The sequence below is a fragment of the Monodon monoceros genome, unplaced genomic scaffold (assembly GCF_005190385.1).
Source record: "Monodon monoceros isolate NGI ecotype Baffin Bay Population unplaced genomic scaffold, NGI_Narwhal_1 Super_Scaffold_18, whole genome shotgun sequence".
In the NCBI taxonomy this organism is placed as follows: Eukaryota; Metazoa; Chordata; class Mammalia; order Artiodactyla; family Monodontidae; genus Monodon; species Monodon monoceros.
Genome location: NW_021703774.1, coordinates 41,198,470 through 41,342,648, shown reverse-complemented (window position 1 = coordinate 41,342,648; position 144,179 = coordinate 41,198,470). Strand labels below are relative to the sequence as shown.

At 39.0% G+C, this 144,179-nt stretch overlaps 1 protein-coding gene and 1 pseudogene across 2 annotated transcripts; one reads left to right on the top strand and one right to left on the bottom strand.

Moving 5' to 3' along the window:
* The first annotated feature begins 25,557 nt into the window (after positions 1-25,557).
* LOC114897834 lies at positions 25,558-59,647 on the top strand (annotated as a pseudogene).
* A 21,383-nt stretch (positions 59,648-81,030) lies between these two features.
* Positions 81,031-140,723, bottom strand: CENPF (centromere protein F). 2 transcript variants are annotated; one of them, XM_029230589.1, is made up of 20 exons: positions 140,607-140,723; positions 137,746-137,944; positions 136,553-136,749; positions 130,807-130,928; positions 130,301-130,392; positions 127,567-127,858; positions 126,240-126,442; positions 117,657-117,782; positions 116,580-116,708; positions 113,681-113,803; positions 107,456-107,591; positions 101,881-105,275; positions 97,846-100,587; positions 96,470-96,622; positions 93,167-93,343; positions 92,662-92,823; positions 90,215-90,377; positions 88,518-88,994; positions 86,900-87,078; positions 81,031-82,229 (listed from the first exon to the last, which is right to left on the bottom strand). In XM_029230589.1, exons 2-20 carry the CDS (start codon positions 137,905-137,907, stop codon positions 82,026-82,028), a joined length of 9,234 nt encoding a protein of 3,077 aa, XP_029086422.1. In that variant the 5' UTR covers positions 137,908-137,944; positions 140,607-140,723; the 3' UTR covers positions 81,031-82,025. The 2 variants fall into 2 exon arrangements, with proteins under 2 accessions (XP_029086422.1, XP_029086423.1); XM_029230590.1 differs by lacking the exon at positions 96,470-96,622.
* Between the last annotated feature and the right edge of the window lie 3,456 nt (positions 140,724-144,179).

Sequence of the window (144,179 nt, the reverse complement as noted above, 5' to 3'; positions counted from 1 at the left end):
GATCTGGATGTTCATTTCATCCCCAGATTTAGGATGTTTTCAGCCATTATTGCTTCAAATATACTTTCTGTCCCTTTCTCTTTCTCTTCTCCTTCTGGAATCTCCATATTTTCATTGTGTCCATATTTATTTTCATTGTGTCCCATTATTCCCAAAGGCTTTCTTCACTCTTTTTCATTCTCTTTTCTTTTGCTCTTTTGACATAATTCTCCATTTCTTATCCTACAGGTCACTGATTATTTCTTCTGCATGGTCAAGTCTAGTTTTGAAACCCTCTATCGTATTCTTCAATTCAGTTGTTATATTTTTCAACTCTAGAATTTCTAGGCTTTTACAGTTGCTATTTCCTTGTCAAATTTCTCATTTTATCCATGCATTGTTTACTAATTTTGTTTAGTTGTCTGTCTGTGTTTTGCAGTTCACTAAACTTCCTTAAGAGGAATATTCTGAATTATCTGTGGGACAGTTCACAGATCTCCATTTCTTTAGGTTTAGTTATTGGAGCTTTATCAGTTTCATTTGATGGTGTCATTTTTACCTTATTTTTGTGATCTTTGATTCCTTACATTGGTATCTGCGCATTTGCATAATCAGGTTCCTCTTCCAGAACTTACAGATTGCTTTGGCAGAGACTGTTTTTCACCAGCAAGTTCAGTTTGGGTTTCTAGGTGTGTCTTCTGGTAATGTCCTTAGGCAAGTGGCGTCTGCTATTATGGTCTGTTTAAGGGCAAGTCTTCCGTTTGAACTCTGAGGACAGGGATGCGGTTGTGCTGCTGGATGAGGATAATTGGATAAGACTGCTGGCTTGGTTCCCTAACCAAGTAAGGCTGTAGGGTGAGCTCTATGATTGCCTGGACTCTGGTCAGGCTTACTAGATGGTTGGGACTGGGTACTATATTCAGTAGTAGATGGGACTATGAATTAGCTGTCCTGCACTGGACCCAGGGCCTGTGCAGCTCATCATTTGAGGACCTGATCAGTTCAGAGGATGCACTGAATTCCCTGGTCAGGTGAAGCCACCAGTTTTACTCTGCAGACAGGTGAAGAGGCTGTGCTCTCTGTTCAAGTGCCATTGTATGTAGGGCTGTTGAATGGGCTATGTACCTTCCCAGGTGCTCTGATTAGGTTCCCTGGTCAGACAGTCTGAAGGCTGTATTCAGGGATAAGTGGGGCTAGGAATTAGATTCCTTGCCCAGGTTGCAGTGGGAGAAGCAGCTTAAAAGTCAGTAAAGCTCTTTGTTGTCTTAATTCATACCCCAAGTTCTCTAGCCAAAAAGGCCCACTGGCTTTACTCTGCAAACCATCAGCCCTGCCTAGCTTTTGGCTCAAGTGCTACTGGGATACACAGGTTCCAGGAGTTGTCTCCAGATCTTCTGGTCATATGGGGCCAGAAAACACTCTGGCCCCAGCAAATGGGACTATGTCTCGGCTCCCTTACCTTGGTAAAAAGGGGAGGAGCCACTTCAGGCTACTTTTAATTTCCAAAACATGCTCTTAGGTTGAGAGGGACCAGGAGCTACCCTCCACCTTGGCTATGAATTAATCCTCCTGCCTATGCATAGCATGGGTATAATCCACATTAGTCCTGGCTTTGCTCTGGAGGTGATCAGCTCTGCTCACTCACCTCTAGGCTCAAGTGTCATTGGGCTGCACTGCTTCCAGGAATTGTCTCTAGCCCTTCTGGTCAGATGGGGCCAGAACACACTCTTCACAGAGGTGGGGCTGTGATTTACCTCCTTGCTTGGACATGGACAAACCAGGCTCTACTGGCTCTACTGAGGCAAAACTCCTCATCTGGATTCAAATCAGGCAGATCTGCACCCCACCAAGTTCCCTGGTAACAGGAGTCCCCAACCTGGTTCTGCAGATGAGCAAAGCCTCTGATTAGGATTACTTCTTGGGCACTTCAGGTATAAACTCTGTCTGCCAAGATCCATGTGCTGGTTGTTGCAAACCCTCCCCGTTGTCGATCACAGATTGCCCTGTAATCCCCATGATGAGAGATCATAGTAGGGGCTCCTGTAAAGTGACCCAGAATGCTGGGGGGAAGGGGCTGTTTGTCCCCCTGGGTTCTGTTTTCCCATTGGAGGAACTGGAGGTTCAGGGGAGACCTCTCTGCATGCTGCAGCACTGGCCTGGAAGAGGTGCAATGTAGTCAATATGTAGCCACTTCTCTTACCCGTCTGATGTAGCCTATCTTGGTCTCTGTGGTGCAGGGGAGTGCATCTTTCTAGGCTTCTCTCAGTGGTGTCTTGTTCTTGAATAGTTGTTAGCTGTTCTTCTTGTGAGGGAAAGCGAAGCTAGGAACAATCTATGTTGCCATCTTGGTGACGTCACTGTCACAATGTGTTGGACCACAATAAGCAAAACTGAAATGTCAGAAATTTCTGTGTTTTGTAATGTGTGGACTCTGAAGACTTTGGAAGATAGGAATGCTAACGTGTATTTATCATATGACCCATGCCCACTTACTCTTGGACCATGTGCCCCAAAGTGATCCAGAAGGCACTTCCTTCATTAAGTCCTTTGAGGACAGTGCCAGTATCTGTGAAAAGCTCTTTAGTCACAGAGCTGCATAAACTAGGGATTCCACTGCAGGAAACTATACTGAAATGGGTTTTCTGATTTCAACTGGATTTGAAGGCTCCTGGAATGGCAAAAGCCTTAATCCCTAGCAACAAAGTAGGGTGGCTTTCCTAATAGGTATCAAGGCAAGCAATCAAAATGATCCAGTTCTTTGGCAATTACCAGGGGGTCCTAAGAACAGAATATATGGGCAGCTGACTAAGATCCTATTTGATTTTTTAATGAAAAATGTTTCAGACCTCATAAAGAGGTTTGGTGTGCCAATAAAAAATGGGGTTCAGACATAACAATCTCAGTAAATCTCCCAACACATTTTGAGGTTATTTCCCCAGTTTCTAAGCCAATAGTTGAAATGATCTTTTCAGGAACTGGAAAGCTCTCTATACTGGTTCGCTAGCCCATGGCATGTACTCTTGATGCCTTGGAAAGAGATATATATACTAGAGAGCAGGGAATAGATCCTACAGGAATAAAGAGGCCTGAAAACTCACTAAAGAAGACAAGTCAGAGTTCAGTGATTTCAAGTGTGTTGAATATACCCTCTAAAGAAAACAATGCCTCACCCCACCAATATGAAAGAGAGGCACAACATGCAGTGTGCCTCTTCCAGTGTGAAAGGCAAAATAAGTCACACTTGAAGGAGACGCTCTGATACATTTACTAAGTGACCTACCAGCCACTGGCCTTGACTGGGGCCAAAAACAAGATAATGCTTTCTGGCTAGATAGATAGTAGAACCAGCCAGTAGAGTCAGAAGTTCTGCTGTCAACCTTATGACCCAAAGATGTGGGGGAACTCAAAGGGTCTTAGGTAGATCCTAAGATTCAGGCCAAAAAACACAAACCATCATCTAAGCCTTCAGTGAGCCATAATCTTTTTTCTGGTGGGGCACAGTTAACCAGTCTTTACCTGTATTAAAGACAGTGAAATCTATCTTCTCCCCCTCTTTGGGGACATGTGGAGTAGGAAAAGGGAAGCCAAGAACAGGCAGGCTGCATTTGAATCAAGTGGATTTTCCCTATCAATATACAAACATGTTCTTGTAGCTCCAATATTAAACCAAAAAAAAAAAAGCTTTCCTTGATCCACATCCCCCTTCAGCCACTGACGGAAGACCCTTTTTGGAAGCTCATGCCTTGCTATTAAGCCCAGGTTCAGAGTGAATAACTTACAGTAAGATATGAGTGACCACGAGATCTGAGCTTCATGTGTGATCTGGGCGGCATAAATACAGGCATATCCATCTTCAAGTACAAAAGATACACAGGGAGCTGGGCTCCAGCAAGTCCTGAAGACACAAGGAAGTCATCTGAGCAGGTTGCTTGTACCTCCCAGCCTGCCTACTCCTGCTGCTCAACCAGCTCTTTTCAACTCTCATGTTAACAGTATACCAAACAACACTTCTTCTGAACAATAAACCCACTTTATAGTTAAGGAATAAGCTGGGGCCCATGGGATTCACTGGTATGATCATATTCCACAACACCTATATGCAGCAGACACTAGATAATCAGTCTATTAGAGACTTGGTTACAGTGCCCAAAGGACCCAACATTTCTAAAGTTGGAGTGCTACTGTGCAAGATGCAGTAAATGCTCTGAAATAGAAGCAAATCTATGGAACCTAACAATGGTTCCACTGCATTGGAAGCTGACAGCTTCAGACATCTCCCAACGATGGGCAAAAATAAGGGAAATGATGTTATGGCATTGGTGATTATTTTTGATGAGCAAAAATAATAGACTGGCAGCTACTGCCTGTAGGACAAGAAAAGAGTATGGCTGGAGGCCAGATCATCTTTTGTGGAATCCGCCTCATATAGTCATGTCTAGGGGAAGAGTTAATTAATTAACCTACTCTGTGTCAGGCACTATAATAGGCATTTAGAATACTGGAGTAAAAAAGAAGCAAGACTATGATCATCCTGACCCCCAAAAACCAGAGGCAAGGGATTATCAAAAAGGTTATGGAGAAGACAAGTCATAAATTCTCCCATTACTCTATAAAAAAATTAAGTCAGAGATGGAAGATATCAAGATGGGCTGAAGACACACCTAGAAGACAACATGAAAAGGGCATCTCTCAGAGATACTGAACCAGATGCAAAATATGACAAGGCTTTAGGTTACTTCCTGATGAAGAGGAGTGACTAGCTTATTGGTTGTTTGAGCAGTATTACATATTTTTCTATTTCAGTGTAAGAATAGGAAAAGGATGTACTTCTTAAGCAGCCAGAGCAGTAGGATCCAGTGAACATTGACCTTTTTTTCTTTTTGGCCTCCCAGCAACCAAACTCCTTCTTCATGGTGTGTAGGATCAGGGAAGTGCTTCCCATTCTGGAAGCCAAAATAGAGGAGCCAATCTCTTCCAGCCCCTGGCAGATGGGGATAAAAAATTCAAACAGGTGGATTCTCCTTCCAAGGTCTGTAAAACTTAAGTAAGTGATATAAACATGTAGGAGTGCTTCAGAAAGTACACACAACAGCAAAATCATCAATAGGCCGATGGCATGTCCTCCAACAAGAGCTAGCAGCTAGACTCTGACCAGTCTATTCATGTGGGTTCATCTTGGCAATGGGTCCAGCTCCCTTCGCTCCTCTGGATTCTATTTTCTATGCTTGCTTCTCCAGCCATCCCATCTCTTTTCATCACATTGCCTTTTAGCCCAGGTTAGCCAGAGATGTTTCTACTGTTCACAAGAAGTATCCTGAATGGCTACCCGCCTTGCTTATGTCCTTCTGGTCAGTTACTGGATTATGGCTATAGCCTCCATTCTTATCTCTCAGCTTCAGCATTCCTCTATTCTAAAAAACCCAAGATATTTTAAACCAGAGTATTCTAAGTCTAGACTCTGATCGTGCCATTTCACTGCTCAGAATCTTAGTAACCATCTCCCATCACTCCTCACCTCTATCACCACCTCACTCACATACTGAACTAAGTGATATCCTCTCATCATGGATGAACTTTCTGGCATTTTGCTCACTACCTCTCTGTGTTTCTATAGAACGTTATGACTTTCTGTTCACCAAACACATGCAATGTTTTTATGGTACTGTACCTTTGCTCATCCTGTGCTCTCCACCTATAGTGTTACATCTCTACCTGTCAAAATTCTATCCATCAGTGCCTCACTGAGGGAAACTGGACAGAGACATGTTTGCCTGGTTATAGCAATGTCCTGTGCAGGCCCAATGCTGTAAGACCCCAAATGTAGCAAGTGTCGGGTGCCATTTGAATGTTCCTTCTCTTTCTTCCAGTTCAATTTTATAACTACCCTTGGGGTGGTACATTATGTTTGTAGTATTTCACTTTGCATTTTATGGAAAACACATGAACCAGTTGTTAAAAGGAATCATTACTTGTTTTCATGGAATCTGAAATGAATTTTTTTATTAAATTTCTTTGACTTATGTATAACATGTCACACTAAAGTATCTTCCCTACACAGTAAGGCTTTAATGAATTTTAAATTCTGGGCTTCATAAGAGATTTCAATATCCAAAGCAATTACATTTTTTATAAATTAAATCCTTTATGTGTAATGTGTAGAAGTTCTAGCCATTATTAGAAAATAATTATTTTATTTGTTTAGAAATATGTTGCAATGCTTTTGTTATTTATTTTTCCTGGCTTTCACTAATAATAGTGGAATAACAATAAAAGTATTCTATCATTTTTATTATGCTATATACCCTTGCTTCTTCTTATTTTATATTAAATACAATAGGATAGAAAATAATCACACCATCAAATCTACTGACATAAAACCATAGTAATGCATTCATGCCTGACTAGAAAATACTGTTGCCATCCTTCAAAATCAAAAGACATTAATACCACACTGCAGTTGCTGAAGTGCGTCTTATGAAGGCTTAAATTCATAGTACACCAAATGCTCGCAGCTTCCCAAAAGACACCCAAACCTTCAAGATTCCATCTTAAATTTCTTTCAGTATCAGATCATACATTATACTCCTACCTAGGTAATAAAATTCAATGACAGAATACAGACTTTGATGTCAGTAAAAAGCTTTTGCAAACTTGTTCATGCAGGCTGCTGTTCTGTGGCCTTATTCTGACAAATGTGTCAGGCAGACATGCCTCATGTATTTCCCTCTCAGTTCCTTAATGGCTCTCTCTGGGTGCTGAGTTAATTATTAGTCTTAATTTATAGTGCTTCCCATTCAAGAAATGCAAAGTCTTCTTCTCTCATAAACTATTATTGGGAGGATATATTGTTACAATATTTCCATAGAATATCTTGACAATATCTTGACAATGTGTCAAGCCTTAATGTACATTTGAAAGACTTAAAAAATCTGCACACCATTTTACCAAAAATTGCTAGAAATTTATTGTAGAAATTTATCCTAAGAAAAAATTACCCTGAAAGATGGCATCATATATGTGCGTAATAATGTTAGATGCAATATTGTTTACAATATTAAAAATCAGAAAGAACCTAAATGTTTAGCAATAAAAGACTGGCTAAGAAATGTTATAGAAAAATATTTGTTAGCATGGAAAAGAGTCACAATATATTGCTAAATGAAAAAAAAACACATCACTCAAATACTATTTTGTTTAAATCTGTATCAAGAAGAGGGGTAGATTGATTACAAAGCCACTGCACTTCAACTCTGAACCCCCACTTTCCACCAGCCCTTCCAAAGTTGGGCATGTCTTCATTCAAGAAGAAAGGAGCAGGACTTCCCTGGTGGTGCAGTGGGTAAGAATCTGCCTGCCAGTGGACATGGGTTCGATCCCTGGTCCGGGAAGACCCCACATGCCGTGGAGCAACGAAGCCTGTGGGCGACAACAGCTACGGAGCCCACGCACCACAACTACTGAAGGCCGCGCGCCTAGAGCCCGTGCTCCACAAGATAAGCCACGGCGATGAGAAGCCTGTGCACTGAAACGAGGAGTAGCCTCCGTTTGCCGCAACTAGAGAAAGCCTGCACGCAACAACAAAGACCCAACGCAGCCAAAAGTAAATAAATAAAAATAAATTAATTTTTTTTATTAATTAATTTTTAAAAAGCAGCTTCAGCCACTGCCCCAGACTGGAGGTCGCTCTTTATATCCCAGGGGTCATCTTTCCAGATTTTCTATAGAAAATGTTATTACAAAATTGTTGTCTTATGAAGAAGCAATCAATGAGTATTCAACCCAAAATGTAGGGGGGAGGAATGTCAAACAATAAAATATTAAACAATAATTTGTTATTTTTCTGGATTATGTGACATTTGTGGTAGTTTTCAACTTTATAAAATTTGTGATTTTTGTGATGTCCTTTACCTTTCTACATAAATATTCACTTTTGAACTCAATTTTGTATCCATACTTTTGTATTCCTTTTTTTAAAGAAGGTCCTCCAAAATGTAAAAGTTTGGGTCTCATAAAAGTGCTAGATGCATTCCTGATCTACAAAAAGTACTAAAAAGACCAAAATACACCATGGTATTAGTGATAAGGAAACCAGTCACTCTAGGGGAGATTCTTGTTTTGCTCTGCTTTTTCATGTTTCCTACACTATGTAATTATATTTTTTAAAAAAACATATAATAGGGCTTCCCTGGTGGCGCAGTGGTTGAGAGTCCGCCTGCCTATTTAGGGGACACGGGTTCGTGCCCCAGTCCGGGAAGATTCCACATGCCCCAGAGCGGCTGGGCCCGTGAGCCATGGCCGCTGAGCCTGCGCGTCCAGAGCCTGTGCTCCGCAACGGGAGAGGCCCCAACAGTGAGAGGCCCACGTACCGTAAAAAAAAAAAAACATATAATAGAAAATGCTTAGAGAATTGCAATGTTTTTTTCCTAACAACCATACGTCTTATATCTTAACCAGCCCCTTAGACTGAATTTAAAATATGATTAAAAAAATAAGCACTACATACACTCTCTCTCCACCTGGACACACAAGAAGGATGCCTTACATACAGTTAGAACTCAATGACTGAGTACAAAATACTGTAAACAAAACTCTTAAAAAATATAGTCTTTTATATTTAATTGAGAGAAACGTCTTGCTAATGACATTTGTAACACTGTAAGCTTATTAAATTACCTTAATTCACCTATGAATTAACCTGCCCATAGATTACTTAAAAGCTATGCAGGGAAAATATAAAATTGCAACCAATGCCCAAGAAATTATTAATCACCTCTCACAGATATGAGCCCCCCTCTAGGTATGAAGGAACACAAAATAATTAAATAATTAAACTGAGAGATACAGCTTGCTCTCTGGAGGCTTATAATAAAATTAAAGAAATACAATGAAATAAGTCATAAACAAAACTAATATCCATTACCACTTGTGTAAAAGTACATTGTAGAAACATCTAGAGAACGAGGCAATATATATTAAGATTCTGATTAGGTAGTACAAACTTGGAAGGATTTCAAGAAGGAAATTATCAATGTGTGTAGATATCCTGAATGAGGCCTTACAGGGATATGGGTAAAATAGGACTGAGAAAGGCCTTCCACATTATACAAATATATTTTTTAAAAACTCAAGGTAGGCTGAGCACAGCAGGGCTGAAAAACAGGTGGGAAACCAACCCGATGGAAGCCAAATAGTATTTGTTGAGGAGTGAAAACTCATATAGACCTTTTTTAAGATGACTACATAGTGATGTTTGAAAAAAGTCATCTCTTCCATGAAATATAAAACTGAGAAAGTCAGTGACATAAACATATTTTAACTGTGGACATGCTCTTGATTAGAAAAACAAAAATGCAAATTATTCATAATTATTCATCCAAGTCCAGTTTAGTTAACCAAGATTTATTTGTATAACTAACTCTCTCTTATTGAAACCTGAGAACATGGACATATGTTAAAAATATATACATATATCCTTTATTTATTAGCAAATGTCAATAACTGAACCAGAATAATTTGTGTGTTTTTGTGTAGATATGGATAAAGAAATCAAGTTTATAATAATCCATTTAATGGTCACCTGATGTACTCTAGCCAGGCATAATTTTCCTCAGTAGTGAAAGGGAATTATTTTTCACATGTCCATCAGGTACTCTATTAAATCTACTTCAAAAAATTATGACAGTTAATTCATTTCCTGGTAGAGAGAGAACATTTTCTCTTGCATTTGAGGGTTTCAGGAGGAAATATGATAATACTAGAGAATTTCAGCAAAAAAAGAAAAAAGAAATTTCTGGTTCAGAACTGATGCAGATTTTGACCCACTTAACTATTTGTTCATGTCAATATTGTGACTCTTTCATAGGAAAGTTTAAAACCACCAAAATGGAGTATAAAACCTAAGAAATGAAAATATGATATATGTTGAAAATAGAAATAAGAATATGAAAATAAACAACAGAACCCTGTTAGATTCTTTTGTTCCTAAATAAAGGGAGACTCCTAATTAGATCAAATAGCCCATAAGTGCAGCACTGGCATATTGAGAGTATAAATTTTTTATTATCTTAAATTTCTCACAAACAGATTTATGAACATCAGTTTTTGTGACCCAAATCTCCCCAAAACAAATTGACCAGAGGGTACAAAAATATCATAATTAGAGTTAACAAAACCCACTTCCGGGTTCACTGATATCTAGTATCAGACCCAGCTCCAAGGCCAAAGGCCATTTGGGACATTTCTCACAGGCATGCAAATGGCCATGACTGACACCACCCTTCCCTTGCTAGCCCCATTCTCAAGAGGTTCCCAGGGTGCCAAAATAATGGTGCCAGCCATAATCCTCCCACTCTCACCATGACTAGGCTAAACTGGAGGAAATTCACTTGTGCAGCATCCTATTACCAACTCTGCATGTTCACCCAATTTCTTAAAGAAATGCTTAATGGTGCATATTTTACTTCATTTTATTTGATTTTATTTACTTTTAACTTCTTATTCAGCCCCTCCTCCTAGGTCATTGGCAAAGTTCCCCTGGGGGTCAGGGCCAGATGCTAGTTTGGGTTTACACCATTAACCAGGTATTTATGGCTGGCTGAGCTGAGGTTCAAACATGAGGAATGTGGACAGGCATCACTTCTCTGCCCCTTACTCAATTCTGCATTTTACCCCTACTCAGGTATTTATTTGCAATACTAATAGAGGTATACTTTCACTTTACAGGCAGGGTTTAAGTGTCAAGGAAAGGGCTGAGGCAAGAGCAGGTGGGGGGATGGAATGGGAGGTATAGCTTCTATTCCCCAATAATTCTCTGTTGGAACACCTGGCACAGTCATTAGAGGCGAATAGGAGCCAGGCTGTGAGAGCTGATGCCTGGGTGACATCCTGGCTCTTCTGTTTTTTCATGTATAAAATGGCTGTGATGATTAGATCACTATTTTATAGTCTGATATACAGTAAGCTCTCTATGGATAGAAAAATAAGGTCTTGAGAAAAAAAATTTTTCCTTTGAAATGCCTACTTTTTAAGTAAATGTGAAAACTGAAAAAATATCTTGTAGATCTTCCTATGGGATAGAATATTACCTTTCTAAAGTACATACATAATTGAAAAATGTGTGGACAGTGTCAGAAAATCCTCAGCTCTTGCCTCCCATAAAAGAGAAAACTTAGTGGTTGGTTCATAAAAGAGCCAAAAACTTAATGGCTGGTTTCTGCCTAAGGAGAGAAAAGTCCATTGCAAAGTTGAGAAAGTTTTGCTTAAAAACAGAAAATATATAAGGAAAGAAAGGATATTATTAGTGGAATACTGTTCCCACTATCTCAGATTATCACATGAAGAATCCAAGCAAAACATTTTGGGGATAGCTCAACTTTTCAACATCAGCTTTTAAAAGTCATTAAAAAGTAAACTTCAATAATAAAGGGTGTTTATTTAGGACAATATCAACAAAAAAAACTTATTTAATGCTTCCAATAGATATTCACAGCCATGACATAATGTAAAAATGAAGCAATTTCTCAGATTCAGAAAAGAATCTCAAAACTTTGAAAATGGCAATCAGCCCTCTACTTGCAACCTATGATATCTAATGAATAGGAGTTCTGTCATTTTCTGACCCTTATAAAGAGTAAAAAATAAAACCTCTCGGCTATGCAATGAAGGATGACATATTCTGATTTATTTATATCTAGTTCCACCTAAAGGATTCTACTCCTGTTATGCTTAAATTTCTCTTCTAAGAGGCATACATTTAGAATGAAAACAAGCTTTCAGTTTCTCTCCAGCATACCAATTAAAACTTCCACACTTAGTGGGAGATGGTGATTTGAGCCTTGAGGTCGCAGGGAAGTTAGGCAAATTTTAAAATTTGGCTTTATTTGCCTCATTATCTAAGCATCACATTGGTTAGTCACTTATTATTTTACTATCATTCTCACAAAGCACTGATTTTTAGGAATATCTATCACACTTATTCATAAATGTATTCTAACCTCTTCTTCACATTCTAAAGAAGAACATTCTGTTCATTGGAATAGGTTACTTTTACAGCACTTTGGCACAAGACTAGAAGCTAACCATCCTAAATTTTTCTCTAGAATAGTCTGAGAAATACTAATCAATCCTACAGGATGAAAGCAAAAAAAAAAAAAAAAAAAAAGGATTTGGTTGTCAAATAAGAGTGGAAAATGCTACAAGTTATACCATATTCAAGGCATACAAAAGGTATGAGAATTACTGTGTAGAGAACACTTACCTTTTTTATCTAGTGCTTGTAAATTTTGTCTTTAGTACAAAACCCTTTTTGCACAGAACATCTAGAAACATCCTGGACATTGATCGTTTTGGGCTAGCCCACTGGGAAATGCTGGATTAGACAGCAGTAAGGCAGAAGGCTGTATGGATGATATTTCAGAGTCCTCCTAGGATGTGACCCATGATCCTTTGATTTATGGTGTTCTAGGACTTTTCAAGAAGGAATACACTTTTATGTTGTTCTGTAGTGAACTTTCTGGATCACAACATAAATCTCAGTAACAGTTAATTTGTATTCCACTTCCATTTCAACCAAGCCATTTGTTATGCTCATCCTAAGTGCAAAGCGTTTACAACAACTCTGTGTGGGTAGTGATTATTATTTCATTTTACAAATGAGGAAGCTGGGTTCAGAGAGGTTAATTAATTTGTACAAGATCATGTTGCTCTTAAGGGGCAAAAGCAAAGTCTGTCTGTTTCAAAAGTCAGTGCACTTTCTAATACCTTAGAATGTGAAATTAATATGAATATTAATATTTTGAGCACTTGTTATGGAGCACTTCTGCATTCAGCCCTAGGGATTCAATATTCAGCAAAACTGGACAAGATTCTTGCCATCATGGGGCATGGCGGCCAGAGGGTGAGACCAACATTAGTCAAATAATCATGAATATGAGTAAGGCACTATGTTAGTGATTCAAGGAATTATAGAGACTACGCATTCCCTCAAAGATTTCACCATCTAGTTGAGTAATTTTTTAAAAATGAGAAGTTGAATAATAGTACATAGTAGTTAATAATACTATAAATTTAAAATACAACTAGTATCAAGAGGGGATATGTGACTACCAGAATCAAAATTGACTATATGAATAAGAGCCTCCAGATATTTATAAAAGCTTTGGGGAGAACACTGGACTCTTCAAAGAAGATGAGATAACGGGCTGTGACATACTTGGCTAAGCCTCAAAGACAAGGTTACTCAGCTGAGAGAACACAATAGGCATTTGGAGAACAATGAACTGATCTTTGTTGCTAGAGTACAGAGACAAAGATATAAAGACATTTATTTATTCACCAACAAATATTTACTGAGTAACTATTACATGTCAGGCACTGTGTTGCATTTGGAACAGACTGTAGAGGGCTTTTTGAAACCAAGACAAAATGTTTAGACAACCAGGCAAATTCTCATTCCTGGCTCCACTGTATAGAGGTTGCATTAGCGGGGGCAAAGGACTCTCTAAGCTTCATCTTCATCATCTGTGGAATAGATACAGTAGGAAAATCTACTTCATTGGAGCTTCTGTGCTTTTTAAACCGGAAGGTGTATGGGAACAGCTTACCACAGTGATTGAACCATAGCACATGCTCAATAAATAGCAGTGATCAGCAGTCAAAAGAAGCAAAGAGCCATGGGAGTTTTGTGAGGACACACAGGACATGATCAATGAGTGACTGGAGAAGATTAATTAGCAGTGAAGTTAGAATTGGTTGGAGAGGGGAAAGATGAAGCCATGTGCTCTACCCGGCCAGATAGAAGGGCAGGCTGGGTGTGAGATGAAAAGAAAAAGAGTGGGGGCAGGGGTCATGATTTTCAAAACTAGAGGTTAGAAATGTATCAGGGCAGAATTAATATTGATAGGGCCTGGTGATAGTACTGTACCTCATTCAGTGGAGGGGCTTGATACATGCTGTTGGTCAAGTACCACTTTTGATTGAATGTCAAGTTGTTAAATATTTTTAACATCACCCCTAAAAGTAACAAAGTGAGGAATTACTAACTCCTCTAAGTCTCCTTTTTCTTATCTATAACAGCAGGAGGGAAAGTGGTCAAATTTTTCCTCCTCTGCAAGCTATTAGCTAAAAGCTAATATATGTAGAGTGCCCTGTGTAGAGTAGGCACACAATAAATGATTATTAGTATATTAAAAATCCATATTCTACAAGAATTCAGACATCACAGTCCCTTTCTACCATGTTATGCCAGGGCATGGGGCACAGATAGTCTTTAGTGAAGGTTCTATGCCTCTCTTCTCTTCCATCACATTCACATGGGCCACAAGTTCTCATCAATCCCACTATACTCAGTGATTTCTCAGCGTGCCCTGCCCCTCCCATAACACTGCCCCAACCCACTGCTTGGTTCAAAATGACTCAAGATTCAACAGTGACCTATGAGAAAATGTAAAGCATCACTTTGAAATCCTACAGGCACGATTACACACCAGTTTTTGTGTGTACTTTCTTGTTTAATAAAGAGACAGCAGAGGAAATAAAAACTGATCCCAGCATTTAAAATCCTACAGAAGACATGCTTTACCTTCACTCTTCATCCCTACTTAACTCCAGAAATGTTTCCCAGGAGCCCCACAAAATGAGCAACAGAGTGTGCAAGAGGTTTTATGACAAATGAGTCCTGATTATATTCAGACCCAGTGCATGGCAGGCAGACCAAGTAGAGGTGTTTATTACAATGCCGTCCAAGGAACATTTAGGGTGACAGCCAGACTGAGGGGTAGTGTGTTGGAGCATTTGTTTGTGTCAGAACTAGGAGGGACTGGAAAGCTCATCCACTGCAACTCCACACCCACTATTCCTGTGGCCCTCTACAACATATCCAAGGATGCAAAGTTCTTGCTGAAAAACGCCGTGGGGGAAACCACACATGTTTTAGAGTTTGTGAAAGTTCTGGTTGTTAAGAGTTTCACTCCAATGAGTTGAAATTCTGCATCCACATTCCTTGGCTGAGGGCATCGTAAAATCTGTTGTTCTCACAGGCAATTTCTTCCGAATTCCTTCAAAACACAACTTCAATTCATTCACAACATGCAGCTAATGAAGCAATGTACTTTCTGGGCTTCTCTAATCATGTTTCAATTCCAGTATAGTCAGCAAACAAGTCGTATTTGCAAAACAAAAGCCAATATTTACAAAATGTAAATGATAATGAGGAAGAAGAAAGAGAGAAATAAAATGAGACAAAGGGGTGTCAGTAGCTAAAGAAAAGCACTTCCTAAAAAACAAACATAGGTAACTTTTAAAAATACATAGGATTTCCATTAATAGCACATAGGAGACTGAAAGCCACAGGCCGTAAAACACCTGGAAATGCTAGATAGAGAGTTTAAACACTTTTTTAAATGCATTGCTGAGCTTGTAAGAAAGTAAAAAACCTCCAGATGCCATAAATAAAGTAAAATCATCAATATGAAAGCCAACCCAGCAGCTACCTATCTCCAGCAAACCTGAATTTTCAGTTTTAGTATGTGGCTCTTTGCATAGAAATAGTAAATTAGTAAAGATAAGACACAGAAATCACAAATGTAGGACCACAAATCAAAACATACTTCTTGATGAAGGAGTAAAGTAAAAACCCACCAGACCAAACAAATGAAGAGGAACTAGGCAATCTACCTGAAAAAGAATTCAGAGTAATGATAGTAAAGATGATCCAAAACCTTGGAAATAGAATGGAGAAAATACAAGAAATGTTTAACAAGGATCTAGAAGAACTAAAGGGCAAACAAACAATCATGAACAACACAATAAATGAATTTAAAAATTCCCTACAAGGAATCAATAGCAGAATAACTGAGGCAGAAGAACAGATAAGTAACCTGGAAGATAAAATAGTGGAAATAACTACAACAGAGCAGAATAAAGAAAAAGAAATGAAAAGAATTGAGGACAGTCTCAGAGACCTCTGGGACAACATTAAATGCACCAACATTTGAATTATAGGGGTCCCAAAAGAAGAAGAGAAAAAGAAAGGGACTGAGAAACTATTTAAAGAGATTATAGTTGAAAACTTCCCTAATATGGGAAAGGAAATAGTCAATCAAGTCCAGGAAGGGCAGAGAGTCCCATACAGGATAAATCCAAGGAGAAACATGCCAAGACAGATATTAATCAAACTATCAAAAGTTAAATACAAAGAAAAAATATAAAAAGAAGGGAAAAACAACAAAAAACATACAAGGGAATCCCCATAAGGTAACAGCTGATCTTTCAGCAGAAACCCTGCAAGCCAGAAGCGAGTGGCAGGACATATTTAAAGTGATGAAAGGGAAAAACCTACAACCAAGATTACTCTACCCAGCAAGGATCTCATTCAGATTTCACAGAAAAATTAAAACCTTTACACACAAGCAAAAGCTAAGAGAATTCAGCACCACCAAACCAGCTTTACAACAAATGCTAAAGGAACTTCTCTAGGCAGGAAACACAAGAGAAGGAAAAGACCTACAATAATAAACCCAAAACAATTAAGAAACTGGTAATAGGAACATACATATCGATAATAACCTTAAATGTAAATGGATTAAATGCTCCAACCAAAAGACATAGACTGGCTGAAAGAATATAGAAACAAGACCCGTATATATGTTGCCTAAAAGAGACCCACTTCAGTCCTAGGGACACATACGGATTGAAACTGAGGGGGTGGAAAAAGATATTCCATGCAAATGGAAATCAAAAGAAAGCTGGAGTAGCAATTCTCAGATCAGAACAAAACAGACTTTAAAACAAAGACTATTACAAGTGACAAAGAAGGACACTACATAATGATCAAGGGATCAATCCAAGAAGAAGCTATAACAATTGAAAATATTTATGCACCCAACATAGGATCACCTCAATAAATAAGGCCAATGCTAACAGCCATAAAAAGGGAAATCAACAGTACCACAACCATAGTAGGGGACTTTAACACCCCACTTTCACCAATGGACAGATCATCCAAAATGAAAATAAGTAAGGAAACACAAGCTTCAAATGACACATTAAACAAGATGACTTAATTGATATTTATAGGATATTCCAACTAAAAACAGCAGAATACACTTTCTTCTCAAGTGCTCATGGAACATTGATGAGGATAGATCATATCTTGGGTCACAAATCAAGCCTTGGTAAGTTTAAAAAAATTGAAATCGTATCTTTTCTGACCACAACGCCATGAGATTAGATATCAATTACAGGAAAAAAATTATAAAAAATACAAACACATGGAGGCTAAACAATACACTACTAAATAACCAAGAGATCACTGAAGAAATCCAAGAGAAAATCAAAAAATACCTAGGAACAAATGACAATGAAAACACGATGACCCAAAACCTATGGGATGCAGCAAAAGCAGTTCTAAGAGGGAAGTTTATAGCAATACAATCCTACCTTAAGAAACAAGAAACACCTCAAATAAACAACCTAACCTTACACCTAAAGCAATTAGAGAAAGAAGAAAAAACCCCAAAGTTAGCAGAAGAAAACAAATCATAAAGATCAGATCAGAAATAAATGAAAAAGAAATGAAGGAAACAATAGCAAAGATCAATAAAACTAAAAGCTGGTTCTTTGAGAAGATAAACAAAATTGATAAACCATTAGCCAGACTCATCAAGAAAAAAAGGGAGAAGACTCAAATCAATAAAATTAGAAATGAAAAAGGAGAAATAACAACTGACACTGCAGAAATACAAAGGATCATGAGAGATTACTACAAGCAACTCTATGCCAATAAAATGGACAACCTGGAAGAAATGGACATATTCTTAGGAATGCACAACCTTCCAAGACTGAACCAAGAAGAAATAGAAAATATGAACAGACCAATCACAAGCACTGAAATTGAAACTGTGATTAAAAACCTTCCAACAAACAAAAGCCCAGGACCAGATGGCTTAACAGGCGAATTCTACCAAATATTTAGAGAAGAGGTAACACGTATCCTTCTCAAACTCTTCCAAAGTGTAGCAGAGGGAAGAACACTCCCAAACTCATTCTATGAGGCCACCATCACCCTGATATCAAAACCAGACAAAGATGTCACAAAGAAAGAAAACTACAGGCCAATATCACTGGTGAACATAGATGAAAAAATCCTCAACAAAATACTAGCAAACAGAATCCAACAGCACATTAAGAGGATCATACTCTATGATCAAGCGGGGTTTATCCCAGGAATGCAAGGATTCTTCAATATATGCAAATCAATCCGTGTGATAAACCATATTAACAAATTGAAGGAGAAAAACCATATGATCATCTCAATAGATGCAGAGAAAGCTTTTGAAAGAACTCAGCATCCATTTATGATAAAAACCCTCCAAAAAGTACGCATAGAGGGAACTTACCTCAACATAATAAAGGCCATATATGACAAACCAACAGCCAACATCATTCTCAATGGTGAAAAACTGAAACCATTTCCTCTAATATCAGGAACAAGACAAGGTTGTCCACTCTCACTGCTATTATTCAACATAGTTTGGAAGTTTTAGCCACAGCAATAAGAGAAGAAGAAAAGAAATAAAAGGAATGCAAATTGGAAAAGAAGAAGTAAAGCTGTCACTGTTTGCAGATGACATGATACTATACATAGAGAATCCTAAAGATGCCACCAGAAAACTACTAGAGCTAATTGATGAATTTGATAAAGTAGCAGGATACAAAATTAATGCACAGAAATCTCTAGCATTCCTATACACTAATGATGAAAAATCTGAAAGTGCAAGTAAGAAAACACTGCCATTTACCACTGCAACGAAAAGAATAAAATACCTAGGAATAAACCAACCTAAGGAGACAAGAGACCTGTATGCAGAAAATTATAAGACACTGATGAAAGAAATTAAAGATGATACAAATAGATGGAGAGATATACCATGTTCTTGGATTGGAAGAATCAACATTGTGAAAATGACTATACTACCCAAAGCAATCTACAGATTCAATGCAATCCCTATCAAACTACCACTGGCATTTTTCACAGAACTAGAACAAAAAATTTCACAATTTGTATGGAAACACAAAAGACCCCGAATAGCCAAAGTAATCTTGAGAAAGAAAAACATAGCTGGAGGACCAGGCTCCCAGACTTCAGACTATACTACAAAGCTAGAGTAATCAAGACAGTATGGTACTGGCACAAAAACAGAAATATAGATCAATGGAACAGGATAGAAAGCTCAGAGAAAAACCGACACACATATGGTCACCTTATCTTTGATAAAGGAGGCAAGAATATCCAATGGAGAAAAGACAGCCTCTTCAATAAGTGGTGCTGGGAAAACTGGACAGCTACATGTAAAAGAATGCAATTAGAACACTCCCTCACAACATACACAAAAAGAAACTCAAAATGGATTAAAGACCTAAATGTAAGGCCAGACACTATAAAACTCTTAGAGGAAAACATAGGCAGAACACTCTACGACATAAATCACAGCAATATCCTTTTTGACCCACATCCTAGAGGAATGGAAATAAAAACAAAAATAAACAAATGGGACCTAATGAAACTTAAAAGCCTTGGCCAGCAAAGGAAACCATAAACAAGACGGAAAGACAACCCTCAGAATGGGAGAAAATATTTGCAAATGAAGCAACTGACAAAGGATTAATCTCCAAAATTTACAAGCAGCTCATGCAGCTCAATATCAAAAAAACAAATAACCCAATCCAAAAATGGGCAGAACACCCAAATAGGCATTTCTCCAAAGAAGATGTACAGATTGCCAACAAACACATGAAAGAATGCTCAACATCATTAAACATTAGAGAAACACAAATCAAAACTACAATGAGATATCATCTCACACCAGTCAGAATGGCCATGATCAAAAAATCTACAAACAATAAGTGCTGGAGAGGGTGTGGAGAAAAGGGAACCCTCTTGCACTGTTGGTGGGAATGTAAATTGATACAGCCACTATGGAGAACAGTATGGAGGTTCCTTAAAAAACTAAAAATAGAACTACCATACAACCCAGCAATCCCACTACTGGGCATATACCCTGAGAAAACCATAATTCAAAGAGTCATGTACCACATGTTCATTGCAGCTCTATTTACAATAGCCAGGACATGGAAGCAACCTAAGTGTCCATCAACAGATGAATGGATAAAGACGATGTGGCACATATATACAATGGAATATTACTCAGCCATAAAAAGGAACAGAAGTGAGTTATTTGTAGTGAGGTGGATGGACCTAGAGACTGTCATACAGAGTGAAGTAAGTGTGAAAGAGAAAAATAAATACCATATGCTAACACGTATACATGGAATCTTAAAAAAAAATAAAATGGTTCTGAAGAACCTAGGGGCAGGACAGGAATAAAGACGCAGATGTAGAGAATGGACTTGAGGACACGGGGACGGGGAACAGTAAGCTGGGACAAAGTGAGAGAGTGGCATGGACATATATACACTACCAAATGTGAAATCAATAGCTAGTGGGAAGGAGCCGCATAGCACAGGGAGGTCAGCTCGGTGCTTTGTGACCACCTAGAGGGGTGGGATAGGGAGGGTGGGAGGGAGGGAGACGCAAGAGGGAAGAGATATGGGAACATATGTATATGTATAACTATTCACTTTGTTATACAGCAGAAACTAACACACCATTTTAAAGCAATTAAACTCCAATAAAGGTGTTTTAAAAAAAAGCATACTTTAGTAAACAATCTTTAAGAATGTCAAAGTAAGTAAACACAAATTCAGAATATCAACCTATTAACTGACACATGCACAATGAGCATGTCCTATGGGTTCAATACTATATCCAAGTCATGGCTATAAAAAATGTGTAACCAAGTGTGAGACACACAAACACACACCCAAAAATACACATAATATGAGGGACTTTATGAGTAAGGATTGAATGGGGCATGCTACAAATTCAAAATAAGAGTCCAGGGCTTCCCTGGTGGCGCAGTGGTTGAGAGTCCACCTGCCGATGCAGGGGACGCGAGTTCGTGTCCCGGTCCGGGAAGATCCCACATGCCGCGGAGCGGCTGGGCCCGTGAGCCATGGCCGCTGAGCCTGCGCGTCCGGAGCCTGTGCTCCGCAACAGGAGGGACCACAACAGTGAGAGGCCCGCGTACCGCAAAAAAAAAAAAAAAAAAGTAGTAAGTAAAGCAAGATAAGCAGAAAGAGGGCAGGCTGCGGGGACTTCTGAAGCTCAACAAATTAAGGAACCTTCCCAAGATCACACAGCCAGTGAGGGCCTGAGCCAGGATGCAGCCCACCAGCACTGTTGCATTAATTGTTCTCACCCCCCACCTCAGATATATTTTATAAAATTTGCAGTTAGGAAAAAATTGTTGCCAAAACAAACAGCTATTTGGGGGGGTTAATGGTTCCATCATCATGAAAGCATTTTCTTCAACTTTCTTCCCATATTATGGATCTTCTCCTATCAGATTTTCATCCAGCAGGTTCCCATTGGGCAAGAATCTCTTTGTCCCCTCCTCATCTTTCCTGGGTGCTGCTCCAACTAAAGAGCATCCCCTCCTTCTTCCTGGTTTCTGAACAAATTCTAACTTCTCTGCAATGATAAACTCCCAGAACGTTCTACTGTCTGTCTCAGTTCGTCTAAACCCACACCAATTTCTCCTTTCTCTGAATCTTTCTAGTGTTTACAATTTGCACCACATGCTTGAGCTCTTAATTATATATTATTTTGTATTGTTCTCTAATGTTTATGTTGCTCTGATTTACAATATCTTACTAAAAACACCATATATACAGGAATCACATCATATTTTTTTCTGTGTTTGCCATAACTCTAGATACATATTATTTACCTTTATTACTCTTTCCCCTTTTCTTCAGTACAGCTTTACATAGATGGTTCCACAGGTTAGAAATACTGATGGCTAACATGGGCAGTGTCATCCACATTCTCTCCTGGGAGAAGAACTGAATAGGACATGAAACTAAGAACATCTTGTAAATTTCCAAGTCACTTAACCTTTTCAAAATGATCTCACTGAACATAATGTCAGATAATACAGAAAGCTAAAATAATAAAAACGGGTTTTTTTCCTCTGCTCATTTTTCTGTTTGAAAAACATAGAGAAATGAATTATGGGTTCTAAAATCTGAAATGTTTGATTCACCCACTTCAGAAAAATAAGCATATTAAAATGCAATGTTTATTTTAAAATTTGCTGCTAGAAGCATCCAAAATTTAAAATCCAGATGAGTCACAAGTTATCTTTATGTTTAATTCAGGGACCAGAACTAGTCAAAGGTCAATAACAGCTGAGTTGCTACAAATTGATATGCAAAAATTGTGTCTCCCTAGCAGTTCATAACTCTCCTTCAAGCAAAACAGTCTCAGGGTAACTCAATTAGCAATGGATTAATTCGATAGCTAGAATGTACAGATTTCATTAGGAAAAGCATTGGCTAAAGTGTTAACTATATCCAGTTCTTGCAAAATCATTTGTGATGTACCTTTCTATTTTATCTTGTAATAATTCTTGCACATACACAAGGAGAGGGTAAGACAATTTAAAAGGTTTTATAATGCTAACAGGTGCTTCCTTAACTGTTCCACTTAAGATTGACATTTAATATACTCTTAGGAGGACATAAATTCTATGTTTTATTCCCAAATGATAATTTGACATCTCAGATGATACAGAAAGGTTTTAATACTTAAGAGCATGTACCTTCATCACCTCCCACAGTATCTACAAGCCATACAGATGGACCAGACTCAGGCAATTTCCAGGCTGCAAGGAAGGGGCTGGGGGGCTGGGGGACACTAAACAGAGCCCAAAGTTGAGGAGACAGAGACTGAGTTGAGGGGGGCCTAGATGATTAGAATTTGCAGGGCCAAGAACAGGAGAGGAGGCACCACGTGGAGAGAGAGCACCTGAGCCCTGGAGGCCTTGCAGGCAGAGCACTGGTTGGCACATGTGTGAAAGGCCAAGGAAAGAGCTAAGAAAAAGGAGCAGAACAATTTCCAAACATCACACATGGCTCTGAGTAGTTCCTATTCCCACCAACCTTTAGGGAGCAAAGAAACTCAGCAGTAAAGGAAGATTGTTCAGGGAACAACTACTTTTCATAAGAGGCCTTGTGAAACTATTTGACTCTGAAAACTATGTGCCTACACAGCTTTGATAAGAACGATTTTTAAAAACACTTATTAGAGCAGCACTGTTCACAATAGCCAAAAGGTGGAATCAGCCCAAATGTCCATCAATGAATGAATAAATAAACAAAACTTGGTAGAACCATGCAATAAAATATTATTTAGTCACAAAAAGGAATGAAGGGATAATTCTGGAATGATATCACCAAGATGGAGACACAGGACATTTCCCTCCTTCCACGGACCAAATGAGTAGCTACACTCAGAGCAGTTTCCTCTGAGAGAAATCCATAAACTAGTTGAGTAACCCCTACACTTCAGGTGACTGAAAAAGTATCCACATCGAAGCAGGTGGGACAGGCTAAAACACACTTTCACCATAAACCCCACCTCCAGCACAGCCCCTTACAATCAGGAGTGATTCCAGCTTCTTCCTAAGAATTGAAGCGTTTGGACTACTCATACAGCACTCCAACTTTTAAGGCCGCCACCCAAGGGCCCGCAAATCATTTACCTCTGAGAGCCGATGGAGCTTGCTATAGTCCCAAGATCTATAGCACACAGAGCAGTTCTTAAATGGGTGTGCTGGCACTCCCCATGGCTATCTCCCCAGGCTCAGCACAGAGGAAGCAGACAAAATCGCCCACCTCCCAGTTTTTTCTGGGAGAAATTTGACTGCATATGTCACTAGTTGCTGTCTGAAGTTCTGGCACCTGGTTAGCTAGCATCTAGGTGCTGCCTGGGATCGTCCAAGGAGCCCAAAAGAGCAATTAGGCAAGAAAAAGAATTAAAAGGCATCCAAAGCAAACAGGAAGAAGTAAAATTGTTCCTGTTTGCAGATGGAATGATATCATATATGGAAAACCGTAAAGTCTCCACCAAAAAAAAAAAAAACGGTTTGAAACTAATAAATTCAGTGAAGTGGTAGGATAGAAAATCAATATACAAAAATCAGTCGCATTTTTTGATATATTAACAACAAACTATGGGAAGGAAATTCAGAAAACAATCTCATTTACAATAGCATCAAAAATAAAATAAAATACTTGGGAATAAATTTAACCAAGGAAGCGAAAGATCTGTACACTGAAAACCAGAAAACACTGATGAAAGAAATTTAACAAGACACAAATAAATGGAAAGATATTTAGTGCTCATGGATAGGAAGAATTAATGCTGTTAAAATGTCCATACTACTCAAAGTGATCTACAGATTCAATTCAATCCTTAACAAAATTCCAATAGCTTTTTTCACAGAAATAGAAAAAACAATTCTAAAATTGGTATGGAACCACAAAGTACCCCGAATGGACAAAACCATCTTGAAAAAGAACAATGCTGGAGGCATCACAGGGCCTGATTTCAAACCATGTTTCAAAGCTCTAGTAATTGGCGCAGTGGTTGAGAGTCCACCTGCAGATGCAAGGGACGCGGGTTTGTGCCCCGGTCCGGGAGGATCCTGCATGCCGCGGAGCAGCTGGTCCCGTGGGCCATGGCCGCTGAGCCTGCGCGTCCGGAGCCTGTGCTCCGCAACGGGAGAGGCCACAGCAGTGAGAGGCCCGCGTACCGCCAAAAAAAAACCAAAAGCTCTAGTAATCAAAACAGTGTGCAATTAGCATAAAACCAGATACATAGATGGATGGAACAGAACAGTAGAATACGAGACCCCAGAAATAAACCCACAGATACCTGCTCAATTAATCTTTGACAAGCCATGATATCACTCAAAAGTGGAATCTTTTAAAAAAAACAAACAAAAAAATATATATATATCTCAAACTCACATGGGCGCTGGACCATGCCGGGGGCGCGCCGGCCCAGGGCTTCCCTGAGTCCAGGACGGCAAGTTGGAGTCCTCACACCTGCTTGGCTGCGCTTTCCGCCCCCACCGGTTCTGGGACGGAGCCGCGACCCTGGGCGAGAGGCGGCGCCTTCGAAGCTCGGCGGGCAGGCCTGCCGCCGGGTCAGGGAGCGCAGGGGCCTGACAGGGAGCATGGACCCGGGCGGGCGGGTGGGTGCGTGCCCTGGACCTCTCTGCGCCGCCGCCTGACGCAGCGAGGGGCGGTGCCCGCCGCGGCAACGCCCCCAGGCCCCACTCGGCCCGGCGGTCACGTGTCTCACAGAAGACGCGGAGCTCTGCGTGGCGCTTGAGGGCAGATCCTGTCCCGGAGTCTTTGTTCCGTGATGTGAGGGTGAGTGTGGTGGTGGTGTCGGGAGGTCGGACCCGAAGTCCACCTCCCTCTTTCATCATCCTCCCCTGGGGCTGTGGCGCCTTCCTGACCCCCTGCCTGACGGCCTTGCCCTGTGGTGTTGCTTGACGGGGTCTTCTGTCCCCAGCAGAGCCTGAAGCATCTTCTTTGGCCCTAGGTGAGGACAGAGGAGCTGGCTGTGACCTTGGCCCTGTCCTGGATGTCCCAGCCTTGGGCTGAATGGCGGCACCCCCGCTGGGCCTTCCGGTGGTGACCCACCTGCTGGCAGCCCTCTTTGGCATGGCTCATGGGCTGCCGTCACAGGATCCGGATGGCTGCCTGGGGGTGGTAAAAGACCTTCCCGAGGGTTGGAGTCTCCCCTCCTACCTCTCTGTGCTTGTGGCGCTGGACACCCTGGGTCTGCTGCTGGTGGTGACTCTGTGGCAACAGTCGGCCCCAGGCAAGGGCGAGGGGGCCCCCATCCTGCTGCCGCCTTCTAGGGTCTCCTGCTGCTATTGCTGTCACTGCCAGCTGTACCCACAAGGGGCCCAGGGCCTGGCCTGCAAATGGGAGCCCCAGGAGTGGAGGAAGAGGCCTGGCGCGGCAGGAGCTACCCGGCCAGGTGGCAGGCATCGCCCCCAGCCCAGACCCTGCAGCCCATCGGTGGTGCCTGTCTGCTGGGCCTGCTGGCCACCACCAACGCTCTGACCAAGGATGGGTTGCTTGTTGTGCAGAGCTGGTTCTGCCCCCCCTACAGACACCTGGCCTACCACTTGGCCGTGGTGCTGGGCAGTGCTGCCTCACCTGCTTCCTGACCATGGGCGTTCTATGCAGGTCCCTGGCAGGGCTGGGCAGTCTCTCTCTGCTGGGCATGCTCTTTGGGGCCTGCCTGATGGTGCTGGCAATCCTGAGCCCCTGCCCACCCCTGGTGGGCACCTCTGCAGGGGTGGTCCTTGTGGTGGTGGTGTAGATTCTGTGTCTGGGCATGTTCTCATACGTGAAGGCGGCTGCCAGCTCCCTGCTGCACGGGGGGTATGGGGAAGTGGGGAGCTGTCACTGCTGGCGGCAGGCTTGGCCATCCAGGTGGGCTCCCTTTTCAGCACTGTTGTCATATTCCCTCTCACCATCTACCACACGTTCCCCAGCAAGAAGAACCATGTGGCCCAATGTGCCTTCTAAACCTGGGCAGGTGGGGACTTTGCTCCACCCCACCTGTCTTCAGATTGGGGCTGCCACAGTGCCTGAGTGCCCACAGCCCAGAGAGGCCCACCCCACACACAGCATGCTGTAGGACGCCTGCGCTCTCCACAGGAGAATCTGGGGACCACAGAGCAGGCTCGAAGCCAAAGCCAAGCTGGGGATGTGGACTTGGCCCCGGGCCTGGGATCTGTGTGGGATTTGTACAATAAAGCATTTTTATTCAAAAAAAGAAAAAATCAAAAGAAGCAGAGTAGAATGATGGTTGCCAGGTGTTGGGCTGGGGGGGGTGAGGGAAATGAGAAGAGACGGGTGAAGAGTACAAACTTTGTTATAAAGTGAATAAGTTCTGTGGGTCTAATGTATAGCATGGTGACTATAGTTGGTTAGACTGTACTGTATATTTTGAAATTTGCTAAGAGAGTAGATCTTAAGTGTTCTCACAAGCACACACAAAAAAGATAAATATATAACGTGATGGAGGCGATGGACATGTTAACTTGATTGTGGGAATTCTTTCACGATGTATATGGATATGAAATCATCACATCGTACCCTTTAAATATATTACAATTTTATTTGTCCATTATACCTCAGTAAAGCTGAAAACAAAAAGGAATGAAATATGATACATGCTATAGTGTGGATGAACCTTGAATACGTAACACTGAGTGAAAGAAATCAGACACAGAGGGTCACATATTGTATGATTCCATTTATATGAAATATCCAGAAGAATTAAATCCAGAGATAGAACACAATGGTGGTTGGCAGAGGCTGGGGAGAGGAAGGAATGGGGAGAAACTGTTTAATGGATAGGGGTTTTACTCTGGAGTGATGGGAATGTTTTGGAACTAGATAGAGGTGGTGGTTTCACAACATTGTGATTGTGCTAAATGCCACCAAATTGTTCACTTTAAAATGATTCTTTTTATGTTATGTGAATTTGACGTTCATAACTTATTTTTAAAGAGCACTTATTAGACAAAAATAGTAGATGGCATATGTAATCAAGCTTTAGATGTGAATTGCCAATTAGTTGAGCTCTAATTAAGCTTTGTAATAACTAACACAATTTATTTTCTCCAGAAATCTTGATGGAAAGACTTTCAAAAGATTAGATCCACAGTGAATGACAGTCATCATTGCCAAAATATTAACATAACAAGAAAAGTTGCTAATTTGTTTGCAATTTACTGAAGAAACCAACATTGTCAAGATAGTGGGGAGGATTTGTTGATGCTGAATCTCTGCCACATTTATACAGGGAAGCCTTAAAGCACCTTTATCTTTTAAACAAAATATAAATTGCTTTTTGATTCAACACTGCTAGCCTAACAAGTGGGAAATTTCTCCTATTTTAAATTCAGCTGAAGATGAGAATTATATCTAAGTGTATAATGAATGAGAGCTATTTGGAAACATGAATGTAAATGTTCTGTGGCTTATGGTCAGTCCTTTGTTTTCAACAGCTGATGCATTTGGCTTCTCTAGCTTGTATTTGTATTCTGATTGTGAAGATTATTTCTGAATCTTTGTTTCACATATTGCAATGCCATTTGACATTGGAAAACCTGGAAAATATGATTACTTTGGGTTTGGTTTTCTTTTGTTTGAATGCAAATCAAAATGACATGGAAACATCACAAGCATTTTTGCAATTTGCACTTAAACAGGAAAAAATCAAACATTAGTTTCTTCCTTTGGGTTTCAATAGGAGGCAACGTGATATGGAGTTAGGGAGTCAGGACGGCTTAGATTTGAACCCGGGTCCTGCCCTTAAAAACTTACATTGCAGTGCACATAATAGGTAGCTATAATTATTACCATTATCCAAAAAAGCAGAGGTTTGAAAGAGAAGAAAAGGGAAGTATATGAGAAGGAAGGAGAAGAGAAGATTAGGAAAAGGAAGAGGAAAGTGAGGAAAGAATAAATTAGAATTTCAAGAGAATCTAATTGGTGATTTATGCTGAAATGGAAAGCAAGAATCCTGAATCTTTGCCCTGGTTGTTCCTCTGATTTTACTATTTGTTCTTCCTTTTCTTTGCTTTCCTCTCTTTGGGGTTGTTACTTAAAATGTCTCATCAGTTTCCATCTCCTCTTGGGTAATACTCTATGAATACACAGAATTCATTAATGGGATAAAGGAATAACAAAGCAGTGAGATAAACAAAATTTGTGAGGTCAAATTTTAACTAGATCTGAACATAATGGAAATCTAGTGTTTCAAGCCCAAAGACTTGACAACTTTACTTTTCCTAATGCATCCTTTTTCTGACTATTAAAGTCACTATTAATACATGATCCCCACAGAAAGTTTAGAAACACAAGAAAGTGCTAGGAAAAAATTAAAATCACAGTAAACATCCCCACCCTGAGATAACACCGGTAGTATTTTATTTTTTCTTTCCAGTCTTTTTTTTCTAGTCTGTGGTCTCAGTCTGTAATGTAATGTTGTCCTCTGATGTTTTAGTTTTCATTACATCATGAGCACTTTCCATGTCATTTTTTCCAAAAATACCATTTCTATTGTGTAGATGTATCTTAGTTCCATTTAACATTAATAAAACATTAATGTTAAACCTTCTGCCCCAACGAGCACCCTGACCCCAAACACTTCCCCTCAGAATCATAGAAGAGCTGTAAAAGAAAGGTAACCTGGGCCTTAAGATTTAAGTGTTGTCATATGTATCTTAGTTTTACAAGTAAAAATTCAAGGTGTATCTGAAAAATCTAAAAACTTGGAAAAGATTGAGAAATAAGACAGCCTTTTTCCCAAGTATTTTTTTACTCTTCATATTGTATTACACCTCTCATTTCCACATCAACTTCCATACAAGTGTAAAGAAAGCTTTTCCCCTCAAGTTCTTTTTCAACTTGAATTTGTTGCTTGCTTTAGCAAAGGCAAGGCCGTGCCCTCCAGGAGACAAAGAGATCATTCTGGCCACAGACATGCTCAGGCCTTGACTTTTCCTTAGTCAGAAAGGCAATTTGCCCACAAAATTAACTAAGTCATGTCTCAGCTGACTGCAAGTCAGTGGTTTTGCCTCAAATTTTGTCCAACTTACCCCAGACCTGACATAAAAATTAAAAAATAAAATGAAAACCAATTCAGGTGCTACCCTGAATTACAAGCCCTGAAATTAAAAACTCAATAGTTATAAAATACAGAGACTTGTGACAAAGACTTGACAATGGAAAATAAAGTCTGAAATAATTTCCTTCTAAAAGTGAAAAATTTTGATACATCACATTGTGGTGATGAATAAAAATGTAGGTTTTTGTTTAAGAAACCAACATGAACAAGCTAGAGGAATTCAAATTATTTTAATAAAATATATTTTCTTCACTGTAGTTTTTAGAAATGAAAGATGAGAGGATTGAAACCAAAAATATGACCACAAGAGAAAATATAAAAACTCTGCTCCCAGGTAATGCTCAGATGAAAATAACATACATGCTCATGTCTCATAAATGTATCTTTTTATCACAATTTAATATTAAATTATTTATGCTTTTCTATTTCCTTTGTATTGAATTTTTTAGCCCTAGTTGGAGAAAATAAATCAGAAATTAAAAGACATTGAGTTTTAGACTTTTTATCGACTGACATGTCATTGATTAATGGAAATATTTAGGTTAGAAAGCTCTAAAAAGTTACTTTATTTAGAAAACAAGGGAAACTGTGCACAGTTACAATTTGTACCTTTTATTACTATTGTATTGCAATCAATTATCCTGTCAATATTTTTGCTTTTTTTCATAAGGGAACTAGATATGGTGTTTTTATTTTATTTTTCTGATAATCTCTTTTCATTATTCTATTATACTTCAAAGGGCATTTGACAGCATTTCAGAGACATATTCAGAATAGATATGCCTGTGTCATTAGCACCAAGACATGGCCCACCCAAGAGCCTGTAGGCCCCAGTGCTGGGACACAGCAGGCTAAACAATAAACATGGTGGAACACAGTCCCTCCCATCAACAGACAGGCTGCCTAAAGACTTTCTGAGCCCACAGTACCTCCAGACATACCCCTAGACACAGCCCTGCCCACAAGAGGGCCAAGATCCAGCTCCACCCACCAATGGGAAGGCACCAGCCCCTCTCACTAGGAAGCTTGCATAAGCCTCTGAGCCAACCTCACCCACCAGGGGACAGACACCAAGAGCAAGAAAACTAAAAATCCCACATCCTGTGTAACCGAGTCCACAAACACAGGTCAGAACCTACTTTGTGACCAGCTGGTCCCTGGCCCTTGGGTGACAGAAGAGGAGTGTATTGCTGGGACACGTAGGACACCCCCTACAGAGGGCCACTTCTCCAATGTCAAGAAACATAATTAACTTTCCACATACATAAAAGTACAAATAGAAATTTAGACAAAATGGGACATCAGGGGAACATGTTCCAGACAAAGGAACAATATAAAACCCCAGAAGAAGAACTAAGTGACGTGGAGATAGGCAATCGACCTGAGAAAGAGTTCAGAGTAATGATTGTAAAGATAACCCAAGAACTCATGAAAAGGATGGATGCACAGGGTGAGAAGTTACAAGAAGTTTTTAACAGTTAGAAAATATAAAGAACATCCAAACAGAGTTGAAGAATACAATAAATGAAATGAAAAAATACACTAGGAGGAATCAATTGCAGAATAAATGAGGCAGAAGAACAGATAAGTGAGCTAGAAGACAGAGTGGTGGAAATCACTGCCGCAGAACAGAAGAAAGAAAAAAGAATGAAAGAAACAAGGACAGTTTTAGAGACCACTGGGACAAAGTCAGACACACCAATATTCACATTATAGGGGTCCCAGAAAGAGAGAAGGAAATAGCCTGAGAAAATATTTGAAGATATAATAGCTGAAAACTTCCATAACATGGGAAAGAAAACAGTTACCCAAGTCCAGGAAGCTCAGAGTCCCATACAGGATTAACCCAAGGAGGAACATGCTGAGGCACATACTATCAAACTGACAAAAATTAAAGATATAGAAAAAATATTAAAAGCAATGAGGGAAAAGTAACAAATAACATACCAGGGAATCCCCATAAGGGTATCAGCTGATTTTTCATCAGAAACTCTTCAGGCCAGAAGGGAGTGGCATGATATATTTAAAGTGATGAAAGGGAAAAACCTACAACCAAGAATACTCTACCCAACAAGGCTCTTATTCAGATTCAACAGAGAAATCAAAAGCTTTAGATACAAGCAAAAGGTAAAAGAATTCAGTATCACTAAATCGGCTTTACAACAAATGCTAAAGGAACTGCTCTAGGCAGAAAGAAAAAGCCACAACTAGAAAAAAGAATTACAACCTGGGAAACCTCACTGGTAAAGCAAACATACAGTAAAGGTAAGAAATAATCCACACACAAATATGATATCTAAACCAGTAATCGTGAGAGGAGGAGAGTACAAATGCAGGATATTTGAAATGCATTTGAAATTAAGAGATCAGCAACTTAATCATACAATCATGTATCTGTGTGTATATGTGTGTATGTGTGTGTGTGTGTATATATATACACACACATATATATACAGTGTGTGTACATATATATATATATATATGTACACACACACACTGCTATATCCAAATCTCATGGTAACTGCAAACCAAAAATCTGTAATAGATATATACACAAAAAAGAAAAAGGAATCCAAACACAACACTAAAGAAAGTCATCAAATCACAAGAGAAGAGAACAAAAGAGGAAAGGAAAACCTACAAAAACAAATCCAAAACAATTAACAAGATGGCAATAAGAACATACATATCAATAATTACCTTAAGTAGAAATGGATTAAATGCTCCAACCAAAAGACATACACTGGCTGAATGGGTACAAAAACATATATGCTGTCTACAATGACCCACTTCAGATCTAAAGACACATAAGACTGAGCGTGAGTGGATGGAAAAAGGTATTCCATGCAAACGGAAATCAAAAGAAAGTTGAAGTAGCAATACTCATATCAGACAGACTTTAAAACAAAGACTGTTACAAGAGACAAAGAAGGGAACTACATAATGACAAAGGGATCCATCCAATAAGAAGATATAACAATTTAAATATATATGCACCCAACATAGGAGCACCTCAATATATAAGGCAAATGTTAACTGACATAAAAGAAGAAATCAACACTAACACAATAATAGTGGGGGACTTTAACACCCCACTTACATCAATGGACAGATCATCCAGACAGAAAATCAATAAGTAAACACGGTCCTTAAATGACACGTTAGACCAGAAGGACTTAATTGACATTTAGAGAGCATTCCACCTGAAAGCAGCAGAATACACATTCCTTCTCAAGTGCACATGGACCATTCTCCAGAATAAATCAAATGTTGGACCACAAAGCAAGCCTGGGTAAATTTTAAAAAATGGAAATCATATCAAGCATCATTTCCAACTACAATATTATGAGATTAGAAATCAACTACAAGAAAAAACTGCAAAAGACACAAACATATGGAAGCTAAACAATATGCTAACTAAACAACAAATGGATCACTGAAGAAATCAAAGAAATGAAAAAAAAAACCTAGAAACAAATGAAAACAAAAATATGAAGATCCAAAACCTATGGGACACAGCAAAAGCAGTTCTAAAAGGGAAGTTCATAGCAATGCAATCTTACCTCAGGAAATAAGAATATCTCAAATAAACAACCTAACCTTACACCTAAAGGAACTAGAGAAAGAAGAACAAACAAAACACAAAGGTAGTAGAAGGAAAGAAATAATAAAGATTAGAGCAGAAATAAATGAAATAGAGATGAAGAAAATAGAAAAGATCAATGAAACTAAAAGCTGGTTCTTTGAGAAGATAATCAAAATTGATAAACCTTTAGTCAGACTCATCAAGGAAAAGAAAAAGGGAGAGGACCCAAATCAATAAAATTAGAAATAAAAAAGGAGAAGTTACAACTGACACCACAGAAATACAAAGGGCCATAAGAGACTACTACAAGCAACTATATGCCAACAAAATGGACAACCTAGAAGAAACAGAAAAATTCTTAGAAAGATACAATCTCACAAGACTGAACCAGGAAGAAATAGAAAATATGAACAGACCAACTATGAGTACTGAAATTGGATCTGTGTTTTAAAAACTCCCAACAAACAAAAGTCCAGGACCAAATGGCTTCACAGGAGAATTATATCAAACATTTAGAGAAGAGTTAACACCCATCCTTCTCAAACTATTACAAAAAAAATTGGAGGGGAAGAACTTCCAAATTCATTCCATGAGGCTGCCATCACCCTGATACCAAAACCAGATAAAGATACCACAAAAAAAAAAAAAGAAAAGAAAAGAAAATTACAGACCAGTATCACTAATGAATATAAATGCAAAAATCCTCAACAGAATACTAGCAAACCAAATCCAACAGTACGATAAAAGGATTATACACCATGATCAAGTGGGATTTATCCCAGAGATGCAAGGATTTTTCAATGTCTGCAAGTCAATCAGTGTGATACATCACATTAACAAATTGAAGAATAAAAATATATGATCATCTCAATAGGTGCAGAAAAAGCTTTTGTCAAAATTCAACATCTATTTATGATAAAAACTCTCCAGAAAGTAGGAATAGCAGGAACCTACCTCAACATAATAAAGGTCATATATGACAAACCCACAGCTAACATCATAATCAGATGTGAAAAGCTGAAAACATTTCCTCTAAGATCAGGAACAAGACGAGGATGTCCACTCACACCACTTTTATTCAACATTGTTTTGGAAGTGCTAGCCACAGCAAGCAGCGAAGAAAAAGAAATAAAAGGAATCCAACTTGGAAAAGAAGAAGTAAAACTGTCACTCTTTGAAGATGACATGATGCTATGCATAGAAAATGTATTTAAAGATGCTGCCGGAAAACTACTATAGCTCATCAATGAATTTGGTAAAGTAGCAGGATAGAAAATTAGTGCACAGAAATCTGCTGCATTTGTATACACTAACAACGAAAGATCAGACAGAGAAATTAAGGAAACAATCCCATTTACCATTGCATCAAAAAGGATAAAACACCAAGAAATAAACCTACTTAAGGAGGCAAAAGACCTGTACTCCAAAAACTATAAGACAATGACAAAAGAAATCGAATATGACACAAACAGATGGAAAGATATACCATGTTCTTGGATAGGAAGATACAATATTGTGAATATGACTATACTACCCAAGGCAATCTACAGATTCAATGCAATCCCTATCAAATTACCAATGGCATTTTTCATGGAACTAAAACAAAAAATTTTACAATTTGTATGAAAACACAAAAGACCACAAATAGACAATCTGGAGAAAGAAAAATGGAGCTGAAGGAATCAGGCTCCCTGACTTCAGACTATACTACAAAGCTACAGTAATCAAGACAGTATGGTACTGGCACAAAAACAGAAATATAAATCAATGGAACAGGGTAGAAAGTCCAGAGATAAACCCATGCCTCTATGGTCACCTAATCTATGACAAAGGAGGCAAGAATTTATAATGGAGAAAAGACAGTCTCTTCAATAAATGGTGTTGGGAAAACTGGACAGCTACATGTAGAAAAATGAAATTAGAACACTCCCTAACACCATACACAAAAATAAATTCAAAATGGGTTAAAGACCTAAATGTAAGGCCAGACACTATAAAACTCTTAGAGGAAAACATAGGCAGAACACTCTCTGACATAAATCACAGCAAGATCTTTTTTGATCCACCTCCTAGAGTAAAGGAAATAAAAGTAAAAATAAACAAATGGGACCTAATTAAACTTAAAAGCTTTTGCACAGCAAAGGAAATCATAAATAAAATGAAAAGACAACCCACAGAATGGGAGAAAATATTTGCCAATGAAGTGACCAGCAAGGGATTAATCTCCAAAATATACAAACTGCTCATGCAATTCAATATCAAAAAAAAAAAACAACCCAATCAACAAATGGACAGAAGATCTAAATAGACATTTCTGCAAAGAAGACATACAGATGGCCAAAAAGCACATGAAAAGATGATCAACATCACTAATTATTAGAGAAATGCAAATCAAGACTACAATGGTCAGAATGGCCATCATCAAAAAGTCTACAAACAATAAATGCTAGAGAAGGTGTGGAGAAAAGGGAACCCTCCTACACTGTTGTTGGGAATGTAAACTGGTGCAGCCACTATGGAGAACAGTATGGAGCTACCATATGATAGAGCTACCATATGATCCAGCAATCCTATTCCTGGGCATATATCCAGAGAAAACCATAATTTGAAAAGTTATGTGCACACCAATGTTCATTGCAGCACTACTTACAATAGCCAGGACATGGAAGTAACCTAAATGTCCATCAATGGATGAATGGATAAAGAAAATGTGGTACATATATACAATGGAATATTACTCAGCCATAAAGAAGAACAAAATAATGCCATTTGAGGCAACATGGATGGACTTAGTGATTGTCATACTGAGTGAAGTAAGTCAGACAAAGACAAATATCATATATCACTTATATGTGGACTCTAAAAAAATGATACAAATAAGCTTATTTACAAAATAGAAATAGACTCATAGGCATAGAACACAGACTTATGTTTACCAAAGGGGAAGAGAGGGGGGTTATATTAGGAGTTTGGGATTAAAATATACACACTACATATAAAATAGATAACCAACAGGACCTACCATATACTCAATATCTTGTAATAACCTATAATGCAAGAGAATGTAAAGAAAGAATATATATATTCTTTTATATATATATGAGTTCACATATGTATATATATGTAATTGAATCACTTTGCTGTACACCTTTAACACAACATTGTAAATCAATTATATTTCAATAAAATTTTTTTTAATTAAAAAAAATGAAAGCTGAATCCTTAGGTGCCAAAGCTTCCCTATGAGTTTGAACTTTCAAAATAAAGAAAAAAGAGAATAGATAAGCCTGGGCTTGATGAGATGGGTTAATTTAAATATCTGAAATTTGCCTTTTTCTAGTCACCTCACAGTCATTCTTACGTCTTCCAACCAAGCTTGAAAATTAAACAATTGTGTTAATCCACTGTGTTTGCAGATAGTAAAGAGACCCTCCAAGCTTCCTTTTATACTTTTAAACATATTTTTTACTTCTGCCTCCAAAATCTTAAGTTAAACCATTTGGACACTGTGCTTATTGGTTTAAATACTTTAGGACTTGGTATAGGTGCTGTTTGTCACTACAGATTCCTTCTCTGTCATGTGTGAAGCACAAGGGAGAATGAGCATATAACTTGTTTTGAAAATCGTTCTGAGGGTAGCTCTACTTCAAAAGCTTCGGGTCCAACTTTGAAGTTTGCTCCACTTCAAAAGCTTTGCCTTGAAGTGTGTTATGGAGAGAAATACACACCAAGACATCCTGAATTTTAAGGTTTATTGAGAATTACTTCCTGTGGAGAAAAATAAAAGCAAGATAATAAATGAGGGGAAATCAATCTGAAAAAAAACTTGAAGAGATGTAGAAATAGAATTTTTATTTATAAAAATAGCTTTATTTTGCAAACGTTTTAGCACACTTTTTCTTCATGGTTTATTCTATTAGAAACTTTAAAAGATTGTTCATTCCAAATAAAATAATATTGTAAATATTTGAGTATTTTTAAATCCAATAAAATTTAAAATAGCATTAAATAGAGACCACCATATAGAGTCAAGGGTAACAAAGAATAATGCTATTTGTCTTTGTCATGTAAAAACAGTTTAAAGTATCACTTCCTGAAAAGAGGAACAGAAGAAATGTAGTATAAAAGATACATGTTATTTGCATTTATTTAGAAGTTACAATTAAACTATGATAGTCCCTTAAGGACAGGGGTGTTTTGTTCACTGATGTGTCACTTTCACTAGGTTAATGCCAGCCACATTATGAGTACTCAAAAATCATTTACTAAGTAAATGAATCAATTACTAATAAACCAGAGAGGATACAGAGAAAAGATAGCAAAGTGTTCTCAGGAATAGAATGTGAATGTTTACTACTCACAGATTATTAAAATCAGAAATTATCTAAACCTTTGCTCCTCAAAGTGTGGTCCACAGACCAGCAGCATCAGCATCACCTGAGAGTTTGTTAAGATGTGCAGATTCTTAGAGCCCATCCAGATGTATTGAATGAGAATCTGCATTTAAGAAAACTGCAGGTGATTCACATGCACAATAAAGTTGAAAAAGCCCAGACTTAGATGACTTTGGTGTCCACAGCAGAGTCATATCTCAGGACACAGGGAGCAAGTGTGCTAACTTACCACAGGATGGGACTGAAATAAGAGGCCTTGGGGAAATACTTCGCACAGCTGATATGACAAAGAAGAGTCGACCTGAGGAATAGGCACAGCATCCAAAAGGAAACAGAAGTCTCTGAGCATAAACTTCAACAAAGTATGGTTGAAGACCATACTTCCAAATAAGTGGGGATGGTAGGAGTGGGGGAAGCAGTGGTCCATTGAGACAGGTTTCTTGGAAGTCCAAAAAGGCAGTAGGCACCTTTTGGTTCCTTGGATGGCCCATGTAGGTTACAGAGCCTCAGACACTGGGCTGGAATATAAGAGAAGGACTCTGAGGTTGGAATGAAAAAAGGAAGGAAGGAAGAAAGGAGTAAAGGTGGGAGGGGAAGAAGGAAGGATCCAGAAATGTGTGAGAAGACCAGAAGATAATCTCAGAACAGAAGAAAAGGGGAAAAAACTGTTTCTATAAAGATCTACTATGTGACAGACACTGACCAGATGCTTTGCATGGAGTATATGGTTAAATTCCACTAGATATGTATTATTATCTGAATTTGCAGATGAAAGGAAAAAAAATACTGAGGCTCAGAGAATAGAAAACCATAAATAGTCATTTCAGAGGAATGACATATGACCAAAACATATGAAAAGCTCAGCTTCGTGAGAAATCAGGGAAATGCAAATCAAGACCATTTTATAACTATAGATTTCTAAAAATGAAGAGGCCTGACAGCACCAAGTTTTGTAGCCCACGTGGATTAATAGGTTCTTTTATACATTACTGGTGGGAGTATAAATTGGTATAATCACTTTGGAAAAAATTTTAGCATGATCTCATAAAACTGAAGATATGCATACCCTTCAAACTAGCAATTCCATTCTTACACATATACTCTTAACTATAGACAATCTTGTGCATGTGAACAAAAAGACTTTTTGCAGCAGCATGAGATAATAATAGCCAAACTGGAAACAATTAAACATACATTGACTGAAGAGTAGATAGATAAATTGTGGTATAGTCATACAGTGGAATAATTTACAGCAATGAAAATTAATGAATTAAATCTGCATCCAGTAATATGGCTAAATCTTTGTAATATTTAGGGAAATAAACAAGTTCTAAAAGACTACATATAATATGAAACCTTTAAGCAAATTAAACTAAAAATATTGAAGCATATGTGGTATTAAAACTAAAAAAATAAGTCAAAGGACTGTTAAGCACAAAATTCAAGATAGTGACAACAGGAAGGGAAGAGGTAGATGGAGGAAACAGAGAGGAGCATAAATATGAAAGTTGCACCATAGTTCTTGAATTGGATCATGGATTGAAGGGTACAAATTATATTATTAAATAAATGAATCCAAAGGCCAATGATTAAACTATATAATAAACAAGGATGATCATTAACTCAGTGCTGTACAATGACCATCCTAATTTGGAAAAGAAAAAGAAAAGAAGAAAGTAATCAAAGAAGGATTAAAATTTTTTTATCAGATTGCAAAAGTCAAGTTTGTTGTGAAGATTACCAAATCATACAATCATATAATATAATCAGAAGTATTTTATTAAAAATCATTTATTTTTACTCTAAAATACATATGTGCATTTAAAAGCATTTTAAAGCATCTTGTTAATTCTAAGATGAAATCAATTTATTTTCAAAATTTTAGCTTCAAGTTAAAGTCTCAAACTTTTTTTTTGCTGTTTACTATGTTTTTTGTTCAAAGTGGTAAACTTTAATTGGCCCTTTCCTAGAACCAATAATCTTAAATTAATATGTATCTTCCATATTGGAAAGAGCTTCCTTATATTTGTCCCAAAATCTGCCCTTTGTAATTTCTCTGTTGGCTCACGTTCTGTCTTCTGGTATGCTTCTCTACTTATTTGAAACCACCTTGCTTCCAGAGTTCTACCTCCTCCTTTATAAACCTCACTCTGAGTACCCCAACACTCAGTGATTCCTGTCTTTTATGAATCCCTGTCTGCATCAGTAAGTTGATACTTTAAATTTTTTTTGATACTTTAAATTTTTAATTGAACTTTATATGCTCATTCCTGGCCTCCTCAACTACATTATAAGCTACTTGAGGGCTGCAGACTTACATGTTTTATATCTCATAATATTAGAGATTTGGAGTGTCAAACACACACCTTTCCTCCCATCCAAGTCTTTCCCAGTAGAGAATGGATGCTGGGAGATGTATAGAGATCTGAAAATCAATTTTGTTAGTGATGATCTAGACTGATAAAGCTGGGTTAGGGAATGTAATTGGAACATGAGGCCACACTGGGAGCTCTTCAAAACAGTTGAGACTGCAAAGCATTTGCAGCCAGAGAAAATGGAAAATGTCAGACTTTCCCTTCTCTGTCCTTCGTCCCTTAAAAAGCCCCTCACAAGGGTCCTATGATGTGGAGAATAGTCAGGTAGGACCATCCTGCATGAACACAGGCCATAGGCATTTCCCACGAGAGACATTTCCCATTGTCAGGCAATAACACTAACCAGTAAAATTGGTTAGTCCATCTAATTAGGTGAAAAGAGAAAAAAACTGAAGCATTCACTCCACTAGTCCCCCACCCAGTGGGAAAGGAGTAGCACTCTTCTCTGGTAGAAATACAAGGGAGAACATGGGCATCCTCTGTTGAATGAATGAATGAACTGAAAATGTTCATGGGACAAAAAGCAAATTGTTTGTGATAAGGCATGCCCCTGTGAAAAAGAAAGCACAGATATTCGGATGCAAATGATCCCTAAACTACAACCTTATTGGTCCTTTGGACAACAGCTACAAGTCAAGATATTGTACACTGGGCTGTTATTCTACGTATGTACAATAATATAAACTGAGTTTTCATGTCTGGAAACATATTTCATACCCAAAGAAATGAATATAAAGCACAAACATGTTTTTACAAACAACTAAATATAAAGCTACATATAAATATTGTGTGGGGGAGGGTTCTCTGACTTGGACTAGGTGAGGCTTTCTCAAATATGTGTCCAAGGATGTGTCTCTTTGCTGATCAATCTCCCTACATGAAACAAAGGCATTCTTCTTTCCTCCAAGGAACTTTGATCTGCATTCAAAATTAAGGTCATCTTTTCTACAATTATCATTGCCCATGCGATGTGCATGAATGCATCCAGAAGCTTTTGAACAGTAATGATAAAAGGGTGAGGGAGTGGAGAAGAAGAGATGGCAGTTTCCATATTGACTTCTTTACTGTGACCGATAGAGATAGCAGAACAGCTGTTCATTCTGGGTCACAGTCTTTAGGCTGTCATCCATAAATAAGAGTTAGGATCAGGATTATAAACAGCATAAAAGCAGAAGTGGAGGGACTGTTACGTCAAACTATTTATGAATGCCCTGTGCCAGTAAGTTACTTAAGATGTACTTGTTTGTTCATATCTTAGTCTCTGGGGTTTTTTTAATTAACTAAAATTTAAAATGGGAATTTATACATATTTATGCTTTTCAGTCACCCAGAAATAATGACTCTTAGTTCATCACTTCTAGCAAAGTAATAAACCCCACAATCTATTTGAGGTGGAGAGAGAGGAGTTTCAAATATCTTCAGCAGACAGTGAAGTAGCCATACATATGAAGCCATGGGATGTAAAAATAAGAAATGGTAGCATCTATAGTTCCTTCTAAGTCATTTAGCTTCACTGGGTTAAGCAAACAAATAAATACAGAGCTAGAATCAGAGTTGTATCATTAAGTTTCCCACCCTTCACAGCTTTATGGCCGGCATCTACCATAACGAAAGGAGGAGGAAATTTGCTCAATGACTAAAGTCAACATATAGCTGCATCGAAAGTAAGAATATAGTCATCTATTTGCAGTTCTTAAGCTTTTTGTTTGTTCAATAGATCTCTTCAGCTGGGCTATTTATAGGGTATGCCTCTCCTGAGAGGACAATTCTTTACAGTCTGGCAAAAAGAAAAGCAATCATTATAACCAGCAGTGACAAAATGCTATGCAAACATTAGTAATTTTCTCCTGTAGATTACCAATTTTATCATAGAAGTGCATTAAGCACTTGTGGAAGTAAAAAAATATCTGTGTTGCATATTGTAAGGAAAGACAGTGAGGAAAATCATACAGTGTCTCCCTCAAGGAGCTTACAGACTGGTCCAGAAGTGACAGTACAAAAGTAAGACAGCTGGCCTGTCTGGAAACAGAAAGATATTCTAAGAAATAATACCTGGGTTAAAGAAGAAATTATACCTGGGTTAAAGAAGAAATTATAAGGGAAATTTTTAAATGCTAAGAACTGAGTAACAATGAAAACACTGCATGTCAGTATCTGTGGGACACCACTAAAGTAGTACTCAAAGAAACTTTATAGTTTAAATAAGAAAAATTTTTAAATAAATAAGCTACATGTCCAACTTGCAAAGGTAGAGCAATGGAATAAGCCCAAAAGAACAAGAAGGAAGAAACTGACAGCTATAAGGGATCAATGAATTAGAAAACAAAAGAATCAAGACATGATAAACTACACAGAAATTAGATTCTTTGAAAGGTTTAATAAGATGGAAAAAGTTCTGAAAACTAGATGGGGAAAAAAAGGAGTTAAATAAGATACATAATGAAAGGGGAAAATGACACTATATATCAAAATGTCAAAAGATACTTTAATAAAAAGATAACATGAAAAAGTATACATTGATAATCTAGAAGAAATAGACATAATTTTGGAAAAAACATAAAATGCCCAAATTAGAAGAAATAGAAAACTTGAACAGATCCAGAAGATTGTACAAGTGAATTCCACCCAACATTAAAGTAACAGATGACCTACTTCAGGGAAAAAAGCTGTTTCAAAAAACAGTAAGTAAAGTAGTCCACTTTATCTTATGAGGTTAAAATAATCTTGATTCCAAAATTGAAATATAAAGACAAGAAGAAATTAAGAATATAGGACTATTTCATGTAAGAATGTAGGTGCAAAAACATACTAAATAAAATATTAACTGAATACAATGGTTTGTTTTAAAATACAGTAATACATCATAATCAAATAAAGTTCAGCACAAGAACACAGATAGTTAATGTGATTCAGCACATTAATCAATGTGATTCACCACATTAATAAATTATGGAAGAAAATTCACATGATCATCACAATCAATCCGGAAAAGTTTCTGATACAATTTTTTAAATTAATTTTTAATCATCAGAAATTAGTAATAGAACTCCCTTGACCTTATAAAGACTATTTACCAAAAACCTCAGTAAATATCATGGTTAAAAAGAAACTTTAGATGACTTTTTAAGATAAAGAACTAGACAGGAATGTCCTTAGTATAGTAGAGGAGTTTTGTTAGCCACAGTGGCTAGTACAGCATCTGGCATAAAATACATGCTCAATAAATATTTGTAGAATGAATGACCATTGGTACTCCAAAGTCTTGGCCAGCACAGTAAAACAAGAAAAAAAAGAGTTCTTACAAGGACTGGGAGAAATGATACAGTTTAGCATTATTTGCATATGGTTTCATCTTTTACAAAGAAATCTCAAGCAAATCAATGTAACACACCAACTAATTGTTTAATAGAACTAATAAAAATTCAGCAACATCAATCTATACAAATTGTGTTCTCCTATGCCAGCAGTATCAAATTAAGAAATACAGTGGAAAATAAGCTACATATCAGTTAGCTTTTGTTCAGCTACGTATACCAAAAAAACCCACTTATAACAATTAGGAGTTGATTTTTCTCACAAATCTGGTGGTAGATGGATGCTTGTATTTGTTTCAGGGATGCAGTAATATCAGGGAGACTGTCTCTGCAACACTCTTGTATTTTCCCTCATGGGTGCAAGAGGGCTGCTGAGGCTTCAGGCATTGTGCCCACATTTAAGGCAGACTGAAAGGGGAAAAGCTGTGCATCCACCTCTTTTTTCATGAAAGCAAAATCTTTCACAGGAACCCTCCCTACAACAGACTCCAACTTACATTTCATTAGCAGAACAGTGTCACAGGACCACCATTTTTTTTAAATTGAAGTATAGTTGATTTATAATGTTGCATCAGTTTTAAGTGTACAGCAAAGTGATTCAGTTATATATATACACACATATATATTCTTTTTCAGATTCTTTTCCATTATGGGTTATTACAAAATATTGACTATAGTTCCCTGTGCTATACAGTAGGTCTTTGTTGGTTATCTATTTTATATATAATAGTGTGTATATGTTAGTCCAAAGCTCCTAATTTATCCCTCCCCCCCTTTCCCCTTTGGTAACCATAAGTTGGCTTTCTATGTCTGTGGGTCTATTCCTGTTTTGTAAATAAGTTCATTTACATCATTTTCTTACATTCCACATAAAAACAATTATCATACGATATTTGTCTTTATCTGGCTTACTTAGTATGATAATCTCAGGTCCATCCATGTTGCTGCAGATGGAATTATTTCATTGTTTTTTATGGCTGAGTAATATTCCATTCTTCTGCCCATTCATCTGTCAGTGGACATTTAGGTTGCTTCCATGTCTTAGCTATTGTAAATAGTGTTGCAGTGAACACTAGGGTGCATGTATCTTTTTGAATTATTATAGTTTTCTCCAGATATATGCCCAGGAGTGGAATTGCTGGATCATATGAAGAACATTCTCTAACACCATATACAAAAATAAACTCAAAATGGATTAAAGACCTACCAGATACTATAAAAATCCTAGAGGAAAACATAGAACACACTTTGACATAAATCACAGCAATATCTTTTTGGATCTGTCTCCTAGAGTAGTAGAAATGAAAACAAAAATAAACAAATGGGCTCTAATTAAAGTTAAAAGCTTTTGCACAGCAAAGGAAACCATAAACAAAACAAAAAGACAACCTACAGAATGGGATAAAATATTTGCAAACAATGCAATGAAAAAGGGATTAATCTCCAAAATATACAAACAGCTCATACAGCTCAATATCAAAAATAATAATAATAACAACCCCCTCAAAAACATGGGCAGAAGATCTAAATAGACATTTCTCCAAAGAAGACATAAAAATAGCCTAAAGGCACATGAAAAGATTCTCAACATCAGTAATTATTACAGAAATGCAAATCAAAACTACAATGAGATATCACCTCACTCACTTGATATAAAAAATTTTATCAAGCATTTTTTCCAAACACAACAGTATGAAACTAGAAATCAACCACAGGATGAAAAGTGGGAAAACAAAAACACATGGAGACTAAACAACATGCTACTTAAAAAACAATGGTTAATGAAGAAATCAAAGGGGAAATCAGGAAAAATCTCAAGACAAATGAAAGTAAAAATACAACTTTCCAAAATCTATGGGAAAAAGCAAAAGCATTTCAAAGTCTACTTTAAGAAAGAAGAAAAATCTCAAACAACCTAATCTACCATCTAAAGGAATTAGAAAAAGAAGAACAAACAAGGCTCAAAGCAGAAAGAAGGAAATAATAAAATCAGAGAGGAAATAAATAGAGACAAAAAAGAAAACTAGAAAAGATCAGTGAAGCTAAGAGCTGGTTTTTTAAAAGATAAACAAAATTGATAAGCATTCAGCCATGCTCATTAAGAAAAAAAAAAAAAGAGAGAGAGGATCCAAATAAAATTTTTTAAAGATGAAGGAAGAGAAATTACAACCAGTATCCCAGAGATACAAACAATCATAAGAGAATATTACAGTTATATGCCAACAAATTGCACAACCTAGAAGAAATGCATAAATTTTTAGAAACATACAATCAAGACCAAATCAGGAAGAAATAGACAATCTGAACAGACTTATCACTAATAATGATATTGAATTAGTAATCAAAAAACTCCCAGCAAACAAAAGTCAGAACCAGACAGCTTCACAGAGGAATTTTACCAAACATATAAAGAAGGGCTAACACCTATCCTTCTTAAATTATTCCAAAATACTGAAGAGGAGGAAACACTCCCAAATTTATTCTATGAGGCCACAATTACCCTGATGTTGAAACCAAAGGCATTACAAAAAAATTACAAATCAACATTTCTGATGAATATAGATGTAAAAATCCATAACAAAATATTAGCAAACTGAATTCAACAATATATAAAAAGGACTGTACAGTATGATCAAGTGGCATTTATTCCAGGCATGCAAGAATGTTTCAGTATCAGCAAGTCAATCAACTGATACACCACATTAACAAAATGAAGGGGGAAAATTACATGATCATCTCAATAGATGCAGAAAAAAGCAATTGATAAAATTCAACATCCATTCATGACAAAATCTCTCATCAAAGTTTTTATGGAGGGAACATACCTTAACATAATAAAGACCATTTATGACAAAACCACAACTAACCTCATACTCAATATTGAAAAGCTGAAAGCTTTTCCTCTAAAGTAAGGAACAAGAAAAGGATGCCCACTCTCACCATTTCTATTTAATATAATATTGGGAGTCCTAGCCACAGCAATCAGACAAGAAAAAGAAATAAAAAGCATCCAAATTGGAAGGGAAGATGTAAAACTATCACTGTTTGCAGATGACATGATACTATATATAGAAGACCCTAACATCTCCATCAGAAAACTCTTAGAACTAATAAATAAATTCAGTAAAGTTGCAGAAACAAGGTTAATATACAGAAATCTATGGTTTTTCTATACACTAATATTGAACAATCAGAAAGAGAAAGCCAGAAAACAATCCCATTTAAAATTGCATCAAAAAGAATAAAATACTTAGGAATAAACTTAACCAAGGAGATGTAAGACCTATACTCTGATAACTATAAAACATAGATGAAGGAAATTGAAGATGATACAAAGAAATGGAAAGATACCCTTTGTTCATGAATTGGAAGAATTAATATTGTTAAAATGTCCATACAAACCAAAGAAATCTACAGATTTAAAGCAATCCCTATCAAAATACCCATGACATTTTTTTGCAGAACTAGAGCAAAAAATCCTAAAATTTATATGGGACCATAAAAGACCCTGAATAGCCAAAACAATCCTTAGAGAAAAAGAACAAAGCTGGAGGGACTTCCCTGGTGGCACAGTGGTTAAGAATCTGCCTGCCAATGCAGGGGACACCAGTTCAAGCCCTGGTCCAGGAAGATCCCACATGCCACAGAGCAACTAGGCCCATGCGCCACAACTACTGAGCCTGTGCTCTAGAGCCCGCAAGCCAAAACTACTGAGCTTGTGTGCTGCAACCACTGAAGCCCACGCACCTAGAGCCCATGCTCTGCAACAAGAGAAGCCACCGCAATAAGAAGCCCACACACCGCAAGGAAGAGTAGCCCCCACTTGCTGCAACTAGAGAAAGCCCATGCACAGCAACGAAAACCCAACACAGCCAAAAATAAATAAATAAGTACATTTATTAAAAAAAAAAAAAAAGAACAAAGCTGGTGTTATCACAGTCCCTGACTTCAGACTATACTACATAGCTACAGTCATCAAAACAGCATGGTACTGGCACAAAAACAGACACATAGATCAATGGAACAGAATAGAGAGTGCAGAAATAAACCCACACACCTAAGGTCAATTAACCTACAGCAAAGGAGGTAAGAATATACAATGGAGAAAAGGCAGTCTCTTCAAAAAGTGGTGCTGGGAAAACTGGACAGCTACACGTAAAAGAATGAAATTAGAACACTTTCTCACACATACACAAAAATAAACTCAGGGACTTCCCTGGTGGTGTGGTGGTTGAGAATCCGCCTGCCAATGCAGAGGACACAGGTTCGCTCCCTGGTCCGGGAAGGTCCCACATGCCGCGGAGAAACTAAGCCCATGCACCACAACTACTGAGCCTGCGCTCTAGAGCCTGCGTGCCGCAACTACTCTGAGCCCGTGTGCTGCAACTACTGAAGCCCACGTGCCTAGAGCCTGTGCTCTGCAGCAAGAGAAGCCACCTCAGTGTGAAGCCTATGCACTGCAATGAAGAGTAGCCCCCGCTCCCTGCAACTAGAGAAAGCCCACGAGCAGCAATGAAGACCCAATGCAGCCAAAAAAAGAAAGAAAACCTCAAAATGGATTAAAGACTTAAATGTAAGACCGGAAACTATAAAATTCCTAGAAGAAAACATAGACAGAACACGTTTTGACATAAATCATGAAAATATTATTCTGGATCAGTCTCCTAAGGCAAAGGAAACAAAAGCAAAAATAAATAAGTGGGGCTTAACTAAACTTAAAAGCTTTTGTACAGCAAAGGAAACCATCAACAAAATGAAAAGGCAACCTACTGAACGGAAGAAAATATTTGCAAATTATATGATCAGTAAGGGGATAATATCCATACAACTCAATATCAGAAAAACAAACAACCCAATTAAAAATGGGCAGAACACCTGAGTAGATATTTTTCCAAAGACATACAGATGGTCAGCAGGCACATGAAAATATGCTCAATATCATAAGATACTTACAACTTGAGATGGTGGCAGGATCAAGGGAAAATATAACAGAAAACTTGACATGTTTAGAGGCAGAGGAGGTGGGACAAGCAGAAAAGGTAAAAGTGAAGACCTAAAAGAGACTGGGGATTACACACTGTGTATTCAAGTGGGAGGACACACAAAATGGAATCATGAGCTCAGATATCAGTTTGGACTTAGCAAGGACAAGGGACAATTTTTACCTAGAAAAGAAGTGCACAAAGGTCTAATATCTATAGATAGGGATTTTAGAGGTGGCAAGGAGGAAAACTAAGACGTGTAAGTGATACAGAGCTCAATTTTATCTATAAAATTGAAGCCAAGGTTATTTGTCAAGAAAGAGATGGGCAGAGATTAGTTGAAAACATTAAAAAAGCAGAAAATCTTTTTGAAATCTTACTATCTACTGAGAATATTTCATCAGCCCTGTCTTGATATTTGAAAATGATTATTATATATGGAAAAATATTGAGAGGCTGAAATCCCTCACCATGGTTAGTACACTGCAGTTTGCCAAGCTGACTTTGCAAACAACCACTTCATTCATTCAATCTGCATCATATGTACTGCAATTTGCATAACTGCTATCTGGCCAGTAGAGTTGGATGCCCATGTCAGACAGTGGGGAAGAGGCTGTCTTTCTTTATTTTACTGAGTTTGTGTTTGCCTATGGAGAGGAATGATTAGGAAAATATGTTCAGTAGGATGATGAATGTTTGCACTTTTGACAACATGGTTGAGACCTCTAAGAAATAAATCAGAAATCTGCTCTCAAAGAAATGTATTTGCAACCAATTTGATTTTATCTAAAATAATTATAATAATGTATTTGAATCTTAGTAGTGATAGCTTCCTCAAGATTTCCTAATAATATTCATGTGCATTTAACCATTTTCCAATAACCAAATCAGTAGCAGAGACCTCTCTGAAATGCATGTGATGTGGTTGTAAAGTTATTCAAATTGTGGTGGAATCAGGCTGACTACTTTTTTGAAGATTTGCCATAACTCTTTTTCTAGTATTATCTTTTTATACATAGACAATGTCAGCATCCTGATGTTTGGTTTTGCATTATTTTACATGATAGGTTTGTGGTAGTGAAATGTGTACGGTGTATGAAAATGGAATCACAATCAACATACTTTGAAAGTGCACTAAATGCAAAAAATAATCTTGGATTCTTTGTGAAGTCTCAATTAGTATAGAATTGATCTTTCCAGTGGTTGTTTAAATTTTAATTTGAATGCGGTAGGCAGTGAATAGTCTCTTAAGGAAAAATAAGTTGAAATCTTTTAAATCAGTTAATCTTTTTGACAGAAAGGAACTTTGTAGAAAGAAATGAGTGCCTGTAATGATCATGCTTCCCCCCCACCCCAGACTCACTTCAGAATTGTTTTCCTTTTTAATACCTTCTCTTCCATATTAGTGTTGCTTTTCAACTGGTTGTTGCTATCTGGGTGTTCTCTTAAAAGTCAGCTCTAGGCATTATTTTAGAGTCACTCAGAGACAGCCAAAGGTATAAATTCAACCCCTTTCTACTGGACATTGTGACACATTTCTCTGAGATTTTATAACTGTACGTTAAAGTTTTATTTTATTTACTGTGTGCAGTAGTTGCTCTCCATGTATATTCCCTAGTGAACAAGGGAAGCTCCTTGAGAATAACTCCAAAATTCTATCTGGTTTCATGTCTTTCATGCATACCCTCTTTAACTAGAGTGAACATGCACAGAGACAATTAACTGCACACAGTAAAAGAAACAAATGACTGTGTTTTGTGCTACTTTTCCTTTTATCTCCCTATTGTGTATAGTCAATGCTCCATATTCAGGAGCACTTTGTAGTCTGTGATGCACTTCTTCTTAATAATACACCAAAGATATTATATTTGGCAAAAAACAACTAACAGAAATTTAGATCCAGAAGGTTGTATAATTTTTAAAACTTACATGGGCTGCTTGTGCCAGCAACTAGAACAGCTAATTCTAGAAACCCAGCTACATTTCAAATAGAGAACTGTGGTTTTGTCCCTCTCTGATCTATGTTAGTTCATAAATCCAAACCAGTTCTCAAGTGGTACAGCAAGTACAGCACATAGATCTGTCTATGAAAAAAAAATCAGAGCTTTCTGGGAGTTATTAAAGTGCCAAATAAATATAAACAGTCATACACCAGAATAGGAATAGATACGATGCACTGCTCCTTTTATTGTAGTTCTATGTCTTTCCATGATTACTTTTTCTGTTTTCCATGCTATGTTTTCATGCTGTTTCAGCACCATTTGTAGATCCCTATCATGCTAGGAATGACTGGTTCTTCTTCCTCTGGGCTGATTGACTCTCACACCTCTGAACACATCTGCACACAGTTGCTGGTGAGGGTGGAGTGGAGGTGAAGGTTTGAGAGGTGGCCTAGAAGTAAAGTTCAACATTTTAAAACTTGCTCTCCTGTGGTTCAGAAGAGTTGAATTTTTGTTTCCTGTATCATGTGATCCAACACACTACACCTACTTTCCCCAACCTTACCCCTACTCACCCATCACAGTCTAGGATTTTGCTATTCTAAAATGTTTTGCCTAATATATGTGGTCACATTAGGCAATTTGTGTTGATTGAGCCATATGAAATTGTTAATATTTTACCAATAAAAATGGCCAAATGATTCCAAACTAAAAATCTCTATTCAAATACCATATTCCAGTACAGTGAGACATACTGTTTGCTTAAGAAATGTTCCCTTTCAGCTACATCACCACTTTTCCACAATTCAGTAATTATCATTACTTTAATTTTATACCTACATCATGACATAAAGATATTTGATTGGTATTTCAGATTCTATAACTTGAGATGAAAACTTTCCAGCCAACTGTGGCTAATCCAGTCATCTGCTTGTCTTTATTAGTCCTACCCATCTTTCATCTTGCACTAGCAACTGTTTCAGAAAATAGACAGGTAGATGCAAACATGAATCAAGGTAGTCTTCCTGATAGTTTATAGTTTGAGTAACTTTTTATTATGAACAATGCTGAAATTAGGTTTAGAGATTAATCCAGTGCCTATGTCCCCTTTCCTTGGAGAAACTGAATGCCAACTGCAGATATAATGGTGAAATAGATATCTACATTACCATCCATAAAATTTCCCAAACCTTCCACAGTTATTTTCATCCAGTCAAATAATACAGTATATGTGATTATGTGAGGCCAGTAACACAAAACCAAGCAATGTAATCCTCTAAAATACTTTTCTGGGGAAACTAGATATGCTACGAATTCTCAAGAGCATTGTGTTGCAAAATTAATACTACATAATAAAAGCACATAAGCAGCTGAAGGCATCTTGGGAAACAGGAAAAGTAAGCCATTACCCTAAAAGGAAACTTATATTTAGAAAATATTTCTTTCTTTATTGGGGCCTAGTAATTTGATGCATTTAGTAAATTTGATGCCTAGTAATTTGATGCATTTAGGGTTCTATTATACCCTAAAAAGACCATTTAGCTCTCACAGAGACTACTTATCTTACTTAGAGTACTAAGAATTCTACACCTAAAAAAGGAATTCTTATCTAAGTACTTCCAGTGTTTTAATTTTGTGTCTCTTTTGTGAATTGCACAAAAATAGCAAAAATGTAATAAAACAGATTTTGTACATCTCTAGTTTTAAAAGAATCTCTAACATCTCCATGATATTCCTTGTAAAATTTGATTTATAATTTTTTTTTAACAATTAGAGATGTCACAGTAGGATGAAAAAATTTCCAGAATTGCATATATTTTTAAAGTTCCTTATTAGCACAGGAAACCATGGACTGACTGATATTTCACTAAATTTTTTTCATCAGGGCTTTTACATTTTGAACCTTAACATTCATAGCATCCCTATAATTCCATCATTTTTCTTCAAATTGAACTCACTGATATCAAATTTCATATACCAGTTCTTAGCCAGTCATATTTCTTTCTATTTTAATTGTCTACTTTTCTCTCACCCATTTAAAAAAAAACAGTCTCCTTAAAAATTCCTATGAACGAAATGGTCAAAGACTTCAAAAGCAAAATTAAAAGAAAAGTTACATCTGAGAGAAAATACTTGCAATCCAAGTAAGAGAAAAAGTGTAAATATTTGGATATTAGAAGAAATCCTAAAAATCAATGAGGGATGCTTCCACATCTGGACAGATGGAATGGATGTACTTTTCCTTATTTCTCTCACCAAGAAAAACTAAAAACCCTAGACATTATATATAAAACAAACATATATAAATATGAATATATATTTATATAAGCTATATAAATATGAACATATTTAAACATATATTTATATTATATATAAAGCAAACATAAGAAAACTCTGAAAGATGGAGAGAAGATGGCAGATTGGCTAAGGACCTTGGGACACAAGGAACAACCCATTGATGAGTTCTGTGGGTTTTCTTTTTGCCTCAGATATACCAGACTTTGAGCTGAAGAAGCTACCAACTCAGAAATGACAATAGGCACAGACCAAAGAAGTCTCAACAAAAGTCTGCTGTCTCTAGTCAGAGAATCAGGAGAGGGGAAAGCCTAGCAATAGAGAAACATTTTAGATAATAACCATTCTACTCTACCAAACAACACAGAAAACACTATAACCCCACTCCTACCCATGCCAGCAAAGGGTAAAGGGGGAGCCCAGAATTCCACCTTAGCAAGGCTGTAACAAGGCACCCAAACATTTCTCCACTGGGGTGGCATCAAAGGAGGTCCAGTAGAGACCCAGGACTTTCACTATCACCCAGTGTTAATAAGACCACTACACCATGGTGTCAATGGAGACCATGTGGAGAGCAGGAACTTTCATTCTCCCCCAACAGTAATGAGGAGGCAGCTCTCTCACATGTCAATGGAGGCTGAGTGGGAAAACTGGACTTTCACTTCCAACTGGCAATAACAAGGCAAACTTCTCCTTTCCCTACCAGAATGGCATCAGGCAAAACCAGTGAAAACAAAATATTTAAATAAGATCCAGAGTCTCATAACATAATACAAAAATGTCTAAGTTTCAATCAAAAAATCACTTGAGGAATATCTCAAACTGAATAAGAAAAAGAAAATCAACAGGTGTCATCACCAAGATGACAGAGAGGTTAAAAGTATCTGAAAAAAATTTTAAAACAGCCATGATAAAGATGCTACAATAAGCAATTATAAACACACTTGAAACAAATGAAAAAAGAAAACCTCAGCAAATAAATAGAACATCTCATCAATGGAATATAAAGATGATATAAAGAAGAGCTGTGTGGAAATTTTAGAACTGAAGAATACAAATAACAAAATTAAAAGTTCAGCTGGATAAACAACAAGGTACTACTGTACAGCACAGGGAACTATATTCAATATCCTGAGATTAAACAATAATGGAAAAGAATATGAAAAAGAATGTATATATATGTATAACTGAATCACTTTGCTGTACAGCAGAAATTAACACAACATTGTAAATCAACTATACATCATTAATTTTTTTTTTTTTTTTTTGCGGTATGCGGGCCTCTCACTGCTGTGGCCTCTCCCATTGTGGAGCACAGGCTCCGGACGCACAGGCTCAGTGACCATGGCCCACAGGCCCAGCCGCTCCGCGGCATGTGGGATCCTCCCGGACCAGGGCACAAACCGGTGTCCCCTGCATCGGCAGGCGGACTCTCAACCACTGCGCCACCAGGGAAGCCCCTCATTAAATTTTTTAATTCAATAAATAAAATCAACAGCAGAATGTTGAAGACAGAAAGGATACAGTGAATTGGAAGATAGAACAATATAAATTACTCAATCTGAAAAAAGAAAGAGAAAATAGGCTAAACAATGAACAATGCTTGAGGGACTTGTGAGACTATAACAAAATATCCAATATCCATGTCCTTGTAGTCCTAGATGGAGAGTAAAAAGAGGATGAGGCTGAAAAGTATGAAAAAAAAATAATAGCTGAAAACTTCTTATTTGGCAAGAGACATAAACTGACAGAATCAAGAATCTGAATGAAACTCAAACAAGATAAATCCCCCCCAAAATTCACACCAAAACACATCATTATTAAAATTCTTAAAACAAAAGACAGAGAAAATATCTCAAGAGCAGCCAAAGAAAACAATGCCTATCTATAGAAGAAAAACAATTAGAATGAGATCTGATTTCTTATCAGAAACCATGAAGAACAGAAGGAAGTTGCACGATATTCTTCGGGTGCTAAAAAAACCCTATCACCAAGAATCCCATACCCAATGAAATATTCTTCAAGAATGAAGGGAAAACCAAGACATTCTCAGACAAAGGGACACTTAAGATAATTTGTCATCAGCAGAAGTACCCTAAAGAATCACTAAAAGAAATCCTTAAGCAAAAAGGAAACAATACAAGAAGAAACCTTGGTAGGTCATAAAGGAGGAAAGAGCACAATAAGTAAAAATATGAGTAAATACAGTAGGCTTTCCTTCTCTTCTTCAATTTTTAAAATTTGGTTAACAATTGAAGCAAAAATTGTAACATTGTCTTATGTGGTACTACCTGTAATACGGCAGTTCCCAACCTTTTCAGCACCAGGGACTGGTTTCATGGAAGACAGTTTTTCCATGGACCCAGGGGGCGCGGGATGGTTCAGGTGGTAATGTGAGTGGGGGGGAATGCTTCAGGCAGTAACGCGAGTAATGGGGAGTGGTGGGGAGTGGCAGATGAAGTTTCACTCACTCACCCGCAGCTCACCTCCTGCTGTGCAGCCCAGTTCCTAACAGGCTGTGGCCAGGAATTGGGGAGCGCTGCTGTAATAGAAGAAATATTTAAGGCAATTATATTACAAATGAGGAGGATAAAAGGACATAAAAGGGAACACGTTCTCATATTTCACTCAAACTCGTAAAATGATGACACCAGTCAATGAAGTAAGTTATGTATATACAATGCAATATCTAGGGCAACCACTGAAAAAGGTCTATGAAAAGATACACTCAAAAATGCTACAGAGAAGTCAAAATGAATTCTAGAAAATGTTCAAGTAAACCACAGGAAGTCAGGAAAAAGAAAACAGAAGTGAAAAATGTAAAGAACAAACAGGAAAAAAATGGCAGACAAACCCTAAAATATCAATAATTATATTAAACATAAATGGTCTAAACATACTTAAATAGACTGGCTGAGCAGATTAACAGACTTAGAGAACGAACTTATTATTACCAGGCAGGATGGGTGGGATGAGGGATAAATTGAGAGTTTGGGCTTGACAGGTACACACTGCTATATTTAAAACAGATAACCAACAAGTACCTACTGTATAGCACAGGGAAATCTGCTCAATATTCTGTAATAACCTAAATGGGAAAAGAATTTGAAAAAGAATAGATACTTATATATGTATAACTGAATTGCTTTGCTGTACACTCGAAAGTAACACAACATTGTTAATGAACGATACTCCAATATAAAATAAAATTTTTTAATAAATAAATAAATAAAATATTATGGTCTATAGGAAGGTTTAATTGAAGCTGTCAAAACTTTAAATTTTGTAACAATAAACTAAATCTTTGACGAGAAAAAAAAGACCCAACTCAATGTCATCTAAAAGAAACCTCAAATATAATGTATATAGACTGGTTGAAAGTAAAAGGACAGATAAACATAAATCAAATAAGGGCAGGAATGGCTATATTAATATCATATAAAATATACTTTAGAATGAAGAAAATTACCAGGGACACTGAGAGACATTACATATTGATAAAAGGGTCAATTTACCAAGAAGACATAGCAGTCTTAAATGTGTATGTGACAAACTATAAAACTGCAAAATATGTGAAGCAAAAACTGATAGAACTGAAAGAAAGGAAAATAGACAAACCAACAATTATTGTTGGAGATTTCAACACCCCTCTCTCAACAACTGATAGAACAACTAGACAGAAAATCAGAAAGTATACAGAAGAACTCAATAATACCATCAATGAACAGGATCTAATGACATTTTTACTCCACCCAACAATAGAATATACATTCTTTTCAAGCTCCCATGAAACCAAGATAGACTCAACCCTTAAAGAATTAAAATCATACAGGGTGTGTTCTCTGACCACAGTGGAATCAAACTAGAAATCAATAAAAGATAAGACTAAAATCTCTAAACACTTGGAAATTAAACACTTACAAATAATCCATAAGTCAAAAAGGAAATCTTAAGGGAAATCAAAAAGTACATTGAACTGAATGGAAAGAAAAATACAATGTATCAAATTGGTGGGTCACAGCTAAAGCAGCACTGAGAGAGAAATTTATAGCACTAAATCATCAATTAGAAAAAAAAGGAAAAACCTCAAATCAATCATCTAAGCCTTGACCTCAACAACCTAGGAAAAGAGCAAATTAATTCAAAGCAAGAAGAAAAAAGAAAATAATAAAGATAAGAGGAGAAATCAATAAAATTGAAATTACAAAAACAATAGAGAAAATCAGTTAACCAAAGAGCTGATTCTTTGAGAAGATCAATAAAATTGACAATCCTCTAATAAGATAGACAAAGAGAAAAAGAAAGAAAACACAAATTACCAATCATAAATAAAGCAGGAAATATCACTGCAGACTGTGCAGTCACCAAAAATATAATAAGGGAATACTATGGACAACTCTCCACACCTAAATCTGATGATTTAGATGAAATGAAATAATTCCTCAAAAATCACTAGCTAGCACAACTCACTCAATATGAGATAGACTATTTTAATAGCCCTGTAATTATTAAGGAAATTGAATTTGTAACATAAAAACTCCACAAAAAGATATCTCTAGGCCCACATTGTTTCACTGGAGAATCCTATCAAGTGTATAAAGTAAAAGATAACAGCAATTCTCCCGAAGGTCTTCTAGAAGATAGAAGAGGAAAGAATGCTTCTCAATTCATTTTATGAAGCTAGTATTACCCCAATAACAAAACCAGACGACAGAGCAAAGAAAGGAAAACTACAGACCAATATCCCTCATGAATACAGATACAAAAATCTTTAACAAAACATTATCAAATAAAATTCAGCAATATATAAAAAGAATTATAAAACATGGCCAAACGAAATTAATTCTAGGGATACAAGGTAGATTCAATATTCAAAAATCAATCAATGCAATCTACCATATTAGTAGGCTAAGAAGAAAAGTCAATAATTATATCATTTGATACAGAAAAAGCATTTGACAAAATGCAACACTCACTTATGATAAAAATTATCAAAAATAGAACTAGAGGGAAAACTTCCCTAACTTCACAAGAGCATCTATAAAGAAACCTATTGTTAACATTATACTTAACAGTGAAAGACTGAATATTTCCCCTAAGATTGGGAACAAGGCAAGAATGTCTGCTGTCACCATTCTTTTCAACATAGCACTTGGGAGTTCTAGCCAGCTCAATAAGACAAGAAAAGGAAACTAAAAGTGTGTATATCAGAAAGTAAGAGGTAAAACTCTCCCTTTTTGCAAATGACATAGCTTTCTACATAGTACACCCCAAGGGATCTACAAAACAAGCAAACAAACAAAACTAGAAATAATAAGTTAATTTAACCAGGTCACAGGATACAAGATAAACGTACAAAAATTGATTGTGTCTGTACACTAGTAATGAATCCAGAGACACTAAAATTAAAGTGTAATACCATTTACTGTCACTCCAAGAAAATTAAATACATAGGTGTAAATCTAAGAAAACAGGCTTTGAAAACTACAAAACACTGATGATTGAAATCAAAGAACTAAGTAAATGAACACACTCTGTTCATGGATTAGAAGACTCAAAGATGTCAATTCCCCTTCAAATTGATCTACAGGTTTAAAGCAATTTCTACCAAAATCCCAACAATATTTTTGTAGACATAGAAGTTATTCTAAAATTTACAGGGACACAGCAAAGGAAACCATAAACAAAATGAAAAGACAACCTACAGAATGGGAGAAAATATTTGCAAATGACATGACCAACATGGGATTAATCTCTAAAATATACAAACAGCTCATACAGCTCAATATCAAAAAAAGCAAACAACCCTATCAAAAACTGGGCAGAAGACCTAAATAGACATTTCTCCAAAGAAAGCATACAAATGGCCAACAAGCACATGAAAAGATGCTCCACATCACTAATTATTAGAGAAATGCAAATCAAAACTATAATGGGATATCACCTTACACCAGTCAGAATGGCCATCATCAAAAAGTCTACAAATAATAAATGCTGAGAGGGTGTGGAGAAAAAGGAACCGTCCTACACTGTTGGAATGTAAAGTGGTGCAGCCACTATGGAGAACATTATAGAGGTTCCTTAAAAAGCTAAAAATAGAACTACCATATGATCCAGCAATCCCACTCCTGGGCATATACCCAGAAGAGATGAAAAATCTAATTCAAAAAGATACATGCACCCCAATGATCATTGCAGCACTATTTACAATAGCCAACCAATGGAAGCAACCTAAATGTCCATTGACAGATGAATGGATAAAGATGTGGTATATATATGTACAATGGAATATTACTCAGCCATAAAAAAGAACGAAATAATGTCATTTGCAGCAACATGGATGGACCTAGAGATTATCATATTAAGTGAAGTCAGACAGAGAAAGATGAATAGCATATGGTGTCACTTATATGTGGAACCTTAAAAAATTATACAAATGAACCTTTTATAAAACAGAAATAGACTCACAGACATAGAAAACAAACATATGATTATCAAAGGGGAAAGGGGGGAGAGATAACTGGGAATTTGGGATTAACAGATACACACTACTATATATAAAATAGATAAACGAGGAGCTATATATATCACAGGGCAATATATATTGATAATTCAGCCTGGTCACCCTTGGGTCCATTCGCTTTCTGCCAGTTTACAACATCCAGGTGCTACAGACCATGGCTCTGCAACAGAAGAAAATTTTGGGCGAAGGGGGGAAGGTTTACTAGGAAAGGCTCGTCAGGAGAGGAGAGTAACTGAGCAGCTGAGCTTTCTTCTCAAACACCTTGACCAGGCATTTCACCATACTGAGATATGGAAAGAAAGGCCCCTTTTCTCTATCACATTCCTCCATCTCCCGAGTTCTGGCTCCCTGAATGTAGAGAACTCCCAGTGACCAAATGTGGAAAGAGAGAAAGGGTCACACAGGAAATGGACCCAGGATGAAGAGGCAACCCAAGGGCTTGCCCTGCCTGAAGCCACGGGACTCCCTGACAGTTGGGATAGTTTCTCTGACACTCTACAGCCCACAGTTCAGAAGTGCATCCTGGGGAGATCAAAGAAAGCACAACAACCCCAGGCTTCTGGTGAGCAGCAGAAACATGTGATTGTCATGAGCAAACTAGTGACCACAGATTTGGAGTCCTGCTAAATATATTATGTACTTCAATTTCCATAAGCACTAACAAAAAAATCTAAATTCTAGCTTAATTATTTAGCTTCCCTGAGAAAACAAAAAGTGACATCACATCAAGTATATATAGTCAAAGAGAATAACTGTCTTTAAAAAATGGACCCAGAGAATGTCCTCAAAATGTTTAATCATGAAGACTGATTATAATGGGGAGTTGCTGAGTGCTACTCTCCCCAGGGCACAGAGTTCCCAGACTATTCTGAATAGAGACTTAATCTTGTAGGTAGAATGTCTTTATTCAACTTCATTTGCCCCCTGCTAAAATGAATGGGTACACAATTTAAACAAAGAAATAAATGTCAATGGAAGAAATTCTAAATAAAAAGCTAGCTTTTTATCCAGTTATCATAGAACTAACAAGAAATCTGCATTTCTAAAGTAATCCAAATATCATTTCCAGTAAACCAAACGCTGAGAATCTTATGTTAATGTTTTGCAGATTTAAAACTGAGAGATTTATTTGTGTAAGGAGAGAGTATTCCAGAAGTTGAGTTTGGCTGAAATAACACCAGCACCTTTGATTTTGATGGTGCTGTCAGAACTAAGAGTTCAAAGTGCCCTTCACAGGGAGATGCTTCACACGCAAGTAAATCCAGAGATTACTGAGATTCAAACCACTCCTCACGTTTGCAATCTGATTTGTGTTATCTACTAGGAAATATTTGCAGTGAGTGCTACTTGGAATAAGCAGGGAATAGAAATATTTTTTATTAATCTAATACTGAGATTTTTTTTTGGGGGGGAGGTATTTATTTCCTCATAATGGGATTACATCCAACAGTTACGTGCTAGTCACAACAGTGATTGCAAAAAATACTGTCTTATATGCAATTTCTAAAAGTTTACTTCGAACGTGCAGAGTCCTTGCCCACTGTTTTTCTATGGCTATAGTTACTGTTACTAGCAACAATATTAATAATGGCTGCCTATTGGGGCATTTATGATAGCCAAATAATATCACATATCTAAAATCATGTAATCCTCACAACAGCCCTGTGAGGTTTGTATTATGATACCCATTTTAAATATAGAGAAATCAAGCCTTGGAGAAATTGAATAACTCCTCAATATCACAGAGTTTATAAGTGGAAGAGGCAAGATCTGATCCTGATCTGTCTGCTTCCACAGCCTGTGCTTGAACCGCTAAGCTAGACCACTATTTTGAATGTTCTCTCCCCAGATCTATGTGATGCAGGGACTAGGGAGCACCTCTCAGCACCAGGGCATTAGGGCCTTCGCATTCCCTGAACCACATTACACTGGTGGGTTCTCTCTGGATTGCAGTGGAACGATTCCCCTTTCTTAACTGAATGTTTCCTAAAAACATTTAACTTACCAATTAGATAATGCATCACCTTTATGGAGTTAATAATCACAGCAAACACTTTTAAAGTATCTGCCAGTCCCTTTTCTAAACACTATAAATATTTAAATATCACCTAATAATTGGAACTATTGTTGTCCCAACTTTACAGCTAAGGAAAAGAAGTTTCCTGAGAGCACACGACTAGTAAGCGGCAGAGCCACATTCACCCCAGGCAGCACTGAGCATCCCCTAACATTTCTGAGCAGGAGCTGTATGCTCAGTTCTGTCCTGGGCTCCAAGGAGGCTACTATGAACCAAGCAGACTGACCTCCTGAAGCTAATTAGTCTGGTGTGGGAGACAGAAATGAATCCTGTCAATACATGTATGATTACAAACTGTAATAAATATATGAAGGAAATGAAGGAGCTAAGAGAGCATAACAGGGGCCCGTCTTAGGCTGGGCAGGCCAAGCAGGCCTCTGTGGGAAGCTCCATCTAAGCCGAGACCTGAAATGGAAGAGGAGCCAGGCGCATGAATGCTCCAAGCCCAGAAAGCAGCATGCAGGGGCAAGACTGAAGGAGGGACAACACCCACTCATTTCTTTATTATTTTACAACTGTAAGAACATGCTAAACTGTGGCTTGTTCTATCAGTTTGTTCTCTCCATACGTTGACAGCAAAGTAATAGATCCCAGACATCCCCACTGGAATTGCAAAGAGGGTACCCAGCCATCCCTTTGTCAATCCCTAATCTATCACCCATCTTGAGGCTCCAACAGGGTTGGAGTTGAAAAGGTTGAGAGCAAGAATTTCTCTGGAGAAGCTGTCATTTTGCTCTGCATCCACTCCCCTGCCCTCTCTCTTCCACAAAAGGGAAGAAGAGGGATCTTTTACCCCCATGCTTTGAGATCTACTGGGGATATACCAGGAGACTACTCAATGCACTGCTGTCTGACTCAGCTGAAATATCTAAAGTCATGCTAACGAGAAACATTCAGAGGAAGTGGCAGCACTGGAAGCAAACTGCGCTTCACACAGGCAAAGATGTAGGAGAGATTCTCTTCAAACATATGTGGGCCTCGTGGGAGCCAGACTGGAGCCATCTTCCAAAAGACCTTGCTCTCAAGAGGTTTACCACAGAGAGTCTTGTAGGGTGGAAGGCCCAACGCTCCAGGTCTGAGAGTTTGTGTTGTTAAGTGGCCAACCACATCCCACATCACAGGACTGGTCATTATCGAAGATTCCCACCAGTGGAGTTTCCTAGAAACCCACAAGATGTATCCCAAGGGAAAGATCTAGGTTTACATTTGCCAAGCCTCATGAACACCAAGGACAGATTGTAAAAATATCAATCTCTGGATACTGTGTGTTTCCTTAATGCCTTCTTCCCAATTCAGGAGTCAGAAGCCTGGACTAGTGAGCAGGGTTTAGAAAAGGTGAGGATATGGAACAGAGGCATCCATGCTCCCCTCCCCAGCACAGGATTCAGAAACTGGGGATGGGGAAACACTTTAAATATGACTAGAAGTCTGAATCTTAGCTTTTTATGGAACTGGGTCATTTAAAGCATTGAAATAAAACTGTCCCTGTGACAGGAAGTGTCCCACAGCCTTTTCATTATTCAACTCTAACTAGAAAAGCTATGGACCTGGTTAAGACTTTATCTAGGAGAAAGGCAAAAAATGTAGACTTCACTACACAGGGTTGAAGACCCCTGGATGGATTACAAAGAAAATTGTTTTTAATCATTCAGCAAGTATGAGGAATGTTTTCAATGTGCCATGTATGATTCCGTACTTGGAAATAGCAGTGAACAGAGCAAATATCTATGTTCTATTGGGGTGGGAGAGGGGAGGTATGATGAGAGACAACAGTAAATGTGATAAATAGGTAAATTATATATTATGTTAGAAGTGGTTAATGTTATGTATAATTTGATTGGGCTAAGGGCATTAAGAATGCTGAGGGAGGGGTAGCTTGTAATTTTAAACTGAGTGTTTATTGTTAAGTCTTATTGAGTGAGCAATACTTGAGAAAGGAGACTTAAAGCAAAAGTCAGATCTTGTCACTCCTCTGGTCAAAACCCTGCAATGGCTCCTACACTTTGGCCACTGGGTCAAGAAACTATAAATGGGAAGAGAGAGCTGCTAGGAGGCCACTGCAGTAATCAAAGTGGGAGATCATGGTGGCTAGCAGCAGCAGTGGGAGAGGTGAGAAGTGGTCAGATTCTGGAGATATTTCCAGAGAGAAATCCTAACTTGTAGATGTGAAATGTGGGGAAGTGGGGAGTGGGGGAGAAGGAAAGTTTCGGTTGATTCCAAGGTTTTTGGCCTTAGCAGATGGAATTTTGGAATTACCCAAACCTGACACAGGGAAGACTACTGGTAGAATAGATTTGGGGTTAAAAGACAGTCTTGGGCACTGTTAAGTTTGAGCTGTCCATGGGACCATCAAGTGAAAAGCTGCCTAGATGATTGGGTACATAGATCTGAAGTCCCAGAAAGAGGTGTGGGCTGGAGCTCCGAATCTGGGAGTAGAGACCAAGAATTGTCTATAACTTGTAATAAGGGTCACAGTATAAGAGAAAAAGCAACCCATTGTAAACCAGCATGAGTGAAGTGTCCAGAACCCAAATAGAAAAGAAAAAAAATAATAATAATGAATTTGCATAAAGCCAGAACAGAGATTTCTGCCAAATCTCATTATTCAAAGAAATCCTGCATAGATATTATTTGGTAATTTGGAAAGCCTTTTTCAATAATTGCTATTTTTCTAAAGATGTTCGGGGTCTCTTTGTCTAGATTTTTGTTTGTTGAATTTCTTAAAATGAGAAACACCATGTGTCTTCCATACTTGGGAGAAGGGCACACTGCCTAGGGTAAGGGGTCGCTTGAAAATGTGATAGAACCTCTCTACTCTCAACATAGAAAATGCCCTCCTATTAAACTTCCCTCTCTTGTTTCATCTATTCATCTTTCCTCTTAGTCGACATAGTAATCTGTCAATCACATAATCATATGGCTGGCCCTGGAAAGGTAAGCAGCACACTGGCCCAATTCTCTTCCCAAGGAGCACACAGGGCACCAGCTGAGACTCAGTCTGCTTGACCAGGAGAGCCTCTTGATCATACCATCCTGATAAGCCTTCATCAGAGCCCAGTTCGTTCTGTAGCTCTTGGCAACATAACTGGCATGACATTTTTCTGGTGGAAGAAAAGATATAAATGTCAAAATCACTGTTATCAATAAAGCCAAATATAGTGACTTTTCTCCCTTAAGAGTTGGGGTGAAGTCCTTCTCCAGCAATTTATTTAAAATTTAGAGTACCACATATCTCTTAAATATAGACAAAATTATTTTTTATAGAAGGGTGTTAATTTCTTTAAGCCAACCAGTCAGTTAAGAATATTTTTGGAGTCCCCTCTGTCTGTAAAGTATTATTTAGTTATCTATGATTTTAGAACTCAGAGCTATTGAATACATTCCTGCCATTGTTCCTTGGTGAACCCTCTAACCACAATAAAAAGGGAAATTTAGTGTCCCTCCCCATAGCCCAGACAAAGAAAATTACAACTAGAGATCAGAGGAGCAGACTAAATGGCACCCTGACCCAAAGGTTTGAAAAGAATGTAAAAATGCTATTATGGAAAATGAGGGGGCAAGAGAAATCATGGTGCAATGTCAAACTGCTAGGTATAGTCCTGGGATGATTATGTTCCCATGAAGGATGGACCTAGAACACAGAAGTATAGATAGTCAGATCAGTTGAGTTCCGGACTGAAGGCCGGAACCAGACAATTCAGTACTTAACAGTCCTATGGCTCTAACACAGTGAGTAATTAGGGTACAGAAAACAATGGAATGAACACTGAAAAAACAGAAGTGAGAATAAACATAGCCCAACAAAGAAAAACATTTGTAATATACTTAAACTCAGAGGATTTCACTTTGACTTATAAGGCAGTAGAAGAACTAGTTCCAAATCAGGCTGGGAGAGTTGTTTATTTTGCTTTGCTCGAGTCTGATCTAATGATCCTAATGACTTTAAATGTTCCTAAATTATTCCCCAGACTTGGTTAGATTTTGTACTGTGGCTATAGTTTAGACAGCAGAGGCTGATTTATTTAGAGTTCAATCAACCCAGCTCTCAATTTGCCAGCATCCTGGTCCACTGTCAGTACAGTGAGTATTGAAACTCATACTCCCACCTCTAAAATATTTCAAGGTGATAGCATCCCTTCAGATTTATCAAAGTACATTTTCAGGGTTAAGTTAACTGTACTGACTTTTTTCCTTTTTCATTTCTTTCTTTCTTTGATTTTTATTTTTTTAGCCATACATAGTATCTTTCTATTACCCAGAACATTCAACTGACTAGAACACCTCTTTCTCTAGAACTGTGCTGTGCAATAGAGCTTTCTGCAGTGAGGAGCATGCTCTGTATCTGTATTGTCCAGTACAGTAGCTACTAGCCACATATGACTATTGAGCACTTGACGTATGGCTGGTGTGGCTAAGGAACTAAATTTTTGATTTAATCATTTTAATTACTTTAAATTAAATTTGAGTTTTAAAGAATCACGTATAACTAGTGGTAACTATATTATTGGACAGTGCTGCTATAGAATAACAGAGGAGGTGTTATATATTACTAGCTTATAGACAAATACTGCCTCTGTGTGCAAATGTGTCTGCAAAACACTGGTTCTTTCCATACTCTAAGCAGAAGAAACCTATCTTTTATTATATGGCCTGTGGTAAGCCATAGGCAGACCTGATGTGGGACTGCTGACAAAGTAAGAAGGAGTATTAGTTGCACCAAAAACTGGATGCCTTGACACAAAGGGAATGTATCGTCTCACAGTTTTGGAGGCAAGAAGTCCAATATCAAGATGTTGGCAGGGCTATGCTGTCTCTTACAACCCTAGGGGATAATCCTTTCTAGCCTCTTCTGGCTTCTGTCGTTTGCCAGCAATCCTTGATATTCCTTGGCTTGTATATGCATACTTCGCCTTGTGTATCTTCACATCGTTTTCCCTCTGTGTCTGTCTCTATGTCCTAATTCCTCCTTTTTATAAGGATACTAGTCATAGGGATAGAGCCCACCCTAATGACCTCATTCTAACTTGATAACCTCTGTAAAGACCCTATTTCTAAGTGTGGTCACATTCTGAGGCCTCTGGGGTTAGGACTTCAACATATCTTTTCCAGGGGGACACAGTTGAACGCAAAACAGTCAGTAAAGCAATAATTTCCTTGTATGGAAGTAGGCGGATCCCCGAATGCTAACAAGCCCCCTCTTTCATTCTAATCCTTGAAAGACAACAGGAACAGGTCAGAGGTCCAGGCAGCCTCCCATTTCCACATAAACAGTATTGAGCACATGACTCTGAGCAGGAGATATTGAGAAGCCTCATCTGCTCATGTTTAACCTTCCCTAGTGTCTTCTCTGTTTGGCTGTGTGCAAGTTTGGCAGTAGACTGAGGAGAAAGTGACTTTGAATGGAACCCAAGGCATCATTTCCCCAGCCTTCGAACCAGACCAGCTCTGTGGTCTGGCCTGCACAGTGCCGCTCTCAGAACTCACCACTATTCACAGCTTCCAGGAAGTTTACATAAGGAAGGCCTTTCCTTTAAAAAAAAAAAAAAAAAAAAAAGTGTACTTGCCCTTCTCTCCTTTTGTCTTTCTCCTCAGTTCCCTCTGCTAAGTCAGTCTGATATGTCTACTGCTCTTTTTTTTTAAGCAGCATCCTTCCACTACTGGATGTGGTGTTTCATCTTATACCTGATCCTTTAGGAAAGTTGTTAGGTACCAGCCAAGAGCAAAGGGCACAAATGTCCCCCAGATGAAATTTGATCCAGGCAGCAGCTCAGAGAAAGCCATAGGCCTTCATGAACTGGCCTGGGGCAAATGTTCCTGGTGAAGCTGGAGACCTGTGCATGCTGGGAGGGCTGAGGGGGAAGAGGAGGACGTGCATTGAGCAAGCAAGTCCAAAAGCCACAAAGGGAAGGGAGATAGATATGAAGGTACTGGAGAGACGAGGTTTGCCAAGGTAGCTCAGTAAGGACTTTGAAACACAGAACAAGAACAAGGACCTGAGGTGAGACGCTGAGGAAATCACTATGTTAGCATGAGGAGAGGGAGGTGAAAAGCAAAAAAGGGAGAAGACCATTCAATCAGCATCTCCAAGGATTGAGTAAGATACTGTCAACCAGAATTTGATAATACTTCATCAGTGGGTAGTTGAGTTGAGTTAGAGAGTAAGCTCCTTGAGGGCAATAAGAAGAGACTATCTTATGAGTCTTATATCAGCACCTAGTATAGTCCGTGGTACATGGAAGTTGTCCAATAAATATTAAATAAACAAAAAAGCAAATGAATTTTGGAATTACTGTATGATGTCAAAGTGTCGGAAAGACAGGCTCAGATACTATTCTGAGAAGTTAGTTGAGAGGTGGAGATGGATAGCTTAAGAAAGATATTAGGAAGTGATAAAACATGAAGAACAAAGATAATCCCTAGTAGTATTGAATAAATAAATGAAGAAAATGGAGAAATGAATGAATAGGTCAGAAACAACTGAGGTTTCTTACCTGAGACATTGGTGTTATAATGCACCAGCTATTAAGATAGAAACCTGAGTATAAAGTTTCATATGATGACAAAGGATGGCGTGTGATCACACTGCATCACCCACACAGGGTTAAAGAATAGTTTTTAAAAAGGAGATTTCCAATGAACACAAAATCCATTGGACTGCAGCTAACAGTGGCGTGGCTGCTCGGGCTTAGCACAGTCTGTACCACTCTCTATTGTAGCTTCATAGAGTCCACTTTACCCATGTGGGAAGGGCTGATAATCCACCCGTACAGTTTAGCCCAATGAGTTGTTAGACTATTAAATATACTGGTAAATCAGCACTATCCTGTGCCTTCTAAACGTATCCCTGCCTCTGCAGCTGTCCCATCACCACTCCCTGAGGATCCTTCAGATCTCCCCAAGATCCAGGAAATAAAAGGAGAAAGGCCAGCTGTCACAAGGAACCTACTGCACCCTGCTCCACCTCTGTGGCCAGCGTCTGTTCTGATTGGTAAATGTTGGTACCGTATCCGTGAAACGTTATTAATAGCATCCCTACATGTAGGTCACCTGCCTACCCCCTGCAGACATTCGTTTGCCACCTCTCTCAAACCTTAGTCACCTCTCCATCTCATCAACAGGTGCTCATTTGAAGTTCCTGTCTTTCTTCTGCTGCCGAATATATCTTAATATATTCAGCTTGTTGACATCCTTATGTAACCTTTAGAACATGGCTTTTTTAATAGCCTCATTCCCATGGAAAGCCCTAAATAACTTCTATGCTCAACCTCTCAGCTTAATCACTCTTCTAATCCTCTGCATTGCTCGTTGTCAATTTCCATGATATCGTCCCAGGAAACTCTGCCTTTATTCCTTTCTCTGCGGCTCCACCCACCCCATGGTTGCCGTTTATTACTGGATTTGAATACTAAATGTTTGGGTACTCTTTGTTTACCTAAAATTTAGACAAAATAAAACAAGAAGAGGAAGCTTTTATTATAGAAAAATATTCCATAGATTAAAAAGTTACTGTCACTATCCTAATGAAACTCGAATAATCAGCAGCTAAAAGAGAAAATCAGAAACATAACTTTTCGGTCCAATTTTCCAAGTGTTTCTGCATAAGCCAAGAAAATATCTAAAGTACTAGGAGCTCCATCTTAACACTGGACTCCTGTGGTGGCCAGAATTTGGCTGCATTTCAAAATAATAAGCATTTGGTTCAGAAAGCTGTTTAAAGGAAATAAAAAGGCATAAAATCTCAATCATCCAATATGGTTTGTATTAGAATAAATTGATTACCCAAAACCTAACGTGATTAGCGCTTTGCCAAGTGGCTGGCAAGCAACCACTGTTGACATAGTCCACATTCTAATCAGTTACTTGTAACAAGTGATTATTTAATAACCATTCACATTCATCTTTGCTCCTTCAGCCAAATGGAGGAGGAGAAGAAAGAGAAGAACCCTCAGAGGGAATAAAAAGAGTTCCAAGCTTTTTTTTTTTTCTCTTTGTAAGTACAAGAAAATGTATCCATATGCAAAGAAAAATTCAGTGTTGTCAATCAGACCCCGCACAGTGAAAAATCAAGTCACTCTTTCCATCCCTTTAAGTCTTAAAGAGAAGTTGACTTACTCAGAGGTCCTTTGAGTGGAAATATTGGATGAGGAGATTTGGTGTCATGACGCTTCTCCTAAAGAGAAAACTTTTTTTCTCTTGTAACATGTATAAAAGTATAAAATTACAAACCAAAAATTCAGTTTAAAAAATGTTCCATTCTTTCTTAGTTGTACTTTATTGAGTGATGAATCCATTTAATCAAGCTTCTGAAATTCCAAAGATGTACTTTTAATCAAGTATGCTGAATAATGATGAGCATGGCAAATTTAAAGAGAAAATTCGGAACATGTTTAAGACAGTAATGGTTTACTAATAGACAATAAACTTTAAAAAAGGTTTTTGTTAACCACAGAGCAGCATTTTTTACTCTGAGGTATCATGATAAAGAATATCTCTCCTCATTTTTTCCTTGACCAGTTTTGGTAAAAACATTTGAAGTTAGTTTTTGCTTTCTAAACTTTTATATACTTCACAAGACACCCATCAACTATCCAAGTTGCTATCCTGACATCCTATAGGAAAACAGTGTCTTTTGTAACTGCCTAAAAATGTGATAGAATTGTCAAAGCCATATGGAATTCGTTATATAAATCTTGAAAGTCAGTATTATTTGTTCTCTGATGGCATATGTTTTCAGGCAAAAAGTTAATACAAACAAAGAAAAGTTATAAATGCCATTTGTTGGAGAGACCAGACACAACCATGCCCGTTTACAGGCACAAGCACCAGTGAGAGCATCAGTGATATTATTATAGCAGTTCCACAGCCACTTGCTTTTGAATTGAACTGAGGGAGGTATCGAGGCCAACATTTCCCACCCACCGTACACACTGGAGAGCTCTGGGAGCAGAGTCAGCTACATCTCACCATTTTTCCACGTTTTCCTGGAAGAGCTGGGCTGGGCTGGGCATCTCCAGCTTGGGCCAAGAGAGATCCTCTGAAAAGGACCCTGAGCAGGGTAACTTTCTCCAGGTAATCTCTGGTGCTCCCTGAGAAGAGCCCACATCTGAGAAAATTGCTTCCACATCTTAGGTACCTCAGGTTCCTAATCTACCAGTATTTGCTTTTTTATGCAGCTAGAAGAAGGCCTTGCTGGGATGTTAAATCCATTCAGCCCCTACCCTCTTAGCCTCTGTTAACTGGCAAGCAAAGGTCACAATGGCCACTTGTTAAGACTGCTGTCAGGACCTTCTGGTGCACATTCCTGCACTGGCAAGCTTCTCAGCCAAGATATGGAATTTGGAAGGGAGAAGAACTCCTTTTTTCTTACCTTTTAATTGAGGCTCCCTTCCTTCAAAGTCCTACTGAGAAACATTCTAACCCATGAAGCCTTCTCCTGGCATCTAATTAATTCCCTTGACTCAATTAGTTCATCTTATTTAGAGATTGTAGTCTTAAAATGTCGCAATGAAAAGAAAAAAATATCCCTGTAGTCTCAAAGGTCATGTCTGCCACTGCAGGGGTAAGAAATCTTCTAAAGTCTTGTGCCTCGGTGTTCTCCACTGTAAATGGTTATTTGAGCACATTGTTCTTCATTCATTCATTTATTCAGCATTTGTTTCAGGCTTAGGCACTGAGAATCAATGACGGCTTTTATAAGCTCCTCTTTCCTTGAGAAGCTGATAGTTTACTGGGATTACCAACAGGGTCCCTATTTTTTTTTCACGCTTTTATTCCTCCATTCCATTAAATATTTTATGAGCTCATACTATATTCCAAGCATTATTCTAGGCACCACAGGGGAAAAAAGAGGAAGAGGAGAAGGAAGGGAGAGAAGGAGAGATAAAATTCCATAACCTCATGGAACTTACTGGGGAGAAACGGATAACTTTTTTGAAAAAGAAGAGCTAAAATATTGAGCAGGTAATAGATACTGATAGCATAGATTGTACCAAGATCTAAAAGAATTGGGGGAGGGGCGCGTATGGCTATCTGGCAAGATTTTCCCAGGCAGAGAGCATAGCAAATGCCAGTCCTAAAACAAGAGCACCTGGCACTTTAACAGAATAGCAAGGAGGCCAGAGAGGCCAGAACAGGAGTGTGAGAAAAGGAGATGAGGGCAGGAACATGATGGGATCCTGCTCATGAAGGCCATGGAGAGGACGTTGACTTTTACTCTAAGGTAGAAGGGAGTCCACTGGAGTCTGTGAGCAGAGCAATGACATAATTCCACTTTCTTTAAAAGGAAAGGCAAGTCCAGTATCAGAGAATCTAGATAGAAGGCAACTTAAAAAATCCAGGTGAAAAATAGTAGTGCCCTGGGCCCAGATGGAAACAGTCATGACAGAGGTGGGAAGAAACGATTGGATGCCTTATATGTTTGTGTTCTGGGACTTAGTACTTCCACTGTATTCTTTACTAAGCTCTACTGTGAACGATTACTTTATCAGGACTGAGAGCTGCTGGAAGCAGTGGCTTTGTCTTTTCTCTTTGTACCTAAGCAGAATCCTCTTAATTTTATTTGTTAATTGCTTAATAAACATTATGTGAAACTTGAATGAACCTGGATCAGAATAGCAAGCTCAGGATTAGACCCACATGAATATAGTCAACTGATCCTTGAAAAAGGAGCAAAGGTAATTCAATATAGAAGAGATAGTCTTTTCAACAAATGGTGCTGGAACAATGGATGTTCATATGGGGAAAAACCCAAAAGCTAGACACCTTATACCTTTCACAAAAATTAACTCAGAATGATCATAGACTTAAAGATAAAACATAACACTATAAAACTTCTAGAAGAAAGCATAGGAGAAAATCTATGTGCCTTTGGATTTGATGATAAGTTTTTAGACACAACACCAAAACACCCATGAAAGAAAAAATTGTTAAATTAGACTTTGCTGAAGTTAAAAACTTCTGCCCTGCAAAAGATACCATTCCGTAATGACTAAAAAAAAACCTGATAGAGAAGCAAATGTAACTAGCAAATGAGTAATGGCACATGAGCACTGCTCTGAGCACAGAAGTTCTCAAGGGAGAAACTTTCCTCTGACCTCAGAATAGCCAACTTCAAGCCAAAGTCTCTGTCCCTAAAACCCATTTGTGCTCCTGCTGAGCAATGTTGAAAGGAATATGTAAATCAATTCTGTTGCTCCCACTGGGGCTTCTCCTCCCCTGCCAAGAGCAAGAAAGACCCAGGATCACTGCTTCCTGGGGGAGATGATGACTATAGTGTCCTGTGTTGCCCCCTCTGTGATTTGGAAGGTGTCACAAGAGTGGGGCTGACTTGGATACTCCTGTTCCAAGTCATCCCCTCTTTCTGGGGTGCGGGGGGACAGGGAAACAGAACAATATCAACTCTCACTTGCTGGAAATGGAGATTTGTGAATTTTTTTTTTGTCTTAAAGTATTAGCATCAAGCCTGGTAAACAGATTACTGCTGAAGGAAAAATATGATTTCTAGAACATGTTACTAATTCGGACACATTTGGTGGAAATTTTAAAAGGTAAAAAACAGATATTAAAGAATTTACAATATTTCTATTACCTCCAAATACACAAGAGAATATGGGTGCTCTATATCAGTCACGGTCCAACCAAGATGTAGAAATGACACCAGCTATATAAACAGAGTGAATTTAACAAAGAATTGTTAACTAGATATTGCAGAACTGAAAAAGCAAAACAAAGAATGCAAAGGATTTACAGAGGTTGCAAGTGCAATCAGCAGTAACCATTCCTAAGACCAAAGGAACAAAGGGAAGAGGTGAAAATTATTAAAATAAAAATACCTGGGGCTTCCCTAGTGGCGCAGTGGTTGAGAGTCCGCCTGCCGATGCAGGGGACGTGGGTTCGTGCCCCGGTCCGGGAGGATCCCACGTGCCGCGAAGCGGCTGGGCCCGTGAGCCGTGGCCGCTGAGCATGCGCGTCCGGAGCCTGTGCTCCGCAACGGGAGAGGCCACAGCAGTGAGAGGCCCGCGTACCGCAAAAAAAACAAACCTGGAGGAAGGGCCTTGCAGGTGCTGGTTCTCTAAGGGCGGGCAATGAGGCTGATGAGTGTTGGGAGCATTGTAAATTGAACCCATTTGGAAAGCCTGTTCTCCCCAGATAATGCAGACAAATAGCAATCTAGAGCATATAAGACATTTTCACAAATTCCAAATTGGTAAGGAATGGATACATTAGGTTCTACCATACCTGCAAAGTGATATAAGGTCATCTCATTAAAAGGAAAAAGATAAAGCAGCTACAAACCTTCCGGGCTTCAATTTCTTGACCTTTCTGTGATTAGATCCTTGAACTATACCATCTTGATTTCTCTCAAAGAGTGAAATTAGCTATACTGGAGGTAAATAGTTAACAAACGAGTGGGAAGAAAGTGTTTGTCGTGTACCATTCTCCTAGATAATGGGAATAGTTCTGTGGATTCTGGGACAGAGATTAATCACATCAGAACTTTCAGTAAGATGCTCACCCAATTCATCAGTTGAAACAGATGTCAGCAAAGATTTGATTACTTATTAAGAAGGATTTGGTCTAGTTTTATCAAAAACAAGTGCAAGAAGATGGCTTTCAGTACCAGCCAGGGTTAAGGCTGAGAAATCAGTACATCTCTGTCAGTTTCTCACCCTTCTATGTCCTGATAAAAAAGAGAAGGCAACTGTCATCCAAGCAATAATCATCAATAAGTATTTACAGGCTGGACCCTGTGCTTGAAATGGGAGTATAAAAATGTATATAGGACATTCTACTGTCCCCAAAGAGTCCTGGAATTCAGATGAAGAAATAGGAATATACGTTAAAAATATAGCATATGTAACGTTGTGATGGAAATGCTAACCAAATGAGGTCATGAACTCACTCCCAGCAGGTGATAATAGAGGGTAATAGAGGTACTTTTAAAAGATTAAGTAGGACTAGGGTAGAGGAACACAAACCAGTCCAAGTCAATATAGGATAGCATCGCTTGTCAGAAATGTGGTGGCGGAAGCTAAAACTATTAGTTAAATCAGAGTTGGAGTTGAAATAACCTGATTTTAGTTCTATACTAGCTTCTTTAAATAAGCAGAGGCTTTTTGACTATGCCTGAAAAATAGTGTGTGTGTGTGGGGGGGAGGTGTTTAAACAGCAGATAGAGCACTGGAGTGGCTTCCATGAGTTCGTGGTTGTAAAATAAGGACGTTGGCAGGCAATAGCTGTGAGATGGAGTTCCAAGGTCTGCTCAGACCTGGAATTAGCAGTCCTCAGAAGACAATCGAACTTCCAATTCTTGAATTGTGACTGTAAAACATCTAATGTTCTCTGGGTTGTTCTGATCCCCAAACTTCATTCCTTTCCCACCCATATCTCTTCCCAGCTGCTCAATGTTCCTCCTTCCCATTTTTTTTCTCCTCCCTCACTGTCCATCTCTCAGCATTTCCTGATCATCACCATCAATAATATATTATCAATTACCGTGAGATGATTATGGTGTCTAAGCCAACCAATCTTAAGCCCCAGGGCTCATTTACCTCAATCATTTCAAAAATTATTTTGGAGACTAGAAACCAGTTAAAGTGGACACTTAATGTATGAAACCAGAAAACAAAAGACTTTTTTAAGTGTTTATCTTTTTGAACTTAAAAAATATATAACAATAAACACAGACATGAGAGGAAACCCTAATGGATAGCTATCTAACTAGGATGAGTGTGGTTAATAACCCTTCTCTATTGATGTGTCATGAAAAGTTACATGAGAAAAAAATGTCTTCTCAATATCTCTATTATTTCTGATAAAAATAATTTTTGAGTTAGGGTGAGTTTATAGATGGTATTTCCTTCTATTCTTGAAATTCTTTTACTATCACACTGACTTAAAAGATATTTCACTTTTGCAGTGACCACTGCAGATTCTTCATCTGTATTCCTCCTACTTGATCTTCGGTGGGTGTGACCCTCTAACAAACCTCACTATTAAATCTCTCTCTAAAACTCAGTCTTTCCGTCAAGAGGTTAATTGTCCCCAAAGCAATATGGTAGGGCTCCCATCCACTGTCATTTAAAGGGAATGCTTGGGAATTATTTGGAAAGTATGATATTCATACTCTGATTTTGTTCTGGCTTTCATAAATTGAATCAAACAAGGATGTAGTTTGTACATATGAAGAGAAGGAGTATGGGAGAAGGAGAAGGTCTTAAAATTCTGACAGGTTCTATCTGAGGATTTTTTTTTAAATCTAAAGCCCTAATTGTGTAAAAGGTACCCACAGCCATGTTTGGGAGCTACTAAGAGAGAAGTCCTAGAGCACACAGAAGCAGCTCCAGTGTGGGTGTTGGCTTGGGGGAAAAGCCTGGTGAGGAAAGTAGAGAGCTTCTGTGAGCCTGTCACCAGAAACACTGAGTGTTCATACTCTGTGTGTTTGTCCCCATAACTATTCCATTAACACGTACACACATATATCTCTCTGCAGCTGGCACCCTAATCATGGCTTCCCTACTGGGTTTTCCTAGTGAAATCCCCTGGTCTTTAAGGCTGGGACAGAATGAAGGGATATTTGACCCTCATAGAACTCAAGATCCGATTTTCTTGATGTGGTTCAAACTTGCTATTCCTTCCAGTGCTGTGAATGATCATTTCTAGAGAAAAAAAAAAAAAAAACTGTAAATATTATTCACATGCTCTATTTTTTAAAAGCACCATTCTGAGTAGCTGGAATGTAGATTTTAGGACAAAGTGTGGGAGGCAGAGCAAACTATTTCTTGTTCAGGATCTCAATTTCTTCATCTTCAAAATGATAAAGAAAACCCAGATAATTAAACCATATTATTATAATAGAAGTTATGGATGCCCCAGAAGTCATTTTATTTTTGGACTTGTAGCTATTTTAATTACCTGATGTTAAGAAAAATCACAATAGGCAGAATAATGAATGACTTTCAAGGTGGGCATTAATAGGCATTAGGACATTGTGTACTCTCTTCACGTCCTCCCCTGTGTAATTTAGGTTTCAGACAGGTGCCCTGTGCCAATCCAAGCAGAATTGCTTTTCATGACAGACCTGGAGAGAGTAAGATTGTTAAGCATATGGGTTTCAAAGAGCTCTCTTGCTCAGGTAGCAGGCCAGGCTCAAAGAAAGGATAAAGAGTGTAGGGATGGACTAACAAAAAACCAGAAAACGGGCTTTGCAGTTATATCAGGAAGCTTGTGGGTGAAGTAACAGAATTTCCTACTGGAAGTTGCTTTAAAAAATCATAGCTTATTTTTGACAAGAAACCCAAGGTTGGTTCAGAGGCTTAACATAGTTATCAGTGACCCACCTTTCTGACCTGGCATCTGTGTTTTGGAACTGTTTTATTTCTGGTCTCAGAATTGGTTACTGCAGGGTGGTCATCATAACCAATCACTGGCAAAAGAGAATGGAATGACCAAAACTGGCTTATCCTAATTTCGTTCCTTCCCTGTGAGCGGGGCCACATTTCCTGAGCAAATGCTGCCCAGCATCTGAACAAAAGCGAGTTCTATTGACAGGAAAGAAAGTGGCAGTGACAGTTGAGTAGGCAATCAACCATCTTTTCTGTCTAGGGATAATTTTATTTTTAACTGGCTGAATTTGGTTTAAAAAAGAATTCTTCATTGACTACAACGCATGCCACATTTGGAAGATCAGTGTGAGACTCTTTGCAAACCAATATATTCTCTTCTTCAATGAGTTTATGACAACCTCATGGAGGAAAAAATTCTAAAAATTCTAATTTTGTTATACACGTTGGAATGAGATTTAGGATGCTAATTTGGGCTTCTGGTTTTTATAACAGCATATTGGTAAGTGGAATCTGCAGTAAATCTTCTCAGTGAGAACTTGTTTTAACTTCTAGGAATGATGGGTATCTTCCATTCATTAGCTCTGCCATTAAAATCTGTTATATGCAAGTCCATGAACGTCTGGTATTTCAACTTGTCTCATAAGCCGAATGCCCAAACCTCTGAAAGAACCTAACTGGGCAGAGCCAAGATGTAACTCACTTAACCTGCTCCAAGCCGTGGCCATTTTCAAAGAAAAATAGTCACCTGTTTACAAATCAGCAGTAACACTTCTTTCCTTCCCCACAGGGCTATGATTTGGAGGGAAATGACCACCAGCCTGCTGTGAAGGTATAAGCTATGGGCTGACCATAAATAGCGTAGGGGAGACAAAGCATTGTGGGCTGACACAGGGCGCCCTCATGACCCTCTGCTGGCCCACGTCCAAGAAGATGACCATTAAAACAACAGGCAGATGGCATCCAGGACAAGTTAAACCCTCGTGTGGACTGCCCAAGGTCCAGCAGGAAGGAGTGGGCTCTCAGCCAGCACACGTTGTTAGATAACACAGCTGTGATTTCAACACCCAGAGGATCAGCTCACATTTAAAACTCAGAAATATCTCAATGTTTCCCTAAAAAGTCTGTAACTGTGGAAAGCTGCCATTTTCCTGCCTCCTTGGGGAAGGAAGCAGCATTGGGGAAGAATTCGAAGCGGGAAGAAGTGAAATTCCCTATGATTACAACAGTGTAACTTTTGCTGGAAACCATCTCTAACTAAGGGTTAAATAAAGCACATTTTCCTTAGGTGCCGAGTTGTCCTAAGCCCTAAAAAAAAGGAAACTCCCCCCACTGGGTTCAGAATAGGAACCTAAAAAGAACTTATCAGGCTGGTAGTTAGCTTCTTGGCCTCTTTCCTCTCTACTGGGGGGTGTAAGGTAATATACGAGGAGCCTTGGACTGGAGATCAAGTCTAGAACCTCAGTTTCATTTTGCCACAAACTTAATAACTTTTTTGGGTGTCTTCTTGAGTCGCAAAATAGGACCCACTTCACAAGATTATTAAATATCAAATAAGATAAAGCATTTGAAACTGCAAGGATTCGGCTTGACAAATCTGGTATTTTTATGCATGTAAACATTACCCCGTGATCATCCTCAAGGCGTCCTAGAGGAGAGGAACAACAAAGAACTGTCATCTTATTTACCTCCCACATTCTTTACTTTGAGGGGATGAGGGCTGGTGGGATTTTTTGTGCTGGAACTCAATCTGCAAGTCAACAAAAATGTATGAACTTTGGGGATATGCGTGTTTCCTCGTGATTTTCTAAAACATCAATAGAACATACCACTTACATTTACACACATAAATACATCAGCATCACACAGGACAGACCTTACCTGCAGCATCAGAACCAACATAAAAGCCGTCCCTTTCCCTTTCATACCGGGACAGGCTGCTGCTAGAAATGTGGCAGACAGGAATCTGTGCACCTATTACTCTCCAGAAACCACTAGAAAATTCCTGTCCAACACCACAGGATGGGAAGGGTAGAACACACTATAAAAATGGTTGAGGGGTAGAAAAATGAGTTTCTGGTAACTCAATGCTTAAAGTATATTTTTCCAGTAAAACAATGCTATAAGTGGAGGTTCTGATAGTTGAAACAAAAGTAATTCCCATTTTTAATATATTATGTGTGAACTCAATTAACTTTCTAAGCTTGAATTAGGCACAATTTGCAATGTTGTTTCTATAAAGAAATGTATTTTGAGTTCCAAATGGTCAGTTTATATGAACTTCAGCAACACAACTCATTTGTAATTAAAATTGCAGCAATTGTTTTCTTTGGGTATTTTTAGTGGGCCAACCAAAGAAAAACCAAAACCAGTGGACAGTACATTCGCAAGATCAGTAACTGAATGATATGAACAATTCTACAGTGATTAAACTCATTTGCAAAATAAGCATTAGTGGTTTTGAGAATGGTGAGAATTTTGTAGGACAGAACTTCATCTGAAATTAATGTGTAGTGTTGGATGAAAAGATTTATCTAACAATTGTAAACGCAATTTTAAAAATTATCTAATTATCTGTATACAGAATAACCAATATTTTGAGTGCAAAATCCTATGTATAGTTAAATAGTAACCGATTAATTTAATTATCATAACAACGTCAGGAGTATTATTATTATTCCCAATTCTACCAGAAGAAACTGGGGCATAGTGAAGGTCAAACTTGGCCCAAGGTCACTTGGGGAGCCCAGGCATTCTGACACCTGACTTTTAACATCTACATTATACTAAACTTGCATATTCAAAGCCTTACAAATCTTTAGATTTTTCAAGTTTTCCAAAACAGACTCTTTAAAAAGATTTGCTTTTATTTAAATAAATAGTGCTTATGCACTGAGTTAGTAGTTACAATTTTTAGAAGTTGAAATTTATAGCTTGTCTCATTTTATGGTTTTGAAAATTCAATAGAAGGTAACACAAGTCAGATGCCATCATCCTAGACTGAAGGACATCTCCATTGCACAGAGAGGAAAAGCTACTTCTATCACAGGAATATTTGTGCTATCAGAATTATTCTGGAACAGACTGCTCCTAGAGAGGCACAATATAAACAAGAAATAGAGTGGGCTCTATGTTCACGAACACCATGGTTGAAATACTTCAACTCTCTGAGCCTACATCATCTTTTATCCAGTAAGTATAATCCCCGTTTTGCAAGCTTGTTGTGAGACGCATTGTTATTATTAACAAGCTCTCTCCAGACATGAGTCAGAAGCTCCGTGTCTCTTACTTAATGTTAGCCTATGAAATGGAGATCCTAATGTCTACCTCACAAAGGTGTAAGGTTTGAGCAAACATGTGAAATGACTATAATTTTCCACACTGTGTTTAAGTAGCTGAGCCATAGCTCATGTGAATAGTGCCATTAGATACATAGCTCTACCTGGAGGTAGGATGCTAGTTTCAGGTCCTCAGCCTTTTCTAATTAGAACGAACGGCCAACGGCCTGGTTCTTCTGAAGCTACCCAAGTTCTATTCCCTCAGTGTTCTCTCTAGTCAGTGAACTTAGCGTGAAGCCCCTTCCTCTAAAGGGAAGGCAGCTTATGTGAGTAGAAGTGGGAGGGAGGGCATAGTCCCTTTGGACTCCTGATAACTCCCAATAACACAAAGGGCCATCTCAGTTCCTACAGGATATTCAAGAGGGAAAAATCATCTCAACCAAGCCCCTCTTTGAACAGATGAGAATCAAATCCCTAGATCTCTGGACTTGGTTATTTCCCCATATGATTTGTCAGCTGGGATCTTATTTATGACTCACCTGGCTTATTAGGTACTTCAGAGTTGGGACTGTAGTGTATTTAGTTTTCATCCTATATGCAGCTCAGCTCCTAGTGTAACAAGTATTATTAGCTCAAGGAAAAGGATATTTAATGTCCTGGCTGTCCATTTATAAGACTGTGAACAATTCTCTACAATTCTGAAAATGGAAGGCATGCTGAGTACTTCCTATAACAAGGAAAAGCAACTACAGTTCACCTAGGAAAAGATGAAGATGCTTTCAAGGACTCACCAAACCGCCCAGCCAGACCTATTGAGTGGAATCTTCCAAAAACTGGAGACAGCCAATAAAGCTGATGGCCTGATCCCAGCAATGTCTACTCTGGGCCATGCCCTTGAGCACATGGCAGCCTTGGGATGATTTATGATAAGGATATTGCACCAGACCGCAACCTCGAGCAACAGAAAAAACAGGAGGAAAGTCAGGATACCACTCTCAGCGGATGAATACTAAGTAGCTTAATATTATTGAAGCGTTATCCAACCACAGAGGCCATCTGGCAACGGACAATTTTAAAATATAAATGATAGTATCTGTCAAGGTTTACACACCAATCTGAACTGGAAGTCAAGAGCAAATTATCTTTTACTAGCGCATGTCCTGGAAAACATCTTTACCCCGATTCAAGGACACAAGGACTTGTTCCAAAGTTTTTGGAATTGATATGGCTCATAATGCCTGCATATTTTCAAAACCCTGTCATCCGTAAATGAGCTGGAAAATACCACATACTTGTATCCTTGCTGATGGGATTTAATGGGTACACACAATGTGCTAAGCGCTGGCTGGACATATTATATGCCTACATAATCTTCATGACCCATATTCCAAATCACGTCTTTTAATATAACTGAATACATTCACTAAATATAGTAATATCGGTTGTTAAAACATTTTTACTATTATAAGAGGCTGGTGAAGTTAGCAAGAAATGGTACCAATGTTCATAGTATATTTGTATTTAGGAATCATTTTTACAGAAAACAAAGGTGAATTTTTTAATAGAAAAGATGCCATATTTTAATAGAAGACCACCATTTATCAGGATGCATACCAAAATACTACAACAAATTGGTCTTCAACAGAAACAGCACAATGACAGAAAACTTGATATGCTACACCTCTGAGGAGTCTGCAACCAGGCTAATTGGAAATCAACACACAACTCCCACTACCCCACACACAAATATGTACAGGTTATATAAGCCAAGATTTAGAAAACACATTGGAAGAGGAGGGACACACCCACATATGTATTTGTGCGCATGTTTTCCTTGAACACATATAACATTGTTTTCTTTTGTTTTACTCAACTCAAAGAAATTCTTGATCTAAAATTATTTTATGCTTAACACTATACCAAGGAAATACCATAAAGCAAGTTTACATTTTCCTGGGAGCTGTTTGTTGCAAGTAAAAAATGTTTTGCAATTTTTTAGTGTAAAAATCCGTATAAAAACAGGAGTTGTTATATAGTGCTTGCCATTTGTGTTAACATTACCAAAAAGCTTTATACAGGACTATTATACATTACAGAAGAGGAATATCAATGAAGAGGTAATCAGTGCTTCCAAACTTTTCTAACTGTTATACAGGGGAGATCTAAAGAGTCCAACATATTTAGATTTATAAGGAATTGTTTTCTTCCCTCTGATAATGTGCTCCCTGAATAAAGAAAAACCCCTCAGACACACTGCCTTCTATTCAACTACAGCCACCTTCCAGGGGTGCTGACACACAAGGGCTCTTCTACTGGACCCTACAGTTCTCACTGCCCTTGGACTCAGGGCCAGCTTCTGGGCTGGGAGCCAGCCGGCCTTGCTTGGCCCTCAGGCCCTCCCTGGGGCTGTCAGCCGAACTTCTCTCGGGAAGGTTACTGATGGAGAGAGATCTGGTGGCGGGTTCTCGGAGGGCAGTGCCTGAATCCACTGGGCTCTGTTGAGTAACCTTGACCTGCAACACAAGCGTCGTTGTTAGAGGTTTAAATCACATTCACATTTCTACAACACGAAAAATCAAGCACTTAGATCACCAAATTTGAAGTTAAATTCTTCTTCTAGGAGTTGTACACAGTTTTACTATTTCTTCTTCCCCGAAAACAGGCCCCCATCTAACAGAGAAGCTAGAGAAAAGAGTCGGACACAACCTCTGACCAGCCAGCCGCCTTGCAAGCTTCCCTTGACACCTCTGACGGCCGCAAACTCACTCCCAAGGCCAGTGTGACATTCTCAGGTCAGAAGGTACGCTCTTTGAGGGCAACGACTATGTCCTCTTTACCTTTGCATGCATAGTGCCCAGAATATGCCTACCTGGCAAACATTCAATATTTGCCTAAATAAGAACCCAAAGCAGCTTCCATTTATCTTAACTGAGCCCCTGCTGTCATTCAAATGAACGTATTCCAAACGAGTAATACCACCTTCATAGAGTGGAAGCTTTACTTACAACATTTAAAAGACCTAGAACCTCTTCCTCACATACCAGCATTTTAATCATTCCCCTTACATTGCTGTTTTATTCCCATATTTGGTTTATGGCAGAAGGGCAGCTATCTAAAAATAAAGTCCAGAAAAAAGTAAATTCCCTTTCTGATGTCCTGCCTTTTAAGAGAAAGAGGGAATATCAAAAATGCGAGACTTTAAGAAGTAGATGAAAGGGCAGGGTAGCTGGTAAAGTCGAGATATTTTTGAGGTTTCCATGGTAGCGAAAAAAGATATGGGGTCGGGAAAGAGAAAGAAGAGCACGACAGAGGAAGCACAGAAAAAACGTCACTTAACCAAAGTGAAAGGCAAGAGTAGACAATTCAGGTAGGAAGATTTGTAAAAGAGAAAGAGGAAGGACTCTTAACAAGGGTGCTCAGCACAAACGTGCTCAGTACCAAGCCTGATAAGCGGCTATGGAACACGTCACTCCCTGCGCAACGGACTGCCGGTGACCTCCTTCTGAATCAGTAAGAAGAAAGAATGGAAATTATTTCCCCGTTTATATTCTTTCCATAGGAAGTACGTGGTCTTAAAAGGCAGCTAAATACTCTTCATTACAGAAAACATAGTAAATCTGGCCGACAGATCAGATCCCTGGAAAGCCTGCCTCTACCTCAGAGGATGTGCAGGACATTTAAAAGGAGCAGCCTTGAAGGATTAGGACTTAATGGAAAATTACTGTCCATGGAAAGTTGAAGGAAAAAAAACCAGAGTTTTACTGGCACTCCTTTTTCTTTTCCTCATTTTTTTTTTTAGAGTAGAAAGTGATACAAAAACACACTTCCCTTGAACCCAAAAGCTGCAGGAGAATCAAACCTTTAGATTCACCATTAAAAGCAGGGGGATGGAGAGATCAAGCTGGGGAAAGAGAATTTAAGCTACTCAATTCCTGAAACCCAATTAAATAGCCAAAGCCCACCCTTTGGCCTCCCCCTCTAGACTCAATTTCTTTGATTCTGAATTGACGAAACTGTAGCCGGTGATCAGAGTTTACACTATGGACTTGATCCTCATGTTGGTTAGTTAGCCTCAGACTCACCCATAACTAGGTGAGGTCGGACTTACCAGGTACTTAAGCTATTAAGTGCACCCATACCCTGACTGTCTTACAAACTGTGTCTGCAGCCACAGTGGGGAGAGGGCAGGTATGCAAATGGCTCATTGGAAATGAATCTCATTAGTAGGAAAAATAGCTAAGACCCCATGAAACTGCTGACCGACTCTGTGGTGACGGCCTCACCATCATCTTCTACAATTAGTGGACGGTCCTCTGGAGCTGACTACCAACCCTAGATTCAGATCAAGTTTACACACAATCACAACTCCCTTGTTCCCAGCAAACTGGGAGCTCTGGGCTTATTCATCCCAGAGACATAACAGAGAGTGATCCTCACCTAATCCGCATTTTACCCATGTTCCCCTTTGAACTTGTCAGATGTCACTAAAGGTTCCATTAAACGATCTAGGAAATCTCTCAACACTCAGCCAGTGACTTCAGGCAAAGGCTCATAATCCCAAGTTTCTAAGCAACTGCTTTAGGAAACGACACCTTGCTCTCTCTTTTTTCAAACTGAGTGATGAAATATGCTCAACAAATGAGGCAAGCATTTTATAAGGTGATTCAGAAAATGCTGAATTAAATTAAAAATCAATAGGCTGGGACTTCTCTGGTGGCGCAGTGGTTGAGAATCCGCCTGCCAACGCAGGGGGCACGGGTTCGATCCCTGGTCCAGGAAGATCCCACACGCCGCGGAGCAACGAAGCCTATACACCACAACTACTGAGCCTGTGCTCTAGAGCCCGTGAGCCACAACTACAGAGCCCGCGTGCCGCAACTACTGAAGCCCATGCGCCTAGAGCCCGTGCTCCACAGAAAGAGAAGCCACCACAATGAGAAGCCTGCGCACCGCAACGAAGAGTAGCCCCTGCTCGCCGCAACTAGAGAAAGCCCGCACGCAGCAACGAAGACCCAACACAGCCAAAAATAAATAAAATAAATTTATATATATTAAAAAAAAATCAATAGACCGGGTTTCAAAGGCTTACATCTAATCATGAAGTCCCCTATAACCTTCTTTCAAGAGGAACCACCCTCCATTCATGTGCACAGTGCACAAAATTGCTTAGCAATTCATAACCACTGGTGCCTACTGCAGCCTGTAGCTAAAGCAAGCACACAAGTCTGCAGGCAACCATGGTTATTGCTCTGTCCTCAGCAGATGCGACAGCAGCGTGGAAAGCAGGCCCCCTAGCGTGCAAAGCTCTCTTTCTTAGATAGTAAGTCTAAACTCCACATGGAAACTGCTTTAAATAACATCAATTCCTCATAAAAGAAGGGAAAAATGACCCATATGATGATTTCATGAGGTGATTTCCTAACACACCTTTAAACATCTATTATTGCAATCACTTCAGGACATCCACAGCTCCATTCATTCAACAAATATCTCTATTAGACATGAGGACACAGGTAAACTGTAAACATAACCAGGAACATCACAGAAGTCATACTGGAACTCAGATATTTAGGCGAGTAATTACAGGAAAGTGAGCTGCCGTGAAATAGCAGGAGGTACAGGGTACTACCTATGTATCATGATTTCCTGTTTTAAAAGAGCCAAATACTTCATTTCAGGAATTAGCTTGCGGTTAATAGCTTTAGTCAAACTTGGAAGCTTCACTCTTTAAAGGGGCTGGTTACTTTATGGAGAAGAAGCTGTTCCTATTGTCCCTTGGAAAGTCAGGACCTACTCCAGCGTGCTCTTCAGTGTTCTACTGCTACCAGCATCCAAGAGTTAAATCCAGATGTGAGTGAGCGAGCGAGTGAGGGAAAAAAAAGATAAAAAGGGGGCTGGAGGGGTGGGGATGGGGAAGAAATTTGCACAAAACAGTAGAATATTTCTAATACAAGTCATGAATGGGCCCATTTTAATAAGTGAAAGAAAACCTCAGACCCTTCTTCCTCACTCCTGAGTTAATCAAATTTTTATTATAATGTAAGTTATGAACAAACTTAATAGTAGGCATAAATTCCTTAATCCTTAAAGCCCTTATACATCAACATAGCAAACATGTGCATATATGTTCTTGCTTTGATGCAACTAATCACCAGTGTCTTTGTATTGGGTGTCTAAAATCCTACTGAGGAGCATGCCTGCCCACTTAAGAATTACTACATTACACAAATAGGGTTACTACACTTTCAAAGCTTTGTTGGCTGGTTCAAGGTAATCATTGAATACTTAAACTCTGACAAGTAAGCAATCAAAGTAAAATCACGACATTAAAAAAAAAAAATCTGTGATGCATTCTAGAAACTTCCAACAAGATTCCTGCAATCCCTAGTTTGAGAAACAATGGGAAAAGATCAAGACTGGAGCTGAGAGAGAGTAGGTGTTAAGTCTGGGCAGGTTCAATCTTCGTAAGTCTTACTTTCTTCCTCCTTTTATAATACTACTTACTAGGAGAGTACAATAAAATAAGAAAATAAAACTTGAGTTCCATAAAATACATATACTTTGCATACATAAGTGGTAGATGCTGGTATGGATTATTGTAACGGGACAAAGATCTGTGAAGCAAATATCCTCTATGCTTTAAATAACGTGACTGGGCTGTCTGCAAGGTGCAGAGAGGTCCCTAAGATCCCAGCCCTCCCTACCCTCAACAATCAAACTAGAGACATCCATAAACAGAGCTACTTTCTCCAGATATCTACTGAAATACGTGCTTTTTGTAGAAAGTAAAGGAATAATAAAACACAAAGAGTCAGCAGCTGGGGGGCAGATGGGTGAGAGGGAAAACTGTGAAGCAAGCAATGACCAGTACCCATGCCAAATCCTTCGATGGTACTGCCCGAAACTTTCTTACAGACCCTCTGAGCTCTGATCTAACAACGCCAATTCCCGCCGAACAATTTATAAGTGGCCCGCTGGGTCAAGGACAAGTGCGGCAGGGTAATGTGATGTTTATCCTCGCATCTGCTCGCTACTTTCCTCACTACTGACTTCTTTATACCCCCGGGGGAAGGTCAGACTTTGAAGAGCTCCTGAGTCAGAGGGCGCAGTGTCAAACCCTTGCCCAGATAATGCTGTCACTTCCTGGATTTCAAACGGTAGATACATGTTCACAGTAGTTTACCTTTTGTGATCTGTTGCCACCAGCTGTTGGTTTGGAGGTCTCAGCGAGATTTTCTTTGTCGAGACTTAGGGGGGATGGTGCTAACTTCTGTGCAGCAAGGCGGGGGCTGGTCCTTGTCACCATGGTTGTTCTCCGCAGGATGTACGGGCTAGTCTTTCCTGTTGGGATGTCGGCAAACCCTAAAGGCAAAAAGCTGCCTGTCAACACTGCTGGCTCCAATTCTATCTACGGTGGGAGTACTACTCACTAGGTAAAGTTTGAACAAGGATAAGGGTGACTCCGAAAACACTTTCTCCTAGCCACAGTGGACAATGGACACACTTTATTCATAGTTACCCTGGAGTCATCAAATTGAATAAATCACTAACAGGTTTTTTCTTATTAGAAACGTAAGAAACCACATGGGGAAAATAACATTAAACAGAAAAAATTTTTCCTGCTTCTTTTATGTGGATGTCTTAACTCGCACTTTTCTAAGAAGAACACACCAGCAGGCCTTCCTGTAAGATTTGGATTAGAGGAGGAAACAATGGGTGAAATGGAAAGGAAAGAGATAAAAGAAAAGGTCTGCTCTTGTTGAAAGGAGGAAAATGTGAAATGGTAGCAGCTACTTGAGGCAACTACTCTCAGGCAGAAAAACTATGGGGGAGGAGAGACTTGACCTTGCTCTGCACTCATCATCTCCTTCCACAGAGGGAACTGACAGGACCTGTGATGACTGAGCGGTGAAGGGCAATGCCAAGCATACTTAAAGAAAGCATGTCACACACAGCATTAAAGTACCTACAGTAACTACAGCAGCATGTGGTTTTGCTTTGTTTTTAACCCTTTAACTACAAATAAAAAACAGAAACGAGAAAGAGATAGCTAACTATTTAGGGGTTTGATTTCCTAAAGCCTAGAGTTACTCAGAGCAGTGCTTCTCAAACTATCTATGGCAAAAAATTGGTTTTGATATTTTGCGGGGGAGGGGTGGGAAGTAATTTCCCATCTGCTGTGGAATGATACTTTTGTATAGTACAATAAGAATGAATCTAATAGAGAACTGATTATGTGCTTGAATGTTGCAACAATAGCAAAGGGCTATGAAAATTTCAAACTCTTACTCTTGATTTCTATACATTGTTTTGATCATGGAGCAGTAACAAAAGTTCCTAGACTGGCCCTAATCTCTGGGCCGCACTTGGAGCACCAGTGGGTTTCAAAAAAAAAAAAGTGGTAAGTGGCTTCAGCCAGGGGTCCAGCATCATCAGGCCCATCCTCTAGCTCACCCACTACCTGGGGGTCACACAGGACTGAAGGTGGGAAAGCTCGAAGGGTGTCTTTGACTTGGGGATTTTTCAACACAGAAATGCCAATTTCTAAACAGGTTTTTGACAGCCATTTTTCAAATCTCCTAGCACTTTTGGTACTGTGACATGAGTAATTAGATCTTAGCCATTCTCTCATGACAGAAAAGAAAGTATATACCTTACCAATTTAACAGTGGACTATTGCTTCTGAAGGTCAACGAGTACTGTTACGCAATAACCTAAAAAATAAATGCTTCTGTCTTTTTGTATGTGAATTTTTATGAGCACTTTCAAAAGAACACAAATACTTTTTGAATTATGAGTACCTTTCTTTACAACTTCTGGAAGTCCCTCTGGCTCAGGCTCAGCGTCTTCTGCACCCTCTGCAGGATGAATACCACTTTTGACTGCTTTCCTGCTTTTTTTAGAAAATTTCTCTGGCGTAGAAGGTGTGGTTTCTCCCCCATCCTCCCGAATCCCACCGGACCTTTGCCTCTTGCCTGAAGCTTTATTTGGGCCAGATGATAACTTCTTTTCAGTAGCAGAAGGGACTGGGGATGGTCCTGGAACAACTGAATTCAGCGAAGGAGAACTTCGAAGATTAAGTTTAGATTGTTGTGAACTCAGACGGGCAACCTGTGTTTCTAACATCTCTTTGGCTTTCTCTAATTTCTCATGGCTTATAAGCAGGGAACAGTATTTATCCAGGTATTCGTCTGCTTCCTTGGTTTTCTCTTCAAGGGTTTCTTTCAGTTCTTTCATCTCGGTCATTAATTCATCAACATTAGCATCCACAACAGTACCTGTCAAAAATAAAGCGACACATCATTTGTAACTTGACGCTTCTCTGATTAACACTGGGCATCAGCAAGCAGATAACCTTAGACTTGCTTCTTGATTTTTATTTTTGGGAAGAGTGGCAGAAGGTCTATCTGTATATGTGCTTATAGTTCTTGTTTGGGAGGGATCATATCAACATACATATTCTACTGAGTTACATACTTATTAGGATAGCTTAAACATAACCCACCAAAATCTCAAACTCATATTTCAGCCAATCCATCAAACCTCCTTATAGTTATCATATGACATCAAATGAATTAATTTATTACATCCCCGATTTTCCCGTCCGTCCTTTCTATTGTAAGGGAATGAACAGTAAAAGTCGAAAGAGAATATAAAGTCACTGCTGTAATGGCTCTGGGAGATAGGAAAGGGCCAGTGACGAGACAAGGCCAAAGAAGTTCTGAAAACCATTTGGAGGCAATGGAGGATCTGATGGACAAGGGCTTGAGGGATACTATAAGGGAAGAGGTCTCAGTAACTTACAGCTGCCTGGTTGGCACTGATTCCATTAGAGACACTCCCTGGAGCCCCAATCCATTCTGAGTACTCTTCTCAGGAGGCAAGACTGTTGACCTCCCACCCGTGCCAATTTATGTATGGTCCAAAAGAGGCACTTATACTATGCTTGCCATCATCTATCCACACAGAAAAAGCATTCCACTCTGGGGGCATACGTGGAGAAAAGTGGCAGGAAGAGTTGTCATTTCTTTTTTATTTCACCTCCATACCCAAAAATATAGCCCCCAACCCTTCCATTTAGTTGACCCACCAGGATGGGCCAAGGACAACCAGAATCAGCTGTTTATAAATTACCAATGCCAGCTCACATGCCAGTCTTCCTTTACATTAGAACTACATCATGGACATCCACATGAAAAACTCTTCTTGGAAAGGCTCATTAGCAGAAAGGGCTACCAGTTTTTTGTATGTTTTATAGAACAGAAGATGCAATAATTCTGTTTTTAAAATGCAGGCTTCATTCTGAATCCTATTAATGACCCCAAGCTAAGCACAAAATTCTGAAATTGGAAAATGCTGAAAACGGCTAACTGCTGAAAATCAGCATGCAGTCATAGAACAGAGCACTAACGACACTTCCCATGCAGACACACCGTAAGTGTATGATTCACTAGTGGAAAACAGTCTGGGTTCACTGATGTACCCAGTTAACACCGACCTGCTTTCTGTTTCTCTTGCGCAGCTTCAAGATGAGATACCTCTTTCTGCAACATCCCCTTTTCTTCTTCCAGCTGTTTACAGGATTTGATCAACAACTTTATTTTCCCCTGGGCACGATCGTTTTCCTTCTTCAACTTATCTGCATATTTTAGATTTTCCATCTACAAAACAGAAGTAATTCCACTTAAAACCTCGAGTTGCTTTTCATAAGCATATGGAAAAATAATAAGATATAATTAAGAATCATATGCTGTAAATTTAAGAACTATTATCTTCAAAACAATTCATCTTCTCTGCGCAGTGTCCTAAGTCCCCCCAGTAGACACTGTGGTTTTGTCACTCCCTTTCTTAGTATCAGCAAGCATCAGTCACAGTTCTTAACATAATGTCCTATTAAGTAGCCCACTATGTCTGTGTTTATCCAATAGGAATCACACCGGGAGGTAGGGGCCAAGGGTCCATGCACATATTCTTGGTAGGCCAAACACTCTAGATGACAGAATTGTTCCCTTTTGTGATCTGTGCTGTTGCACAATTTCAATACCTAAGATGGCATTTGTTTCGTCACACCAATTGACACTACCAATGGCTCACAACACAAATTTAAGGCCAAATGATATTATGGTTTACAATACAAATTTAAATTTTATAGCAGCTCAAACAAAAAGTGAATAGAATGGTGGCAGAATTATGTCATCAAGCACTTCTCAGTAGAACATGTTCACAGTTCCTTAAGCACAATTGCAAAATCAAAAAGAAAAAGCTCTGAAAATGATTTCTAGGCAAAACGTGACTTGAACAGATATGAAGGAATTTATTCCTTTATTTATCCCACCTTGTAAAAATATTCATACATTTTGCTGTAGAAATATGAATTTGATTATGAAGTATTACCCCAAGATTCTGATGGGACATTATGTAATATGTGGCATATGCATTGTATTATGCAATATCTAAGAAATGCAGAATTGTAAAACAATCTAGCTCTAAGAGTTTCTGATAAGAGATCATGAACATATAAAGGCAGACCAAACTATTAAAAAAAAAAAAAAGAACCTGAGCATCGCATTCATGTTACAAGTAGATTTCATTCTTCGCACATTTCACCTTGAAATAATTTATTAGCAATGTAAATCTGCGCTTTCAGAACTTTCTATTTCTGATTCCAACAGTAATTGGATTAGAGATAGATTTAATTCAATTTCAACAATGCTGGGACTTCCCTGGTGGTCCAGTGGGTAGCCCTCCACGCTCCCAATGCAGGGGGCCTGGGTTCGATCCCTGGTCAGGGAACTAGATTCCACATGCACGCCACAACTAAGAAGCCCGCATGCCGCAACTAAGAAGTCCACATGCCACACCTAAAGATCTTGCATGTTGCCACGAAGATCCCACATGCCATAACTAAGACCCAGCGCAGCCAAAATAAATAAATAAATAAGTAAATAAATAAAGCAATGCTTATCAACTTCTACTTCATTAAAATTATATAAGATTTGTATAGACTCAACTAACAATGTACCATTTTGTACACGGCATATATATAAATAGACATTCCCCACAGTACAACTGTCGAAGATTAAAAAAAAGGAGAAAGTGAGTAAATTAAAACTTAGACCTGAAGCTACTTCTGTCTTGTTATTAAACCTAACATCTCTCATTTTGTAGCAACAGGACATTATTGATCATTAATGTTATTTTGCACTTAGTTTGTATTTTACTGGTATATTTCCTTCACCTTGATCATTGTATAAGAGCTGTAAACATAAGAAATCTATACCTAGTTTTCTGACCTTTACTGAAAAATATTTATTTTCCAGGTTCATATTGTACATTCTGGATGGTATTCGTTTTATGAAAAGAATTTTGTGGGTATCAAAACAGCCTCCCTCTCCAGGTAGAATTGCTGTAGCACCTTCTACAGTCTCACAATACTGAGATGAGGGCTCACCTCCTTTTTTTTATAAAGAAAAAAGTTTTATGGTCCTTGCATGGAAAAGAAAAGGAGAACATACACATATGTGTACCTGACCAAGTGCTTGATCTCCCCATAAGCCATGGTAAAGTGGGTTTGGTGACAGCAGTGAACCTGAAGACCAGTCATGCAAGACTTTCACCACCAAATTATTATTATCTACACCTGGAGGGGCCTGCCCTGATCTGTTATTGGCTTGCTCTTCATATCCATCTCAAGAAGTTTCTGACATCCTCTACTCTGAAAGGATTCACTGAGCAATGAATGAAGTTTATTCAAGCTATGGAACTGCAGGCTATCCTCTAATTTTTAAAAACAACTCAGCAGACAAGTGATGAATGGTATTATTTATGATAACAAAAAACTTTTTTCATGAAAATTAAAATGAAAGCACTTAATTTCATACTGTTAAAACCACTGTTAGACATACGAACCATTCTAAGTCATGAAGTAATGATAAGTGAACATACCTTGGTTTTCTTCAATTCTTCTAAAATCTCAGTGGTCACTTTCAGAGAATTATTGAGTTCTTCTTTACTGGACTTTAAGAGGTCTATCTCCACCTTCTGGGAGCTGAGACATTCTTCCTTAGAAGTTAATTTCTCTCGATATGTCTGGATTTCCATTTCATACTAGGGCAGAAAAATGTTACTTTAGCCAGGAGGCTCAGGTGAAAATATTGTAAAGAAAACAAACAAAAAAGAAAACTGCTGATCCGGGGACCATTTCAAATGGTCTTTGCAACTCCCTTACTATTCTACTCCAAGACGGAAATGTATTTTTAAAAAAATCAAGTCATAAAATAAGACATGTGCAAGTAACTGGTGGAAAGATAGGGAACTTAATAGGATGGGATGTTCACAGGATTATACATCATAATAATAATGCAGAACACTGACCTTGGAAAAAATGCCTCATCACCATGGTCAACACACTCTCTCCAGTTCCCCCAGTCACCAGACCACACATTTTTACCTGTTTGTTTATATCCAGAAGCAAAGCCTGGTGTTTCTTTTCAGCTTCCTGAAGCCGTAGCTGATATTCAGCTATTTCTTCTCTCATCTTCCCTTGCTTTTCCATCTGGTCTTTGTGTACACAATCCAAACTCTTCTTCAGTTCGCTGTTTTCTAGAATGAGCTCCTTCAGTTGACCCTAATGAGAAAAATAATAAAATCATGGGAAGATAATTAAGAGCCTAGATATATATATCAACATCTAAAAAATACTGAATACTGAGTACTGGATATATATATCTATATCTAGAAAATACTGAGTACTGTCTTGCCTGTAATAGTTTACAGGCAAGACAATCGATATAGACTTAGTGCTATAAATCCTTAGCAATGTACAGTCAACACTCTTGTTTCCCCAGATTTCACATTCACTGATTCAACCAACTACAGAACAAAAATATTCCAAAACACAAATTCCAGAAATTTCCAAAAAGCCAAACTTGAATTTGCTGTGTACCAGCAACTTTTTACACAGCATTAACATTGTATTTACAACTATTTAGGTAGTATTAGGTATTTTAAGTAATGTAGAGATGACTTAAAGTATACAGGAGGATGTGTGCAGGTGATATGCAAACACTATGCCATTTTATATAAGGGACTTGAGCATCTGCGGATTTTGGAATCTGGGGAGGGCCTGGAACCAATGCCCCGTGGATACCAAGGGATGACTGTATTCACTTTAAATGGGGATTTCACCTCCAGTGGCAATTTCCTTTGCTCCAGCCCAAGGTTACATCCACGGGGAACACAGAGTCTCTGAAACCTGGACTTCGCTACTAAAACACTCTGGACCAAACCCTCCTAGGCTCCCAGGCTCACTTATTTAAGTACTTCTAGTGCAGTAATTTCTTGACCTCATTAGCAGCATCACCACCACCTTCACACTCAAGCCCCTCCAGACTTACGTTTTCTTCCTTGGCCAGCTTAGATTCCATCTTCTATCAGTTTAAGAATTTCCCTCCAAAGGCCCCCCACTCTTCTGCCCTTCTCTCCCTTCACTGTGCAGGACTATCAAAAGTGCAGCCCTAGGGCTTCCCTGGTGGCGCAGTGGTTGAGAGTCCGCCTGCCGATGCAGGGGGCGCGGGTTCGTGCCCCAGTCCAGGAGGATCCCACATGCTGCGGAGCGCCTGCGCCCGTGAGCCATGGCCGCTGAGCCTGCGCGTCCGGAGCCTGTGCTCCGCAACGGGAGAAGCCACAACAGTGAGAGGCCCGTGTACCGCAAAAAAAACAAAACAAAACAAAACTGCAGCCCTAGAGGTATCTGGCTTCTCCGTGCCTGACCCCAAATAGCTGTTTCTATACGTGTTTATATACATGCTGTGTCTACTTCCTCAGCAACCGTTCACCCTCAACCCACTCCAACCTGCTTTCATCCCAGCTCCTCCTGAAATGGCTTTTCACGGCATCGTTAAGCTCCATGTTGCAAATCCCAGGAGCACTCCTCAGCCCTCATCTCATTCGACCTCCAGGTAGAATGTGCTGCCGCTGACCACTCCTTCGGTCTTGAGACAGCCTCCATGCGTGGCTTCTAGAACATGACACTCTCCTGGTTTGCCTCATCTTGTCTTCTCAGTTTCTTTGCTGGTTCTTCCTCACCCTACATGCTGGAGGGCATCTGGGCTAGGCCCTGAGCCATCTTCTCTTCTCCATCTATGTTTTCTACCATTCCCATAATTTTTTAAACACTACCTATATTCTGAACTAGCCCAATTCATGTATCCACCCTAAACGTTTCCTTCAATCTCCAACCTCATGTATTTGGTGTCACTTTAGATTCTACTCTAGTTCTTTACCATGCCTTCCTACTGCTCCAACCTTCTTTCCTATTATTTTCCATCTGACTCCAGACACAATGGCTTCCTTTCCATTTCTAAAATGTACAAAGATTTTTCTAATTTCAGAGATTCTACCACTCTGCTCTCTAGGCCTAGAAGGCTCCTTCGTCTGCCCTGTTCTCCACGTGGCTGACTCCTTGCCTTGCACGTGACATTCTCTGGCCACGCCATCTAAATTAGGTTCTTCCTTACCCCACACTCCACTTCCCAAATATTCTGCCGTGAAGAATCTTGTTTCCTTTATAGCACTTAACAGTTTATGATTATTTGATATATTTCCTATTTAATGATTTATTGTATGTCAAGATGGTAAGTTCTATGGGTGCAGGAAGAACCACAGGACAGCTATCACCCTCCATTCTATCCTCTGACCTTAGCCGTGTTTATAGAATGAATAAAGCCATTGCAGACTAACAAACTCATATGTATGGCCTTGAGGCTGAACACCTAGCTTTCCTTTTCAGTAGAGCCTATAAATGAAAGACAAATAACAATATACTTGGGATACTCCCAAGGTGCTCAGTACCAAAGGAGATTTTAGCAGATGCAGGACTCAAATATCATCCATAGGAACTCCTTCCACACAGCATTGCCAGAAAATTCCATGAGCCAATTGCTGAGATTAAATGCCAAAGCTTTTCAATGTTCATTAGATTAAATACCGCATTTAAAGAAAAGCACTAACTTCCCCAACTCCTTATACAGGCCATTACAATTATCGTTTCAACTTTTTGTGATTACTCTGGGTCATAATCACAATTATATTTTGCTGTCCTTTTCTGAGAATTACTTAGGGATGAAGTTGCACAAGGACTACATGAATATAGGAGTGTTTACCATTTGCATGCATGGTAGCTGCTACCTAAGACTTGGTGTTGAAGAGATTCAGGAGAAAGCGCATGAATCAGCAATGTCTATTAGGGGACCAGCAGTGGGAGTGGCAGCCCAAACGCTATAGTTCTGCCACAACCTGCCCTAAAGTAGCACCCCAAGACTGCTCCAACTTTACATCTTACTATGACTTTCTTTCTGTTACTTTGTTAGTTCTTTGCAAGATCAGTGCATTTGTCTCTAGCAAGTTCTGGCTTGTAATCTGTGGCAGGCTAGGACAACAGCCTACTGAAAGCAGCATGAAATCCATTTCTGGTATGCATTAATGTAGTTACAAGGGTCATCTTCTATGAAAAAACTATTTGGGCTCCATGACAGGTATTTTCATGTGTTCAGGGGCCTCGCCTGACTCCTTCCGGGCTCATGACAGTGCTGGATGGCGAAAATTACTGCAGGTCTGATCGTGACATGAGCTTGGGTTACTCTTTTCAAAAGCTAAAAGTTTAGTACACTACAGAAGGTCTTAACAAAAACAAACAAGGAGGGAGTGCACAAGAATTATCAGAGTGTAATGCATCTGTCACAGAGAAACTTACTTTTCTGCTCTTCATTTCTTCCGACACTAATTTTAAATCTTCAGTTAGCCTGTTTTTCTCCCTACTAAATTCTTCTTTCAGCTCCGTCGTTTTCTGTACCATCGCAAGCATTTCCTTCTGCAGCTCAGTTTCCTTCACAGTCATTGTGTTTACCTGAAATTTCCTCTTCGTTAGGATCTGCTTATGGTTGTCCGTTTGATCAAATTAATCACTCTTATATGGCATATTCACGACATTCGCTTTAGCCTCCAATAATAAAATAAAACCCAGCTAATTCTCCCTTTACTAATCCACTCAACTAATATTCTCAAAACCTACTGGTAAGCTTGCCTTTTCTTCTCTGCAAGACTTAATAAAAGAAAACAATAAGGAAAGGAATGACAAAGAAAGATAATATTACCAAGTCTTAAAATCCTTCATAGAAGTAAAGATTTGAATTAAACTTAAATATCAGAGATTGTATGAGGCAGTGACTTTATCAGCTCTTGGATCTCTTACTAATTCTCCAATGCCATGCTAAAATGCAAGAAACATGACTATGATTCATTAAAACCAGTTAAAGCAGTATTGTTTACATTCGTCCCTGTATCAGATTGAAACAGCCTGGTATAGTTTGTCTGTCTCCACCCATAACTGCCATACAAAAACTTGAAATTCTTGGAAAATACAGAGGTATGATTGATTGTATTTTCTGGACAGTCTCTTAATATTTGTCCAGCAAAAACTTAATTTGAAGGAATCACTTTCCTAGGTCAGTAAGTATAGGGCAAAAACGTAATTTTTCTTTAATATTTGAGCTTCCAGATGGCAGATTTTCCCCTTTAAACATCAGCTAACAGAACAGGAGACTGCCCGAAGAGAAGGTACAAAAGAGGGACTGAAAGCACAAAATCCCCAGGACATGCCCCGGGAGCCACGAGGGTTCTATCAGTTACAATTGTATCAGTATCTTTAATAGTTCTTTCTCCTAAAGGCAAAAAAAAGGCAGGGCAGCAGCAAAGGGGATCCCTACTGATTCGAACTGATATCTGTTATACTCTCTACAGCAGTGGTTCTCAACTGCGTATGGGTATGGGGGCTACTATTCTGATGTACTGTGAGAAAGGAACCATGCACAACCCAAAAGCTTCTGCCCTGTCCAGGTGCCACAGTGAAAACCATGCCAATCCATACCAGTGCCCCATGGAAGTGTGTGCCAAAGCAAAGGGTCACCACTGCTGGAGCCAACTCAATGTCCCCACAATTCAAGACCCCAAAAGCCTTTACAAAGTTTGGTCCAATACTGCAAAAGCTGTCCAGAAGGAAAGAGAATTCACACAGTGGTTGACCCTCCCGCATGACAACACATTCAAATGTACAGAGATAAAGCCACTTACTTTTTCAACAAAGGACAGTTTTTCCATTTTCGTCAATTGAAGCTCTTTCTCCAGATCCTTGGAAGAATTCTGCAGAGCTTCTAAGGTGTCTTGCAAAGTGTCATTTTTGGATTGCAGCACCTGGGTCTTCTGCTCCAATTCCACCATCAGATTTTCCAGTTTTGTTCTTTGCTCCTCCCAAAGTTGCTGTTCTCCTTCCATCTGGGACAGTTTAGAGACCAGCTGCTCTTGGTCTTGAATATGATTTTTTAGTATCCTGATTTCTTCATCCTTTTTCTCTAGTTTCTGTTTGCCATCTTCTACTTCTTGAATGAGGCCATTCACAGAAGACTGCAAAAGCATGTAATTACTTTTGGCCTCGTCAAGGCCCTGTAGCAGTTGAGCCTTCTCATGTTCAAGGGAATCTACTTGACTACTCAGGCTCTGTTCTTCTACCTTCCAGGTCTCCTGGTCATCACACAAGGCTGCTACTTCCTCACTTAGCTCTTTCAATTGTGTCTGCAGTATCTCCACCACAGCTTTAGATTCTTCTTTCATCTGTTCTTTTTCTTGCTCTTTTTCTTGCAATAGATTTTCAAATGAAGAGTTTAATGTTTCTAATTCAGACACTCGACCTTGCTCTTTTTGTAATTCTTTTGTCAGATCTTCTTTTTCTGACCTTGTATTGACAAGATCTAACTCCAAAGCTCTCAGATTTGGGGCCATCTCCTCTATTTTTGCTTTCAGGGTCTCTACCTCTGCTTTGGACTTCTCAGCCTCAAGAATCACATGCTCTTGGTTTTTTCCTGATACCTCTAGTTCTCTTTCAAGGTTCTCAACTGTATCCTTAAGCAAAGCTGCCTGATGCTCACTTTCCTTCAGTTTTTCTAAGATATGGAGCTGCTTCCTTTCATTAGTATCTAGGTGGACTTTCAGCTTTCCAATGTTATTTCTCAGCTGATGTACTTCCTGCACTGGGGAGTCCAGACTCTGTTCTTCCGCCTTCCAGGTCTCCTGGTCATCACACAAGGCTGCTACTTCCTCACTTAGCTCTTTCAATTGTGTTTGCAGTATCTCCACCACAGCTTTAGATTCTTCTTTCATCTGTATTTTCTCTCGCTCCTTTTCTTCTAATACATTTTTCAATGAAGAGAGTAACGTGTGTAATTCAGACACCTGACCTTGTTTTTCTTGTAGTTGTTTCACCAGATTTTCTTTTTCAGACCGTATGGTGACAAGGTCTAAATCTAAAGCTTTCAGGCTTTCAGTCATCAATTCCATCTGTGTTTTTAGGGTCTCCACCTCTGCTTTGGAATTCTCAGCATCAAGAATCACCAGCTCTTGGTTTTCTTCTGCCATATGCAATTCCCTTTCAAGGGTCTCAACTTTATCCTGAAGCGAGTCGTTCCTACGCTCGCTTTCTTTCAGTTTCTCTGAGATGTGGAGCTGCTTCTTTTCATCGGCCTCAATGCGGACCCTAAGTTTCTCAATGCCTTTTCTCAGCTGGTGCACTTCCTCCTGCGTTGAGCTCAGCCTCACCGCGACCTCGCCTTTCTCCATCAGTGCAGCCTCCAAGGCCTTGGTGACGGTCAGCTTTTCATGCTCCAATTCACTCAGTTTGGTCTGCAGGCTCTCGGATTCCCTTACGAGTGATTTTGTCTCTTTATTCAGTTGTCTGATTTGGTTTTCCAGCTCACTTCTTACCAAAGACAGTGCCTGAGAGTCCTTTTCCAAACTCTGCAGCTGCTCTTGGAGATGTAGATACTCATCTTGATGAGATTCGAGCTCTTGTATTTTCTCCTTCATCTTTTCAGACATCTGATCCAGCTCTTGATTTTCTTTTGACAAAGTATCTAATTCTCCACGAAGCTGGTCTCTCTCACTTGTGACCACCAAGAGTTCTTCCTCAAGACAGTTTATAACTTTCTGCTTATTTTCATTGTCTTTTTCTAAAAACAGCTTCTCTGTTTGAACTACCTCTAAGTTGGCTTCCGCAGAGAGGGCGTGATGCTCTGTGCTACCTCTCTCAGCTTTCACCCTCTGCAGCTCATTTTCCACATTGAGACATCTCTCTCTCCAGTTGTCAGTCACCTTGGCTACCTCATCTTCAATACCTTCATGTGACAATTTATCTGTGCCCATTTCTAAGTTAGAAGTGAGGCCTCCCGAACTTTCTACTCTCTGGTTATCACGAGAAAAGGATTCCAATTTTTCACTGAAATCTGACTTTTCTTTCTTAAGTTCCTCAACTGTTTTTTCCAATTCTATACATGCTTCAATCTTGGTAGTTAGTTGTACTTCCTGTAAATTGAGTTTTGAGTCTAACTCTTTGATTTCATTTAGCAAGCTTTCAACTTTTTGGTCACGTTCCTTTATGCCATGAAGTAATCTCAAATTCTCATTTGATGTCTCTTTTACCTGCAGTTGGAGAGTCTGAATGGTTACCTGATTCTCCAGAAAATCCATAGGTACTGAAGCATCAGGACCAGAAAGTGACAATTCGGAAATGCATTCTGAACAGCCCTGGGTTGTGTCTTCCACTGGGGTCCTATGACTGGTTTCTGGGGACTGCTCCCCGGACCACTCTCCTATAAGTTTGATTGCACTGGTCTTAGTTATTTTCTCCATCTCTAGACTGAGGTCCTGCTGAACATCTTTTTCACAAATCTGATGAATCTCATGCTTTGGTGTCCCCTCATTAGTTTCTGAAGTATAGTCTTCCAACTCTCTTATTTCACAGCTATCGTCTCCACCCCGAATAGCCTGTAGTTGTAAGATATAATGAGAAGCCACTTTATTTTTCAAGAAGAATCAAAATAGAATAAATAGGCTGAATTATAGTATTATTTTTGAGAAACTGGCTACTTGCTTCTGCTAAACACATCTCTTCAAAGGGCATTCTTCCCACCAAATTCACCTCTCTCCATCCAAATATTCAATACAATTAAACAAACATTCAGTAAGTGTTCTCTGTGGGCAAGGTACTGGGTATTTATCATGAACACAAACCCTTCAGGGTCAGTTACGTGATCATCTAAATTGTGATGTAGTTACATTTCAAAATTTTTTTCTTGCTAGCAATATTGTAGGTAACCTAAATATGAAATTTTCTTTGGGATTATCAAATAAGAGGCTAACAAATTCCACATAAAATGGTCGGCTTCCATCTTCAGCATTTATGATATTCTTCAATAAGAGAAGGCAATAGGGTTTCATGACCAGATTCCCAGCCCAAGGACTTAATCACAGATCCAGCACTTACTATATTCTTGGATAAATCACATGTTTGAACCTCACTTTCTCTTCTCTGTAAAATAGGGATCTACTACTTTGACTACAACTGCTGTCACCTCTCACCTGCCCTCCCTACCTTACAGAGGTAGAGGGAGGGAATTAAGTGAGTCTCATTGTCTGTACGCCATTACTAGTTTAGCTGGTAGACTAGAAAAGAGAAAGGTGTAAGTAACCGAACAATTTCATATTCTGTAAAGAAAGAAATGTCTCTTTGAATGACTGATATCAAATCAGAGATTTGATATCCAAATTTGTACCAAGCAAATTGTCAGAAAAGTATTCAGAAGTACATAATAAACTCCAATATTTAGGTTCATGACTATAACTCTAACATTAAAAACAGTCTGAAAAAGGCAAAAGAGGTTAAAATTCATATCACCTTACCATTCCTAAGTTCCAATTTGATATTTAATGTGCTTTATTAACTCACAAAGAGTGAAAACACACAGACGTCCTGAAGAACATGTTCTGACACTGTAACATGATTTTCTCCAGGAGTCTTTAAAAAACATATTTAGTAATGTCCAATATAATAGTGTTTAAAGATAATCATGATAGAAATTTACTCCTCAAATAAAGTTGACTCACTTTCCTAAAGTTCTGGTTTATTTTTTCAAAACTTTGGTATATTCTGTTCTTATGCCCTTGAACCCTAAAAATATTTTAGTTTAGATTTAATTTCGATTTCAATTCAACAAACATTGATTGCGTGCCTACTAGGCACTCGATTAGAGAAATAGCATGTCAGTCCCACATACTTACATCGTCTATGTCGGTGCCAAGCAGAGACCGAGAGCTTAAGTCCAGACCTTGAAGCTGGAGTCGCGCTACTTCGAGCTCAAGTGTAAGGTGTTCCGTGTGTTTCTTTTCTGCCGCCAACTTGGACTCCATCTCTGCTGTCACACTTGTCAGCTTCTGCTGCCACTGTTCATTTTCTGACAAATACTGCTTCCTGAGACAGTCAAGCTCTTCCCTTGAAGAACTTAGTAACCGTTCGAGTTCTTCGATTTCCTTATTTTTCGTAATCCCTTGACTTTCAATTTTCTCTTCTAGCTTCTTGAAGGACTGCAGGTACATCTGAGAGACGGTCCCAAGTTCTTCAACGCTCCTCACCGGGGCAGAGGGGATTTCTTTCTCAGTCAGATTCTCCTCCTCCAGACTACTGCAAGAGACCTTCTCTACACTGGACTGGTTTGCCAAAACAGTCCTGTCTAAATTATTCAAAAGGGATGTTTCTCCCATATGCTCTAAAAGATCTTTGTAAAAAGAGGATTCTATTGCATTACCTGGGCTGTCAGTCACACCAGAGAGTGACAAGGACAGAAAATGCTTCTCCCCGGGTCCTGGCATCACCTCCTTTACCAAGTCACCTTGAGAGTTTCTCAGACTCATGGACAAGACTGAATTTTCAGCCTTTAACGTGTCAATGTAGGACTGTAGCTCTGACATCTTAGAGCTCATCTGGCAGTGCTGATCGTGTAAAATTTTGTGTTCACTCTGTAAAGATGAGAATTTCTCCTGTAATTCAGCAAAGTGCATGCGAACTTCTTTGTTTGACACTGTCAAGTGCTCATAGGAATTACTGTCATCCAAAGGATTTAAGGACACAGACGTCTGCTCATCTTGCTGTTCACCAAATTCACTTTCTGGCGTTTCTTTCACGAACTCACCTTGGAGAAGTCCATTTTCGTCATTTAATATTTTAACCTCATTTACTAGTTTCCCTACCTCTTCTGCCATTTTGCTAGTTGCTGTGACACATTCTGATCTTGAGTCGTTCAGCTCAGATATGAGTTCAAGCTTTTCCACCTGCAATGCCTCACACATCTTCTCTAACTCGTCCAGCTTGTTCATTGCCGTCTGTAGAGAGCACTGCAGGTGGGCATTGTCCTGCTGACTTGTTGACAACTCGTGAAGCACTGAAATGTATTTTTCCTCTGGATCTATTTCACAGTTTCCAAGGCCACTGATATCTTGTGACTGAGTGCCTTGTTGCACATCTCCAGTTTCTAATTCTCCTCCAGTTTGTAATTCGTGCTGTAGGTACTCCTCCTTCTCACTCTCCTGAAGTTTTAATTCCATGTTTCTCACTTTAGTTTCTACTTGTGCCAGTTGCGCATTATAACTGTCTAGAGAAGCATCTTTAACTTCAAGGTCCATCGGAAGTTGAACGTAACGTGTATTTATCTTCCTCTCTGCTACTTTCACAGAGTCTTGAATTGGTTCCAATTCTAGATGCTGATGCTCATGTTTCGTCTTCATTAATTCCATCAGGTGCTCCTTCTCTTGTAATAAGGCATTAACTTCCTGTTGCATCTTACTTTGTTCTTCCTTTAAAGTCATGATTTCTTGCTTTAAGCTGTCAGCCTCCCTCTTGGAATTGCTTTGGATATCTGTAACCTCAGATCTCAGGGCTTGCTGCATTGTCTCCAACCCTAGTATTAAACTCTGGTTTCTTTCTTCAGCTAATGCTAATTGTGATACAAATGCTTGGTGTTCCCTTGCAAATGTTTCCTTTAGCTGTCCCAATTCATTTTTTCTATCTTCACAAACACTCGTGCATTCATTCAGCAAGCATTCTAATTTAGAGTTCTTTTCCTGCTCTGCTTTATATTTTTCACTAAGATCCCGAAATGCATTTCCTGTTTCTTCGCATCTTTGGAGCAAAGTAAGTCTTTCTTGTTTGTACTGGTCAGATAACTCTGAAATGCTTTTGTCTCTTTCATCTATACAGTTTGAAAAACTCTCAGTTTTCTGGAGCAAGTTCATCTTCTCTTGGGTTAAGGTTGCATTAATTTCCTTGAGAGTCCCATTCTCTTGGGTCAGCTCTTCAATGTCCTTTTTATCAAGAGAAATGATGGAACTCATTTCCTTTTTCTCCAAGCTCAGAGTTTCAGACAAAAGTTGTAGCTCCTTTAGAGATTCCTGAAGTAAATGGTTGCTCTTTTTTAATTCTTGAATCTCTGCCTGCTCAGTTTCTAACTTTTCATTCAAAAGTTGCAACTCTCTTTCCTTGCTCTCCAAGGCAGCTAAAGTTTCAACAACAACATTCTGATGAACAGAAGTGTCTTCTTGTAACTTACTAATTCGTTGACTTGTTTCAGCCACAAAACTTTGATGCATCTGTTCTGCTTTCATGAGATTTTCTTCAATTTCTCCTTTGATTTGCACCAATTCTTCACATTGCTTTTGCAGATCTGAGTTCATCTGCTTTTGAGACTCTAATGAAAATTCAAGAGAAACGACTCTGTTTTGTAACATGGATGAGCTTTTAGGACTTTGGTCTGTTTCTAAATGGCATTCGCTCCTTTCTGAAGGCACGCTTTCTTGTTCTTCAAATATATTTGCAAAGGAATTATTCACTGCGGACTGCTGTTCAAATGCCAAAAGACTTCTCTGATGAGACTCATTTGTCACCGCAGAGGAATCTCTGGATTTTAGCAGATCCCTGAGGCTCTCAGATTCAGCATGCAAGTCTTGGTAACGCTGGTTTTTGTCCATTATTTCACTTGACAGTGACTGAAGCTTATCTTCTAGATCTTCAACTTGCCTGGTAAGCTGAGAAATTTTCAAACACATATTTTCTATTTCCTTCTCATGTTTCTGATCTGAGAACTCGGCTTTCTGTTGTAGTTCTCCATAAGCTTGCTTCTGTGTCTCTGCCTCTGCAGTCTTGCTGTCTATCACATTGTGAAGGTTCCTGATCTCGACATTTAGATTTTCTCTTTCCATCTCCAATGTTCTTACCCTCTCATTGTATTCGTGACTTTTTATTTGTTGTGTCTTAAGACAGGTTTCCAAGTGATTAATTTTACTCTGCAAGCTTTCCTTTTCTGATTCCATCTGATTTAAAAGTTGTTCATTTTCACTTTTCCAGAGAGAAAACAGAGTTTTCTCTTCTTTCAATTCTTCATATTCTTTCTTCTTTAATTCCAAAGCACTCAATAAAGCTTCGGACTCTCTCTCTGTTTGGCTTAACTTTTCATTCAGTTGTTCAATGTGATGTTCCCTTTTCTTCAAAAGGTCTTGAGAACAATCTCGCTGCTTTTCCAGATCAGCCAGGGCAAGCTTCAGTTTCTCTAAAGTCAAGGAATTCTCTTGCTGATTTATTTTTTCTTGAAGATCTCTTAACATGGTTTCCTGAGAAGTATTCTTAGCTATTAAAAAAGATATTTTTTTAAGTTGTCATGATTTTAATAAATATTTATTCTACAAGAATTCTAAACTCTCAAAAAAAAAACCCAAACAAACTAACAGCTTCTCAAGTCCTGTACAAACTGGCATTACTGCCTGCATACCTCCTTGAAAACAGATCGCCTGATAATTATCTTAGCTTATATAAAGACAATGGAAAATGGTCCTTTTCAGGATGGCAGTACATTTGTTTATCTCCTTTCTCAGCAGCTTAAGAAAGTGTTGTTGTATAAAATACCAAGGGATTATTTTCCTAAGCACATGAAACTTTCTTTTATTCTTTTTCCTTGTATGTGTTTATGTATATGCATATTTTTGCCCTTTGGAAATACTTATTCAAGGAGAGAAAAGTGTGACAAGAGCAGCACTAAAATGGAAATATCTCAGGAATACTATGGAGTATTCCAGATTTCTCAGAAAAGTAAATAACGTCTTCACCATTTTAGCCAAAAAATCCATAGGATCAGGCATAAGTACTAGAGTATAAAGTGTTACAGGGAATTATACTCAATATTTTGTAATAACTTATAAGGGGAAAAAATCTGAAAAAGGATATATATGTGTGTGTGTGTGTGTGTGTGTGTGTGTATAAAACACAGTCATTGGGCTTCCCTGGTGGCGCAATGGTTGAGAGTCTGCCTGCGGATGCAGGGGACGCGGGTTTGTGCCCCAGTCCGGGAAGATCCCACATGCCACGGAGCAGCTGGGCCCGTGAGCCATGGCCGCTGAGCTTGCGTGTCTGGAGCCTGTGCTCCACAACGGGAGAGGCCACAACAGTGAGGCCCGCGTACAGCAAAACAAACAAACAAACAAACAAAAAAAACACAGTCACTGTGCTGTACACCTGAAACTGACATGTAAATCAACTATACTTCAACTAATATATATATATATATCTTAATAGTATATGGTGCTATATATTAGTAACTCTCGAGGCCTACGTGTGAGTATCACTGGGAAGCAATATCCCCCCACATCCCAGCCCCTCACAGTGAGGGTGGTGCCTGTGAAGATGAGAATCATCAGGAAGATGTCACAAACTCCATTACCACCTGTCCTCTGCCTAAAAACTCCCCTCTGCCCACTGGCCCCTGCTAGTTGAGAATAACCACACTGCTTTCATTCAACAATGATGGGAAGGCTTCCCAAGTATGTTGAGGAAGAATAAAAGTTGTGAATCTCAATAGTAGATGAAAAAGGTAGCATGTATTATAAACTCAGATGTAACTAGAAATCATTCCCATTTTTAGCCCCCTAATCTCAGTCTACATACTGAGAGTGGAAGGCTGGTGGAGATAGCGCCACAGGGGATATCAGTCCACTTCGCGTGTGAGGACCTCAAACAATGATACTGGTGACCAACACTGAAAAACGCCCTAACCCTTTCTTTTCCTATAGTTTTCTTTAAAAAAAGCTGAAGATTGACATTTCTACCTCCTGCCATGGAAAAATTGAAAGCTGTCTTAGGGAGACTGAAATTTAAAAAAGAAAACAGTCACAGAGAAGTGTGACACCCATTCCACAAGTCAGGTTAAAAGAAAGAAATCCAAGATGTGCAAATACCTCAGGGGAGAACATAAATGTAAAGAAAGACTCATTCACATTTATATATACATAAATGTGAAATGAACAGTGGATTCATTTGGTGTATACAGCATCATTCTATGGTATACAGAGAATAAGGAAATAAAATCAGTCAAGTAAGCCATCCCAAAACAATGGTCACTAAGGGCTGGGAAAACATGCATTTAACATAGGATTTTCCATTATAAGGGAAATGGTGATGGGTGAGAAGATGCGCCGTCTGGATGTAACTAACAAACACACTCGAGACACAAAATAGCACTGAGGCGAGAGACAGCCCCAACAATTTACTTTTGTGTGGAAAATATTTACCCTTCTGGTTTCAAAGTGCTGAAAACCAGGCATCTGGGGACTCAGTGTGTTCCAATAAAAAAAAAAAAAGTCCAACTATCACTCTGGAAACGAAAAAGTGGAAAAGCAAAAACTTTTTCCACATCAACTGCAGACATCTCTCTGGGAGAAGATATGGAAAAATTCAAAGAAGCTTCTAATGATATCCATCCTCCCTCATGGGAACATCAGCCTAGAGAAAGAACTCAAAAACGCTACATTTACTCACCCCTCATTTCTTCCGCAAAGTTCTGGCTCTGACTCAAACGCTGCTTGGCCTTCTTCAGTTCTTCCTCCAGGTGGCAAACTTCTCTGGCCCTTTGCTCAGACTGACTCTTAAGGAGGCTGTTTTCCCTCTTCATTTCCTAAAGCACAGGTTTAGTTAGTTATCACCCAAGCAGATGCTCAAGCAACTTAGGACTTCTGCCTTGGTGAGGGTCCCTAATGGGACTGTGTGTGTATCTCACTAGGGGAGGAATCACACTTTCCCTTTGAGCAATGAAGTTACATAGTTTTACTTCAATAAAATGATTTTATAAATAGAAGTCAAAAGCACAGAATCCAAAATGGATGATAATCTTTTTACTTCGAGAAATATATTTTTTGAACTTTCTGGATGTCCCTATGGTTGTGAAAGTGTTCGTTCGTAAGGAAAAGCCTATTTACAAGCTCCCCCAAAACACAAATGCTCCAAGTCCCCATCACACCTGAATGATCAAATATATCTTTGTGGGCTTCCCTGGTGGCGCAGTGGTTGAGAGTCCGCCTGCCGATGCAGGGGACGCGGGTTCATGCCCCGGTCCGAGAGGATCCCACATGCCGCGGAGCGGCTGGGCCCGTGAGCCGTGGCCGCTGAGCCTGCGCGTCCGGAGCCTGTGCTCCGCAGCGGGAGAGGCCACAACAGTGAGGCCCGCGTACCGCAAAAAACAAACAAACAAACAAAAAAAACCAAAAAAAGTATATATATATATATATATATACACACACATATATATTTGCAAAGTTCTGAGGTGCTAACGAACCAAAAAATTCACGTGACAAATTTTGATGTTTCGTTATAAAACCATCTTAAGGTTCACTATTATGGGAATGTCTTTATGAGTAAAATTACCTTTAATAAATGTTCATTAAGAAAGTCTGCAATGTAAAGATGTTGGAATGGGCATTATGAAAGATGCAGCTACAAATTAAGAGAGTCTCTGCCCCCAGGACCAGGTACCCGCCAGTGGGGTACGATGTAATACTAATCACTTAATACACACCAAGATGCACTACATCCTCAAGAGAGATGAAGTGTCCTATGGGAAGTCAGAGGGCTGGAGCATGGAAGAATTAATTCTAGGTGGAGGAATCTGAGATTTCACAGTGAAAAAAGGTCCTTTGGGTACCTGATTAAATGAAGGACCCATGCATCGATGTGCCATAGAGTAGCAGAGACACATATGCAGCCCCATACTATTTTCTAGGGAGATCTGTCTATTTTTCTGAGTCTTAAAATGAAGCAATATTTTCATGCTGAATAAAAATGCTTCTTATTAACCACATGACTTGCATAATAAATATTATAAATCCTCTATCCATATTCCTCAACCTGCTGTTCAACCTTCAGTGACATTACTGGTAAGCTGATAAGTATTTCAACCTATATTATATGCCACCCTCTGGACCACTGGGAATTGGCATGTATCATTACAAACTGACAGAATCAAGCAACTCCAATCCTTGGTGGTGGTGGTGGGGGGGATTCATAAGCCTGACTTTAAAACACACACACACACACACACTTAAAAAATATCCCTCTGAAAAGCTGAAAAGTAGGGGAAATTTTTTAATCTTAAAGAAACAATTAAGACCCATCCTCCAAAACCCTACTGCACTGTTGGAAAACAGATGGCCCTGGCAATTCAGTGCTGGAAGCCTGCCTTCAATTATCAGTCTGGTTACTACCAGCAGATGGGTACCAACGTAGCAAAGCCAAATTCAAGAAGAGGGAGAATCTGGCTGGTAGAAAGTACTTGAAAACTTACTGGCAGCTGCTGTGCTCATGTATATATGTTCATTTCATCATCAAAATAAGACAGAGTCCGTTGTAGTTATATTTCTGTCTCCTTTGTCCTGATCCTACCTCCCTTCCATGAGCTCAACTGACAAGCTATCAAATTAAGAGATCAACCAGAACTAAAAGCCCGCTCCAACTCATCTCAAGACTGACGTTCATACCAGTCATTGTGAAATTCTGCAAAGAATGATCACTGAAGTGCAATGATGTTACTGACTTAAACTAGCATCATTCAACTAGAGAATCTATAATCGCTTGTTTGCTCTTCAGGCTCCAAAATAATCACCACTCAAATGAGATCACAGATGTGAAAGGAAAAATACCTTAACGTACTTTAACAAGGGTAATGGAGCATTATCAGTAGTGTTTCTTCCTAAAATTTAACAGCAGCTAGACGTGTGTGATCAATGCTAAGATCAGCTAAATGAGCTCAACATAAGAGAGTAACTAGAATGCAACCATCTGAGTTGACTTAGCATTTTTATTTTGCAACTTATATTTACTACCCTAAAAAAAAATCATCAAATCAAATGGCACGTACATCTGGAGGCGTGACAAGAAAGCTGACAAGACACTGTATGCAAAGCTGGGTGCATCCCAGTAGGAGGAAGGAAGGTGAAAAGGAGGAGAAGAGGTGGGGAGGGACCCCAGGAGGGAGGGTGCAACTTATGTTTATGTGTCTGTTCGTCTCTATCCATGTCTGTGTATAACTGGAGACATTTAAATGAATACTAAGCTCAATGAAAAGATTAACAAGTCTTTGTCTATTCTGGCAGTAGTTCCATAAATACTTGTTTCAAATGAAGAAATGTTCAGCCAATCCTGGGACCCAGCAGGCTTATCATGCTATGGCTATGGCCAACCCAAGAATTTTAAAAAGCCAGAATTTAGAAAATGAACATCTGAAAATGGAGCTGTAGGCTGCCACCCATCAGCAATTCATTTTCTGCACAGCTTACAGCCACTTAGGACTTGACTGGGTGGCTCATTGCCAACGATGCGTTAAGCATACAAGGATATATTCTCCTAGGCAGCTCTTGCAACCTCACATGATTTGCAGAGTTGGGCACTAGTCTGGAAAAACACAACAAAAAACCCTATAACCACAAGCCAGCCTTAGAGCTTAGTGAGCAATTCCAGCCAGATCAACTTTGGTTTAGGAGCAACCAGGGAAGCATCATTTCCTAGGACCAGACAAAACAAATTTCAGTTACTGTGTGGCATTTCATGATCCCATCCATGAATGAAGCTTAATACGTCCCCTGCTGGGCGAAGTCTATATGGTGAACCAGGGATGGATGCAAAGGATGTGTTTTTCCCCTTCCACCTCATCATTCTTGCCTGCCAGACCAGGCCCCTTACCGGACCCTGTTGTAATACAGGTCCCTACGCTCGGGAAGGTCCCCAAGCAAGTGTTCCCTCATTTTGGCAGTCAAACGATGGTATATGATTGCCTAACCCCAATGCTATGGGGTTGGCACTGGATGCTGGATGAGCAGCTTATCTAAACCTTCCATTCACTTTGATACTAAATGCTAACTTTACCCTTGATTGGGCCATTAAATCACATTTCCACTACTGATAATTTCTCACTGTGAGCAGCATATTAGTTTGCTAAACATGGACAAGGAAAATTTCAGTACAACTGTCTCATTTTTTTGATATCCAAAACCTATAAGCGTGCTAAACTTGTTTGTACTTATAATTAGATACAGAAAGATACCCAGCACGATAAGACTAGAATGGGCTGCAATTTTATATGTGAAAAATCTCAAATGCCCTTTCCTTTGCCCAACCTTTCTGTGCCTATGGGTGAGAGCAAACAGTGGTAGCATCAAAAAGTTACAACAGTTGTGAAGACCAAAGAGCCCTTATGTGCTTGCCGGGCACGGATCTAAACATTTGACACACAATATTTACGTTAATCATTAATGCAGCTCTGGAGGGTTAGTATTAGTCCCCATATGCAGATGAGGGAAGTCAGACTCAGAAATGGTAATCACTGTCCCCAGGTCACACAGCAGGGAGGTGGCAGAAAAGTGATGCAATTTCAGATCTCGCTCACTTTAAAGTCACCAAAATTGTACCTACAAGTTATACCACCAGTCTAACTGGGTAAATTGCTTTTCTGATTCCAATCCCAATTCAAACTGCAAGAGCCAGCGAAACCCTTTGAATTCTTGATATCATCCTCAAAAGAAGGCACACACACAAAAATGTAAGTTAAAGACAAATACTAAATGAATTCCCTGGCCCTGAGCTACACACCTCCAATGACTGCCCTCACTGGACACAGAAATCAATGAAATATTAAGTGCAACATGACGGGCATTTAGCTAGAGTTCATGGTGGACAGCTCCACAGCTGACAAACCAGGCCCTGCAGGGATGCATGAGTCTTCAGAAACACCTGCAAGAAATGTCCAGCCCACTATGGAGCCTTCGCCAAGCAAACCGTTTGCAAAGTGTTTGGACCCTCTTAACCAGTCGATCGATTTTACAAAATGTTTCCACCAGGCAGCCAGTGGAGTCGCGGGAGAGTTCCTGGCTGAAAGGGAAGCTCACAGAGGGAGGAGTTCAGTGCCAGTCTGCCTGTGGAAATGTTAGCAGAAGCATCTGTTGGTTGGTCCCCACTGGCCAAACGGCGAACATTTGTTTTGCTGAAACAAACGGTTTCATTTAAAAACGTTTGCTGATGAAACCATCATCTGATATGAAGTTTTCTTCCACTCGGGTTTCTGGGGCCGTGGCCTCCTCTCTCCAGCAGTATTACCCCTCTGAGGCTATAGCTGCTTTAACAACCTCTTCTTTGCTACTGACAGACGTTCTGATTTTATAACCATAATACACTCCTTGAAGCTGAGGGGATAAATATATTTAGACTTGCCTCACCTGGATAAATCACTGTTCTTTACAGAGAACTTAAAAAACAAACAAACAAAAAAAACCGTACAATCTAAAAAGTAATTGCAAAATAGTTAAAAGATTAGTGAAAACAAATTCTTTCCTGTGACATTTGCTGGAAAAGAAACCCCTAATGTTCTGCGGTGCTTTTTCATAAAACTACAATGTAGATTTATGACTCTATTCATACTGTTTCAGTCTATTAACTGTCCCTAAATGGTTCTTAATTAAGCCCTTTAAAATAAACTCCAAGCAACTAAATATATTCAGAGAGAAGCAAATTAAAGTAAGTACGGGGACCTCCCTGTTGGCGCAGTGGTTGAGAATCCGCCTGCCAATGCAGGGGACACGGGTTCGAGCCCTGGTCCGGGAAGATCCCACATGCTGCGGAACAACTAAGCCCATGTGCCACAACTCCTGAGCCTGCACTCTAGGGCCCACGAGCCACAACTACTGAGCCCGTGTGCCACAACTACCAAAGCCCGTGTGCCTAGAGCCCATGCTCCGCAACAAGAGAAGCCACCACAATGAGAAGCCCGAGCAACGCGACGAAGAGTAGCCCCCGCTTGCCACAACTAGAGAAGGCCCGTATGCAGCAACAAAGACCCAACACAGCCAAAAATAAATAAATAAATAAAGTTAAGTACAGATAAAATCCTATTGGTAGAAGCAACATCAGGGTACGCCCTGTACTCCGTGCCATTGGGAAACCTCACCCACAATTTTGTATCATTACCATGACTCTCCAGAGACACCGTCATGGGAATTTTCTGGTGATCAAGTGGTTAAGACTCCGTGCTTCCACTGCAGGAGGCGCGGGTTCGATCCCTGGTGGGGGAAGTAAGATCCCATATACCATGCAGCATGGTCAAAAAAAAACAACAAAAAAACCCAGCAAAGACACCATCACCCATGTCTGCACACACTCAACATGAAAGTTAATGTTGACTGCTGAAGCCAGAGTAATACAATTTACAATTACTTGAGGTTTTTATAACAATATTAAATCTAGAAACTCTTTATCTGTAAAAAATTTTATATTTAAGTCTATCACTTTGTACAAGGTTTTTAATATTTGATGATGCAAAAGCCAACCCTTGGAAAAGGGATTTAAATTATACCTCCCATCACCAGTTTTGTTTCTTTCCATTTAGAAAATCCCTTGCTTTCTTCCATCCTTCCACCTCACAGGTGGTCTAAAACAATCTTAAGAAAAAACAAAAGAGTTGTACATGGTCTTAATATAAGTCATGCTTTCCTATAATTGCTAGATGTATATTAGTAAGTTATATCAGAATAGAAAGTGAAAAAAAAAAAACCACATGTTCTATGTCATAGATTTTATACAAAACACTGTAATATATACTTCTGGCAAATTAAAAACTAAAATGTAGCTATAATAAACTACTAGAAAATGGTATAGAAATTCTTTAACCCTCCCACTTCCTCCTGTACAGAAGTTGACAAATACTCTTCTCTACCCCTCACTTACCTCACTGCTTCTCCTCAGCTCATTTTCCTTGGTCTGACTCGCCTGTAAGGTCTGTTCAGTTCTACTGAACTTTTCCTTAAACTCTTCCAATTTTTTTTCCAGCTGGTGCTTTACAGATGTGACCTACAAGTAGAAAACAAAGCAAAGCTTCCTTTTTCTTTACTTTTTAAATAACTATGTATTCTTAAAGAATAAAAAGGTCATGGAATATAATAATTGATATCATCTATTTTGGTTGAGACCCACTATACATAACAGCTTAATAAGGCCCTAGAAGTTGAACTTCAAATACCGTCATGTCAACCTGTGACATTACTTGGCAGCAGCATATGTCGATGAAAAAGGCTGGGTTTGAGGAGGAAGCCACAAGGAAAACAATTAACCACAAAAAAATAAAACAACTAAATAGTAATAAACTAATTTTAAAAAATGAGATAAGAAATAACAAAAATTGAGAAAACAAACTGGGAGAACACATTTGCAATAAATACAACAGAATAAAAACAATATTTCCAAAATACAACACATAAAGCATATCTATGATTCAATATACAAAGAGGCAAGCCCATTTAAAAAAAGAGCAAAGGACAGAAACAGAAATGTTATACAAAAGATACAAATGGCAAATCACCTTCTGAAAGAAATAACCTCAATGGTAATCAAGAAAGTGTGAATTGGGAATTCCCTGGCAGTCCAGCAGTTAGGACTCTGCGCTTTCACTGCTGAGGGCCCATGTTCAATCCCTGGTTGGGGAACTAAAATCCCACAAGCCTCAGGGCGCGGCCAAAAAAAAAAAAAAAGAAAAGAATGAATGACCACATTGCTTCTTCTGACAGTATAAAGCTCTGGATATCTAGTGCTTCCACATTGCAGATAGAGCAGGAAACTAAACAGACGAGATCCTGTCCTCGTGGAAAGATCTGAGTGATGGAAGGAAGATAATATCTTTCTTAATTAATTAATTAATTTATTTTAGGCTGCATTGGGTCTTCGTTGCTGCGTGCAGGCTTTCTTTTTAGTTGCGGTGAGTGGGGGCTACTCTTCGTCGCAGTGCGTGGGCTTCTCATTGCGGTGGCTTCTCTTGTTGCAGAGCACGGGCTCTAGGCGCACGGGCTTCAGTAGTTGTAGCATGCAGACTCAGTAGTTGTGGCTCGCGGGCTCTAGAGCGCAGGCTCAGCAGTTGTGGCACACGGGCTTAGTTGCTCCACAGCATGTGAGATCTTCCCCGGACCAGGGTTCGAACCCGTGTCCCCTGTATTGGCAGGCGGATTCTTAACCACTGCACCACCAGGGAAGCCCCAGAAGATAATATTTAAATAAACAAATAACTCTATTATATGTCAGGTGATAGACCACATGGAGAAAAATAAAGCAAGGTAAAGAAACAGAAAGTACCTGAGGGCAAGGGTCTATGTAGTGACCACGGGAAGATGTCATTCATAATGTGACACTGGAGCAGCAAGGCTTCAGATAGTGAAGGCTCACACCCTACAGATCTGTCTGGGGACAGAGCACCCCCAAGAGCAAAGCCCAAAGCTGCCACTTGCTGGGTGTGTCCCCCCACGGCAAGGAGGCCATGTGGACAGGTAAGCAAGGGGAGAGTGGGAGATGGGGTGAGCGGGTAAGGTGGTGGGAAGGCCACCTCGGCTCCTGCATACATTTGGAACGACCCGACTCTTACTCTGAGAAATGGGGAGTAACTGCAGACTTCTGAGCAGAGGAGTGACATGATCTGACCAATACTTGAAAAGACTCCCTCTGGCTGCTGATTGAAAACACACTGAGGAGGAAGGGTGGAAGCAGGGAGACCAGTTAGGATGCTGGTACAGAAACCCAGGTGAGAGATGATGTGTCTTAGACCACATATAGAGCTGGAGATGGTGAAAGCAGTCAGATCCAGTATAAAACATAAAGACAGAGAAATCAGGTTTATTCTTAGCAGGGAGGTATGGGGCACATGAAAGGTTTCTGGGGTAGCCAACAAGATTCTATCCTCTGACATATATAATGGTCACAAGAGAGGCATGCCTTATAGTAATTTATTGTTGTACGTTTGTTCTATATAGATTTTGTGTTCTAACACACAAAAAAGTTTATACTATTCATATAATACACACATATACTCATGCATGCAAATATACATATGCACAGATATACACAAATACACATGCACACACACACGTGTGTGTGTGTGTGTGAATAAATAAAGGTAGAGCCAGCAGAGTTTTAATGGATTACTTTGAGGTGTTGAGAGGAAAAGAGGAGGTGAAGATGACACTGAGGTTTTAGACTGAGAGATGTGAAGAATGGAATTGCTATTTACTGGGACAAGGAAGACTAAGCAAAGAACAAGTCTGAAAAAAGTTGGAGTTCCATTAATAACATGTTTCAAGTGTGAGACGACTATTACATGTGTGACTGGAAATATGAGATGCACACCCACAAGTCTGAAATTCAGACCAGACATCCAGGCTGGAGATATAAACATGGGTGTCATCATCACATGGATGACACAGAAAGCCATAAAAGCAGATGAGATCATTTGTGCAGGGAGTGTTAAATAAGTAAATTATAATTTTCAGTGCTTTGACTATTTGGAAGCATAAATACTTGGGATAGCTCCCAGATGGTGGCATGACCAAGAACCACTGGAATATCAGAGACGCCCACAGACCTTCAGATCTGAGATCCTCACTTACTGCCCTCCTTCTCTAAACAAGAAAACCCAGACCCAGAAAGGTTCAGTTTGCTCTCCACTTTGATATGTAAGGAAAGTGAGGATAGAGCTTTTTTTTTCTTTCTTTAAAGGTATCGTATGTCCGCTGTGGTATAGAAATGACATGTATTAAAAAGGGGGTGGGGAGGTTAAGGAGGAGGGAGAAATCAGTTAGCACCCTACTTTATCCAGTTCAGCCTGGAGGATGTTGTGCATGTTCTTGGCTTGCTGTAGCTCCTGGGTGAGCTTGGCTTTCGTCTGAGTGAACTCTTGGTCCAGGGTTTGGAAGGAACGCTGTTGACGGGAGAGCTCCTAAAAAGCAAAAGACAAATGCATCAAACTGATGCTGGTTAACAAGGGAGATCCTAGGGCGAGACCCATTCTTCCCCCAGGCAATGCTCTTCTGTAAGAGCAGAAGATTATGGGAGCCGGTCTGCGACTACCTGATGATTGATATAGGCAGCCTTAGCACGGGTCCCGGGCATCAGATCCGGGTCTCTGAGAGGAAGAGGAAGGAGTCCGCCAGGAGAACACATGGAAACTGGCCTGTTCCCGCCTCATCCCCGACTTAAATGAATCACCTTTGTTCTGAAGTATCCAGGGGCAAAAGAGTAGAGCCGAGCTGTAGCCGGTCACAACTCGGCTAAGAAATCAACACACTCAAAAATGGAGTTTAAAATGTCAAATAGCTTATGCCACTGACCACTGAGAATGACAGGAAGGAAATGCCACCAATTAACTTGGATAATCACACAGGGACACCAGGTTAACATTTCCAGTCACTCTCATTGAAAGACTATAGACCCATTTCAAGGCTAACTCACCTGAAACTGATACCAAGCCTTATGCAAGGGCATCTTCAGCCCTAATTTGTCTGCCAACTTCATTCCCCTCCCCATCAATTACCTTCCTAATGTATTTGCCAACTCACAGCCTTTAAAAACACCTGGTGAATGTAATACAATTTCCTTTGCAACACAGAGTGTTTGAAATAAGAAATGCAATCCTTTCCTACTTGGTGTCAAATTTCAAACAAATCACAAAATGTGGATAAAAAAGAACATTCTAAGTCCCTTCTCCAGTCAAAAACTAAAAGATGGAAAAGTGTGAAGGAAAATATAGTGCCTTTTCCGCACAAAGCATTTCCCCTCTAGTGGAACATCCCAAATAATGACAGACACTCCTCTTTTCAAATGATCAAACTAGGAAATGCAGACAAGAGCCTTCTGGACAAACTCCTCATGAATCCATTTACCTTACCTCTTGGAACTCTTTTTCTTTTTCCTTGATTTTCTGTTCCAGAGAACATCTGGCACTCTCTGCATTTTGACGCTGACAACTCAAATCTTCAGTCAATTTTTTCAGTTTTTGCTCCAAAGCAATACACTAACAACAAATTAAGACACTCAGTACAAAACAAAATTATTCTTGGAAAGAAGCAAACATTTTGAATTTTAGAAAAATTAGTCCCATGATCTGGTTCAAGTTTAACATAGTGTTTTGACATTTTTATTTCATAAAAAGTTGGGTTTAAAACAATTAGTCAAGTACCAAAACCATTACAATTATTTTAGCACACATAAAATTTATATTTGGGAAATATTAGCAAGGATGTAAAGCATTAGACCATTTAAATAAATACTTCATAACTTGTGCCATGAAAAAAGAAATCAGCATGTCTGAATAATGATTCACCTAATGTTTTTTTGTATTTGCTTTTTTTTTAAGAAGATGTTGGGGGTAGGAGTTTATTTATTTTTGCTGTGTTGGGTCTTCGTTTCTGTGCAAGGGCTTTCTCTGGTTGTGACAAGTGGGGGCCACTTTTCATGGCGGTGCACGGGCCTCTCACTATCGCGGCCTCTCTTGCTGCGGAGCACAGGCTCCAGACGCGCAGGCTCAGTACTTGTGGCTCACGGGCCTAGGTGCTCCGCGGCATGTGGCATCCTCCCAGACCAGGGCTCGAACCCGTGTCCCCTGCATTAGCAGGCAGATTCTCAACCACTGCGCCACCAGGGAAGCCCTCACCTAATGTTTTGTTGCACGGGAATGAGAGGTTAAAATGCAGTGATGTTGGGCTTCCCTGGTGGTGCAGTGGTTGAGTCTGCCTGCTGATACAGGGGACACGGGTTCGTGCCCCGGTCCGGGAGAATCCCGCACGCCGCGGAGCAGCTGCGCCCGTGAGCCATGGCCGCTGAGCCTGCACGTCCGGAGCCTGTTGCTCCGCAACGGGAGAGGCCACAACAGTGAGAGGCCCGCGTACCGCAAAAAAAAAAAGCAGTGATGTTGACCTGCGTAATTTAGAGGCTATAAAATAACCAGAGGGTACCCATTATCCTCATATGATAGTGTTTTTCAAGGACAACAGATTTTGTGGGAAACTTAAATATTAATATGCATCTTTCCACAATGCTCCCACTATGCCATTTTAAATGTCTGGAGGTTCACAGCACTCCAAAGAATATCACAACGGGTTTTAACCAAGCTGCCAAAGGCAACATGAAGAACATGCATTTGCCTTTTTACATAGCTAGTTATCTTTTTTTTTTAATTGAAGTATAGTTGATTTACAATGTTGTTAGTTTCAGGTGTACAGCAAAGTGATTCGGTTACACACACATACACATATGTTCTTTTTCAGATTCTTTTTCATTATAGGTTATTACAAGATATTGAATATAGTTCCCTGTGCCTTACAGTAGGTCCTTACTGTTTACCTATTTTATATATAGTAGTGTATATCTGTTAATCCCAATGTATCCCTCCTCCCACTCTCCCCTTTATAACCATAAATTTGTTTTGTATGTCTGTGAGTCTGTTTCTGTTTTGTAAGCAGGTTCATTTGTATCATTTTTTAGATTCCACATATAAGTGATATCAGGTGATATTTGTCTTTCACTGTCTGACTTACTTCACTTAGTATGATAAGCTCTAGGTCCATCTATGTGGCTGCAAATGGCATTATTTCATTCTTTTTTATGCATAGCCAGTTATCTCTAAAATAATTTTTAAAACATGAACTACATCAAAATTTAGGATGCTCTTCTAAAATTAAATCTTCAAGTGTTAAAACCCATTCCTCTGATGCTTCCCTGTGGTGTTCAAATCCTTGAACTGCCCTACAAAGCAACTCTAACTTCCCAGGAAAGAATAAGAACAACTCACATTAGTGGGGGAGAATTCCTGTTCCAAAAGAAATGTGCCCCAATTTGGCAAATCTCTCCACTAATGTATTTCTCTGAGACTCATTATAGTCCGATTTAGAACTATTAGAACTATTAGAAATTTAACAGAGAATTCAGAGGAAACGAAAACATTATGTAAGACTTTCCTGGAAGACCAGACACCAACTATTAACTAACCAAAGATGAAAAGATAAAGCTGGTCTGATTTTGCAAATATCATAACTTTAAAATACCGGATTCAAAAAGTAAAATATTGAGCAGTTGTTCAAATTAATCCACTGCTTTGAACATTAAGACACCTTTGTCATTAACCTTATTGTTCTTGAATTTTTAAATCCCTAAGGAAAAGTATGAAAGAAATTATTTCTAATAATAATAAATATGAACTCAACAAATATGTCTAGCACCATGCTAGGCACTGGGGATATAGCAGTAAACTACTCAGACAAAAATCATTGCCTAAATGATGGTCTAAAATTTTGACAGGGACTTCCCCAGTGGCACAGTGGTTAAGACTCTGCGCTCCGAATGCAGGGTGCCCAGGTTCAATCCCTGGTCAGGGAACTAGATCCCACATGCATGCCGCAACTAAGAGTTCACATGCCACAACTAAGGAGCCTGTGTGCCACAACTAAGGAGCCAGTGAGCCACAACTAAGGAGCCCCTGAGCCGCAACTAAGGAGCCCGCCTGCCACAACTAAGACCCATCACAACCAAATAAATAAATAAATATAAAAAATGAAATAAAATAAAATTCTGACAATTTTCAGGGGGAAAAAAAACATGCATGGCCCAGTAGATGAATGAACCCTTGGCACCCTCTGCTGGCACTCCGTCAAACTGCAACATATTCCACTATAGGATCTCAGGATCAATCAATTCTTTCTTATTAGAAACAGTAGCTTAAAAAAGAGCCTTTAAGAGTAATTTATATTTTATTTAGATTATTTTTTATGCTGATATTTATGATGCACAATCCATGTGCAAGTACCTGGCCACTAGGTGTCATGAATGCTCCATAATACTCTAAAAAAGGGTCCAGAGCTCAAGTCCTTTAAAAATATACAGCATATGACCCTGGAGACTCAGTGCTCTGGGCCAATGAGCTTTTAGCTGTAAAATACGGGTGCTGAAGTCTAGCTTTGCTGCCAGCCCCAGCACTCTGTTTCTACATGAGTTCAAACCTTGCATCCCACACGGTTTGTAAATACTTGGAAAACAAGCATACGAGAAACAGCATATGTTCACTAAAGCACATGGTATTGATTTTGGCTAAATTAGCTCCATTTTATTTAATAGGTAGTTCTAATGGTACATCAGGGAATAGCATAAACAAAGCATAATCTGATTTCAGCAACATATTGGACAAGGTCATATTATCTTTAGAGACAAGATGGAGAAAGGTGGACTGAATTTTCAGTTAGGTGGGTTTGTAATTTACAGGAAGAAAATGGAATACAAAAAGCATTGAACGAATGAGTCTTAAGAACTTGGAGAAGAGCCTCCAACAAAAAGAAAGCCAGAGCTATATTCTCAGCACTGTCCTAGTCAAAAATTCTAATTCATGATCTGGTAAGAAGAGACTTCATCAAATATGCTAGTCAGTACAAGGATTTGGTGACCTTGTCACACCAAAACCAACAAGACAAAATGTAAAAGGATAAGTATAATTCTCTTATATGAGAAGGCGTGACTTGGCAGAAATGCAACTGAAAATGAGCTTCACTGACAAGGAACTTTATTGATATAATAATAACAATTATTATTATAAGTTCACCATGTGCCAGGCACTATATGCCAAAACCTTTATAAAAATTATCACAGGTACTTCCCTGGTAGTCCAGTGGTAAAGAATCTGCCTTCCAACGCAGGGGACGCGGGTTCAATCCCTGGTCAGGGAACTAAGATCCCACATGCCGTGGGGCAACTAAGCCCACGTGCCACAACTATTGAGCTTGCGTGCCTCAAAGAGAGAGCCCACGTGCCACAACTAGAGAGAGAAAACCCGCACACCACAACTAGAGAGAAGCCTGTGCACCACAACGAGAGAAACCCAAGCAGACCACACGCCGTAACGAAAAGATCCCACATGCCTCAACAAAGACCCCGTGTGCCGCAACTAACATCCAATGCAGCCAGAAAAAACAAGGAAAATAAATAAATAAATATTTTAAAAAAATTATCACAAACTTTACAGCAATCCTATGACAAAGCCATTATTATTAACACCATTTTATTGATTAGGACACTGAAGTTCAGAAGTTAATTAAATAGCTCCAAAGCAACACAATTGGGATGTAGTAGAGCCAGGGTTTGAATCCAAGTCTTTCTAACTTAGAAAACCAAATTACAAACCCAGACTGCACAAAGAGAATAAATATATGGATCAAGGGAGATCATGTTCCTTCATACATCTAAGCCATAGTTACCAAGAATTTCTTGGTGCAAAGCACTGCACTAGAAGAATTCTAAAAATGAACCTGGACTACCACTTCCAGGTAGATGGAAGAGATGAACATTTCCCTCTACCTCCCACCAAGAATAATCCAAAACCTTGCACATTACATTAAAACAAACATAAAAAAGCTCTGAAAAAAGAGAAGAAAGAAGATTAACAAGAGACTTTGGAGCCCAAGGAAAAACAAGACAGTGCTGAAAGAAAAAAACTGTTAACCTTTAGAATCCTATACCCTGCAGAAATATCTTCCAGGAATGAGGAGGAAATCAAAACATTCCCAGACAAAAGAAAATTTAGAGGATTTGTAACTACTCTAAAAGAATGGTTAAAGGATGTTCTCTAAACAGAAAGGAAATAATGAAAGAAGGAAATATGGAAGGAATCATGAAGGAAGGAACAATAAGTTAATGAACAATAAACATATATACAATAGGCTTTCCATCTCTTCTTCAGTTTTCTAAATTACGTTTGACAAGTGAAGCAAAAATTATAACACTGTCTGATGTGGTTCTAAATGTATGTAGAGAAAACACTGAAGGAAATTATACTATAAATGGAGGAGGGTATAAGGACAAAAAGAGAAGTAAATTTTCGATAATTTATTAGCGTTGATAGAATGACAACACCAATAACCTGTGATAAATTGTATGCATATATACATTATCTAAAACAATCATTATAAAACTCTACCAAGAAATACACTCAGAAACGCTATCAATAATTCAAAAGGGAATTCTAAAAAGTGTTCAAGTAACCTACAGGAAGGCAGGAAAAATGAAAGAGAAATGAAAAATGAAAGAAATAAAAAACAAAAAATAAGATGGAAGACTTAAGCCATGACATATCAATAATTACATTGAATATCAGTGATCTAAATACACTAATTAAAAGACAGATAGTGTTTCTAAAAGGGAATAGTGTTTTAAAAGAGTGGATTAAAAAATACGACCCAACTATACGCTGTCCACACAAAACTCACATTAGGCCTATTTTTTAATTTATAGTTAGGTCATACTTTTTAATTTAATAGCATAGATAGGCTGAAAGTAAAAAGACAGAAAGAAATACATCTTGAAACATAAATCAAAGGAAAGCTACAGTGGCTATATTACTACCAGATAAAGTAGACTTCAGAATAAAAAAAATTACCAGAGACACTGAGGGCTATTGCATAATGATAAGGGTCAATCCACCAAGAAGACATAGCAATCCTAAATGTGTATGGACCAAACTACAGAACTGCAAAATAAGTGAAGCAAAAACTGATAGAACAGAAAGGAGAAATAGACAAATCAACAATTATGGGAGACTTCAATATCCCTCTCTCAACAATTGCTAGAGCAACTAGACAAGAAATCAGCAAAGATACAGAGGAATTCAACAAAGAACGTTAACCAACAGGAGCTAATGACACTTTTAGAACATTCCATCCAACAACAGAATATACATTTTTTTCCAAGTGCCTATGAAACATATACCAAGATAGACCATATACTAGGCCATAAAACCCCCACAAATTTAAAAGACCTGAAATCATAAAGTATATTCTCTGAACACAGTGGAATCAAACTAGAAATCAATAACAAAAAGAGAAAAAGCTCCAAACACTTGGAAACTAAACAAGGTATTTCTGAATAATCAATGAGCCAAAAAGGAAGTTCCAAGAAAAAAAAATTTTTTTAGTACATTAAAGAATAAAAATTACAATACAATATATCAGGGACTTCCCTGGTGGTGCAGTGGTTAAGAATCCGCCTGCCAATGCAGGGAACACGGGTTCAAGCCCTGGTCTGGGAAGATCCCACATGCTACGGAGCAACTAAGCCCATGCACCACAACTACTGAGTTTGTGCTCTAGAACCCACGAGCCACAACTACTGAGCCTGCATGCCACAACTAGTGAAGCCCATGTGCCTAGAGCCTGTGCTCTGCAACAAGAGAAGCCACCACAATGAGAAGCCCACGCACTACAACAAAGAGTAGCCCCTGCTCCCCGCAACTAGAGAAAGCCTGTGCACAGCAACGAAGACCCAATGCAGCCAAAAATAAATAAATAAATGTTTTTAAAAATTATTTAAAAAAATACAATATATCAAAATTTGCAGAGCACAGTTAAAGCAGTACTGAGAGGGAAATGTATAGCATTAAATGTCTGCATTAGAAAAGAAGAAGTCTCAAGTCAGTAAGCTAAGCTCCCCACCTCAACAACCTAGAAAAAGAAGAGCAAAATAAACCTAAAGCAAGCAGAAGGAAATAACAGAGAGGAAAAAAAATTTAAAAATCAATGAAATTGAAAATAGGAAATAGAGAAAAATCAATGAATTAAAGAGCTGACTCTTTGGTAAGATCAATAAAAGAGCAACAAAACTGTCAAATTCCTAGCAGTACTGACAAAGAGAAAAATAGAGAAGACACAAATATCAGAAATGAACAGGGAATAAACCTGACCTACAGACATCAAAAGAATAAGGAAATACTATGAACTCCACATGCACAAATTTGACAATTTAGATGAAATTTCCTCTAAAATCACAAACTAACCCAACTCATCCAATGTGAAGTAAATAATTTTAATAGCTGTGTAACTATTTTAAAAATTGAATTTATAATTTTAAATCTCCCAAAAAAGAAATCTCCAGGCCCAGATAGTTTCATGGAGAATTCTACCAAATGTATAAAGATGAAATAACACCAATTCTGCACAATCTCTTCCGAGAAGAGAAGGGAATGCTTCCCAATGCATTTTATGAAGCTAGTATATTACCTCTGATACAAATACCAGACAAAGACAGTACAAAAAGAGAAAACAGTTGAACAACATCCCTCACAAATATAGACACAAGAATCCTTAACAAATTATTAGCAAATAAAAGTCAGAAATATATAAAATGAATTATACACCAAGACCAAGTATGGTCTATTCCAAGGATGAAAGACATTCAAATATCTGAAAAGCAATCATTGTAACCCATTATATTAACAAGGTATTATTTTATATAACTACACGAATCTATAATTATCTTAAAATAAAAAGGATTAATTTGAAAAAAAAGAAAGACAGAAAGAGCCTGTTCCCAGGAAGCAAATAGAAGATACAGGTCTACCTACTACAGTGGTTTTTACCTAGAGATTTTATTAAAGGTAAATTCCATAGGCCCACTTCAGACATGAGTCTAAGAAGATTAATTCTGCAAGGTTCTCAGTGATTCTGACAATTAGCCAAGTGTGGGAACTACAAGAGCTAGAACATAAATAACGACAATAAAAGGGTCATAATGGGGATGGAAGCCAGGAGAAAAGACCTCACCGCACTAAGAAATGAGAGAAGGAGCTCACAGGATGGGGAGCATGTCAAGAGTATTCCAAGAGGCGGGTATGCCAAGCAGAAAGGCAAATGTGAGCAGAACACTGACCCAGACACAGATTAGGTTCAAGAAACACCAAATAACTGCAGTTGGTCCTAGAAGATAATTCGTTTTGCTCTACGCTTTTCTCCATATAGCACACTATCTACGTGACTGGTACATCTACGTTACGTCCCCCATTATGATGAAGCTCCACAAGGGCCATTCTTTTTGTCTATTTACTCACTGCTGCATCCCCAGGTCTAGAACAGTGGCTGACATACAGTAGAAGGTCAATAAATATTTGTCAAATGAGTCAGTGAATGAATGAATAATAGAAAAAAGAGAAGAAAAGACTAGAGAGGTAGGTTGGGGGCAAAGCAACAACAACAACAACAAAGACAACCCCCAAATAACAGCCTATGAAGCTTGGCCTTAATTAGAGCCTTAGATTAAATGGTAGGAGTGTATACACTGGATCCCAGGAGTAGGTCTATTTAATTCTATCGTATGTCCTAAACCTCTTTTAAAGCTCCATGACTTTAAGTGCCTCTTTTATATATTAGGCACCTGCCAGGCACTGTACATACATTATCTTTATTCTTCACCACCCTCTGAGATATAAAAGAGATCAGTGACTTGCCCAGGTCCCTTGGCTGGGAAAATGTGCAGTCCGGATTTGACCCCAGATCTACCCAACTCTAAAAGAACTTACTGTTCAACTGCATCAATACTGCCTAGTATATAATAAGGTTCATTACTAATATTTATTTCACAAGTCTAAGTGCAGAGTACTCTTTCCAAAGAATGATATGGGAAAAAATGGAGATTTATCAATAACTCATGAAAAGTCAAGTACCTTGGTTGATGCCTGGTCATACTGTGCAGTTGTTCTCACCAGTTCATCCCTGCTTTTGTTCAAAACTTTCTCTTTTTCGTTTAATTCCGCTTTTGCTTTCTCCACTTGGAGTTGGAGTTCTTGAAGCTTGTTCACTTGGCCTTTCATTTCTCTTTCTTGTCCTTGCAGACGTAGTTCCAACTCACTAATCTTGCTCCTTAGCTCTTAAATCACAAACAAAACCCACACTTCAATTAACATATATTTTTCACAAAGACATTTACAACTAAACTCAGAATGTATCAATGTTACTCTGCTCTGAAATCTTTGGTGAGTCAAACATAAATCAATTCACATTAAACAAAGAAGCTACCTTAATTGGATTTAATTTCAATGTTTAGTCTTTATTGTTATTTGTATTCAAAAACCCTACAGAAAGCAGGAGAAACAAATTTTCATAAGTTTTCACAGAGAAACTTGGGGGAGCAGAAATGTTTTTCTAAAATCGTGAATAGTATCTTATCGAGACTGCAAAAAGTGTACCACATATAACAGCCTGCACTAAAATTACCACTTGGTTTTATACACCCACAAACTAATTTATTTTTTGTGCCCATATCAATGCAAATGAGTGCTAAGCAGTGAAAAATTCACCCTCCCACATTCTCTAGTAGCTTGTCCTCCAGTAAAGAGCAAGACAGTGTGAACCTCCTCTATTGCCAAAATTAACAATTTTTTTTCATTTTTTTCCCCACATATACACAATATTGGTTCCAATGGCACTGGCCATGTGACAGGTCTCACCAGTGCACACAGATGGTGATTTTCAATCTACCATAGCACTGGAAATTATCATAGTCTGCAGACTAGATTCCAAAACACCACCTGGCACCCTTGGCTGTCAGCAGCAGCGTGGTGCAGCAGCCAAGGTTACAGGTTTCTCCCATACACACAACCTGGCAGCACACAGCAAAGCTCTCCTACAGACACATGCCACACCTCTGGCCAAAACTGGCTTGTTTCATGGGCCACAAAAGGAGCCAGGGGAGAGCTGTGGGGATTGTCAACTGTAACCCACCTACTTGCCCCACTCTGGAAAGTCAAAGCCACTCACCCTACTTTTCAAGTCTTCATGGCACCAGCTTTATAGTACAAATAAAGGTACCTTTCCAAATGGTGATATCTTTTCTCATTATCCCAAAGACAGTATTTCACATCACCAGGCTGGGATGTTGATCACTGATGGGTCTAACAAAACACATGAGCACTTTCTAGGGCTAAAAATGTCTAGAAATTTCTAGACTTCTAAAATTATCTCAGGAAAATTTAATTTAGCTAAAGAAGTTACCTTGATTCTGGGCTTTGAATTGATCCAAAAGATGAGAATTGCTAGAATTATCACAGAAACTGCTATTAGCATCTCTATTCCCTATTTGCAAAGTTGATCTACTCAGAGTCACTTCTTGTTCCCCAGAAAAACTAGATGCAGAGAAATCTCTCCTAATTGGAGTTTTTAGAACATTGGATGAAAGACGACTTGGGGTCTTTTCTTGTTGCCATGAGAACACAGATGATGAAGCCTGATGTCGGGCAATGTCCCGGTGATTCATGGTGCTTTGGGGAGTAGCCTGGCTTGCTTTCTGTAAAAACAGAAACTCTTTAGAGCCCTTTAGAAGTCAAAATATTTAAGACTATGTAGTAGACTCACAGACATAAAAAAGCAAACTTATGGTTACCAAAGGGGAAAGCAGTGGGGGTGGGAGGGCAGGTAAATGAGGAGTTTGGGATTAGCAGATACAAACTACTACATATAATATAGATAAACAAGGTCTTACACACAGGGGACTACATTCAATGTTTTGCAATAAATTATAATGGAAAAGAATATGAAAAAGTATATATGTATATATAATATATATAACTGAATCACCTTGCTATATACACCTGAAACTAATACAACATTGGAAATCAGCAATACTGCAATTAAAAAAAAAAGATTATGTACTTATTTTCAAATAGAACATAAAGCCATGCCAAGAAGGTAACACTTCCACTGTGTACCAAGAAAGACCATTCATCAAGTCAAGGGAACCACTGGGTCCCAATAACCAGTGATGAAATGTTCTAATGGTCAGACTTGGCACTGAAGGGTGAAATCAGTACCATCTGAGGCCCAATCTATTTTAAATGGGCTCAGTTTTTGTATTTATTCTGCATCCCTCATATACTTCATAAAAACACATGTGAGTACTCACTGCCATTTTGAATTCTGAAATTTGATTTTACTTTGCCCCTCCTTGGTCACCTCCCCCTGTAGCTTTGCACACTGAGACTCAAAATTCAATACTAACCTAAAGAACTCCTTCAAGAATCTCACATTCCACCATAACACTCTCCCCCAAAAAATGTCGTATGAGGTATTTTTTATTATATAATACACATTTGTGGATTTTCTGCTGTTTTGAACTCTTCTTTTTGTTCTTCTCTCTGCCTGCATTCTGAAAACTATCAAGGTGTAGCTATAGAAGCTGAGTTAATTTTGTTTTTTTGTTGTTGGTATGCGGGCCTCTCACTGTTGTGGCCTCTCCCGTTGCGGAGCACAGGCTCCGGACGCGCAGGCTCAGCAGCCATGGCTCACTGGCCCAGCCGCTCCGCGGCATGTGGGATCTTCCCGGACCAGGGCACGAACCCGTGTCCCCTGCATCGGCAGGCGGACTCCCAACCACTGCGCCACCAGGGAAGCCCAAGTTAAATTTTTGATAGCAAGGGCTTTTCTTGCCACAGGGAAAGGTTTAAGGCTTCTGGAGACTCATAGTCCTCCACAAAATAACTCTGGGAACAGATGTCAGGGCCAGAATTGATACCAATGACTGAACAAAGCACATATTTCCAAGTCAGACCAGAGAATTATTGTTTAATTTTATTCATCTTGTAAGCAATGCCTTTGCTACATATCAAAACCCTGGTGATCTCAAAACAAGGGTTAAAGGCGTAAAAAGAATTTAAATTGTTAAAGCTCTAACAGGTATTTTTTTGATCCTCAGTATTTAAGGCGTCTACGTATAAATTCAGCCTTAAACTGTTTGCTAAGTTGTGCCATCTCACCAAGTTCATATGTTTAGAATTGTGCCATTAAGTGCCAAACTGGAATTTTTTAAAAAACAAATAACATCGGGCTTCCCTGGTGGCGCAGTGGTTGAGAGTCCGCCTGCCGATGCGGGGGACACGGGTTCGTGCCCCGGTCCGGGAAGATCCCACATGCCGCGGAGCGGCTGGGCCCGTGAGCCATGGCCGCTGAGCCTGCGCGTCCAGAGCCTGTGCTCCGCAACGGGAGAGGCCACAGCAGGGAGAGGCCCGCGTACCGCAAAAAAACACAATAAAATAAATAATAAATAACATCGTGCACAGAAATGCGAAAGGTATATTCTATAGACACCAGGTATTTTCTGGGTCAGTCCTGAAACTAAAAGCTGGGGTTTCCAAAATACGCATTTTGTTTATTTTATTGATGTTAAACAAATCTTTTCACCCACCTCTCTCTGCTTTTTTTACCCCTATCAAAATGTAATTTAAAACACTTGTCAGCAACTTATTTACAAGAACTGGGGAGATTACGTTGATAACATTTTCACCTGAAATAAACAGTTCATTAATAATGACCCCCAAACCTCACGTCCCTGGTAGCAATCACCACATTCCATCAGAAGGCCTGAACAGGAAGCAATCGCCTCCAGGTTCCAAAGCTAGTGGGTGTCAGTTATGACTCTGGTCCCACCCTCTTGAAACTTCTTCTTTATCATTAGATCTTAACAGAGAAGTAATTACATTACCAGAGTTTCCACGGAATTCGGTGAACATTTAATATTTAGGGATAAAGTCACCTCCCCAATCTATTTTACTCTACTCTTACCTATTTTAAAATTTAAAAATACCATAACCAATGAGCCAGGAACTTTATTTTCTCAGTGTAATAAAAATGTGCCAGCCCTATGTAAAGCAGATTTTTCTCTATCCTTGTTGCATCCTATATCCAAGTACTTCTTCAACTGCATACTCTATTAAAAGGCCCATAATTAATTTACCTTTGCCTGCAAGGCTTTCACCTCTGCCTCTAATCTTTTTCGTTCTTCAACTTCTTTATTATATTTTTCTTTTAGATCTTCATATTTGGAACCTAAACACAGACATTGAAATACAGTTTTACTTCGATCACTGATTTTGCAAAGAATCATTATGATAGATCGCCTAGAAATGAGTATCTTAGTACATCAGATAGAAAGAACATTTTGGTTAAGGCAACGGATACTGATCAAATTACTCAAATATCAAAATACATGGAAACATAGGTGTTTTAAATATTCCAAAACTGAATTATGTTTTAAAATACCATAGGATAAAGTGAAAAGTTTAAAGGCTTACTGATGGCTCAACATAGTTCAACAGATACAAAAATGTATATGTAACTAATGGCTGCTTTTTTTTTAATGCTAAAATTAGAAGTTGAATTCAAAGTTGAATGAATTCATTTCTTTGGCAGAATTAAAATCTCAATAAAAGAGCTATTTATACAAAGGGAAAATATCCTTACCACTATAATACTGGCTTGGTGTGAGTGGAGTTGCAAAAATTTTTTGTGGTGTAGTGCATGGACTCAGAGAGACATCTGCAGACTGTGCAGCTTGTTGGCTTCTTTCAAGTTCAGATTTACACCTGTGAGAAAAGGACCCGAGAGGATGGCAAATCAGAGCAACAGCTGTAGAATACCAACACCATACATTCTCAGAAAGCGATAAACTTACAAAAACACCAACCCTCTAAGAATTCTTACCACTTCATTTGTCCGACAGACATTTAATAAGAACTAATTTATGAGACAGTCCTTTGTCTTCAAAGGAACTCAGTCTAGTTAGGAAAACAGAAATATAGACCAGTAATTACAATGTGATAAAGACGATAATGAAGATCTGTAATAACCACCACAGTAGCAAAGAAGAGTTGGGAGGGTTGGGACACATTCCAATGAAATTTTATATTCTAGGCCAAAGAAAGACACAGTGCTACAAAATACCAGAATTTCAGAAACATAGGAGGAAATTGGAGCATGGGCTCAAATCATAAAACCGGATGGCATTACTTATAATATTGTCATTATAAAAACAGAGATTTGGGGCTTCCTTGGTGGCGCAATGGTTGAAGAGTCCGCCTGCCGATGCAGGGGACACGGGTTCATGCCCCAGTCTGGGAAGATCCCACATGCTGCGGAGCGGCTGGGCCCGTGAGCCATGGCCACTAAGCCTGCGCATCCGGAGCCTGTGCTCCGCAACGGGAGAGGCCACAACAGTGAGAGGCCCGCGTACCGCAAAAAAACCAAAAACAAACAGAGATTTGATATACATATCACGTCTTTTGTGATATTTTTAAAACACATATTAAAAATCAAGTTAACGTAATGCATCTAGAAAAGATACTGGCAGGAAACAGATCCAAAGAACTGGAGAAAGTGAGCTATATACAGTCGTCCTTGGGATCTGTGGGTTGTTGGTCCCAGGACACCTGCAGATAACAAAATCCAGGGATGCTCAAGTCCCTTATATAAAACAGCAGTCGTACACTCAGCCCTCCATATCTGTGGGTGCAGAACCTGTGGATACAAGGGCCGACTGTATTGTATATGTGTACAGAGTATCCCTACCATTTCAGTTGTAACACCCTTCAGAAGCAAACCTAAGAGAGGACTCAATTCCTGCAAGTCTCCAATGTCTCTGAGTTTAACTTTACACAAGAAATAAAATGAACACCCTAGTAGAATGGCTAATGATGTGCACCATTCTCTTTGCCAAGGACACATTACTCAAAGCAGGGAGTGAAGAAAGTAGTGAAGAAAGTGCCTCAGTGCCCTAGCTCTGCCTGCTCCAAATTCAATCTGGGAAGGAAGAAGCAATGTATGAGCTGAAAATGGCTGCTCAGCAAATCAAATTGTCACATTCGAATTTATAACAGGTAAGAGCCCTCCAACAGAAATGTTGTATTAGCATGAAAAAAGTAACAAGAAATAAATGAATTTAATCTTAATATTTAACTCAATATTTTCCATACTGTAATTTCAACTTATAATCATTGCAAAAATCATTAATAAGATATTTTACATGTTTTTGTACTAAATCTTCAGAATTTGGACTGGGTTGTGTCCTTCCAGCACACCTCAATTGACACTAGCCACATTTCAAGTGTTCAACAGCCACACGTAACCAGTGGCTACCATATTGGACACTGCAGGTCTATAGACTTCCAAAGGTGTAAAAAGGTTGGTAAAACTCCAGAGATGAATTTTGAAGAACTTTGCAAAACTTATGTTTCTTTGCCCTCTCAAATTCACATCTTTTCAGTAAAAAAGAAAAAAAAAAAGTTTATTAATTTTAACTATTAAATAAAAGTATACCCTATTATTTTTATAAACCTTTGTATCTCCTGTCTCCTAGGGAGAGAAAAAACACAAATCACCGCCACCAAAACAAAACAAAAAAAACACTAAATTAAGCTGTTTTCTCCTAGGTCTAATTTAACTATATGAGATTGGTAATATTCACCAGATTTTGTTTGTTTTTGTTTGTTCATTTTTTGTTTTGTTTTAAAAAATAATTTATTGAGGTGAAATTCACGTAACATAAAATTAACCAGATTGAGTGAACAATGCAGTGGCATTAATTACACTCACAGTGTTGTACAACTACCATCTCTATCTACTTAAAAGCCATTTCTATCATTCCATAGTAAAGCTCTTTAACCATTAAGGAATTTCTCCCCAGTGCCATCTTCCCCCAGTCCCTGACAACAACCAGTCTGTGTTCTGTGTCTATTATTCACCAGTTTTTGACCAACATTTCAAATGTTCAACCTAACTTGTTCAAGATGTACCTGAAATCGGTGGCCATTGATGGAAAAAATAAGTTCCTGCCCTGTACCGGAAGGTTACCAGTGAAAAATTTTAAACTATACTCAGGGCTTCCCTGGTGGCACAGTGGTTAAGAATCCGCCTGCCGATACAGGGGACACGGGTTCGAGCCCTGGCCCGGGAAGATCATACACGTTGTGGAGCAACTAAGCCCGTGTGCCACAACTACTGAGCCTGTGCTTTAGAGCCTGCGCTTTAGAGCCTGCGAGCCACAACTACTGAAGCCCACGTGCCACAACTACTGAAACCTGCGTGCCTAGAGCTCGTGCTCTGCAAAAAGAAGCCACGATAATGAGAAGCCTGCGCACCGCAACAAAGACCCAACACCGCCCAAAATATTAAATAATTAAAACTATACTCAATAGTTATTGTAATCTATAGGTCTTATACCCTTAACAATTTTTATACTATAGAAGAGTATACTCAATAGTTTTTATAGTCTAAAGTTTATACAGTTTGTAAACTTCTATAAACATCTATATCTATCAACATCATAGATAATAAAAATATTTTTAAACTAAATGTGCTATGAGGGTATCCTAATCCCATGATGATAATAACTAACAACTGATAATAATGATAATATTAATGCTAACATTTAACCATTGCTACATGTCAGATACAACCATGAACTTTATATCTGCAGGCATTGCTACCAAATGGCACTTTTCAATGAAATAGGGAAATGTATACAAAAGCATCTTTTTCTCAAATGTTAAAAAATACTAACATTTCTGTCTAAATTAAATTAAATTATTAAAACCAATTAATAAAGTAAATTATTAAAACCAATATTTCTAACGTTGGCAGCCAAAATGTTCTTTTCAAAGAAATAATTATTCTAGCATACTGAAGTGAGCTTCCTACTTCCCGAGCACCTGCTTTCCAAAACAAATGCCTCTCTTTCATTCATTCATTCAACAAATATTTGAGGACCTACAATTGCCAGGCGCTAGGAATACAGTGATGAACAACACAGACCAGGATAGAGTTTAGGAAAACAAAGAACTCAACAAGACAGAAATTTATTTATCATTCTAACATTGCAAATTATAGATAGCCACCTTCCCACACGGATAGGAAACAAAATTAGAAAAAGATTTCTGTGCACTTAAATTATCAGCTTCACCAAAAGACAAGCATATAGTTGTCCCTAACAATCTACCTGCAGAAGATTGGTTCTAGGACCCCCTTGAATACTAAAATGTGCAAATGCTCAACTCTCATATAAAATCACATAGGTAGTATTTACGTATAACCTATGTATATCCTCCTGTATACTTTAAATCATCTCTAGGTTACTTATAATACCTAATACGATGTATATGCTATGTAAGTAGTTGCCTGCACGCAGCAAACTTAAGTTTTGCTTTTGGAACTCTCTGGAATTTTTTTCAAATATTTTTGACCCTTGGTTGGTTGAATCTGTGGATGCAGAACTCATGGATATGGAGGGCAAACTGTAATTTTTAAACGTTTTAACTTTCAAAAGTATGTTTCCTTTGTAGGTAGAATTAAGATTGCAGCTATGCCAGGAAAAAAAATTCTTGGCATCAAAATATTTATTAATTACAAATGGAAAAACAGTAACTTTATCATGCAGAAACCCAGATAAACACCCTAACAAGCGATCAGTTTAAAAGTCAAATTAAATCATGTACACTCTGATATGATGCATGTCACTACTGTACATGTCACTATAAAGGTGTGTCACTACCTCTGTGGTATTCTTACCAAAAATTCATAACCTCAATCTGACCCAGTGATTCTCCATCGGGGATGAATTTGCCCTCCCAAAGGACATTCGGCAATGCCTGGCAACATTTTTGACTGTCAAAATTTGGAGGTGGTGCAAGTGCTACTGGCATCTAGTGGGTAGAGGCCAGGAATTCTAAGTATGCTACAATGTAGCCTACAGGGCAGCCTTCCACAACAAAGAATAATCCAGTCCAAAATGTCAATTCTGCCATTGTTGAAAAACAGCAGACAAACCCAAATTGAGGACTATTCTACAATAAAGGAGACTAGTGCTCTTTAAAAATGTCAAGGTCACAAAAGACAAGAAACCATCAGAGCTTAGAAAAAAAAGTAACTAAGACCCAGCGCAACCAAATAAATGCTAAAAAAAAAAAAAAAGTAAGAAAACATCAACTAAATGCAGTGTGGAATCCTGGATCAGATCCTGGAACAGAAAAAAGCCATTACTGGAAAAATGAGTGAAATTCCAATAAAGTCTGTGTTTAGTTAATAGTATTGAATTAATGTTTATTTCTGATTTGGTCATTGTACTCTGGTTATGTAAGATGATAACTGTTTCTGGAAGTCTAAAGTTATTTCAAAACAAAATTTCTTCTTAAAATTTTTGGGTGTATATTCATGGAATTAACAATAGGGCAATTTGCTAAAGTCTTTTTTGCTTTTAGTGTTTATCACTCCTTGATATTTTGACAAAATTCCACTACTAGAACAAGAAGATTCCATTTATAAGCCAGCAGTGCTCAAGTCCCATTAAATTTATTTTGAATAATGCCTCTAGTTGTTTGGGGGATTTTTTTTTAATGGAAAAGTAGTAATAAGCACCTTTTTTTATTGCCTAAATATGTAATTGATATTGGTGAATTGATTATGTAATGCTTAAGATGGAAGATGGGTCTCTTGGATGGGGACCTCAGTAGGAAAGTCTTCTAGACTTCACTTCCCTCCTCTCCAGCTGAGATTCCATGGCACCCAACTTCAATCCCTCTCTTCCAATATCCTCAATTATTCCACTGTCTTCTATCCCATCACCCTCGCCCAAAAACCCTAAATCGATCCTCCTGTATACCTTCTTAGCATTTATATGCTAAAGAAAGGAAAAAAAAAAAAAACTCATTAAACGCTATAGATTGGTCCCAGTATAAATTCCTGGCCTCCAATCTCAACTGAGCCCTCAGTGCTCCTCAGTCGTTTTGAAGTTCCCTAGTTCTCTGATTCTCTACAACAGCTTTTCCACGCAGAGAAAACAGAAGCCATCAATATAAGCCATGCTTTAACGTCCCTCCATTTTTTCAGTTAACCACTGTTGATAGTTTTGGTATTATTTATTATTGCATACCCTAGTAACAAACACAGTGCCTGGCACATGAACCAGCTTAATAAACATATACTGAATAAGTAAATGAATAAGCTAGCAACCATTTAATGAATTTATATAGTACTGAGCCATGCAACAATAGGACTGAAGCATATAAGAAAAGAATTAATGTTCCTCAAATCATTGTTCATTCCACTGGAAAGAAAAAATGTCAATGTGTAATAATTACACCATAAAAGGAAAAGATAGCCACATCTGATGAATATATACAAAGACATCTATAATAAATACCATTCCCAAAAAAGTTACCTTTTAAGTTCCTGTTCCAGTTTTTCTATTTGCTTTTTGCTTGAGTTCAGTTGTCCTTCTTGGAAATTCACTTGTGACTCCTTGACTTGAAGTTCATGAGAAATCTTCTGCTTAGTCTTCTCCAGATTTTCACATATTTCCATCAAGCTTTGGTTCTCCCTTTTCAGGTTTGCACCCTCAGCTTTTTCATTCTCAACCTAATGCAGATTATTCAAAAGGAACTAGGTCTCTTACTCATGAATTTACCAAATAGTATCTGTTAATCTAACACTGATGACTAAGTTTCTGAGATATGGTTGAAAAAGTCCAGAAGTAAGTGCTTGATGTACACCGAAATGTTAGATGATCTCACTTTGAAGCCTATTGATAGAAAAGTTTTGCAAAGTCATGTATTACAGTCTTTGGTTAGGGCTACACAAACCCATCCTAGAAAGAGAGGCTTTAATAGGCTTTCGAGAATTAAAAAATCAAAAATAAATCTTATAAACCCTCCCTTAACTATTCATTTTCAAGTTCAGCTGCTAAAGCCAGTTACTGTAAGAAACTGAAAAATTCTCCCACTAGCAAAAACATTTTAGGAGCAGTAATTGTATTACTATGGGTTGGCTAATGCAAAGATACGAAAGAAGAACTATTTAAGTTTCCATTTACTAGTCCTGGAGAGAGGTGGGAATACCAAGGTGAAAAGCTCACTCTCAGAAAGCAATATCTATTTGGACTGCAAAGTGCTCTAATATTGATCCCAGATTCGGAGCCAGAGATTTTCGGCCATTTTAGTGCAGAATGCAAAAGCAATGCCCAATTCTTTGTCCTAAACAGAAGTGAAAATGGAACTCAGCAGCCCTACACATTAGCAGGTAAGCAGAAATGAAAACAAAGAACGGAGAAAATGAGGTAATTAAAATAAAAATGACTCAATAGGGGAGGGGACTTCCCCTGTGGTCCAGCGGTTAAGACTCAGCTTGAGCTTCCACTGCAGGGGGCGCGGTCCCATCCCGGGTCGGTGAACTAAGATCCCACATGCCACGCGGTGTGGCCAAAAAAAAAAAAAAAAAAGATTCAATAAAGGAGAGGAGGGGGGATTACCACCTGAAGATGGCAAAATCATTTTTCTCTAAATTGAAAAGACGAAGACAAAACCATTCGTCCAAATAACGAGATAACAGTTTTAAATACCAGCATTTCAGTGATACCTTCTGTTTTTGCTTCTGCAACGCAGCCTCCAGGGTTTCAAGTTGAAACTGCCTTTGCTGCCTTTCTTTTTTCAGTTTGTCGAGCTGTCCTTCAAGCTCTTGAATTTTCTGAAGAGCTCTTGTAGGCAGGCCTTCCTTCCATTCTTCCAAAGCCCAGCTCATTTTGCTCTCCTTTATTATTCAAACATTTATAAATAAACTGAAAAGAATAAACAACCTGTTGGTCTTACTATAGTAAAAAGAAACTTACAGTCTCAGAGACTAACTAATCTACATAACCACCTCCTAGAATCAAGTTTCAAAACTTCATGTTTCAAAAGATAACAAAGTATAACATCCATCTTCTCCACCCTCTGCAAGGTGACTACTAATAACTGACTGTGAAGTGTCAATAGTACACAGTATGCTTGTTTGGCTTCCCCTTGCTTTCTGGTTTTCTTATATCTCATTTTTGACTCTTATATGGCTACCTGCTTTCCACCACTCAGCTTGTTTTCATTGTACAAGACATGAATATTTTGCTATAAGGTTTCTGGTGAAATAGGTCTTACAGGACAAATAAAATGCATGATAAGTTACTTTGCAAATGCTCTTCTTTCCTCTCTTCATGTCATTAATTCCCACTCATACTCTGTCCCTCTTCCTCCAGGAAGCCTTCCCTGAGGACAACCATCATAATCTGGTCATATCTCCCCATCAGAGTCTCTCATGGCACAGGTACCTCCTTTTCCTCCCAAGAGGTTATCATTTGTTAAGTCAATGCATGCATGAACAAAGGGTGAATGACATACTAGCACTAGAAACACTGCAAAATGCAGTAAAGTCATTCTCCAGACAGACCCTGACCAGGAATCAGGTATATAGCCTTAGTGATTCAAATCCCTGCTCAGCAGCCTACAAGATGCGTGACCTTGGGCATGTTATTTAACACCTCCGTGCCTTGGTTTCCTCATTTGTAAAATGCGAATAATAATGGTGGTGGTTCCCTAAAGCTTTAGAACAGTATCTCCTGGTAAGCTTTCCATACATATTAGCGATTGTATTAGTCACTAAAAACGCTTTTTCATTTGAATACTGATGCCTATGGCACCAAGATAGAAATGGCCTACCTCTTTCTCAGACATATCTTAGAAAATTTAAATCAGCTGGGAGAAAAGTATGGCAATTATTCTTTATTCATTAGCCTTTAGAACTTAAATGAAAGAAAAAGCATTCATTTTCCAGTTCCTTTAGCAACAGGATGAGAATCCGGTTTTTACTAAATGAAGTCCACAACCATTTTTAGCGTTTTGTTTCAGTCGACTTTATCAATGACATTTTTTATCAGAACAATTAATAAATAGTTGATGAAAGTACTAAGTATAATAAAACATTTTCCAAATATTAAAAGAGAAGGAAGGGTCTCAGAAAACACATACTTTAGTATCAAGCCTTGGAGAGCTGTTTTCTCTGCCATTCTCACCTCCCACCCCACCCTTTTAGTTCTTTGAACACAACATCTTAAACTCCATTCCCATTTACCCAAAAACTACTTAAAGGAGTCTCATGCCGCTCCACCAACAAAGGACAATTTACACTGCCCCAATAGGCTACTCCTTCTATTCCAAACTAGCTTGCTCATTCAGGGGTTCACGGGTGGGTATATCATACCTCAGAGGCACACAACTACAACTCCTAAACAATTCTGCCAGCCACTGAAATCATGACATCCATACACCATAGCGAACAAAATATTAAAAGGAGCAATTTAAAAAGATGATAGAGATGATGGAAATAAACAGAAGGAAGACTGGCAAGTTAAATGCTTTTCCATTTCCAAAGTCTAAGACACAGCAACAAATAAATGGTTAAAGCAATCACCAGACCCAAGCTAATTTTTATTAGAGGGGACTTTGACAGATTAAGGCATCAACCATTCAACAATCTCTATGGAGCCACTGGGAGAAAAGGACAAAAAATGCAATCCTCAAAGATGTGAGGGGCAAAGGGATGGGAGTGGGGGGCGGGGGTGGGTGATGTAGAAAAGCCCTGGATATCGAGGTTCCTGCAAAAAAGATCTGCAGGACTATCCTCCTTCCAGAAAATGCTGTTTCTATCTTAACCGTGGGGAGGACACTCTCCATGCCCGAATCACTCAACCCCAGAAAGTGCCCGAGGAAGCTCTTTTGTGACCTTGTGACTTGCCCACCCCCGGCTCGGCAGGCCCGTTTTGCGCTTTCCCTTTATCAGAATTCCCCATCTCCACCAAGAAACCCAAGTTCCCGCCTAAAGTGCCACCGCGGAGCCTGTGAATGAAAACTCTGCCTGCTCCTCTAGACCAGGCTCAAAGTCATTTATTTCTGAGTCCTCATCCCATAGCGGAGCTAGGAACACAGGCGCAGCCAAATGAACGTGGAAGGCGTGAGAGAAATGCTCTCGCAACTAACAATAGGCACACCAACCTGCTGCCCGGATCAAAACCCTCAAAACTAAAGTTTGCATTTCCTCCACGCAACAAAGGACCTATGTCCAAATTTCAAATAGGCGCGGAAGGCTGCTAGTAAATACCTGCTGATCTCCCAAGTCTTTTACCGTACAAAGGAGGAAATTGATCCTCCAAAGGGCAAGCCCGTGACCGAGCAGGGCCTCCGGACACTAGTGCGAGCCCATTTTTACCAGAAGCAGAGGGGGGCCGACACCACAAAGAACTTGGCCCGGGGCCGATTCCCCAGTTCCGTCAGAAGGGAAGAGGCGGCGGCCCGCTGCACCTTCAGTGCCTAGGAGGGCGATTCCACAGGCATCCCCGCCCAGTAACCACCTGCAGAAGGCCAACAGCTCCCTCACTCCCGCCGCCAGAGCCGGGACCCAAGCAGAACGCTCACCTTGCAGGCAGAGTCGGGAAAAACCCGACTCAGAGAGTCGGGCCCTAGTACAGCCGCCGCGGGCTGGAGCACAGATTCCAACTCAAACTGCCCGCGACCGCCACCCGTTTTCGATTCGCTCGCTTCCGGCCCAGACCAAACTCATCTCAAAGCCTATTGGTCACTGTCATCAGCTGTCAGCCAATCCGCTTCCGCGCACTCGGAATGCCGCCTTTGATTGGTCCTTTCGGATGGATTTAAAAATCAAGCCACCAAAAAAAAAAAAAAAAAAATCAAGCCACAGGAGCAGAGCGGCCGGTGCTGGTGCTACAGGGTGTTTTGTTGTGGGGAGGCGGAGTCCACGTGCTTTAGCTGAGGCTGGGAGGCGTTATGAACCGCTCTTTCTGCAAAAGCCAGGGAATGGGCAGACTGATTAGGAGGGTGAGGCCTATCGGCTACAGCCCGCGGGAGTGAGCTGTCTGGTGAAAACTCAATACTGTACACACATATCTACTTATTTATTAAATATATAACTTAGGACATAAATACTAAGTACTGTGCTGCCATGTGTTCTTCATCCCGTGTCATTCTTAACAATTCTTTGAGGAAAATATTCTTATTTTTATTTAAAAGTTAACTGAAGCACATAGAAGCTAAGTCATTTGAAATTGAACCTAGAACATGCAGGATCTCACTCTTAACTGCTGTTCTCTATTGATCATATTCTAAAGAGGTGATTCTGAACATCTGTTAGCTGGGATTCCAGGGGAGAACACTGTAGCCAGAAAAATCGTCGAAACAGGATGCAACCTCTCCTTTTCTATGAAACTCACTAGTACTGTGGGTATTTATGTACCCGTTTTATTTCTCTCAACTAAAAGTAAGCTTCTAAAGGCAGGAGCAAAACAATGAATTGTTAAGTTAATATATCTCTGATGCTGTTGTCTTCCTCAATAGATTCCAATCTTTCTGTCTCCCTCTCTTTATCTTTTATTAGACCATTCCTGCAGCCCCTTACCTTTCACTGAAATTCTGCTCATCCTTCAGTACACCATTCAAATGCCACTTTCTTCTTAAAATTTCGCTATTCCCACCCACCCCTTAGAAATAATAATTTCCTAGGCCTTTCCTAGAGCTTGGTTTATACTTCACTTTTAGGATTTTTGCCGTGTCTTATAATAGATGGGTAGATAAATATAGTTATACATATAGATATCTATGTTTACGTCTGGCTCCCCTTCAGACTCAGAAATTCCTGTAGATTAAAATCTTTTTAAATTCATCTTTGCATCCCTAGTAACTCCCGAGTAATTTTACACATAGAACTTAAAAATAAAATTATCTTGGGAAGTAAAACTGCCAGCTGGAGAAAGGCCTTGTTCTCCAGTCTCCTTGAAGCCCCAAGGAGAGAGGAGGGAGCAGGTAAGGGAAGAGAATTTTATGAGACACTCTCCCTTATCAGTCTAGTATCTGGCTGTTTGGGGATTTGAACCAAATTCTGACGCCAACAACAATTCCAACTATGTTGCTTCCCAGGGTAATTATTCAACTATGTATTAGCTGCCTAAGGAAAACAGAACTAGAAAGATGTGTAATAGAGGATTCTCAAGGTTTAAATGAGAAATTTGCAGTTACTATTCTTTCATTCATTACTAAGCGGATGTCTATTAGCGACCACTGTATAGCCAAGCTTTGTGCTACACTACTATAATAAATAATAAAGAAATACATTCACTTCTTGGACAAGGGAATTATGTGATGGAGACTATTGTAGCAACTTCAGTGATATTTCTGTGACTTAAATTTTATGATTCCCTTCCCCTGCCTCTATTTTTCCCCAGCTTTGTTTTTGGCTAGCACCATAACTAGAGGAACTGATGAAATAGCAGAGGATACTGAGGCACAATTGTTAAAGAGGATTAATGAGTCACCGTGGTATGCAATCCAGGTTGACAAGTCTACCGATGTTGACAACAAGGCAACAGTGCTTGTTTTTGTGCAATATATTTTTCAGGAGGATGTGCATGAGGATATGTTATGTGCACTATTGTTGCCAACCAACACCACAGCTGCAGAATTATTCAAGTCCTTGAATGATTACATACCAGGAAAACTGAATTGATCATATTGTGTCAGTATATGCATGGACGGAGCAGCTGCCATGACTGGACGGCTTTCTGGTTTCACTACTCGGGTCAAAGAGGTCGCCTCTGAATGTGAGTCTACAGACTGTGTCATCCACAGAGAAATGCTGGCTAGCCGAAAAATGTCAACTGAACTTAACAGCGTTTTGCAGGATGTGATTAAGTTGATAATGAACAATTATCAATATTATTATCAATTAATATTATCATGTATTAAAATACATGCCCTTAGCTCATGTCTGTTTGCGCAGCTCTGTGAGGAGATGGACGCAGAGCACACACGTCTTCTCTTACACACAGAAGTGAGATGGCTTTCTAAAGGTAGATCACTGGCCAGAGTTTCTGAGTTATGAGAGCTGCTCTAGAGATTTCTTTTAGAAAGAGTCACCACTGGCAGCACATTTCAGTGACACAGAATGGGTCGCAAAACTTGCTTACTTGTGTGACATATTCATCCTGCTCAATGAACTCAATCTGTCACTTCAGGGGAGAATGACAACTGTGTTCAAGTCGGCAGATCAAGTGGCTTCATTCAAAGCCAAACTGGAACTCTGGGGGTGATGAGTGCACATTGGGATTTTTGACATGTTTCAAACATCAGCAGAGATTTTGAAAGAGACTGAGCCAGGGCCTTCTTTCTCCCAGCTGGTGCATGATCAGCTATCTCAGTTTTCAAAAGACTTTGAGCGTTACTTCCCAACCACAAAAGACCCCCGAACTGGGAAGGAATGGATCCGTGACCCATTTGTGAATAAGCCAGGTGAATCGACTTTGTCCGTCCTAGAAGAGGATCAACTGCTTGAGATCGCAAATGACGGTGGCCTTAAAAATATGTTTGAGACAGGGCTTCCCTGGTGGCGCGGTGGTTAAGAATCCGCCTGCCAATGCAGGGGACACAAGTTCAAGCCCTGGTCTGAGAAGATCCCACATGCCACAGAGCAACTAAGCCTGTGTGCCACAACCACTGAGCCTGTGCTCTAGAGCCCGCAAGCCACAACTACTGAAGCCTGTGCGCCTAGAGCCCGTGCTCCATAACAAGAGAAGCCGCCGCAATGTGAAGCCCGCGCACTGCAACAAAGCGTAGCCCCCACTCACCGCAACTAAAGAAAGCCCGTGTGCAGCACGAAGACCCAACACAGCCAAATATAAAAATAAATAAATGTAAAAAAATATATGTTTGAGACAACTTCAAATCTTCATACGTTCTGGATTAAAGTCAAGTTGGAATATCCTGAGATTGCCACAAAAGCACTGAAAAGCCTGCTTCCATTTCCAACATCCTATTTTTGTGAAGCAGTTCCTGTTACACAATGTAGTGATTCGATATTTCTACACATTTCAAAATGATCACCACAATAAGTCTAGTAACCATGGATGTTTAACTTTTTAAGAAACATCCTCAGTCTTTTCCAAAGTGGTTGTATATTTCACATTGCCACAATACATGAGT

Bases quoted from the DNA above. Each gene is read 5' to 3' on its own strand.
- CENPF (XM_029230589.1), bottom strand. From the start codon at position 137,907: ATGAGCTGGGCTTTGGAAGAATGGAAGGAAGGCCTGCCTACAAGAGCT. The intron at 96,623-97,845 runs GTAAGTGGCTTT...AGGAAATTTCAG, and splicing joins AACTGTCCTTTGTTGAAAAA to GTAAACACAATGACTGTGAA. The intron at 88,995-90,214 runs GTCGGTGTTAAC...TATTTTTGACAG, and splicing joins GCAAGAGAAACAGAAAGCAG to GTACTGTTGTGGATGCTAAT.